The sequence below is a fragment of the Prionailurus bengalensis genome, chromosome D1 (assembly GCF_016509475.1).
Source record: "Prionailurus bengalensis isolate Pbe53 chromosome D1, Fcat_Pben_1.1_paternal_pri, whole genome shotgun sequence".
NCBI lineage: Eukaryota > Metazoa > Chordata > Mammalia > Carnivora > Felidae > Prionailurus > Prionailurus bengalensis.
In genome coordinates, this window is record NC_057346.1 from 89,239,671 (window position 1) to 89,383,849 (window position 144,179).

General features: G+C 41.1%; 2 protein-coding genes and 1 long non-coding RNA gene across 4 annotated transcripts in view; 1 reads left to right on the forward strand and 2 right to left on the reverse strand.

Annotated features, from left to right (window-relative positions):
- Positions 1 to 9,099: 9,099 nt before the first annotated feature.
- On the reverse strand, positions 9,100 to 34,029 carry LOC122483698 (APAF1 interacting protein). The gene is made up of 7 exons (XM_043580927.1): positions 33,745 to 34,029; positions 22,711 to 22,811; positions 16,898 to 16,946; positions 15,687 to 15,804; positions 13,956 to 14,091; positions 10,492 to 10,659; positions 9,100 to 9,415 (listed from the first exon to the last, which is right to left on the reverse strand). Exons 1-7 carry the CDS (start codon positions 33,799 to 33,801, stop codon positions 9,316 to 9,318), a joined length of 729 nt encoding a protein of 242 aa, XP_043436862.1. The 5' UTR covers positions 33,802 to 34,029; the 3' UTR covers positions 9,100 to 9,315.
- A 50-nt stretch (positions 34,030 to 34,079) lies between these two features.
- On the forward strand, positions 34,080 to 107,459 carry PDHX (pyruvate dehydrogenase complex component X). 2 transcript variants are annotated; one of them, XM_043580925.1, is made up of 12 exons: positions 34,089 to 34,339; positions 51,361 to 51,441; positions 63,654 to 63,754; positions 71,141 to 71,340; positions 74,740 to 74,838; positions 82,990 to 83,164; positions 85,198 to 85,345; positions 93,091 to 93,149; positions 96,524 to 96,682; positions 101,253 to 101,317; positions 104,080 to 104,286; positions 105,499 to 107,459. In XM_043580925.1, the coding sequence occupies exons 1-12, from the start codon at positions 34,180 to 34,182 to the stop codon at positions 105,641 to 105,643; spliced, it is 1,599 nt and encodes a 532-aa protein (XP_043436860.1). In that variant the 5' UTR covers positions 34,089 to 34,179; the 3' UTR covers positions 105,644 to 107,459. The 2 variants fall into 2 exon arrangements, with proteins under 2 accessions (XP_043436861.1, XP_043436860.1); XM_043580926.1 differs by lacking the exon at positions 105,499 to 107,459 and having other exon boundaries at positions 34,080 to 34,339; positions 104,080 to 105,212.
- A 34,973-nt stretch (positions 107,460 to 142,432) lies between these two features.
- Positions 142,433 to 144,179, reverse strand: part of LOC122483699 — a 3,021-nt gene continuing 1,274 nt past the window's right edge. Inside the window, exon 2 of the long non-coding RNA XR_006297449.1 lies at positions 142,433 to 143,838. This is a non-coding gene — a long non-coding RNA (uncharacterized LOC122483699). The remainder of the gene's footprint in view (positions 143,839 to 144,179) is intronic.

Sequence of the window (144,179 nt, forward strand, 5' to 3'; positions counted from 1 at the left end):
GTAGCCGTATCATTTGAAGGGTCAAGATTTCCCACCCAGTGTTGGGCAGGAACATTCAGTACCCTGGGGATGTCTATTTCATTCCTTTGACTGCTGTATCAATCTTGTGGTGGTGTCTTTTAGTTGATGTATATCAAACTGATAGGCTTACAGATGACCACCAGTATTTCAAGTGAGAAAGCCATGCACTGAGCACCAACAGAACTGCCTGGTTCCAGAGAGAACTTATTACACTAACATACTGGATTTCCTTGGGATAGGCTATTTTGCTTTTTACCCAGTTCTTATAAAATAATAGAAACCAAAATGAGCAGAAGATTACACATGCACATACACGCATCCACATACACATGCACACACAATCGCTTTATATTTATAGCATGGGAAAGAAAAGCTTATTAGTTGACTAGTTCATCCATACTTGAGGAAAGGGAAGAAATCTTAGCCAGCTAGTAAGTTCCAATTACAGTGGTATTGAATCACGTTCAAATTAACTTAAAGGGCTTGTATACCAGGACAGTATCTCTTGTTTCTTATATTAAAAGTGATGTATGCAATGAAACCTAACACCAATAATGAAGATTTGTGAAACCAATGGAAAAAATTTTTGAGTGACTTTAAAACACATTGTTCAAATAGCAGATAAATGGTTGGTGATAGGCTTGGTCAATATCCTTAAGATGGGAAATAAGTGTGATGAGGGCCATATATAAATACTTACTATTGAAAGAATGAAAAAAAACTAGGCTAAATTCACAAATCACATACATAGTACTATACTTGATGGGTGATTTAAAGAATTTTTTTTAATTTTTTTTAAGGTTTATTTATTTTTGAGACAGAGAGAGACAGAGCATGAACAGGGGAGGGGCAGAGAGAGAGGGAGACACAGAATCGGAAGAATGCTCCAGGCTCAGAGCCATCAATCAGCCCAGAACCCGACGCGGGGCTTGAACTCACCGACCGCCAGCTGGTGACCTGAGTCGAAGTCGGACATTTAACCGACTGAGCCACCCAGGCGCCCCTTAAAGAATTTTTTAAGGTAATTTTGACTACTGGAGATTTTCACTTTATTCATTAACTTTCTTTTTAAAAGTTTTTTAATGTTTATTTTTGAGAGAGAGAGAGAGAGAGAGAGAGAGTGAGGGAGGGGCAGAGAGAGACACACACACAGAATCTGAAGCAGGCTCCGGGCTCTGAACTGTCAGCACAGAGCCCAACGTGGGGCTCAAACCCATGAACTGTGAGACCATGACCCGAGCCAAAGTCAGATGCTTAACCGACTGAGCCACCCAGGCACCCCTGACTTTCAAACCTAAGATGTAGCTCTACTATATATTGAGAAATGATTCCTTGGTTTTCTTGGCAAAAATGTAGCCCTTATTGCGATAAAATAATATTAAGTAGGAAAGTAAAAGGTATTTAGTAAAAGTATAAGTAAACTAATAGAAGGAATAGAATATGATATTTATATTCAAAAGGATAAAAATTAATCATACAGTTGAATAGTAAGAAACTCAGTGCATGATCAATACATGATCCCCAAAGAAATTTTGGGAAGTATTAAGTCAGTAAAGCTAAAGATGCTTCTTTGCAAACATATGAAAATTCTTAGACTCCTAAGTCCCTAATGCCTATCTCAGAAGCCACATGTACTTTAAGAGGCAAACTCCCTTTATACCCAAGGAGCAGTTGGTATTACCTTGATGACATAAAGTTAATTAATGGGGGAAAGCGCAGAGGGCTTACTGAGTGATCTTGGTAAATTTTTTATTTGGGTAATTTATCTTCTAAATTTCATTTTCTTCATCTGTAAAATGAGGGGTAATAATACTTTCAAGGGCTATTATAAAAATTGGATATAATGCATTTAAAGGTCCTTACCATATGCACTGCTTAGGCTCCTAAAAAATACAAACTGCTATGATTATTACAATTGTACCTGGCCTTTCTAATTACATGAATAAATTCATTTTATCCTTACAACCTTTACTTGTAAATGGGAAAGGTTCAAGAACAATCATATAGGAGATTAATACAATACTGATAAGAATTGCCTTGCTTATTCTCTGGCTTTTAAAAGTCCAGTAATGAGGGGGCGCCCGAGTGATTCAGTCGGTTAAGCGTCCAACTTCAGCTCAGGTCATGATCTCGCGATTCACGAGTTCGAGCCCCGCGTCAGGCTCTGTGCTGACAACTCAGAGCCTGCAACCTGCTTCAGATTCTGTGTCTCCCTCTCTCTGCCCCTCCCTCGCTTGCACTCTGCCTCTCTCTCTCTCAAAAATAAACATTAAAAAAATTTCTTAAGTCCAATAATGAAAAACTTGTAGAATTTTAAACAAGGAGACAGTATTAAAATGAAATCCACAGGCCCCAAATGGTGTCACTTAGGCCAAATCATCAAACTGGGCTTAATACCCAACCTACCTTCAGTTTCAATGGCCCCAGAAATGTAGTCTGAACTATTCAGCCAGGAATGTTCTGATCAGCACGGATGAGGCAATCTGTCACATGGGCCTCCCCATTCCTGGACCTGATAAGACACCCCCCGCCCTTCCCCTGAAGGAAAGGTGATCTGGCCTGTAACAATCCTTTATTTTCTTTCATCAATAGCTTCTTGCCTTTTCTTCTCCCTATATAAATCTGCTTTTTTTTTTTTTAACAATTCCTTACAGCTCCCCTCTACTTGCTAGATGGAATGCTGCCCAATTCATAAATCAATTAATAAAGCCAGTTGGATCTTTAAAATTTACTTAGGTGAATTTTTGTAATTCAACAGCAGTAAACGGAGGAAAACTGCATCTATTTTTATTTTAAGTCGTTTATTTTAAGTTTCAGAAAATGTACTTTCCAACGACAGAATTACCCAGTTAGGACTGTGACAGAGCCAGGGATGAACATTGTTTATAACGCATAACCACGCAAGAGGAACATTTTTTTTCTGTGATTATCATCCGAAATGTGTTGATTCGATGATTATTGATGACAGATCAATGACTTAACAACCAAATTCTCTTTCTCTCGGAGTCCTGTTTTGAAGAATCTTGGAGGGAGAATTTCAGTTGCGTCTCGAGACGTGCTCCCAATAGTGAGTCCCACATCTGACCCCCTTGACCAGAATTGCTGATGAGATAAACATTTTCTTCATCACAGGGGAAGTATCGGAACAAACTGAAATACAAGATGAAACTCTGTTTTAGGTTAGGACTTCACCTATGACTTTTTCTGGGGAACTATATCATTTTGAGGTACTTCTCACAAAAGAGAGCTGGGTGGGACAAAACAGCTCTGAAATCAGTTGAGAAAGAATGGCATCCTCTTGACTAAAATACATTAATCCCTCATTCAATCGGAGAGTGAATGGAATGTCCCGCACTTAACGAAATTAACAAATGAACGTGTTTGATCTGGATCTCTTGCCAGTTGAATCCTTCATTCATAACTGACCTTTCCCCCTCCTTATTTGAAGAAGGAGGAATCATGGAGAGAACAGGTCACAAGGACGTTAGAAGGATGCTTGTCGCCTCCCTGCACAAATACTCTCAGGGCTGTGTCTGTATTCACCTTTGGACCTCGGCTTCTAGCGTAGCGATCCACATCGATCCACATCGTAGGGATCTTAGAAACACCAACTAGGTGACACAAACTCCCACCAGCTGTTTCTCCACCGCTCAGTCAGGTTTTGCAAATCCTTTCTGCACTTCCGGTGGGAAGAAACATACAATCCGAGATGTGCTGCAGCGTCACAGGCCTTCACGGGACTTACCTGCATCACAATTACCTGGAGGCTAGCTAAGTGACAGGTGTTTAGGAGAGAAATTTTACAGCATGCTTGGGTGCATTGACAGTTTGAGGCACTGCGGTAAGATGTTTACCTACTTTTTCGTAAATTGTACATATTTATTATTCCTATCTGAGTTGCAATTGCCTCATCCTAAAAAAAAAAAAAAAAGAATGGAACAATAATACCTCCCTCAAAACACTCTCATGAGAATTAAATGGGACTTCTAGAAAGGAGGGTAATTAATATTTATTGAATTATTGAATACCTACTAAAGGTAGGTTTATTTCTTCACATGCTTTATCTCATTCATTAACTTCATTTTATTTTTAAACATTTTTTAAATTTATTTTTGAGAGAGAGAGAGAGAGAAGGAGACTGAGTGGGGGAGGGGCAGGGGGTGGGAGAGAGAGAGAGAGAGAGAGAGAGAGAGAGAATTCCAAGCAGGCTCCCCACTGTCAGCATACAGCCTGACATCAGGCTCAATCTCTCAAATCATGAGATCATGACCTGAGCCAAAATCAAGAGTTGGACGCATAATCGACTGAGTCACCCAGGTGCCCCCTGCTTCATTTTAAAAATGAGGAAAATGGGGGAGCCTAGGTGGCTCAGATGGTCAAGCGTCAGACTTCAGCTTAGGTCATGATCTCGCGGCTGGTGGGTTCAAACCCCATGTTGGGCTCTGTGCTGACAGCTCAGAGCCTGGAGCCTGCTTCAGATTCTGTGTCTCCCTCTCTGTCTCTGTCTCTCTCTCAAAAATAAATAAGAACATTAAATTAAAAAAAAAATTTTTAATGTTTATTTCTGCAGGAGAGAGAGAGGGAATGGGAGAGAGGCAGAGAGAGAGGGAGACACAGAATCAGAAGCAGACTCTAGGCTCTGAGCTGTCAGCACAGGGCCCCATGTGGGGCTCAAACTCACAAACCGTGAGATCATGACCTGAGCCAAAGTTGGACGCTCAATGGACTGAGCCACCCAGGCACCCCTAAAAAAAATTTTTTTTTAATGAGGAAATTAAGCTGAAGTAACCAAAGCTAGAACCTAGCACCCAGAAAATAAATACTTAGTGGGTGCTTATAATGTGTCAGGCACTTTTCTTGGTTGTAGTAAATCTCTCTGTTTCAGAGAGATCTTTAGCATAAGTATCCAGAAAATGTTTGGGGGTGAGGGGAGGGTGATGGCTTATAGGGAAGAAAAATCGATAGCACTGTTTTGGGCCATGCTGGGTTTCAGATGCCTGTTAGACATCCAAGGATGAAGAGTAGGAGGTGGAGAGACAAGTCTGGAGTGTAAAGGAGAGGTCGGGGCTGGAGATAGAACACTGAGTCATCAGCATATAGATAATATTCAAAGCTGCCGCACTGAATGAGATTTCCCCGGGGGGGGGGGGGGGAGGGGAGTAAAGATGGGGCACAGGGTTAAGGGCAGATAGCCCTGAGGCCCTCCAACACTGTGGTGTGATAGAGGAGAAATGGTCGAGAAAAGAACCACGGACATGGCCAAAGAGGTGAGCGGAAAATCGCAGGAGTTTGAGGTCATGGAAACCTAGAGAAAAATGGAGGGAATAATCCCTAGTAAAGCTACGATAAAGTCATGTACAATACAGAGAACTGATCACTAGTTTTGGCAAAAAGTTGGTCTTTTATTCAATAGCTATTTATTTAGTACCAACTCTGTATTAGATACTGCTCAAGGGACGAGTGAACAAAACAGATGAAAATCCCTGTCCTGGCGTTCATAATCTGGCGGGGGGAGGTGGAAGGTGAACAATTAAATCACAGTGTTAACCTTGAAAGTAAGACCTGCCTGTTATTTTACCTGCAAGAGTTGATTTGGGAGTAAAAGAGGATTTGCAATCTGGGACAAACTAGCTGTAGCAAAACCCTAGGCAAGTGGGGAGCGGGGGACAAAGGAGAGGCATGCTCAAGGAGAAAAGGGGTAATTTGGCAAGGCTATTGCGGACTAAAAGTCCCCTGGAGTAAACTGGGGGGGTCGAAGCGCGGTGGCTTCTCATTGGCTGAGCTGTTGCGGGAGGGGCGGGGTAAAGGAAAGCCGGTCCTCCTCCAGCCGGCCGCGTAGAGGAGTATCTTGGGCAGGGTCAAGTCAGTCTCTTCCTGTTGGGCCTGCAATTGACTACTGAGTGGTAAGGTGTCAATGCTCCCCCCTGTGGAAACCTCCCGACTTTATTTTAGGGAGGTTCCCCCTTACTAATTTTCACAATAGCATGCTGGTTGGTGATAAGCACTTTGCAGAAAACTAAAGCAGGGAGGAAGCGAGTTCAGGATGAGGTGGGTAGGGCAGGGTGGTGATTAAAATAGGGTGAGCAGGGAGAACCACACAGGTGACTTTTGAAGACCTGAATGAGCAGAGGGCATGAATGAGCTATGCAGGGTCCTGGAGGAAGAGCCCTTAAAGGGGGAGAACACCTGCCAAAGAAATTGCCTGGAAAGTACAAAGACTCACCAGGATACTGGCCTGGCTGGAGCAGAGTAAGTGAGGAAGAGGGTAATCGAGGGGGGGCAAATGGGGCATAGGGGAGGCTGTGGGGAGCCTTCACTGTGAGACAGGAAGCCAGGGATTTGAGCAGAGGAGGGACACCGGCTGAGTTCCTTGTTAACAGGCTCAGGCAGGCTGCTGTGTTGGGAATAGACTCTTGGGGACGGGAGTGGGGTGCTAAGCAAAGGCTGAAGTAGGGAAGTTGGTTAAGAGGCAACTGCAATAGGTTAGGTGAGAAATGGTGTCCCCTGGGCCAGGTGGTCAAAGTGAACCCAGTGAGAAGTTGAGAGACTCTGGGTACACCTTGATTCTAAAGCAGATTGGATTTGCTGATCAGCTGGGTGTGTGTGTCTGTAGCCTGTGAAAGAAACCACCTAGTGTAACATCGAGATGATGGGCCTGAGCAGTTGGCAGGATGGAGTCAAGGAGGACTTCAGGAAATTCGAGATTCTGTTGTGGATATTGTCCTTAAACATGAGAGGGGGGCGGAGATCTGCTTCACGGAAGGGACCAGCCTCCGTGGAGGCGTGGACAGCTCCTCAGCAAAATACAAGCAGAAAGGTGCAAGCCCATACAAACTCTTTTTTCCAATTAATTTTTAAAAAAAATTGAAGTATAGTTGACATACAATGTTACATGAGCTTCGGCTGTGCAATATAGTGATTCAGCGATTGGACAACTCTATACATTATGCTATGCTCTCTCTGGACGGCTCCTATTTTTTCAATGAAAGAGCGCTCGGGGTCATCCTTCAGAGTGAATATGCAGGGAGGAAGTGTTTGAAGTTTGAGGCCACAGTTGTTGAGGAGAGTGGGGGAATGAATGGAGGAAGGCAGTAAAATTGGGGGGGGGGGCAGGCGGAAACAGCTCTAAAGGCCCACTTGACCTTAAGGTGGTGATGTGTTTTCCTTCAGGCACCTTAAGGCACACAGGTACAGGTGTGGAGTCAGAAGAGCCGGCATTAGCTGCGGCTGAAGGTTGGCTGAGTACCGTGGAATGAGAGCAGGGGAAAAATATTCAGTGTTCAAGGAATTCACTCACTCCATGCCTGGGGGTACGAGGAAGTGAGAATTACCACCACTTGAGAGCCTCAGGGAAAACTGTGTCTTGGGGGAGAAAAGGGTTTAATTCAAGACAAAGAAGGAAAGAAAGCATTCAAAGAGGCTGAGGAGGTAGGGGGTTTTGTTACTCTTGGTAAATCTCTTTCAGTGGAGTGGTGTGGCCTGCCTGGAGGGAGTCAGGAAGAAGTGAGAATAGTTGACAGAAAAGTGGACAACTCTTTCAAAAATTTTTGCTCTAAAGGTGCTGGATGAATTGAAGGCTGGTGTGTGTGTGTGTGTGTGTGTGTGTGACTTAAGATAGATGATATTTCAGCATGTTTTTATACCAACAAAAAAGAGCCAGTTAAGAGAGCAAAAAATTGCCAGTACAAAAGAGAAAAGGGACTGATGTGGGGATCCTTGCAGAAGCAAAGTCCTTGAGAAGGCTAGAGGGCATTGGATCCAAGGCCTAAGTGGAAGAATTGGCCTTAGAACCAACTTTGTACAAGTGGCAAAGAAGGCTGTAGGCAGGAAGGTTGGTGGAAACGTTAACTGGAAAGATTCGTTCTCTTTGGAATGGATCTATTTTATCTCTGTAAGTATGAGAGGTTGTCATCTGGTGTGTGTGTGTGTGTGTGTGTGTGTGTTGGGGAGGGGGGTGAATATTGGAAATTTGATGAAAGGGCCAGGAGAGACAGTCCTGAGGTTGGGAGAATGAATTTACTACGGAATCATAGAAAGTTTGCTTGGCAGTATTGAGGGTCCACCTGACGTGTGTGGTCCTAGATCTGAAGCGGGATCAGTCGACAGAGTTGTGTCATTTTTCCCCACCGGACCATCCCCATCCCAGGGTTTGCAATGAAATGCTGCAAATATGGGGCCGCCATCTGGGCTTCAAAAGGAGGGAAGCAAGGGCATGAAGGGGGTCCTGGATAACGACAAAGGGTCTGGTCGAGGGCCTGGAGAGGACTAGGGTCAATGTACTTGAAAGGGAGAGGGCAGTAAACAGAGAGGGGGGTAGATGAGCTTCAGATTGTGCAGATGGTGCCTTATTGATTTTTCTCCTCCAACTGAAAAAAAGCACTAACCAAGTGAAACCCTTATGATCAAGGTGATGTTGCTTTTGGCTTCCTGAAGGAAAACGCTTTCTGATTATATCACTGGTTTGGTTAGGGTTGGTTTGGCTAGTAGAGTTGGAGTCAGTGGGAATTTCACAGTTGATTCCGGTATGAAATGAGTGCCTTTATGCTTTGTTACAAGGAAGCACTACGGCAAACAGGGGAAACCTGTAAATTGTTTTGACGCCAATATGGAGAGATACATTTGGCTTTAACTTTTCACATACGTTTCATGATGCCAATATTAAAATAAGAAAATGCTCATTTCATAATGAATGGAAATCTTCTCACGAATTTGGTATCCTCAGCAACTTTAGAGAATAAAAGGGTTTCTCTGGGAGTGTACGTAAAAAAGGAATTAATTGGGGCGCCTGGGTGGCGCAGTCGGTTAAGCGTCCGACTTCAGCCAGGTCACGATCTCGCGGTCCGGGAGTTCGAGCCCCGCGTCAGGCTCTGGGCGGATGGCTCGGAGCCTGGAGCCTGTTTCCGATTCTGTGTCTCCCAGTCTCTCTGCCCCTCCCCCGTTCATGCTCTGTCTCTCTCTGTCCCCCAAAAAATAAATAAACGTTGAAAAAAAAAATTTATTAAAAAAAAGGAATTAATTTAAGCGAGGATATTTTGCTGTTAAGGATTTAAAAGTAAGCATAAAAAAAAAAACCCTTCGTTATAAAATTCTTTATTCCACCGCATTGCCATTTAAAATTCCAAGAATATAAGCAAATATCGTCCAACGTCAGAAGTAGATTCAGGGTGACCATCTTCAGTGTTTAGTGACTTAATAGTATCATGGGAAGGTTCAATTCATTAAAAAGAATAATCAAGTTTCATTTGCATAATAATCAAGATAGGCTTGGTGTACAGAATTACATTTTCACTTGGCTTATACAATTCCATTTTCTCCAACCGGAAGCTGTGTAGGATCCAGGCCCACTTTCTTCATGGACACGGCCACGTCAAACAAATAGTCGTAACACTCACACCTAGAAAAGAGAAAGCAAAAAACGGAAGCTCTGAGTGAAAGAGAGTTCTCCAGCCCTCCCACATTTCTCCTCTCCATCAGGCTAAGCCGGCTCCCTAGTGCATTGTTTTTTTTCTCAATTCCACGCCAGATTTTTCTCATTTTGCCCCCAGCATTATTAAAACATGGAAAGGAATCATTTTGAATCATGCAACCATATTACATGCATCTCAGGAAATAAAAGGGAGTTTAAAATATACTACTTACATAAATTTAAATTCTTTACTCCGTGTCACTTTTTGAAATAAATGTAGCAAATCATTATTAACTTGGGTTAGCCTTATTCTCCCTTCTGGCCTTACACTTGGGAGAAAAAGAGCTGTTTCCTTCTCCTTTGTATCAAGTGCATAGTGTCTCGCCAAATAACAGCTTGTCCAATAAATATTTTGTAATAAATGAATACATAATGCAAATCAAGTATCTAGAAATAACAGACTTACATTTAAATCTTCTTAACTGTTTTTATTCATTTAAAAAAAAATTTTTTTTAACGTTTATTTATTTTTGAGACAGAGAGAGACAGAGCATGAACAGGGGAGGGGCAGAGAGAGAGGGAGACACAGAATCTGAAACAGGCTCCAGGCTCTGAGCGGTCAGCACAGAGCCTGACACGGGGCTCGAACTCACGGACCGTGAGATCATGACCTGAGCCGAAGTCGGATGCTTAACCGACCAAGCCACCCAGGTGCCCCTGTTTTTATTCATTTTTGAGACAGAGAGAGAGACAGAGCATGAGCAGGGGAGGGGCAGAGCAAGAGGGAGACACAGAATCCAAAGCAGGCTCCGGGCTCCGAGCTGTCAGCACAGAGCCCGGCACGGGGCTTGAACTCACGAACCGCGAGATCATGACCTGAGCCGAAGTTGGACGCTTAACCGACTGAGCCACCCAGGCGCCCCCAGATGACTTAAATTTAAACCGCTTTGACCAGTAACACACAAAAAAGTCGTACTTCCTTTCAAATCATAAAACACACTTCATTCCCTCTTCACATCTGGAGTATAGTGACTTGTCCCAAATGCCCTTTGATGGATACTTACATGGTTTTGGCCTGCTCCCAGGTTTCTCCCCAGACGTACACTCCATGACGCCTGACCAGGACCGCGCAGGAGTCTGGGTATTCATTTATCGCGCGAGCCATTCGTTCTTTGAGGTCTTTCTCCTCAGGTGTATTCTCAATAATGGGTACCACTAACATATCATCATACCTATGGGACAAAACAAGCCATTTTTCCCGCTAAAGCAAATAAAGGTATTCATATGTAAAATTTACAATTTTTTTCACAGACCAACTAGACATTCTCTTTGTATCTGAAAGCCACTCCACGTTGGGAACAAGATTTTGCATGTTATTCTGTATATCTTGCATAGAGAGCTGTATCAAAAGACGCCTTGGGAATTTGGCAGGTATTATTCTAAGTGGCAGAAATTTGTATAGGATACCAAAACCTAACAAAGAAATTATCAAGATCATACAAGTATTTCCTTGAGGCAGAGACAATCATAGTATTTTTAGTAGGAGATGAGAAACGATAGATCCGAGAACCAGAAACATAGAAAGGATTAACCGTTGAACTACTTATTAAGTATGGATTTTCCAAAGATACAAAATCATTTTATTTTATCTCTGCAAGACCTCAAAGTGTCTCAGGCAAATAAATATATACGGGTGTGGTTTATAGTACTGGGTTAGCAAGAACCTTCTGGAAATAACTATTAAAGGTGTGATAGTCCTTTCAGAACATTCTCAAGTCTGTGGCATTAGAACGTCTTTTACTTCCACCTGTGTTCAGTAAATACATGTGATAAAATCAGAATATCCATTTCCTTTCTGTTCATGTAATAATATTTACGCAAATAACTTAGATACTGGCAAAATTAAGTCTCTCTCTGAGGTCATTTATACCCAGTCAAACTCGGACATGTTTTCCCTTTTACATCAATTTCTCTTCCCTTGTTAAAGGAACATCTCCTTTGTCACTACCGCTATAATGGCCAAACTTAACAACAACAAAAGAAGTTCTAAGTAAAGTTTTACCAAAAATTGCTACTTTAGGGCAGGTATAGGCTAAGGAGCTGTCACGTGATAAACAGCCTGGCCAACCACTACCAGCAGCATTATGGAGATGTTTATTATTTCACTTAAGTGAAATAGAGGTGATTGAAGGATATTCTTAAATATGGAAAGAATGAATTGCTAGCCCCAAATCTTTCTTTTTTTTTTTTTTAATCTTTACTTATTTTTGAGAGAGAGAGACACAGTGCAAGCAGGGGAGGGGCAGAGAGAGAGGGAGACAGAATCCGAAGCAGGGTCCAGGTTCTGAGCCCCTGACATGGGGCTCGAACTCACAAAATGCGAGTTGATGACCTGAGCCGAAGTCAGACGTTTAACGGACTGAGCCAGCCAGACGCTCCCCAGATCTTTCCTAATGTTGGCCAAGAGAATCACAAACATATATTTTCCTCTAGCATACACTGAAAAGTCAGACATCTTTTCCTGAGTAAAATAATATCACAGCAAAATGAGACCTGAAATTCAACGCAAGCCACCCACTTTACACACTGAACACTATTCCTTCTGAGTCAAATGAGGAACAGAGCCAATATGGTCCTCTGACCTCTAAACAGTGTGCTTTTTTCACTCTGCCACAGGCCACTCGTGTTGCTGCCGGAAGGAAGGACAACCATACGTACATACATACGGTAACCTCCCCTGAGGAGAATTAGGTGTGTATTTGAAAGTTTTTGTTTTTCAAGCTGGACTTAAAAAATACAGAGTATCAAAACCCTCCTTTGTTCCTTCGTCCAGCCTTCACTGCCCCTTCTTTTGAAAACTGGACTCTTAGGATTCTCCCCAAATTCTGAAGAAAGATCACTGTCTCCTGAGCTGTTACTGACTTCCCAGCCAGGATCAAATAGAATTGCAAAAGACATTTCAAAAAGGTTTGTATTCTGTAAAATCAGAAACGTTTCAAGTGATCTATAAAGCGTGTATGTTACGATGCATAAAAAGTGGCATGTCTTGATTCGGGCCATTCTTTTTCTCACAGAATTCCAGAAGGCTCTCTGCTGTCCCTCGACCCGCCCTTTCACGCCTCCGTCTCACCTGCTTTTATTTCTTCACCAAAGCAACCAAACGCTGCTGAAATTAATAGCACACACAATGCCTCTCCTTGGAGACCCAGCATGGAAAGGCAATGTGGGGCTATCCTTTCCTTAGTATGTACACTTTCATAATTTAAACATTTCACTTTTGTAAATAGATATTCTGCAGTGCTGAGTAATGCTGTAGGCATACAATAAATAGTAACTAAAATCAAGTCATATTAAGTTCCCAGCACACCAGTTTAAACATGTACTTGGATTCTACTACGTGGATTAACAATAAGATACTGCTGTTAAGAACACTTTAGAAAAACTGGCACCCATTTCCTCTAAGCAAGGTAAGGTAGGATCAGGCCCTTTGGCAAATTAAGCAGCTCAGGAATAAGAATGCCAGCACATTCAAATGAAATGCTTAGCTTGTACCTGAACACTGAGAACGCGTTTCTTCCCATCCCTGTATTCTAGATTGGCGAACATTTTGGTGGGCTGGTGGATTTGGTTGATTTTATCTAGAAGGCCTCCATTCTATACCATCTATGCCACTTTCCATACTGAAAAATTATAAAAATACATAGATCTACTTAACTGAAATAATCGTAAATATGAGAATATTCTAGAAGTACTAAATTTGAAAAAATTAAAAATTTGTTTTAATTTATTATTTTTTTTTATTTTTGAGAGCACGAGAGAGAGACAGAGCATGAGCAGGGGAGAGGCAGAGAGAGAGGGAGACACACGTCCAAAGCAGGCTCCAGGCTCTGAGCTGTCGGCACAGAGCCCGATGTGGGGCTTGAACTCATTTATTTAATGTTAAATACATTTTAACGTTTATTTATTTTTGAGAGAGAGAGAGAGAGAGAGACAGAGTGCGAGCAGGGGCGGGGCACAGAGAGAGGGAGATATAGACTCAGCCCAGAGCCCGACACGGGTCTTGAACTCTCGAATTGCAAGATCATGACCTGAGCCGAAGTCAGATGTTTAACCGACACAGGCTCCCCTAGACATACTAAATTAAATCAAGATGAAGCTTCAGTCAGGGCTGAAGCTTCCTGGAGACAAAATGAAGGTGAGGGGACCACGCTCCCAGGGTGCTTCCATACAGGAACATAATCTTTCCATCTCTATAGAAAGCTCAGCCAAGGGTTTTCCACTTAACTCTGACAAACGGTTTCATTATTCATGTTGCTAATAATTTACCAAGGCTGGGGTGGTGGTGGGGAGGAGGAAGGGTGGCGTCTGATTTGTGTCACTGAGAACAGAAGTGTAATATTAAGTGGGGTATTACTTAACACAGATCCCACGACATCTCATTAAAGGCATAAAAAAGATCAGTAGCCTCTTTATCAAAAGACAGAAAAAATACTTTTGAAATTACTTAGGCAAAAATAGAAAAAAATACCTGTAATACCCTCCCGAAGTACATTTCCTTATTCCTTTTATCATCTCTTGATGTGTAATTTTAAACTCTCGTCCTGGAAAGAGAAGGGTGGCCATGACAGCTGCTTTTGAGTGGGTATGAATCACTGCACCTGCTCCTGGAGGAGGGAGAAGAAAGTCACATACTCAGGGAACACAAAATGATACCTTTAAAAATATATATATGATATATGATATATAGTATCTATATATATATAGATAGATATATAGTATATATGTGATATATAGTATATATATATAATATATATGATATGTGATATATAGTATATATGTTATATATATATATATATATATATATATATATATATATACTATATATCACATATCATATATATTTCATCACATACATTTATTTGTATATGATGATGACCTTGTTTTTCTTGGCATGGAATAATAAGTTGGCAGTAGACAGGAGGGGAGGGATGGAGGTAGGAAGAGAGAAATACTAACAGAAGCTGCAAAGCTGCAAAAAGCATTTAAACTTTATCAGCATCAGGGCAATGCACAATACACATGCTTAAGAAATAGCTTTTAGATGGTCTGAAGTGTAACTAGAATAATCATGGAGATCATAGTCCAATATTCCCATTGAATTAGGAGTTCCTCTGTGCCAGGCACTGGGCAAATCCCCATTATGTGCGATCTCTTGATCTTGAGTCCCCCACAACAACCAGAGATGTCAATTCTATCCCCCCGACTTAATGGTCAAGGAAACAGGGGTTCAGAGATGTTAAATCACTTGTCTGCGGTTCGCAGATAGCAGTGGTGGCACTTGGATTTAAACTACGGTCATGGTGACCCTTAATCATGGAGTTAGGCTTCAGAGTGCGGGCCATGTCTCGGTGGCATCGGGGTTGCAGGGTTTTAAGGTACAGTGTAATGGATTTACCTAAAAAAAGGATTTGTATGCTATAAAATTCAGTAATGGCTATTTTTGCAATTGGAAGTTTATTTCGCTTTATGCTGGGAGAGATGTTTCATGCTGTTAGCATCTGTTCCTGAGATTTTACGCTGTCGGGAGCAGCTGACAGTGTCCGGGAACAGAACACAGCATGAGACCATGCTCAGAACAGATTTCATTCAGGGGCTATAAAAAGCATGGTTGTAATGACTTTATTGCTCTGGTGTTTCAGGTATAATTTTCTATTTTCACACCGTCCTCTAGGCTCAACCTTTCCAGACTGGTTTGCTATCACAAATTCTGGGAATTGAAATAAGACTCCTACTTTTATCATATGGTACACTAAAAAAAAAGAGAAAGAGAGAGAGAGAGAGAGAGAGAGACAGCACTATTCCCACTAAAAGTAAAGGCCACAATTTTCCCTCACTTGTAATCTTACTTACCTTCTACAAGTTCCCAGAGGTAGACCTCTACACTAGAAGTAGGCATCTGATTGTAAATACAGTGTTGTCAGTCAACCTGACAATCTAGTGGAGTCATACTGGGTTGGAATTCTGGCCCCAGTACTCACTAGCTATTTATTTTAGGAAAATCTCCCAGAGCCTCTGTCCTCTCGAATACAAAATGGAGTCACAGTGGGCCTTCCACGTGGGCTGATGTGAGCACTGAAGGTGTTAACATAATTAACACAGTAGGTGTTCGAGAAATGCTAACTACCACAATACTTACAATTATTTAGAAAACCTACTGTGTAGCAAATAGTTCTTTATGGTGAATACATTTTCTGCCTACCTCTCATTGTGTAGGCATTCATGAAAAGAGGAGTGCACTGGCTTTTTTTAAGCTTCTTCTGCGGCAGAGGTCCACTTATGTCCTGCTCATTGATGTCACAAACAAACATGTCTTCAGGCTGTTTGTAGAGGGGGGCAGAGAAGAAAAAAAAGGCTTATACGATATCAATGAGAAGTGTCCCCTTTCTGGTGTGCGTGTGCTAAGATGTATGTATGCATATTTGACCCATCTTTTAAATATTCATATAATTGTTTCTCTTCCAAAATGTTTTCGCCATTTTGAGAAATAAAAACTGTTTTCTACTGATAAAAATATTCTCAAGAGAGCTGCAATTCTTCCTTTAGAATTTGAAGAAACAATTGATATGGAAAATTTCATATGCATGTAATGATACTTCATCAACTTAGCTTCTTGGCTTTCCCCTGTCATTTCACAACTATATTTCAGAGAAACTCTACAAAGAAATCATCACTCGAAGATGGGGGTTACGGTTTTTTCTTCATATGTCATCATAGGAGGAAAAATATAGAGTAGAATTTTCTTATCTCCTGAGAAAGGGAACTGGTACTCAGACATGTTAATCTCAGTAAGGTATATTATTCTTAAAGTTGAAGTAATTAAGCAGATCCACAGATTTTTCCTAGTAGTGCATGCATACTTCTGACTTGTGACTTTCATTTGCCAGGGTTTCTTACAAACTACAATATAAATGTTTTACTAATGAAGGATTATGCCTTAGGAGTTAAGTGTTATGTTTAAATTTTCAGCACTCCAGCATTAATATGGAATGAGACTTCTCAAAAATCTGACATAAAGTTTTATAACTTAGATTGGAATAGCTTTGCTATTGTTTAGTATGAGCCAGTTTGGTCCATCGAGACCATCAATGTGATCACCCTACCAGCCTGATAAAGACAGTGTTATAATGCTGCAAAATTATAATCGCTTTGTAGCAGGACTTAAGATTGTGCCATTCGCTTGTGCCCTCTAGAGGATGAATGACAATTCAAAAATATTAGTTGCATGGAGGTTCACCTTAAAAAAAAAATTTACTAGTTACTTAAGAAATGTTTATTGATTATTCGTTTAAATTGTCAATATAACCCCCCCCCCCTCAAAACTTCGTTTAAAATTAATTCCATTTCACAAAACAATAACAGTCAGGTAGAGAAGAAAAGAGCTTTGGGGTCAAGAAGGAACCTTCAACATACCTGGATCCGTTCCTTTTGCACTCCTGAAGGAGCAATGTAGATCTCATCGCTGGTAACACAAAATGTAGAAATTGGTATGTATTTAACTCTACCGTTCTGCTTTTGAACAAAGGCAAGTGTATTCTTACAGTCCAATCATCAATATTCTTTATAAATCAAATCACACAGAAAGCTGCTTGAATTAATTACTGATGTGTGCTGTATAGAAAGAATAACAAATTACTAATGCACTGTAATTACATTACACACGTAATGCTGGTGATGCAGTAAAATGTTGACAGTTTTCATATATATTTCTTTATTTCTGTTTACAGTGCAAAATCAATGGTAACCAGATTTTTATCTGGTTATGGGAAATAAAACAAGTCTTTGGCATCTTTAAGCATGAGATTGCCGTTTATCTCATTAAATGTGGAACAGTTATTACAAAATCCAATCAGGGGAAGATATGCTCATGAGCAGATGATCTCTGTCTCGCAAGGGATCAAGTTTAATTTTGGTGCTTGAAACGCTCTGCTTATAAAACATGAAGTTCAGGGACCCCTGCTGGACACCTTATTAAATTACAGCATTAACATTAAGCTACTTTTTGGGTGGAATATATGCTTCCTATTTGAAAAGCACATCTTTCTTGTGAAACTATTTGGTAATAGTGCTGAAACAACTGTGGAAAGTTAAAAATACGGATAAAAGGCACGGTTCCATCTGGAGATGTGTCTGTTATAGAATGTTGTGCTAGGGGAGATGCTATAATGTACCATTTGTCACAAAGTACTCTCAAATTTGGGAAATTAATTTCAAAATCTTCTCTAAATTCTCTCCAGCCTCAACAAAGGTCCTTTGTCTCCTTTGTCAGTTTCAGTGGCTCCCAGAAGGCAGTAAAGAGCTGCCACATACATGCGATTGAAAGAAATACCAGCACCTGAATGCTCCAGCTTCTGCCGCTGAGCCATGGATGTAGGGACACTGGTTCCCGGTGGAAAATGAGGATGATGGCCTATATTGAGTCAAGCCATCAATCCAGTTATTAATAAACCCGTAGACTTGTAACTGACAAAAATGAAAGTTCCTTTAAGGGTCCACTTGGTAAACTAAGATCTGGAAAAGAAATGTCTGGCAATGGGAGTGAAATCCAAACCACAGTAAGCTACATTCAGTTGTTTTCATGAAATAGCTCGCTTTAGAGCTTTGTTGCATTAAAAAAAAACCCACGACATAAGAAAACAGAGTGGCACTCCTCTGGAACCAGTGGAATCAGAGGGATCATACCGTTAGAAAGAGTTCTTTGCAAATACCGGGGATCCAAATCTCCTTTCCTTATGTAACATGGAAGAAATTCTATACTCATGTGTGATATATAGTCAGTGGACTTGTAGGGTAAGTCTTCTTGTGTGGGGAGAAATGTATGCAGTCCTGGGAACAGACCCAAATAAAGTTTAAAACAGCCTGTCAGTAAATACACTCCATCTACAAAGTGGGAAAATCCAGGGTATTCTGTTTATTCAAGTGATTTCGTAATCGGATTCTGTTTTTATTGCTCCCTTTGTGAAAACAAAACTGATCAACTTTGGGTAATTAAAAGATTAGCTAAATATGTTTTAGAAAAAATATATACTTACATCTACAAAGAAGGAGGTACCTGGATAAAAATGTAAAGATGATAGAAACTCTATTTTATTTTTGAGAGAGAGCGTGGGGGAGGGGGAGAGGGAGAGAGAACCTTAAGCAGGTTCCATGCCCAGCACAGAGCCTGATCTCAGGACCCTGAGGTCATGACCTGAGCCAAAATCCAGAGTTGGACACTTAACTGATGAGCCGTCCAGGCGCCCCGAGAGCCTTTATTTTAGGAGGGAAATGTGCCAAAGACTAAAAGGGAAGTATTTACTTGGTGCCGTAAGCCACAAACAAAAAGCATTTTGCATCTGAAGTATTAAGTTTTGAAATTTATTTCTTGGTACTGCCTGCTCTTTCACTATTCCATAAGGAGGGAAACAAAATTCAAGAGTTCAAAATACATCTATGTTCAGTTGCGTCTGTTTTTATTTACTGCCTAGCTATTTAAAAAAATTTAAATCTAGGGGCACCTGGGTGGTTCGGTTGAGCATCTGACTTTGGCTCAGGTCATGATCTCGTGGTTCCTGAGTTCAAGCCTCCCATTGGGCTCACTGCTGTAGCTCAGAGCCTGTTTTGGATCCTCTGTCCCCCTCTGTCTGCCCCTGCCATTTGTGGTCTCTCAAAAAAAAATTTTTTTTTAAATTTAAATCATAATATACCTCACATATCTTGTCTACACTACAGGTTTATCAAATTTAATTTTAATAGCATGAATAGGACTGGTGTCTCTGACACGTTTCAATATCACACCATGAAAACAGGAAATGCGGGGCACCTGGATGGCTCAGTCGGTTGAGCGTCCAACTCCAGCTCAGGTCATGATCTCACACTCCGTGAGTTCGAGCCCCACGTCGGGCTCTGTGCTGTCAGCTCAGAGCCTGGAGCCTGCTTCAGATTCTGTGTCTCCCTCTCTCTCTGTCCCTCCCTTGCTCATGCTCTGTCTCTCTCTGTCTCAAAAATAAATTAATAAAAACATTAAAAAAAATTAAAAAACAAAAAACAGGGGCGCCTGGGTGGCGCAGTCGGTTAAGCGTCCGACTTCAGCCAGGTCACGATCTCGCGGTCCGTGAGTTCGAGCCCCGCGTCAGGCTCTGGGCTGATGGCTCAGAGCCTGGAGCCTGTTTCCCATTCTGTGTCTCCCTCGCTCTCTGCCCCTCCCCCGTTCATGTTCTGTCTCTCTCTGTCCCAAAAATAAATAAATGTTAAAAAAAAAAAAAATTAAAAAAACAAAAAAACAAAAAAACAAACAAAACAAAAAACAAAAAACAGGAAATGCTAAATGTGAATGGTGGTGCCCCAACCTAAATACAATGGCTGTTGAGTGTCTTGGAATTGCTTCGATTACTGTCATTTTCTTGCTCTTCTATTTCCTCCTTCTGATTTAACTCTCATATGTATCTTAAGCTGTCTTTTATACACATCTTTTGGTACCACACACAAGTAGTATAATCTAAAATGGTATCAGCCAAACCTTGGAATCAGTAAATAATTTTATATCTCCAAACATAATCTATTGGGTTTGTCCTTCATTCCAAATTTATTTGCTTTAAGCATCAAAGAAAACCAAACTTTCACCTATAACATGAGAATAACATAGCAGATAGTTAATGATGTGGGTTTATGAAGTCATTTAAATACTAGGAAAAAAAATCCAACATTTTACTACAAATTACCCATCTTATTTTGCAAAGCACACGTTTAATAACATTCCAAACAATGCCATAAAATTGGGGCTGTTTCCACCCGTGACCTCCAGGAGGAGCTCCTCACCCATTAAGAACCTAACCAAGGACCAAACATTTTCGCTTATGACGCAATGTCCCCATAAATTGATTGTAGTGCTGTAAAAACCATTTAATTTTAAAAGGTGCCCCGTGAGTGTTTTAGGGTGACCACACACATTTTCAGTGCATGGGTTAGTAAACTTCTTCTAGAAAGAACATAGTCTTTTATGTCTTTATGATAAATAAATTTACTTTTGAGATTTGCATTCCATTTTCACTTTGCCATTTTTTTTAATGTTTCTTTGTTTTGAGACAAAGAGTGAGGGAGAGAGAGCAAGCGAGCAGGGGAGGGGCAGAGGGAGAGGGGGAAAGGGAATCCCAAGCAGGCTCCACGCTGACAGCATGGATCTCAGGAACCATGAGATCATGACCTGAGCCAAAATTCAAGAGTCAAATACAACTGACAGAGCCACCCAGGTGCCCCATCACTGCCATTTATTTAAAGAGCCACTTCACAAATGGTTATTTGAACTCAGTTTGATAGAAGTATTTTGTACATATTTGTACATACATATATTTCTGCATATGCAAATAAAAAGCAGTTAACTAAAGGCAATGTTTAGAATAGGATTTATTATACATACAGCTGAGAAACCAAGTTATTGGGAACTCAACTAAATGGATAAATGAAACAACAGTGACAAATGTCATCATCTTAGTGACAAATGTCATTATCTTAGGACTTTGCTCTGACCAGTCAACTTGAAAGCTTTGGCAAAATAATCTGAAAACCTGCCAAATGCTGGATTGGATTGATGGAGCACTGGGTTGACAGAGAGGAGGCACGGATGGATGTGCGATGCACCATGAGGAACATGACGTTTCCAGACTGCGTGCATCCCTATACATGGAACTGTGACAGCTGGGTCCCTACTGACGTTGCCCACAGTTCGATTACTATTCCATGAGTTACTCGGTAATTTGAAGTAGATGAAATTTCACTGGCATCATCCTGTAGTAGACCGAAAAATCTCTTTTGTTCTAAGCATTCTGATTACATTTTCCATTCCATTCCTTTCTACGAAATGCAGCCCCCTTGGCGGTATTACTATATAGAGTCGATAGTATATAAATGTTACATTAATTCAATTTTGTTAAAGAAAGTGAATTAGGATAAAGAAAGAAATCAAGTTACTCCGTTTAACATTCAGCCTCCGGACAGTACTATTCCTAAAAGAGTTCAGGAGAAAAAAAACATTCATCCTATTCCAGAAACACTTGAAAGAATGAGTTTTAACTCATTCTTGTTTTATCTTGTGAGCAACAAAGACCAGCAGGTGCTATCCATGAATGATAATACATGATGCACTTAGAAAGGCATAATGTCGTCTTTTGACTTAATAAAATGTAATTTTTAGTACTTTTGATGGTTCATAATCTGTGTTTAAGTGACCTTAAAATATGTATCTGAACCCTTGAAACAAATCCTGCTTACCTAGAAAGGACCCTTTCTTTCTTTTTTTTTAAATTTAATTTTTAATTTTTTTAAATTTACATCCAAATTAGTTAGTATATATATAGTGCAACAATGATTTCAGGAGTAGATTCCTTAGTTCCCCTTACCCATTACCCCATCCCCCCTCCCACAATCCCTCCAGTAACCCTCTGTTCTCCATATTTATGAGTCTCTTATGTTTTGTCCTCCTTCCTGTTTTTATATTATTTTTGTTTCCCTTCCCTTATGTTCATCTGTTTTGTCTCTTAAAGTCCTCATATGAGTGAAGTCATATGATATTTGTCTTTCTCGGACTGACTAATTTCACTTAGCATCATACCCTCCAGTTCCATCCACGTAGTTGCAAATGGCAAGATTTCATTCTTTTTGATTGCCGAGTAATACTCCATTGTATATATATACCACATTTTCTTTATCCATTCATCCATCGATGGACATCTGGGCTCTTTCCATACTTTGGCTATTGTTGATAGTGCTGCTATAAACTTGGGGGTGCATGTGTCCCTTCGAAACAGCACACCTGTATCCCTTGGATAAATGCCTAGTAGTGCAATTCCTGGGTCGTAGGGTAGTTCTAGTTTTAGTTTTTTGAGGAACCTCCATACTGTTTTCCAGAGTGGCTGCGCCAGCTTGCATTCCCAAGAAGGGACCCTTTCTAATTCCAGACATAGAAACATACTTGGCAGTGTGCAATTTAACTTTGGGACTCCAAAGACCGGGGCCCAAATTATTCTGTTTAGAAATTGTGACTCTTAAATCCTTAGGTATTTATTGTATGTACAACTTCTACACAGTTGTCATTCAGTTACGCAAATACTCATTTCTCCACTTAGAAACTAGATACTTTCACTATCACATAAAACTGAGTACCCGTTGTTCTTTGTACATAACACATATTAGGCTCTTCATGGGCTACTTACGTGGAGAATGCTCAGAAATGACATCAGGCAGACACTTACCCATGTTTCAAGCTAATTCCTCCTCCAGTCCCAGTGACCCAGCCCAAGTGGTAAAACTGTTTGCAAAGCTCTGGGATCAGGTATCTTGGATGTTCCTTGTCCTTAAAAAGAAGATAAGGATTTTTCAAACAGACATTATATTATTGGGTGACTTTTCTAGCTGACATCTTTGCTAAGAAGCCAAGAAAATCTACTATAGAGAGGGTACCATGAGGGAGAAAACTATTACAAAACATACTTTGTTTTTTAAAGTTGTTATAAAACTTTTTTTTTCAATGTTTATTTTTGAAGGAGAGAGAGAGACAGAGTGTGAGCTGGGGAGGGGCAGAAGAGAGGGAGACACAGAATCCAAAGCAGGCTCCATGCTCTGAGCTGTCAGCACGGAGCCCGATGTGGGGCTCGAACCCACGAGTTATGAGGTCATGACGTGAGCTGAAGTCAGACACTTAACTGACTGAGCCACTCAGGTGCCCCCATAATTTGTTTTTGATGTTTAGAAAGTGGATCTATGTTATTTGGCAACCTGGAATTATTCAGGATAGGGCCATATAGTCCAACACTATGGAATAGGCTATAAGAACAAGGTGGGGAAATGCCCAGTATATAATGCAAAGCACCTACTGCAATGGCTGAAATAAAATAGAATTTAGTGCTGAAAGGAACATGTTTTGGTCTGTCCAGCAAATTTCATTACACAAAACATCTTATTAAGTCATGATATACATATGACAGCTATTTGTTCATATTCTGTGTGGTCTGATTTTATTTTTATTCTAAAATGTCTTTTCTCCATAGTGATTACATTGTTTTTGCTTATTACAAAATCAATATATACTCACTATGGAATATAAAGTCAAGGAAAGAACATAAAAAGGACTCACTCAGAAGCAATCACAAGTAATACTTTCTGGGCCCATTTGTATGAAGATATGTGTGTATAGGAACAAATGTATATATGCTGGGATGAACACAGAGCTTTTATTCATGTATTTTTATTGAAGCATAATTGACATATAGCATTATATTAGTTTCAAGTGGATAACATAAAGTGTAGGTATCTGTATATATTGTAAGTGATCAGCACAATAAATCTAGTTAAAGTAAGAGCTTATTTTTATTAAGTCTAATGATTACTTCTTTAGGAATAAAAAAACATGTTTCCCCATTTTTTAAAGTTAAAGTTAATAAAACCCAAAACAATAATGAAAAATGCAATGAATTCCATTTCTGGCAGTATGAAATCTAACTTTAACCTTGAAACAACTGAAAATGTTGAGTAATTTTTTTTTTCCTGAATAAAGTTTAAAACAAAATTTCAAATTAAATTGCTGAGCTAGCAAAAAAGTAAAGAAGGCTTCACAGTGGCCATAAAAGAAACCAGGGTGGGGGCTCCTGGGTGGCTCAGTCAGTTAAGCATCCAACTCTTGATTTCGGCTCAGGTCACGATCTCATGATTCGTGAAATTGAGCCCCACATTGGGCTGTATACTGACAGCGGGGAGCCTGCCTGGGATTCTCTCTCCCCTCTCTGCCCCTCTCCTGCTTGTGCAAGCTCTCTCTCTCTCAGAATAAATAAACATCAAAAAAAAAAAATAGTTGTTAAAAAAAAAGAAACCAGAGTGAGTCTACCCCGGAGGGAAGCTCTGAAGCCATTTCCCTGAAGGTATTTGCAGATCTCTGGTGAGCTTGACCTTCAATTTTGATAGCTATGCAAGCTGTCAGAAACACGAAATAAACCCTAGGGTGTGCTCAGAATGGGGTGCCTAATAGAAAATCCCTCCATAGGCTTGAAACCAGATAAGAGGTTATACCCCCCAGGTAAGGGTAAACAAGAAATAGACCCTCTGTGCACAAAAGCACAGCTGGGAAGCTTGCCTGTATAAATCTTGGCACTGGATAAAGGGGAGAAATACCTTTGGGCCCAGAGAGGGCTGACTCTCGAGCACACCAAATTTTTAGCTACTTCACTGGCTTTCTGAAATTATAGTGTTTTCCCCGATTCACTGTTAATATTTTACATACACTTTGTATTTTATCATAAATAATAGTTTGATGGAGTAGACTTCAAAATGTAAAATTAAGAACACGGGAATGTTAAAATTTTTTAAAGTTCTGACTCAACACAGGCTTAGGAGTTAACGGACATAAAGTCAAACCTTCGTTACACTATTTATTGCTTATATGACTATGGGTTTCGGTTTACTAATCTACAAAGTGAGAATATTATGAGGAGTAAAAAGAGATACAGTGCTACAGGCTTCCAGGTATGGAGTGAGTAAGTTTTTTTAAAAATGAGAAAAAATGGAGATAAAGCATCTAGGACAATGTGTGACAATGTTAGTTTCCCTCCCATTTTTTTCAACGTTTATTTATTTTTGGGACAGAGAGAGACAGAGCATGAACGGGGGAGGGTCAGAGAGAGAGAGGGAGACACAGAATCAGAAACAGGCTCCAGGCTCTGAGCCATCAGCCCAGCGCCCGACGCGGGGCTCGAACTCACGGACCGCGAGATCGTGACCTGGCTGAAGTCGGACGCTTAACCGACTGCGCCACCCAGGCGCCCCCTCCCATTTTTTTCGATGTTATGTTAGTTTTTTCGATGTACAATAAACTCTGACAATTTAGGCAATGCTCGCCACAGTAAATGCAGTTACCATCTGTCACCATACAGTGTTATTACATTATTGACTATATTCCCTATGCTGTACTTTTCATCCCTATGACTTATCTATTTTATAATTGGAAGTTTTACCTCCCTCCCATTTAAAGTGCTAAAAATTCTGGAATTGAAACTAATAATAAAGCTGTGTTGGTTTTCCTTATATCTGTCCCTACAAAATCTAGCCAGAATTATCCATGCCTTGTAGAATTTGCCATTTTCTTTTTTAGTGATACAAATGATATTTTAATTATATATTAAAGAACAGATAAGGAGAAAACTCCTACAGTTTTCCAATCCTTAAAACCATCCATTTGCACAGAAAGTTGCAAACATTATAGAAAATAGTCTGTTATTATGGGTCTCCCCTTCCCCTTTTGTCTTCCAGTCCTGAGTTATTGTAGCAACTAGCCAGCTTCATACTACAGTGATAACCATGATAAGGCCGTTCCTGTTCATAAAGTTTCATTCATTTGTTCATACCCACAAAATTTCAATTTTAGGAAGTTGTAGCAGTGGGAACTAACAGATATATTTGGTAAAAATGCAATCATCTAAATTGTTCAGGATGGTAAGAAAGTAAGTATCAGAATGTATATTTCACTAAGAATTGACAAGCTTAGTTAATATTTACTTCTCCCCTGAATGTCAATAATATTACTTATCTGTTACTATTATGTCTGGGTTTGTAAGAATTTTGAAACACATAACTGAAGATAGATTGCAATCAACTTCTGACAGTAGAGGTCCTATAGTGTGAGGGAGAAACATTTAACAGTATTTTGTATATAGCAAAAACATTAAAGCCTAAAAAGTTTTTGAAGCAATACTGAATTTTTCCGATTTTTCAGTCCCGTTATTTTATGGAAATCAGTTTCACTGTCACTGAAACACTTGCTCACAGCCAACAAGGATTCTACTCCCCTCCCCCACCTTTTCTTTCAATTGAAGCATAAGAGAGGTACTGCTTGGACAGAGGTTTGCCTGGGGGACTCTCAAAACAAATATAAAATAAACACGTGTCAAATATATTATTTAACCCATCAGCTAGTGAGGGAACCAGAAACATGATACTGCTGTGTCCAAAGAGAAGGCAAAACATCACCCATATAAGTAATTAGGAATTCTGGATTTATAAATGAGGAAAAACCGGACAATATCCACCAGGCAGCAACGAACTGAATGTCCAGAATGCAGCCTGCATTTCTAGGGTCAGTAATCATCTGCATGACTGTCAGATTCTATAATTACAGAGTTGCACAATAGCTCAAAGATAGCCCGTGACACCTAGTGATCTTTTCTGCTCATTTCAGTCTTTCAAAATTCTTGACACTGGCCCAAGGGAGGGACTGGATTCAGACACAGCCAAGTTGTCGGCATTTTTTCAGTCTCTGGGCTTTCTCTCTGCACATCTCCTTCTCCTCTCCGTGCGTACTGGCTTTCTTTGCAACTTTACCTCCACTGACGCTATTTCTCTCCCTTCCACTTTCACCACACTTACAAACTCTTTTTCACGCCAGTTAGGCACTGACTGGAAGAAATGAGAAGGTGTGAGGGGCGCCTGGGTGGCGCAGTCGGTTAAGCGTCTGACTTCAGCCAGGTCACGATCTCGCGGTCGGTGAGTTCGAGCCCCGTGTCAGGCTCTGGGCTGATGGCTCGGAGCCTGGAGCCTGTTTCCGATTCTGTGTCTCCCTCTCTCTCTGCCCCTCCCCGGTTCATGCTCTGTCTCTCTCTGTCCCAAAAATAAATAAATGTTGAAAAAAAAAATTAAAAAAAAAAAAAAAGAAAAAGAAATGAGAAGGTGTGGAGGCTTGCTTCAGCTTTGACCCCCAACTAGCTGAATGCCCTAAGGCAAGTCTGTGACCCTTTCTGGGTATCAGTTTCCTTATGCTAATAATCTGGATCAGTGATTTCCAGACTTCTGATTTTCAAAACCAGAGTTTGTAGGGGCACCTGGGTGGCTCAGTCGGTTGAGAGTCCAACTTCGGCTCCGGTCACGATCTCACCGTTTGTGGGTTGGAGCCTCACATCAGGCTCTGTGCTGACAGCTCAGAGCCTGGAGCCCGATTTGGATTGTGTCTCCCTTTGTCTCTGTCACTCCCTGACTCACGCCCTGTCTTCCTCTGTCTCTCAAAAATAAATAAACATTAAAAAAACATTTTTTTTTAAGCCAGGGTTTGTTGTTGCTGCTGTAGTTTAAATTTTAGGGACTGACATAAGGTTGCCAAGTTATAACGGTAATTACATTTAACCAGCTACTATCACCTTTTTCAAAAAAGAAAGTACATTTTAAAATTTTATTTAATTTTTTTTTAAGTTTATTTATTTTGAGAGAGACAGAGAGTGTGAGTGGAGGAGGGGCAGAGAGAGAATCCCAAGCAGGCTCCGCAATGCCAGCACAGAGCCCGATGCAGTGCTCGAACTCACGAAACCAAGAGATCATAACCTGAGCCGAAACCGAGAGTTGGACACTTAACCAACTGAGCCACCCAGGCGACGCCCAAAAAGTACATTTTTAACATAAAGAAAAGAGTAGGAAGGTTCATCTCAAAATAAAAGGTTGTCCTTTAAACCGAATGTGTTAATTTTGTGAAATTCACTTTTTGATTGTCCTTACTTTCTTATTTTGCAACAGTTGAGTAAAAACTCTTTCAAGGACTCATTTGGGGAGGAATACGGTTATCTGTCCCTATTTGGTCTCCTTGCCTACAATTTCTCCTTTCTCTCCCTCTTCTCTAGCTTACCCTCCTCTCTCCCATGAGCACTAAAAGAATATACTGCTTTGATCACTGCACCCCATCCCTCCAATCACTTAATGCTCAGGTGCACCTCCTTGGTCTGTTATTTAAGTCCTTCTGCTTTCTTGCCCCAATTTTACTTTTTGCCCGTTTTCTTTCAGTCCATTTTCATACAAATCTCTCAGTTCTATTCAACTTAGTTGTAGTCAGCCTCCAGGATGGCTCTTTGTGATCTCTGCCTCCTGGTATTCACACCCCGCGGTGTAGGCCCTTCTCACATTGTACTAGGGCTGCGTGGCCAACGGACTGACAGCGTGTCACTTCTGAGATTAGGATATAAGACACTATGGCTTCTGTCTTGGTTGCTCTCTGGGGGAGCAAGCCAGCGGCTACATGGAGAGGGTACTCAGCCTACGCAGAAGGCTGTGTAGTGAAGAATTGGAGGTGTATGGACAATAATCAGTGAGAAATGGAGGCCCGCCAACGACACTGTGGCATGCCTGCAGCTCCAGCTGCCATCAGGCCTCGAGATGACAGTAGCTCCAGGGGACAGTTTGTCTGCCACCTTAGGAGAGACCCTGAGCCAGAACCTTGAGCCAAACTCCCCTAGACTCCTAATCCTCAAACTCTGCGAGACAGACAGTGTTTGGGTTTTAAGCCCAAGTTTTGGGGTACTTGCTATGGAGAGCACTAGTTAACTAAGACATATTTTCTTTATAACCAAGTGCATCTTTTTTTTCTTTGCACTGTTATTGCTCGTGGTGGATTTTCAATTATTGCAACTCTGTCAGGCTCCTGCTTATCAGCGTTAACACCAGGCCCCCTATCGCTTCCCCTGTGATTCCTTCTGCCATCATCCCAGCAGGAAGTGATCGCTCCTTCCTCTAATCCCATGCCACAGCATTTGCTCTATGTACCTGTCCTTTCGGTTTTTATTATAGAGCCTTCTCATTCATTCATTTGGCAAACTTCTGTAGGCCCTGAAGAAATGAATAGGAGGAAGATAAAACCCTTGCCCTCAAGAAGCTTACAATCTAGTGTAGAAGTTACGAAAGGACAAAGCAATACATAATACAGGGCAGTCCAAGGAAGCCACTTACCGGTGGGAGGAAGAAGCTAGCGGTGGGAGGGAGCAGGAGTCGGGCAAAGCTTCACAGAGGAGGGAAGGGTGAGTCAGGTCTCAATGAAGGATGGTGGGAGTATGCCAAGCATTTCCTGGCAATTCAGCCACTAACACTTGACAAAGTCCCTGCCCTAAAGAAATTTACATTCTGGGGGTAGTTTTAAAAGAGCAAAGAGAGGAATAAATTATAATAAGTAGGAAGAAGGAGGGGCGCCTGGGTGGCTCAGTCGGTTGAGCGTCCAACTTTGGCTCAGGTCGGGATCTCCACTCTGAGTTCAAGCCCCGCGTTGGGCTCTGTGCTGACAGCTCAGCCTGGAGCCTGCTTCAGATTCTAGGTCTCCCTCTCTCTCTCTGCCCCTCCCCCGCTCATGTTCTCTGTCAAAAATATATAAACATTAAAAAAATATTTTTTTAAATAAGTAGGAAGAAGGAAAACAAGGAACTTAAGAGAAACATAGCAGAGATTGATTTTGAATAAGGTGGTTAAGGAAAGCCTCTCTGAGCACTTGACAACCTAAAGGCCACAGAATGTGAAAAACCAACCAACCAACCAGTGTGTAATAAATGAATGTGCTTGCACACACAAGGTTTGTCTGGGGTGCGGCAAGCACTCCAGGCAGAGAAGACAGCAGATGTAAAGGCCCTGGAGTGAGACAGTGCTTACCACATTTGATGGAAAGAAGGCCAGGTGGCCGGAGCAGAGTGTTGACAAGGAAAGTGCTGAGAGAGGCAGATGAACTTGTAGGGGCCAGGTCACGCAGGGCCTTGGAAGCCATGCTGATGAGGACAGTCTGGCCGAGAGGGGGCTGACTCACAGTAAGAGAGACAGGGAGAGGGACAGGAGCAACTTCTGAATGTGAGAGGGGAGGCAGATCCTGTGCACAAGAGGAGAGATTGGGCTTCCGCCATCTTGAAAAATGAGAAGGTGGGTTCCCGTTTCAGCAGGTCGCTAGGTTTTGTGGTAGGAAGGCAAGTAAGTTCATATCCGGTGTCTTCTATTTTCTTAAGTATAAACAAAGCCATCAGCTGAGGAACGATGTGGGGACGGGGTATGAGAGGCTTGAACAGATAATAAAAGGTATAATCTAGTCCTCTCAGGGAGTGGGACAGTAAAGTACCCGGGAAACATGGGATGGTTGTTGGGCAGTGTTAAGGGTCAATTTGGGGTTGAAATCTTGAATATGAAGTGAGGCCGCTCAGTGCAGTTATGTAATTTTCTCTAGGAATGCAGCTCGGTGCGATCACAAAAACGATGGGTTCACTTTGGGTTTTTGCTAGGCCGACTATCTTTGTAAATTAGGTCAACCTTAAGTACGAATTGTTTTTAAAAACTTTTTTTTTTTTCAACGTTTATTTATTTTTGGGACAGAGAGAGACAGAGCATGAACGGGGGAGGGGCAGAGAGAGAGGGAGACACAGAATCGGAAACAGGCTCCAGGCTCTGAGCCATCAGCCCAGAGCCCGACGCGGGGCTCGAACTCCCGGACCGTGAGATCGTGACCTGGCTGAAGTCGGACGCTTAACCGACTGCGCCACCCAGGCGCCCCAAGTACGAACTGTTTTAATAGGTTGGGTGTGGAAGCCAGATCTTAGTGGGTTAAGAAGTGAATAAAACTTAGAGGCAGAGAATTCTAAAGACTCTTTCAATAGTGTGGCTATGAAGGGCCAGATAGGGAAACCAAAGGGAAAACTGGTTAATAACAGAGTTTTAGCATGTAAAGGAAACTCTGAAATAACCAGTTTTCCTTTCATGCTAAAAGGTAAAATTAGGGAAGGGGGAGAGATTAGCACCACAGGAAAGCAAAAGCCTAATAGGTCAATCTTTGTGGAGACAGAGCAGCTGGAATTAGACCCGGGAAATATTTATCTTAGGAGGAAGAAGAAAAGTAAGGAAGATATGTAATAATACGATTAATAACAAAAATAGTTAATATTTATTGAATACTTATTTTATGCCAGGTAGTATTCTAAAAGCTTATATATACAACTTAATCCTTATAATAGCTATATTATGCTAAGAAAGATTGAGGCACTTGGGTGGCTCAGTTGGTTGGAGGTCCAATTCTTGATTTTGACTCAGGTCATGATGCCAGGTTTGTGGGATTCAGTCCCCGTGGAGCCTGCTTCATCTTCTGTCTCCCTCTCTCTGTCTGTCCCTCCCCCATTCACTTGCTCTCTCTCTCTCTCTCTCTAAAAAAAAAAAAAAAAAAGAAAGTAAAAAAAAGATTAATGCATCCACAATTGCCCACGTGGCAACTGGCAGAACCAAGATTTTCGCTGGCAGTCAAATTCTAGATGTCTTGTTCTTAATCTTAACATTATAACGTAGGTGGGAACAGGAAGAAATCGAAGTTAAGATGTTCACAACTAACAGCTTCATTTTCTTTGTGTTTCTGGAGGCGAAGTCACCTTCAAAGCAGGTTTGGGGGAAAGAATGAGAGGAGATGGTGAGGTCTGAGGATAGTCACTTCAGGTAATGTGAAGGAAAGCTCCTGGGGGGGGGGGGGGCTCCCAGGAGGTGTCCAGGAGCCAGCTGCAGTAGGACACAATAATATTTGTAGAGACACAAATGTGTGTAGTGGAGGGACACTCCCTCAAACCCCATCCCTTGGGGGTCTGCGTGGGAGGCATTTAAGTAAAGGCAATTAATTATTTGTAATCCAGTGTGATAGATCCTGTGATGGGGGCTACACAGAGAGAAGTGTCGGAGTAAAAAAAGAAAAGTCCTTCACCCCAAAAAGGTGTGAGGTGAAGGGGCAGTGGTGGAGCAGGGAAGGGCATGGCCATGGGAATGCGTTGCTAGAGTGGAGGGGAGGGGTAAAGATGTACAGAACTGATGAGGTCAAGGGAAGGGTATTGAAAGGCCTTGTGTTATAATAACAGCAAAGAACAAGTATTTATTCAGGGTTGACATATATAGGACACTATGATATGTAAGGTAAAATTAAAAAATAGAAGTAGTTCTTGGTTTATTTCCCAGCTAAGCTTAGCTGCCTACAAAGCAGGGAACATGCTCTTGATATATACCTACCAGATAGTGCTTTGCCCAATAAACACTGTGAATTAAGATCACATCTCCTACATTAAGGAAAGTCCTGTATCAGAGCTTACGAACTGGTGGCTCACGGACCGAATGAAGCTTACTGGAAGTGGTTTATTTAAGTGCATATGCAAATCTGTTGTGGGCAGGGGAGCTCTGTAGCCTGGCAAGCACATTTAGGTGGTACTCACTAGTCAGCTCAACCCAGATCCCATGAAGGAATACAAGCTCCATGCCATCAGATGTACCAAAGTTTTAACAGAAGCCTGAAGTGCTCTGCATTTTGAAAGGTTGGCTAATATTTCTTATGAACAGTAAGTGAGGCAAACACAGCTGTTGGCCCAGCTGTCTGTTGGCCACGTTTGGTTTGAGAGGTCTTGTTTATTCTCAGATCCCTTGATAAAGGCTCTCTTTGATGCTCCTTTAGATAATATTTCACCAAGGGTCACTTACTGGTGGCATGAACACACATGCTATCGAAACACCTTAGCAGAGATTCTATTAACAGGTTGCTTTCTGCAGTTTCCACGCACGCCTGCCTAGCCATCTGACCTGTATCCAACATCTTCCCCCTTCCTATCCAATTTTTCCTGTCCAGCATTCCATCCTCACAGTTGTCTTTGCTAAGCTGTCTTTGCTTAGCTTTTGCTAAGCTGTGGGAGTATTCCCACAAGATTGACAAGTATTTCGCAATAAGATCTCCCACGTTACGACTTTTTTAACTGGGGCCTTCAGTCAGTCCTAAGAAAGAACAGGAGGAATAGGGGGCTAATTTTAGGGGGCTATCCCTGCCTCTTAAGCAGGGGTTCTCTCATTGTATTGTAATTGTTTACTCCTCTAGTTTTCCTCCAGACCGCAGGCCATTTGTCTTAATCCTCGCTGTATCCCTGGGCACACAGGTATTCCATAAAGCTGTTGGGGTGTATACCCAGTGAATGAAAAGCAGATGTAGCCCGAGGGTGGATTTTCCTTTGACTTCTGCTCAAGGATGACCATCCCATAATCACTCTAAACTGAGGCAGGCCGAGAGGGAAAGTGGGGGCTACTGAAGCACAGCCTCGGTTTGGCCACAGTCTCCCGAGCGCCTACTGCCTGCCAAACGTCGGGCTGATTGCCAGGGCGCAGAAAATAAGCTCGAGGGCAGTCTTAGCTCCATTTCCACTCCAGTGCCTCCTGTTGCCTCGTTTGCCCTGTATTCCCGGTAAGTTGTTTCAAAACACACTCAAGATGCGCAGCGCTCTCCTCCGTTATTTTCCCTTTTTCAGCGTTTGGCGCCCAGCGCCCGTCATCGGAGCCCAGCCTCGGGAACGGCGACTGCCGTGGCCTCGAATCGGCCTGCGGAGCCAGGGCGGCGGGTAGCGGGGGCGGCGTCCACACCGGTCCCAGGCCCCCCAGGTCGGCGCCCCGCTCCCGCCGCCGCACGCCACCTGTGCCTCAAGTCCGGGCAAACAGGGCACCCGCGGCCCCGCCCCTACCTTAGCGCCGCAGCCCTGCGAGCAGCAGTCTCCCTCCGGAGCGTGACAGCCCGACATGGCCCTGATGAGGGGAACCCACGGCCTCCTATCTTTGAGCGGCTTCGGGACCGAGGTGGGTCTGGGCTAAGAGCAGTCTGTGGCGTGACCACCGCTGCAATCGGGCGGCGCTGAGGGCAGCTCGGGGGCGGGTCCAAAAGGCGGAAGGCGGGTCTTGGAGGACCTCGCGGACCGTAGATCCAGAGGCGCGGCCTCCTGGCTGAGGGGCGGGGCCAACGAGGTTGGAGGCGGGACTAGGAGAACCTCTTGATTCCGAGACTCACGCGCACCACTGGAGCCAGGGGGTGTGGCCAACGTGACAAGAGGCGGGGCCTGGGAGGGTCTTGATGACTGGGCGATCAGGCGGTGCTGCGGGCAGCCCGCGACAAGGCCGGGAAGATGGCGGCCTCCTGGAGGCTGGGCTGTGACCCTCGGGTGCTACGCTACCTCTTGGGCTCCGGCGGCTGCCGAAGACTGGGGCTGGTGAGGGGCGCTTCCGGATGGTCTTTCGGTCGCGGAGCTAGTTGGAGATGGCTTCACAGCACGCAGTGGCTGCGGGGTGAGTGGTCGGGGCTCGCTCAGCTTCTCCGTGTAGCTGAGTAATGGGCCTGGGTCAGGGGCTTTTGGATTCAAGGCCCATCTGGGTGTGGAAGTGCCCGCGGCTCCCGGTTCCTAAGGCCTTTTCTCGGGGAGAGGTCCGCTGACTAGGCCTAGTGCATGCATGCCGCGAAGGGTTTTTCTTGGGAGTTGGGAGAACTTGACTCCATTCCTGGGCCCCTGGTTAGTGTGGCTTCTCTGTGACCTTGCCTTGGAATTTGGGTTATTTGTGACGCGCGGAGAGAGGTCCTAAACGCCTTTCTTTCAAGCCACTTCCCAGTCTCAGGTTCCCCTAAAGCTGTCAGGGTGTCGAAGCTTGCTGAGATTCAAAAGCCACTGGTAGCCATTCTTATTCATTCTCTTGGCCCCTCTCTATTGGGAGATCTTTTCTTCCAGGCCTCTCGGGTTGCCCCGCGCGACGACAAGCAAGAGACGTAATTTGTAAATACCTATGACATCACAGACATAGGTCGAGAAGAATGTTTTAAGCAAAACATGCGCGTGAAAGAGTGGAATATTAGGAGGGGAATCATACCAAGAAGTTATTAGAGAAAGTAGGCATTAAGTAATGACATTAACAGAATACACCTCTTGGTGTAGTGGTTTTTTTTAACTGTGTATAGAATTCCCTGTTTTCCCTTTCTCCATTTTGTGAAATATTGAACTTTCCTGTAGCTCCCAGATATTCTGTGTGGGATGGAGCTCAATTTTTGATATTTTATGGTGGTGTTTGCTGGGCTACACTTTAAGACTCACTACCTTAGAAAATCATGACATAGTAAAAGCTCAGTGTTGCAAATAATTTGGGAAGGTATCCTTTTGTTTTCTTTCAAATTTTTATTTAAATTCTAGTTAGTTAATATAAAGTGTAATACTGGTTTCAGGCATAGAATTTCGTGATTTATCACTTATATGTAATACCCAGTGCTCCTCATAACAAGTGCCCTCCTTGATGCCCGTCACCCGTTTTGCTCATCCCCCACCCTCCTCCCTCCATCAACCCTCAGTTTGTTCTGTATAGTTAAGAGTCTTTTATGATATGCTTCCCTCTCTCCCTTTTTTTTCTTCCCATGTGTTCATCTGTTTTGATTCTTAACTTCCACATGAATGAAATCTTACGGTATTTGTCTTTCTCTGACTGACTTATTTCGCTTAACATAATACTCTCTCGCTCTATCCATGTTGTTGCAAATGGCAAGATTTCATTCTTTTTGAAGACCGAGTAATATTTCAGTGTGTGTGTGTGTGTGTGTGTGTGTGTGTGTGCGCGCGCACACACTTTATCCATTCATCAGTTGATGGACATTTGGGCTCTTTCCATAATTTGGCTATTGCTGATAATGCTGTGATAAACATAAGGGTGCATATGCCCCTCCAAATCTGTATTTTTGTATCCTTTCGGTAAATACTTAGTAGTGCAGTTGCTGGATTGTGGGGTAGTTCTATTTTTAACTTTTTGAGGAAACTCCATACTGTTTCTTAACCTTGTTTGGAAAACATTCTTTTTGTTGTTGTTTTTTAATGTTTATTTATTTATTTTTGAGAGAGAGAGATAAAGGGCAAGGTCAGGTCAAGAGAGAGGGAGACAGAATCCCAAGCAGGCTGTGTGCTGTCAGCACAGAGGCTGATGCGGGGCTTCAACTCACAAACTGTGAGATCATGACTTGAGCTGAAACCAAGAATTGGACGTTTAACCAACTGAGCCAACCAGGCGCCCCGGAAAACAGATTCTTTTTTTTTTTTTTCAACGTTTATTTATTTTTGGGACAGAGAGAGACAGAGCATGAACGGGGGAGGGGCAGAGAGAGAGGGAGACACAGAATCGGAAACAGGCTCCAGGCTCTGAGCCATCAGCCCAGAGCCCGACGCGGGGCTCGAACTCACGGACCGCAAGATCGTGACCTGGCTGAAGTCGGACGCTTAACCGACTGCGCCACCCAGGCGCCCCGAAAACAGATTCTTTAGAGAATCTTTGAATGCTTTAGACTCTCTCTACAGAAAAAGGAACATAGATGGTTACAGACAGAAAGGCATGCAGTTTCAGGGGTTTTCTTTAGAACCAGTTTAAGGACTTCTGCCTCTGGAAACTCACTTAGGCAGTCCTTATCTGATGCATCATGACATTTTTTTTTTAATTTTTTTTTAACATTTATTTATTTTTGAGACAGAGAGAGAGCATGAACAGGGGAGGGTCAGAGAAAGAGGGAGACACAGAATCTGAAACAGGCTCCAGGCTCTGAGCTGTCAGCACAGAGCCTGACGCGGGGCTCGAACCCACGGACCGTGAGATCATGCATGACCTGAGCCGAAGTCGGACGCTTGACCGACCGAGCCACCCAGGCGCCCCAGATGCATCATGACATTTTACCTACTCCCCTGCACACCATGAACAACTTGGCTTACTTGGCCTGAACATCATCTGTAAGAGGGAGATCACTATATCTCATGGAAGCTAAGTTTCCCAGCTCCTCCTTCCTTCATGTATAAGGACTCTGGTGATTATATTGGGCCACCAGGATTCTTTCCCCATCTCAACATGAGCTGTTTAACAACCTTAATTCCTTCTTCAAGTTTAATGCTCCCTTGCCATGTAACATAATGTATTCTCAGGTTCTGGATGTTAGGATGTGGGACATCTTGGAGGAGTGGGGGGTGGGAGGCAGGGTTGTTATTCTGCCTACCTCAGTAGCTGACAGTGTTGTTGGGTAGCTTTAAGTTATTTGGAAATCTTGGGTTTTTTTTTATTTTCCAATATAGGGAGCTAAAATTTGTCTCGTAACTTTCCACACACAGGTTTTTGTTTGTCGTGGTAAATACAGGTGGTGGTCCTTGAACTATTTATTTTACAAAGCATGAATTACATGGTGTTGGCTTGTTTTTCTCTGAGCTTGTTAGAAATTGTAATTTCATAAAACTAAACAGCTATTTGGTAACGTGTAGACTATAGGAATTAAGTACACTTACTGAATAATTTCTCTTTTCATACATCTAATCCAAGATCTTAAACTCTGTCCATGGGAGTCATACTTGGAGTATTGGTTTCCTTAAATGGTGTTTGTTGGCAGCATTTTTTTTTTTTAATTTTTTTTTTCAACGTTTATTTATTTTTGGGACAGAGAGACAGAGCATGAACGGGGGAGGGGCAGAGAGAAAGGGAGACACAGAATCGGAAACAGGCTCCAGGCTCTGAGCCATCAGCCCAGAGCCTGACGCGGGGCTCGAACTCACGGACCGCAAGATCGTGACCTGGCTGAAGTCGGACGCTTAACCGACTGCGCCACCCAGGTGCCCCTTTTTTTTTTTTTTTTAATTTTTTTTTCAACGTGTTGGCAGCATTTTTATGAGCAATGACATGTGTCCCATGCTTAGTGCCATCTATGAATTAGGAAGTGGACCCTCATCAGCCACCATACCACATCTGCCAGCATCGTGATCTTGCACTTCCAGCCTCCAGAACTGTGAGAAATAAATGTTGTTTATAAGCCATCCGCCTCAGGTATTTCATGACAGCTGTCCAAATGGACTAACACACTGGGCAATGAGGTCACTAACTCGGAGCACATGTTCACAAGAAAGGGTACACGATTGAACAAAATTGGGTCTCTTCCAGCAAGAAAGGAGTCGGGGAAGTGGGTTTGAGAAGAACAAGTAGCACTGAGAGCTTACTATGTACCATGCACCCTTGTCAGCACTTTACATGACTTAATTCACTTAATACTCTCAGTGGCTGATGCTGTGCTCTGGTGATAGAACTCCAATTTCAACCCGGCTCTGCCTGACACCAGAACCTGTTTCCTTAACCACAGTCTTCCTCAGTGTCAGGTGGTGGCCTGGCCGTAGCCATCAACAGAACGATGTCAGCATGCTGAAGCTGTGTTCACCATGTTTATATTCTGTGTGAACACCTCCACTTTTTTTTTTTTTTAAGTGAAGTGAGAGCTATTTTAGTAATATCTACATTGTGAAATAGTATTTCAGTGATAGTCATGATGTCATTTTTTTAGAACAGTTTAACAGTTACAATTCTAGACTGACTGTATAAAGGGTGGCAGAACCCTTTAAGAGTTAGAGTATATGTTAATGTCCTCCTATCTGCAAGTTTCTAATTGATATACAGTTGCCCCTCGAACAACATGGAGGTTAGAAGCATTGACCCCTCCCACCAACGCAGTGGACAATCCATGTATAATTTTGATTGCCCCAAAACTTAAGTACTAATAGCCTGCTGTTGACCAGAAGCCTTACCAATAACATAAACAGTCAATGAACGCATATTTTGTGTGTTACACGTATCATCAACCGTATTCTTATATACATAACTTTTTCTTAAATGTTTTGGTACTTCTAGGCTATGTGGTTTGTGAGTTCTTTCAAATTGTTGCAGATCTCCAAAAATTTTCCCAATATATTTATTTTTTAAAAATCTGCATGTAAGTGGACCTGTAAATTTCAAACTCATGTTGTTCAAGGGTCAACTGTCCTCCTGAGTGTGCCTAATTGTTAATGTCTTGACCTTCATTTGCCTTTTACAGCCAATGTGTAAATCCCCAAACTTATGCATGTGTCCATTTTTTTGCTAGACTCTTAAGTAATGATTTCTTTTTTTCCTGTTCCAAGATTGCAAAATAAATGGATTTAGGTAGAATTTTAATTTTATAATTTAATAGCAAGAAGACCAGTATTGCAAGCTGAAACCTCTTCTGTCGTGTTCAGTTTCTCCCACTCAGAGGAAGTATTTCCATAGCCATCGAGTACCTCCAATTCTGGCCAGCTTCCTTACAGATGCACCATTGGATACTAAGTATATGAAAGAATTAGCAGATTCTGTAAACAAAATGGAGGGAATAGTGATTTTATTTTATTTTATTTTATTTTATTTTATTTTATTTTATTTTATTTTATTTTATTTTATTTATTTTATTTTATTTATTTTATACTCGGTAAGCAGTACATTTACTATAGCTAGTGATCTTCTCAATACTTTGCTGCGATCAACGGCTTTCTTGTATTACATGAAAAATTTTAGGTAAGAATTAAGGTTGGCACATTTCAGGAGAACTTCCTTGGGATTGTACTAGTGCTAGGTTTTAGGGGAGACACAAGTCTGTTTGAAAACTGATAAAAGTTATACCACTTCTTCAGAAAAATGTGTACGTGCAAAATTTTCTATGTAGTTTCAGGAAACTTGTGGATCTCCCTGTAATTTATCTATAAACACCAGTTAGTCTCCAGCCTATTTCCATAAAATGTCTGTCATTTCCTACAGAAAATAGTGCTATTTTGCAAGGATATTTACCATATCTGAGAACAAGAAGTGAATGTTTTTGTATAGGGGTTCCCATTATAAGTAAATGGCTAGCGAATACATTTATATAAAGCCAGTTATTTGGAAATCTTGGTTCGAACTATTTCTTCAAATAGAGTGACCTCTTCTGTGGGTAAAATTTTTCTAATTACTTAAATGCTATTCTCCTAAATCTTCTGTAGGGTCCTGCAGGGAATAGATGGCACCGTAAAAATGGGTAATTTGAGGAGAGTTTACTAGGTGACTACTTTTTGTGAATTCCGGGCATAGAGGTGGTGCTGTGCTGCGGGGCTATTTAGAGCAAGGTGCTGAGTGGCATCGTGAAGAGGCATGGGAAGGGGGCAGTTGCTAGAGCTGGAAAGGAGGGAGCCTGCGGGGAGGATCCTGTGATGGAGGTGTGTCCTTCAGTTGAAGGATCTAACCAGCTCAGGTGGCTACACGGGGAGGGAGCTGGGGAAGTAAATACCTTGACCACCACCCCACCCCCCCCCCCACCCCCGTCTCTGCTCTCCCTTCATCTCCTGCTTCTACTGCCCTGTGGCTGAACCCCGGTGGGTTCAAGGCACAAGGAAGCGTGTTGCTGAGGCACACACAGTGGTCTGGGGAAAGTTGAGGGGTAGATTTAGAAGGGCAGATGGGAGATCTCTCCCATCCCCTCCTGCCTCACACCCTTCAGTCATCTCACTTTGTACTTTAGGTGAGCACTGAAATACCAAGTACTGTATTGTTTATAAATATGGTGGCTCTCATGCTAAGAGAGGGGAAAAGAGCAAGTATAAGTTCTCTGGATTGTGTCCTGAGGCCAGTGCCTGTGTCCTGAGGCCAGTGCACAAGAGTAAGCACAGGGTCTGTGTAACTGACCTGATGTTTAATGGGATTTTTCTGTATACGTTTGAACAACTGGATAGGAATAGAGTCTATATAGCTTTTAAGGCTCTTTGGGCGCTTTATACAGGTAGAAAGATTTTGTTTTTGGAGCTGTGGCATCTAATTTTGATTTTTGTTGTTTCACTTGTATCACAATTAGAGTCATCCCTGACTCCTTTCGTATGGCACATCTAGTCTATCAGAAATTTCTCTTGGCTCTACCTTTGAGATGTAATCTGACCACTCCTCACCAACTAGCATGGCCTAGATTATTGCGAGTGTCCCAGTAGGTATCCCTACCATTACCCTTGGCCCAGTACAGACTGTTCTCCATGCAGCTTTCACAGTGCTTTTAAATTATAAATTAGATCATGCCAGTTCTCTGCTGCAAACCCTCCAAGGCTTCTTATTAAACTCAGTCTGAGATCTGAAGTTCTGACTGTGGTTTATAAGGCCCCCTATGGTAGGATCCCTCCGCTCCCTGACTTCAGCGGACCGCATGCTTCCTCACTTTCTCACTCCACTCCCGTGCGCTGGCTTTCTCTGTGTGTTTGGAACATAGCAACAAGCATACTCTCTGCTCATTCTTTGTACTTGCTGTTTCCTCTGTTTAGAAGGCTCTTCCATCAGATACTTGCATGGCTTCTTCCATTCAGCTCTGCTCATTTTATCAAAGGAGGCCTCTGATCAACTGATAAAATAGTTCTTCCACTGTCACTGTATTCCCTTACCTGCCTTTCTTTTCTTATTTCTTATCACCACCAGACACGTCATGTTTATTTTCTGTCTCCCCTCTTTAGAATGAAAACTCCATGAAAGCAGGAATTTTTGTCTGTTTTCACTTTTGATATCTCCAGCCCCTAGAAGAACACCTAATACTTGGTAGGCTCTGAATAAATATTTGTTGAATAAACAAGTGAATGAACAAACAGTTGTCCTTGTCTTTCTCCTTTCTTCACTCCACTCCTCTGCCATGAAATGATCTTCCAGAATTGCCTCCCATTTCTCTCTACCACTGTTAGAATGAAGGCCAGACATTTGAAGGTCTAATGGAAGGTCCTAGGTGCCTTTTCAGTCTCTCAGGCCAAGCAGTCTCAGTGAGTAAAGGAGAACAGGTAACACATTCATGGGTAGCTTTTTTGGTACTTGAAGCCCCTCTATTTTAATTTTTCTGCAAGGTTTATAGTGGCGACCCTGTCAAAGCAACTGTGCAGTGTTATTTTTTTCTGTAAATTGCAGATTTGTGAAGGTCAGCTGTTTATGTGGAACTGCAAACAAGTTCAGTTTTTAGTTGTGGTATTTCTCTTGCTCAAAAATTCTTTCATAGTTTTCCATTGCAGTTTAAATAACGTCAAACCCATTAAGGAGGTATTCAAGTTAAGCTATAACAGTGCTGTAACATACGTTTTTAACTTACATGCCCACTTTTTATGTTCATTCTATTCCACTCTCCAGGCACTCTGAACTGTAATTCCCACCTCCTTCTATGGATGTGATGCTCTCCTCACCTGGAATGTCTGCTCATTTTCTCACTTTTTTTTTTTTTACCTAGCACAAAGTTTTTAAATTAAAAAAAAATATATATTGTAGTAAAATATACATAAAATTCACCATTTTAATTATTTTTATGTGTTCAGTTCCATGGCATTAAATAACGTCCGCATCGTTGTGCAACCATCGCCACGGTCTTTATCTCTAGAACTTTTTTCATCTTCCCAAACTGAAACCCTGTGTCCCCTAAACAAAATCTCCCCTTTCCTTTCTCTCCCCTTCTTTGTATCACTATGAATGTGCCTGTTCAGAGTATCTCATGCAACTGGAATCCTACATCGTTTGTCTTTTTGTATTTAGCTAATAGCATAGTGGCTTCAGGTTTCATCTGTCCTGTTGCCTGTATTCCAATTTCATTCTTAAGGTTGATCATATTTCATTGTAGTTCTATAGCACATTTTGTTTATCCATTCATCTGTCGATGTACATTTGGGTTGTTTTCACCTTTTGGCTGCTGTGAATATTGCTCCTGTGAATATGGGTGTACAATATCTGTTCCAGCCCCTGCTGTCAGTTCTTTTGGGTGTATACCCAAACATAGGAGGCCTGGAGAAAATGGTAATACTTCTGTTTAATTTTTTGAGGAATCCTATGGGTTTCCATAACAGCTGCGCTATTTTACTTTCTCCCCCAGTGCACAAGGATTCTAATTTCTCCACATCTTGCTAACACTTGTTTTCTGGGGGTTTTATTTGTTAGGATGGGGTTTTTGTTTGTTTGTTTGTTTGTTAGTTTTTTTGGTTTTGTTTTTGATTTTTTTTGATAATAGCCATAGCAGATTTTTTTTTTCCTTTCTTGATCAGCCCAAGTCTCAGCTTTCATTGCTCTTTAGTACTCTTACAGCATTTTTATCTACTACCCTCTAGTACTTGTGTATATATCTTGACTTCCCATTTAAACTGTAATCCTTTGGAGGTCAAGATTCTGGTCTTATATTGGTCTAGGACTAGCATAATGGGAGCTCAGGAGGCATTTACTGAGAGCCTGATTTGCTCCTTAGCTTTGGTAGTGAATGTTACGACAGCACCACTGAAGATCAAACATTTGCTGATGATTTTTTAAAAATGGTCATTTATTTATTTTGAGAGAGAGAGAGAGAGAGAGCACAAGCCGGGGAGAGGGGCAGAGAAAAGGAGAGAGACAATCCCAAGCAAGCTCTGCACTGTCAGCACAGAGCTGGACACGGGGGTCAAACCCACAAACCATGAGATCATGACCTGAGCAGAGATCAAGAGCTTACCCAACTGAGCCACCCAGGTGCCCCCACATTTACTATTGATTTTAATGAGAATTTGGTTTTCAGACGTACACTACAGTTAAAATAGAGATCAAGAGCTAGTGTATTGTAGCTGTGAGAATGCGGCCAGGTTAGGTGAAGGAGAGAGTAGAAAGGAAACCTTCGTGTTTAGGGTTGAGATGTGAAAGGAACAGTGAATCTATTTTTCCATTACTTGAGGAAGGAATTGTAATGCACGATATGGTAATACATATAGCCAACTCCGGATGTGTGCGAGTTCACCCTCTTAACTGTTTCTATGCTACCTGTCAGTAATAATTAGCTAACGTTTTTGAGACTGACTGGCTGTTTGCCAGCCCCACCCCCACCCATGAAGACTTTGCACGTGTTAACCTTATTTAGTCCTTACAAACTGTTCTACAGAAGAGGCAACTGAGGCACAGAAGGAGTAGGTGACTTGTAAGTGGTGGATCTATACTAAACCTAGGCGGTTTGGTTCCAGCGCCTGTGCTCTAAATCACTATGGTATGCTGCTGCCGCTTGTTAGGATTTTTATAAAATTAACTAAACATGTTTATTAAATAATAAAATATTTACTTTAACACAGTAATACATGCATATAGTTTAAACAGTCAAATAGTACTGAAAGGTTATAACAATGCAGCAGATCTCCCCTTCTCTCCCTGCTTTCCCAGTCTTCTTTCTTAGAAGCAACAGGTTTTGTCTCTTTGTTCCAGCGTTTGTTTGTCTCCCTATTTCTGTCTTACCTATTATCTGTGGGTGAGTGCTGGTCAGTGCCATCCCCTAGGTTTTCCCTCTCTTGTTCCTCCAGTGTAGTTACTTTGCAATTCTTGGTTAAATCCGCATTCAGTGTTTACACGGAATACATCTTGAGATTGTCCTGTATTGTCCCAAATTATCATTGTTACCTTTCTTACTGTTGGCTTTTCCTGTATTGTTGCCTTAAAATGTTTTCTTTAGTTTTCTCTGATAACTATTGCTGATTCATCCCGCAGTATCTAATAGCTTCTCAGCACAGCTTGCCGTATTGTCAGTCACATCAGATAATCTGCTAATTTCTTTATACACTTCCTGTCTACCCCCACATGTGTAAGTTGATTCTTCATTCTAAAGGTCTTCTCTTTTGCCTTCTCCAGAGAAACAGTCTCCAGTGTCCCAGTCTTCTGTTGAATGAGGATGGGTTGTTACCCAGCACTGGACTGCAGGAGGGGATCCAGTTAGCATTCAGATAGCATTCCCCAGTTCCAAAGGTCCTCGTACAGCTGGTTCCTGGGCGTTTGGGCAATTCTGTTGCATGAACGGGTGATCATCTCAGCTTTCCCCACTGCTGGCTTAGGATTCAGCTTACTGGAATCTCTTTGGACAATAATTACTCATCCCTTTACTTTTCTGCCTCCAAATTTGTGTGCTGTTACTCCTCCTTTTTGCCCTGTCCTTGTGGGGTTTATCTAAAAATAACCAAACATTGGGGCGCCTGGGTGGCGCAGTGGTTAAGTGTCTGACTTCAGCCAGGTCACGATCTCGCGGCGCGTGAGTTTGAGCCCCGCGTCAGGCTCTGGGCTGATGGCTCAGAGCCTGGAGCCTATTTCCGATTCTGTGTCTCCCTCTCTCTCTGCCCCTCCCCCGTTCATGCTCTGTCTCTCTCTGTCCCAAAAATAAATAAATGTTGAAAAAAAAATTTAAAAAAAAAAATAAATAAAAAAAAAAATAACCAAACAAAAGTACTTTTTTTGTTTGTTTGTTTTGTTTTCTCAGTGTTAGATAAGTTTTGGGCACAGAGTGAAATTGGATAAACTTACTAGAGAAAACTATTAAAATGTAGATTATAAGAAACAAAAGAAATAAAAAGCACGTATATACCATCACCAGCCAGAGAACCACTGGTGCCATTTTGGAGCACATCCTTCAGTCCGTGTGTGTACAAGCGAAGCAGGTGGGAAATGGATGATGCCGCATATACTGTTGGTGGGCCATCTTTTACCACGGCAGGACCTGTAAATGCCATTTTCACAAATTATTACGCATACATTTTCTGTTGTCCATTGACATTTTCAATTTATTCTTACACTGGTACTACACCTAAATCACTGTTTGAGTAAAGAAGACTTCTACGACAAGTACTTATTTTTAAGAAAATTTGCTTTAGTTACTTCATTCTGTGTTATCTCATCCAGCCTGCAGGTGGCACAATTGTTTTATTTTTAACAGAAATTCTAAAGGTTAATTATATGTAATGAGCTCTTGCTTTGGAAAGAGAGGCGCTTAAATGAGCAACATCTCTTCCTATTAGAGAAGAAGCAAATTAGTGTTAAGAACAGGGAGGCGCACTAAGAAAGTATTGAATTATTTATTTCTTCATTTGGTGTATCTTCACAATTTTTTGTGTATTTGCATAATAGTCCCTTAAATGGACCAGAGCCTGATGCTCAAGCAATATTCATATGTAAACTGCTGAATTTCCTTAATTTCTTTCATCAGAGTGTAGGGCTTAGATCTGCTTCATATTAACCACAGAGCAATCTGTTCTGCTTTTATATTTTAAGAGTTTGCATATATTATTATTATTTTTTAATCTGGAGATCTTTTAGAGTTGATGTATATATCATCAATTTAAAGCTTTGATATAATTACTGAAGTATGAATGTTTTGTTCTTAGGATAAAAGAAGTTCTTTAGGGAACCAGAAGTAGAAGTAGATTAGTGTACCTTATTTGAAGTTGAAGACAATTATTCTGCAGAAAGATTGAAAGACCAGATTTGAAGAAATATAGGAATTAGAGAAACTGCTGTAAAATTCAGTGATTGATAGATTGCTGTGTGCCTGATAACGACATGGAAGGCAGCAATATACTAAACAAAAAAGGTTGATTGTGTCATTCTATTAAAGAAAACAAAAGATTAGAATAGTTCTAGTGAGGGGTGCCTGGGTGGCTCAGTCCGTTAAGCGTCTGACTTCGGCTCAGGTCATGATCTCGTGGTTCATGGGTTCGAGCCCCGCGTCGGGCTCTGTGCTGACGGCTCAGAGCCTAGAGCCTGCTTTAGATTCTGTCTCCCCCTCTCTCGGCCCCTCCCATGCTCACTCTCTGTCTCTCAATAATAAATAAACATTAAAAAAAAATAGTTCTAGTGATTTTTGAGGCTCCACTTTTTAAAACCATTATGTTTTAAATATAAACTGGAAATGTACATTGCCACGGTCCTCTTTTTTTAATTACAGAAGGACTTCACAAGCCATTAGCTATAATTTGTTAGTTTGATACAAAGAAATATAATACTAACACTAAAATGACTACCAGAGAGTTAAACTCTAACTAAAATTTGTGTGTATTTTTGAGTATTAATTGAAATAACTGGTAGGACCAGTGGAGAATAAAACACGTTTCCTTTATTCTTATTCATAGTTGTGCCCAGTTATTAGGAAATGTAATTGGTTCTCATTTCGAGGCCTCCTCAGTTCGACAGGAAAAAGGTAGAACAGACTGCTTACTGGAATGGAAAGAGAAACTATATTTAATTTCTTTTTTTTTTTTTTTTAATTTTTTTTTTCAATGTTTATTTATTTTTGGGACAGAGAGAGACAGAAAATGAACGGGGGAGGGGCAGAGAGAGAGGGAGACACAGAATCGGAAACAGGCTCCAGGCTCTGAGCCATCAGCCCAGAGCCTGACGCGGGGCTCGAACTCACGGACCGCGAGATCGTGACCTGGCTGAAGTCGGACGCTTAACCGACTGCGCCACCCAGGCGCCCCTAATTTCTAATGAAAGTAAAAATATTAGGTATAGGCCAAAATTCCAAGAAGTCTAGAAAAGCCCATACTATCTGAATAGAATTGATGACAGCCATAAAGGGCAGGTATTAATTATGTGCAGCCTGTCAGTCAAAGATGATATGATTGCATACTTGCTTCATCACTGGAAAAAATACATATGGAAAAGGTATGTATAATGTTCCAGTCGAAAGAGGATACACTAGAATGAAATACGTACCATTATTAGTAAATTAATGTTTATGTTTTGACGTAATTTTCTGGCCTGAGAATCTGAGGGTAGATTGGCTAGATTAATCAGAAAATACATTGCACATCTTACTTTCTTTAGTAAGCTGGTGTAATCAATCAAGAGATAGTACCAAATATGAGACATGTCTAAAATGTCTTTCTTTGTCTTTTATCACCTTCACTTCAGAGCAAAGGTAGTGATCTATTATAGAATTGTTATATTTTATTGTCATTATTCAGAGAAGCAATTTCAATTCATCCTTGAAGGGTGGCTGTATGAGGAATGATTATGTTCTTTTTATTTTTAAAATATGAAAATTTTTGAGTTCTTGATGTGGTAATTTGGAAAATAATAATAAATACAAAAGTTTCATAATATAGCCCTTAACGTCAGGAATAATGGAAACGTGAAGGTCTCGTGGGTGAGAGATTATGATAGGAGTTAGAATCATAAAATAAATATGAATTGTAACATGGTAACTAGAACGAAGGTATAAAAATATTGAAGTGAGATTTTGTTTTGGAAGACTTGATTTAGGGTTTGTCATAAATTAGAATCTGGACGTAGAATCACTGAAGTCCATTTATATTGCTGCTCTGAAGTGGAATCTATTTGCTATAAATTTAATATATATGTGATTATGAATAATTCTGTCTCATAACACCAGCCTTCTTCTTGATGGAAGCAATGTATTAGGACTTTTTTTAAAGCTGTGTTTTTCAAGAAGAGGCTGACCTCTTATCGTCATGCTATTAGAAGGTAATTTTTTTTTTTTTTTTCAAACCCCCTTTGTCACTATGAACTTAAAAAAATTAAATGCTGAGGCTTGGACTTGCTTAACTTTGTGAAGACAAATGTTTTTGTTTTCTAAATCAAGCCATGAAAAATATGCAAAAGGCATACACAACATAATGTAGGGAATTAGAAAGCTCATTTTATTGTTTCCAAATGTGGTTAGTTTGTCGAGCGTTGAGCACTTTTTAAGAATTCTTCCAATTAAGCATAGGCTTGTTAAGGGTTCGGGTGTGGAGGTGCATCACTAATGTTCAGTTTGCCTGTGTGTGTTGTGCTTTCCCTAAATGCACTTCCCCGAATTCTAATTTACTTCAGAATTTAGTACTCTGATATTTATAGACAACAGTGCACCGGGGTTGTACATAGTAGTTTGCGTTCTTTTCTACCCATTCAGTATCTTAATGTGCCTTTTTTAGTCCATGAGGACTTATTTCACTACAGAAAAAAATGCAAAGATTTTTGTAAGCTGTGTTACATTCATGGTTTGCATTTCAACTAAACCTAGCTTGGAAGTTAAATGAAACCGTTTTTCAGTGAAAGTTCTCAAAAGACATAATGCACAGGAGTTGATGGCTTGTGTTCGTTCACCAGTCTCTTCTGAGATAACTGTGTGTTAACAATAAATCAGGTGTTAATAAGAAATAAGTTACTTAATAATAAGTCAATTATTAATAAATAATAAATGAGGATTTATCAGGAGTTAGGAAAGTCATTGTGGCTATTTTTACTCCGTTATTTTCAAGATACAATGCACTTAATGATTACTTGTTTTCTGCTACATTCAGAATATTCATTGTCGGTAGGAAAAGTGGTTTCTCAATGCCCGAATTCTTTAAGCCTAAGGTAGGGAAAGGGCTTATTGGGATATTTGACTGAAGATACGAAAAATGTTCACATGGACTTGCAGTGTCTGATTTGCTGTGTTTGAATTTCTGGGTGAAGAGACAGTGATTAATTAATGATCTATATTTGTGAGGATCATCAATTAATGATGAGAGGTAGTACCATGTAGTAGAGGATAGCCTTGAGGTTTAGGCAGGAAGAATTCGAATCCCTTAATCAATGGCTTGTAGTTTTCTCATTGATGAAATGGGCATATTGACTTAGAGTTTGGTTTGGACTCCACCATTGTTGGGGTATAAGGAGTGATAATTCTACTTTTCTGTCCTTAGAGTTTGGTGCCCATTGAGAGAGAGGCAAAAAAGTCAGATGGGGATCAAAGTAACAGTTTTAATGCTGGCGGTTTTGTTGTAATGGAGAATGTGACTTAGATCTGTGGCCCTCTACAGTTAGGCTTCTCAATATCACCCCATATTTTTTCTTAAATTTTTTGATGTTTTATTTACTTTTGAGACAGAGAGAGACAGAGCGTGAGCAGGGGAGGGGCAGAGAGAGAGGGAGACACAGAATCCGAAGCAGGCTCCAGGCTCTGAGCTGTCAGCACAGAGCCCCACGCCGAAGTCGGAAGCTTAACCTACTGAGCCACCCAGTCGCCCCAGTATCACCCCATATTTAGACTTTGGGCTTTCATTTGAGGAGAGTTCAAACACACAAACACACATACCTGAATTGCTTCCTCACACCCAGTGGACCCTGATGGCAGAAACAGAGGTAGGCCTGCTCTCTGTCTTTGAAAGGCATGTGCATTTATGCCTAGCACAGGAAGTGCTGAAAGAAAAATGCAAGTTCCCTAAGGAAGGCAATTCTTAGATAAAATGAGGAAGAAGCTGAGGCAGGTATGTGGGCTTGGTGGAGAGAGGACAGAAACTTCCCTCCAAATGGTTCAGAGATGGAACTCCTTTACCATGAAGCTATAGGAACTTTCCCCTTGAATTCACAGTAAATTATTAGTTTCCCAAAGGATATATTTAACTTCCTTTAACATTAGTGTTCAGTTCCCTTGCTTTTAACCCTAAAACATCAATGGGGGGGGGGTGAAAAAAGAAGAAGCCTTTTTCTGTGCTCTTCCTGATTTGAAATATTACATGTGCTATATAGTGTTTTGCTTTTTTGGGTCAGAGAGTTGAATAATCTGAGGATAGAATAGGTTCTGTGGAAGGTTTCAGGGAATGTAATTTCTTACCATGGCTACTGCTGATAGCTGGAATATGCTGTTAACTGTTTTATTAGTATAAACTTTATGTGAACTTAATGTGCTGACTGTGTGCTCTTTGAGTGTAGTCCTGGACACTGGACAACTATTGGGAAAGCACATCTGGACAAATGTAGAGACTGTGAAACTGTGTCCCTTGTAGACTGTGAAGCTGTGCTTCACTGAATGGTGTACCTTTTGGGGTCCCTAGTTAAGTTGTGGTGGGGAACACAATCTGAGGTCGATTTAACCATGGAGGTTCGCTTGCCTGGTCATCTTTGACAAGGCAAATCTTGACTTTAGTGCTTACCAGTAAGAACCTTTGATTCTTGAATAGTGTGATAGGAGAGGGAACTAAAAAAGACAGTTTCTTAAAGTCTAATCTTGATTACTTTGTTGTAGGTTATGAGAACCCTAGTTTTTTTTCTTTTTTTCTTTTTTTTGTTATTTATCTTTTCCTTTGATCATTTGACTTGTAAATATACATACATATATATGTACATGTGTATGTATATACATATATATATATATATGTTGCGGTAACAAACATGAAGGAGAAGGAGATGGAACATAAATCAACTTTTTTTTTGTTTTAATCTTGTAAGCATCTGGTTTGAAAATACACAGAGAGGACTGGGGAACTATGAAAAACGAGTTGAAATATTCTGTAAGAGTGTTATTTAAAAAAATACATAAGAATTTTATGTTTCTATGCCATTTACTGGACCCTGAATTTGACCACTTGGGAGTCTTAAGTTTTGGAATACTTTTCTTCTCAAATTGAATTTGATTTTAGAGTATTTGGCCTTTTTATTGATGCCTCGTGAGGGTGCATTCTTTTTTTGTGACTAATCTTTCTTTTTTTTTTTTTTAATTTTTCAAAATGTTTATTTATTTTTGAGAGAGGGAGAGGCAGAGCATGAGTGGGGGAGGAGCAGAGAGAGAGAGAGGGAGACACAGAATCTGAAATAGGTTCCAGGCTCTGAGCTGCCAGCACAGAGCCTGACGCAGGGCTTGAACTCGGGAACAGCGAGATCATGATCTGAGCCGAAGTCAAACGCTTAACTTACTGAGCCACCCAGGTACCCCATCTAATATTTCTGTTTTTAAATTCCAGTTGATCCCATTAAGATACTGATGCCATCGCTGTCTCCTACAATGGAAGAAGGAAATATTGTGAAATGGCTAAAAAAGGAAGGTAAGCAAGTACTCTACTAATGCCTTGTGTTATTTCATCATTTGGGGTTCTTTTCCAATCAGTTGTATTATACAATACATGAATTAAATCATGTCCTCCGCTCATTAAGCTAAGTGTTTTTAGATAAAATTTTCCCATGGCAATATAATGTAACAAAGGTTTTCTGATTCAGCCTGTATCTTTTCACAAGCAGAGAATGGCAAAATATTTTGGGGTTTTTGTTGTGTTTCAGTCCTTGTACTTAGCTTTTAGTTTCAGCATCATAAATTTGTTGATCTCCTTATGTTAATCTGTGGCTTTATGATGATTCTGTGTATGTGTGTGTGTTTTTCCTGAAGCTAAGCAAGTTGATTATGAATGTCATTGGCAAGGACAAATAAGTAAGGATAATAAAGAAAGCTCCCAAAAGAAGAGAGTGGAGAAGGAGTCTAGCCCTGCTAGATAGTAAGTGTGTTGTTATGCCTCTGTCATGCAGGGACATGGGGACAATTACTGTGAAGGCATCTGGAGAAGGAGACTTTATTTTTCTGGTGGCTGCTTTCTTTTCCTTTTTTTGCCCCTCTGGCCGCTGCCATGTGCGATGGTAGAAAACCTGCGCCCACGTGGGTATTGACTGGGGGGCAGCTTCTTTCAGCCATCTTTCCCTGTGCTTTACTCGGTCTGCAATACGTTAAAGTTTTGTGGAGGAAAGAGGATGCGTCTCCAGTCCCTATTAGAGGTTGTTAGACAGAGAAATGGACCAGATGAGTTCCCCGTAGCCATTACTATGCTTCAGCTTGAGAAATAGTGAACCAAATGTTAAAAACAGAAAGAGGGGAGCAGAATGGATGGCATGGCTTGGGATGCTATGTCTGATTCCAGAGACCGGCCCTGGCAAGGACTTCTAGGATGTCTGTATGTGACTCAGTGGGCACAGATGTCATCCAGGCAAATGCTGGTATTCAGTGGTCTAGTCTGGTGCTTATAAAATGGCACTGAGAGGATTTAGGTGGTAGGCAGGAATTCAGAGTGTGACAGTTATGCTATGATTCCAGGACACTCCTGGTGTCACTTTTGTAAGTGATGACAGTTACGGGGATTGGGAAGAAGGCTACAAGTATTCACTTCTGAAACATAGCCAAATTGGCTTGAGAGTTTTGAGAGAAAGCCCCCTTTCTTTGAGGGAGACTAGGAGTGCTAGGAAAGGCAATAAGATAGGTTACAGAATGGACCTCACGGCAGGAGCTTGGGACTGTGGTTTGGGCCAATATGGAGGCTAGGAGGTATGGTACATTGAGGCTACCCAGATGACCATGACTGGTCTTGGCCGCGCTAGAGACCATGCTTGGTTGGAAGCATTACTTAATTCCGTTCCTTAGTGGGGAATATGTCTGTATTTTGATACTTCTCCTTCCCCCGTTATGACTAGCAGAGTAATTGGAACACACCTGCCAGTACGGTAAGTGGTTGATCAGTAAGTGTATTAGCAGAGGGAAGAGTAAGCTAAAAGCAGGCGGTGTGTCAGGGATCTAAGAGAGCTTTGCAGATGAGGTACTATTTGCCTTGGTCCTTGTAGAATACTGGGGTTTTATTTAAAAAAGACAGAAATAGGGGCGCCCTGGTGGCTCAGTCGGTTGAGTGTCCGACTTCGGCTCAGGTCATGATCTCACGGTTTGTGGGTTCGAGCCCCGTGTCAGGCTCTGTGGTGTCTGTTCGGAGCCTGGAGCCTGCTTCAGGTTCTGTGTCTCCCTCTGTCTCTGCCCCTCCCCTGCTCATGCTCTGTCTCTTTCTGTCTCAAAAAAAGAAATAAAAACATTAAAAAATAATAATAATAAAAAAATTAAAAAAACGGAAATAAACACAAAAGTGAGGAAGGACGTGGGTAATGTAAATGATTTGGCAAGACCTTCGAAGTGAGATATCACGACATATATTTTGGCAACAGCAGGTAGCTCAGGCTGCATTAAGGGTACCGCGTGTGTGCGGTCAGATAGGTTATAGGAAGGAACATCGATACCAATCGTCAGTGTGTCAGTCTGGGAGGGTCCCTATCCTAAAGTCAAGGTATCCACCCTTAGGGTTATTTTATAGGAAGTGGTTTCTGTGTGCTTTTTTGAGCCTTGTTAGTAGCATTACACTGAACGGAGCGGGTCCTCACAGCGCTCTGGTATCAAGAGCAAACCATAGGTGATTTAAGAGCCCTCTTTGCCTGCTCACACTTGAAAAGTCAGTATGACTATCTAAAGAGATGGGGTAGGGCCTCTGCTCACTACTGGATAAAAAACTATAAAACAAATTTCTTAATGGTAAGTAGCGCTTAAATACAAGAAAAGGGAGTCATCAAATGCCCGCAGCATCCATAGTGGTCGGTGGCAGTTGAAGCCATGTGCCCCACTTGGCCTGAGCTGGAAGAAGAATAAATGAGAGTGGGAACAGGTGTTTTTGAGCAGAGAGGAGGGAAGGAAGAGAAATCAAGAATTAGGTTTAGGCTTCGACGTGGTAAATTTGAGAGGCTTATTAGACATTCAAGCAAAGATGTTGAATGGACAACTGGTTGTACGATTTGAAGTTCATGAGTGAAGTCATCAGCATATGGATGGAATTTAATGCCATATGATAACAGGCAAATTCATTTGTTTGACTTGATATGGAATAAGAATGCCTACTCCCTTGAAAATTTGCTCTCATAGGCATGTCCTCATGAGGCTTTGAGGTTCACATTTATAGTACTTGCATTTTCTGGAACTCACAGGCAGAGGTAAAGTGGTTCTGGGCTGATAATCTTCCTGGGTTACCTGGCAGAAGCCGTTATTCTGGAAGGACACAGCCTCCAATCCAAGCCATACAAGATTCCCAGATAAAGTCCCACTTACGAAGAGTTCACAGTCTCAAATTTAATATTGTACATGGAAGCAGTCTTTTCGGAGCAAGGGTCATGAGGCATAACAAGTCTCAGGACTAGATCTCCAAGGACTTAAGTTAATTGGAATTATTAGATACATAGAGATGTGTGTTTGAAATGACTAAACATGTAAGAGAAGGAGTTGAAAATATGAAAAGAGACACTCTGCAGAATGTCTAGGCAGATTTGGAAAGGACAAACAGAACTAAGAATGAAAAATATTGTCTCTAAAATTAGAAGAGAAAAACTCAAGGTTGGGTTGAAGTGTGACTGAGCAAAGAATTAGTGAACAGAAGTCTATCCTGAGAAGAGTAGCTTACATGCAGCCCAGAGACATAAAGCAGTAGAAAATATGAACAAGACATTGAGACAGGGGGAATAAGATGAAAATCATCCGGTAATCCAATAGCAGGAATTCTAGAAGGAGAAAAGAGAGAATGTAGTTTTCAAGGCAAAAGTAGCAGAGAATTTTCTAGAATTTGAGAAGGACATATATCACTAAATGAAAGAGCCAGTGCTTCATTAAGAAGCACTCTGAGCAATTGGCTCTGCGTGGCTGCTATCTTTTAAAATAATTATCAGTATCTAAGAAAGCTTCACCTTTATAAATAATGGAATCAATTGGCATCTATTTTTAGGTTTCTTGTTCCTGATGAATTACAGAGCTTTGGCTATTTCCACATTCAATATGACAGAGTGTTGGTGTCATTGCATAATGATTCAGACACAGAACAGCCTTTTAGGGTTATTATAAAAAGATTAAATTTCTTCACATTTTGAGGCAACTAGATAAGAAGGACTCTTTGGAGCACATTTGTCTTTCAGACTTCTAGCTCACTGGCAATCTGGTAAGTTATTCACATCCATTAGAGTATGGAGAGTATGATGAAGAGCCAGGAGACATATGGTCCCATCATTCTGTTCTTTTTTCCTTTTGATTTTACAATGTGCCGTTTTCACATAGGAAGAGCCAGGATATGCTTTAAGCCCCTGGAGCATGTTTCCCTGAAGGTTGCTCTTAAAATTGTGTTCCGCCAACTGAAGAGAAATGTTTGTTTACTGATAGACTATAAATAATTGAGAGTAATCTTAATCTTTGGTCCAAAGATTCAGTAATTCGCTGTCTTCTTTTTTTAAGTTCCATGTTTATGATTTAATTGTGATCTTTTGAGCGTAACTTAAAACTTCATTAATGTTTATGTACTGTACACGTGTGACTGTATTTCTAAGTATGTTTGGTGCTCGATACATTTATGATCACTTGGTTCAGTCATTCTGTATTAAAAACATATTCATGCATAAAACTTTATACCATTTTTTCTTATTAGCTGTGTTTTAAAAAAATTATCTTGAGATCTTTTTAATGCATGATCAGTGTTATTTAAAACAATGAGTTTAGGCCTTCAGACATGAAGAGGACTGAATGTTTTTTCATAGAAAAGAATAGTGTTTTGTCTAATTATAAATCTAGTTTATTTTTAAGCAAAGACTAATGATCTGATGACCTTTAATGGATAGTAGTTTGGTCTTACAAACCTATAATGTTTCTCTGAGACTGTAATTCACAACTATTATTACTAATGTCATGGGGGTGTGTGAAGGGTGTGTGGGGGTGTGTTTAAGCTAAGGCAGTGGGAAGAACTCTGGTCTGGGAATCACACTTTGTCCTTTGGGGTTCCCAGTCTGGCATGAAAATATCTGGGGGCGAGTTGAAGTAGTTGAAATCTAAGGAGTATCTCTAGCTTTGGAATTCTGTAATTCAATTTCATTTCGTTTTGTTGATGGATGTCTTGGAAATACTCAACAGCACATACATTTTTCCCATTGTTGATTGTTAGTTAGCAAAGCGGTTTCATAATGAGTATTAGAGTACTTAGTTTTAGTCTGGGATTATGTAAAGAGTATGCACTATAAAATTGGTAGAGAAGACACTTCAAAAGTGACAGGTAACACGTACAACGTCAGAATCTCTTGAAAGGTGAACTGAGCTGTAATTCCCCATCTATTTTACAGGTTTGTTACTTAGAAAAATGTGCTTCAGATATTTTCAGTTTAATTAACGTGGATATAACTTATTTTTTAATCAATTGAAATCAAATCTGTTAGAATAACAAAACCAAGAAAATATTCTCATTCCCCCCCCCCCTTTTGTGAGAGCATATTTGAGGGTGTGAAAGACATTGTTTTCTTTCTTGAGATATTTCAGAGTATGAACTGTCTCACGAAACACTGTGGAACAAAACTCGGTTGAGGTAGTAACATGAGGTACTTCCTGAGCCACAGTGTCTGGAACATAGCGTGTGCCTCATCAGGGATGTCTCCTGCTGCCCCTCTTCATGTTATCCCTCAGAGACTGGCATTTCATGTGGACATTCCAGGGGATTATGACTATCTCAAATAGCTTTTATCTCACTAATGCAGAATATAAAATTCCGAAGTGAAACTGTTTTTGAAGGGGTTGATGACTGTTTGAAGTGTTATCACTAGGGCCCATTGCAGAGTTACACGGGTCCCTGGCTTCCGTACGAGAGCTCTGGTGTCTGTCATTTTTGGGGATTTGTATCCATGTCTGTGGTGCTAAAATGAAAAACTTTTGAAACATGCATTTCACAGATAGCTTCACCATTTTTTTCCAGGATACGACTATGTTAACAGCTTTATTGAGGCATGATTTACACACCATAGATTTCACCTATTTCAAGTGCACAGTTCCATAATTTTTACTAAGTAGAAAGACGTGTGTGACCTCGCCAAAATCCAGTTTCAGAACATTTTTGTCACCCAAAAGATCCCTGGTGCCTGACTGCGTTCACTTCTTGCTTCCATCCCTAGTGTGATCTGCTTTCTGGCTCTAAAATTTTGCCTTTCCTGAGCATTTCCTGTAGTAGAATCCTGTAATGTGTCGTCTGTCTTTTGTGACTGGTTTCTTCCATTTAGCATGATTTTGAGGTTCGTTCATGTTGTAGGCTGTTCCTTCCTTTTATTGCTGAACAGCATTCCGTCAGCACACTTTTTTACATTTATTGTTAATATTTCTGTTATGTCGGAATTTTAGAATTGGGGGGTGCCCTTACTGATTACCGCTTTATTTAATAGAATTTTCTGTGGTGATGGAAATGTTATATATCTGCACTGCCCCATATAGTGAGTGACCCCTAGGCACATGTGTGTTGAGCACTTGAAATGGGCCGTGTAATAAAACGTAAGAGGTCAGAAGGATGTGAAGGTTAATTTTGCCCAGACGTTTCCTTCTCTAACTGCTACTCACGCCTTTAGCCTTCAGGGCAGGACCTCCTCTGTTGGCCTAGGAGCCCAGTTGCCTGGGGTCTTTGGTCCTACAAATGTCTTTTTGGGTGTAATGAAGTGGAAAGGGCTGGCAAACTCTTGAGTAGGGCCCCCTCCTCTGTCTTCGCACGCTGCTGGAAACACTGAGTGGATGGGATTGGCAAGGCCTGCTTGTTTGTACTCTTCAGTCAAATTAGGAACTTCTTGAAGCAGGTCTGTCTCATTTTATTATTATTATTTTTTACCATACTGTCTTGTATGTCATTTACATAGGGGCAGCTCGTAAGTATTTGTCATGTAAACAATTGAATTATTTTGTTTCTAATCAGAGCTGCCATTCTGTTTCAACTTAGCACTAAAAAGAGGGGTTTTTCTTTAATGTCCATATAGGTGTGATTTACTTGGTCTTACAGATAAAATCTAACTCTCCCCCACCACTACCACTATATACCCCTTTTAAATAAAGACTTGTATTGCTAATTTGTGGCAGGACAGAATTCTTTTGTTAAAGCCAGAGGATGTGTTTAGTTCATAAACATCACCATTGTGTTTGATCAAGACTCTACTTTATGCCCAGAATTTAAAAAGAGAAAGGGAGCCTCTCTATTCTGCAGTCCTCCGCTCCGGCAGCCGCCCATCTGGACAAAGGAATGGACGATGATGCTGGCTTCGGTGCTGGGGAGCGGCCCCCGGGCGGGCCTCTGCTCTGGCCCCTCCTGGGGCCCGCACTCTCGCTCCGGGCCCGCTCCACCTCGGCTGCTGACGTGCACCACAAGGAGATGGGGCAGGGACACACAGGAACACTGCAGAGCCACCATCTCCTGCAACCTGGCTGCTGAGGAGCTGTCTGTCACCTCACACCATCCATGATGCTCTGTCCTGGCCTCTCAGCCTTCCCCTCTAGAATACAAGCTCTTTGTGGACAGAACCATGTCTTATTGTTGCGTTTCTACCCAGTGCTTAGTATAATGCCTTGTATACTGATGTTTGTTGAATGATCTGTTTGGAATGACAGAGCATAGGATAGGGAGTGAGGAGGAGTCCTGGTTCTTAATGGTTCTCAATAACATACCTAACGTTTTTATCTAAATGTGTTGTGAAGTGTTATTTGAAGATGTATTTGAAGCGTTAACCTAACATTTCCAGTTCCATGATCTTTTTTTTAAAGCAGCTACATATTCAAAACAAAACCGTCCTGAGAGTCAGAGAGATTAAGTAGTTTGGTCAAGATTACTCATTAAGTGTCAGAGCTTGGAATCAAACCTGTGTCTGAGTTGGAAAACTTCCTTGTAACTACTCTGCTTTGCAGCTTTTCTCAGTTGTAGCACTAAATTGTTGATCAGGGCCCACACGGAGGATACTTCGAATCATCATGGCTCGTTATTAGTCTCAAAATATTTTTCTGGCATTTACATTATGTTTGATTATTGATAACTCAAAGCTTAGCTTCATAAAATGAGGGGTAATGTGCCCTCATGTAATAATATGATGTTTTAAACTTTGCTGTGGTTTCTGAGGAAAGTTCGCCACATAGCGAATCGATCCTTTTCTGTTTCTTTCTATTTTCTCTCTCTTGGCATTCTCGTATACCTAATATATATGTCTATGTTACGTGAATAGGTGTACATAAAATTAGAACACCGTAAAAAGGAAATAGGCTACCTGAGATGTTAAATGTTAGAAGCATGCTACAAATCAAATATTAGAACCAAATGAAATGTGAATGATAGTTTGATGTATACCTTATGATGACATGAGAACTTGTGAAATTATTGGAGTTTTGTCCTCAAGTATTTTAATCTCAAACTCATTATGTGTGAAGCACTAGCTGGAGTCCAGGGTAATGAAGTAGAATGTAAAACATTTAAGATGTGTCCTGTTCCTATCGTGAAGAAGCTCATAGTCTGGTAAATAGAGGAAAACCCGATCGAAAAAGAAAATTAACAGTAGCAACATAACATTTTATGATGCAATTTGTGATGCATTTCAAATTAATTACAGCTGCTGTAGGAATTCAGGAATAGGAAGAAAGACATCTGAGTTGATCGATGGTTGATCTGTGGTTTTTAAAGGAATTTGCAATAGGTGAACACAAGTAATAACATATCATTTTACTATTTTCCTATGGGCAGAATTTCTAGATGTCTAGAAGTATTTAATGGCCAGGTTGCCTAGTTCAACTGTTTTTTCCATGGTTACAGCAGAAACATACAAGGGTGTGATTTTTTTTTTCCTTTTGAAATACAATCTGTTTTAACTATGGAAACATCTGTCATTATAAAGAAGCGTGTAAGGTGATATAATCTGCTTTGTCTGTATGACATACAAGGTTCCTTTTTGGTCTGATTTCTGCTTACCTCACCAGCCTAATCTCTCATTGCTTCTCTCAGGTACTATTAGCCAGCTCCTCCAAAGTTTCCTGTTCTCTTTTGCCTCCTGGGCTTTGGGTATGTTGTGCCTTCTTGGATCACTGCCTCATTACTTGATTGTCTTCTCCTCATCTTTTCAGGCTTAGATTATATATATACACATACACACACATACAAATATGTATATAGTATACATAATGCACATAAATAATATACATAGTAATGTAAATCTGTATATATCTCCTTGGTTTAGGAAGCCTTTCACCTTGCAAAAACTGAATTTGATACCCCTCCTGAATGTTCCTATAGCATTCTGACTTTACCTAATCCCCACCATAATTTCCAATTTGTCACTAGGTAGTAAGCAAGCTTCCTGAGCTCAGAAATCTTAACTGTTTTTCCCCCCACTGCTGTATCCTCAATGCCCTCATGCATTTGCAATAAATATTTGTTGAGTAGAAAAATCTCCTTAGGGTTAGGCCAATCACCTTTCAGGTGTTTCATAAATACCATCTAACAGATATGTTTATTTCATTAAAAAAGTTGTATTGATGATTCTGAACTGTTTTAACTGAAGATAATATAACCATCTATGTGAACATCTTGGAATACAGTGAAGTAGTTTCTGTACAGTGAACTTCCAGAGCATATTCATCTTAGGGTTTTAGATTTTCCTTCATGTTCTTTTATTGAGTGTGCCTATTGATACTGCTATACCAGCTATTTTTGGTTTATGTGTGAGGGAATGTATTTGTATGTTACATGCTTTTCTATACCTGTATTTTTATTGTGTTTTTGTTTTTAGGTCTGTCTCTTGTAAGCCACATTTCTCCAGGTTTTATTTTACTTTTATTCATTTTGATAATTTCTGCTGCTTTTAGTAGGTTGTTTTGATCCATTTACATTTATTACAATTACTGATATATTTGGACTTATTTCTACAATTTTTGTGTGTTGTTTTTTTCTTTTCATGTGTCTGCCTTCAATTGGATGAAGTTTTTACTTAATTTTTCCTCTGCTTTTTTAAATGCTGTAGATTATATTTCTGTATATTTTTTTGGTGTACACTATTAGGTATTTTGGGTACATACTTAATTAAATTTTGCCAATAAAGTCTAGAGTTAGTTAGCCTTTTTTTTTTTTTTTTGGCCTGTTTATGTCAAAGTTCTTAGCATGCTTTAACTATCAACGAAACATTCCCTTATCCAGCTTATTGTTTTTTAGAAGTTGAGCTTTACATTTTTTAAACCCTCAGAAATTAGCTTTTAAATGATTAATAGTTACCATTCTGTCAATCTCTAGTAATTTGCTTTGTGTAGCCCATGGGTCCCCTCTGTGTCTATTTTTCTTCTTGATGAACTGCATTTTCTAATAGCTCATCAATAGGTGGTAAATTTTCTTAGCCTTTATATGTCTAAAGAATCCTTTTCTTTTATTCGTGAATGATGGTTTGGCTGCATATAAAATTCTACAGTTCTTTTTCCCCAGCTTTTTGAAGATACTACTTTTTTGTCTTCTGACCTTTATTACAGCTTCTGAGAAGTGGGCTGTCATTCCATTGAAGTAATCCGTTTTTGGTTTTTTTGTCTTTTTTCTCTGATAGCTTTTAAGATTGTTTTTGGGCTACCTGGGTGGCTCTGTTGGTTGAGTGTCTGACTCTTGATTTCGACTCAGGTTATGATCTCATGATTCGTGAGATCAAGCCCTGCGTGGGGCTCTATGCTGGCAGCATGGAGCCTGTTTGGAATTCTCTCTCCCTCTCTCTCTGCCCCTCCCACCCTTTCTCTCTCTTTCTCTCACTCTCAAAATAAACTAAAAAAAAAAAAAAGATTGTTTTTGTGTAGAATTTCATGACAGTGTATCTCATGTGGATTCATGTTTATACAGTCTAATGCTCTTTTTCTGTTTGAATTTTTTTTTAGCGAGGCATAAATTGCATAAAGTATAAGCTCAGTTAATTTTTATATACACATAGATACCAGGTTACCGCTGCCTAGTCAAGATTCATTATATTTCTAGCAAGCTACAAGGCTCCTGGTGCCCCCTCCTAGTCCATACACCATAGGCTAAAATTACTCTATATTCGTTCAGAGCCCTTTCATGTTGAGGATACATATTTCCTTCCCGTTGTAGGAAATTCTCAGCAATTATCTTTTCATGTATTGCTTCTATACTCTTCCGTTGGAAAATCCATTAGACGGACATTGCAGCCTCAATCTGTGTTGTTTCTCTTAAGTGCTCTCTTCTATTTTTAATCTTTTTCTCTGCCTGTATTAAGTTCCAAGTAGTTCCTTAATGCTACCTTTAATTCACTAATTCACTTCACTATGTCCAGTCTAGAGTACATCCCATTGATTGTTTCTATTTCAATGACTATATTTTTCATTTCCAAGATTTCTAATTAGTTCTTTCCTTCCTACGTGATATTACTTTGTTTCATTTCTGTACACTGTTTTTTATCTCTTGTTCTTGTGATGGGCCTTTTACCTTCATTTGTATTTCTGAGCATCCTCAAAATACTTATTTAAAAATCTTTGGCAGGCTGCACTAAATGAGTTGCATCTGAAATATTTTTTTTCAGTGATTGATTTTGTGGTTTTCTTTCTTAGCATTAAATTTCTTCAAATGTTTTGGAATTGCATTTTGTAATTTACTTTTCAGTGGAAGGCTTTTTGTTTGTGTTTCAATGTCTTCCTGCCCTCCCTTTCCTCACTCCCAGTCTAGGGATTTTGCTGTTGATATTGGAGATATTGGTAGGATGCAGTGATGGAGACAGAGGGGGGCTTGGCTCAGATCCTGGTACTAAGGCAGTGTTTTGTACCCCACCTCCTAGACTGCTGCAGTTCTTTGTAAAGCCATAGTCCTAGTCAACATGTCTTCATTGCCCACTTAATCAGCCCCCTATTTTGAGTAAAGGCACTGATCCAGCCCTGGCTTTAAGGGGAGATTCTGATTTGCAAATCACTTCAGCAAATCACTTTTAGTTCTCTTTACTCCAAAGAGAACCACTGCATTCTCCCCGCTGATCACCCCCTCCACACAACACACACACCTGCTTCTGGGTCCAGAAACAGCAAGGCAGGTACTGCTCAACATTTTTGAGTTTCCATACTTTCTGTTGCACAGACGTGTTTCTTATTTGACCTCAGTTGTGTCTGTGACATTGTCTCATTTTGTTTAATACACTTTATTTATGCTCTGCAGTGCCAACAGGGTTTCTGAACTCACCCTACAATGTTAACCCAGAAGCGCTATTAATTGTAAAACTTTTCTCTTCATGGAATGATAGTCAAAATATATTAAAAAGAAAGGAATGGGTCTGGAATTGATTTGTTTGGAGGAGAATATGCATTCGTTACTATTGTCTCTAAAATGTAAACTTCATTTTTTAACATTTGCTCAGTAATCTTTTGTAATTGTCTTTTATTATAACAGATATAGTTTATGTCCATTATAGAGCTTTTGGAAAATACAGCAAACCATACATTTATACACACGTGCAAACACACACACACATATACAATGAGAATTACTTGTAATTCTATAGCCCAGAGGTAGCTACCGAATATTTTGGTATTTATTATTTATGTTTTACTTAAGCACACTCCAGCCCACATACTAATATTCATATTTTTTTTAAAAAAAAAAAACAAAACAAACCCAGTCTTGTTTTGTAGGTGAAGCTGTGAGTGCTGGAGATGCCTTATGTGAAATAGAGACTGACAAAGCTGTGGTTACCTTAGATGCAAGTGATGATGGCATCTTGGCCAAAATAGTGGTAAGTTTATATTTTGATGTCTTCAACAGGATGAAGATCTCTTAAATGGGAAGTTCCTTGAATTAGAGTCACCCTTTACTTTTACCACTGTATTTACAGTGTTGTGTTATCTGTATGTACATAATACATTTTTAATTCAGATGTTTATAATAGTTGAGTTTTAAGGTCTGATAATAGCCAGTGATGATCAGACAACATGGAAATATTTCAACCATGACAATGGTACTCAGTGTTTTGGGTTTCTTCATAGAGAATGAGAAGCATTCTGGCCTGAGAAGAGAGAAGGCTCTTTGAGGTGGAATTTGAAGACAAAGCAATAGGTTAAAGCTCAGCACTACCAGTTTCCTAGTTTGTAGTCAGTTAAACCAGAAAGAAGGAACGTTTTACTGTATCACACGAAATCAAGAAATCCTGGGGCGCCTGGGTGGCGCAGTCGGTTAAGCGTCCGACTTCAGCCAGGTCACGATCTCGCGGTCCGGGAGTTCGAGCCCTGCGTCAGGCTCTGGGCTGATGGCTCAGAGCCTGGAGCCTGTTTCCGATTCTGTGTCTCCCTCTCTCTCTGCCCCTCCCCCGTTCATGCTCTGTCTCTCTCTGTCCCAAAAATAAATAAACGTTGAAAAAAAAAAAATTAAAAAAAAAAAAAAAGAAAAGAAATCCTTTCTTCATCTGTCCCCAGGACTCCCAGGATTGGAAGTATGTAAAGTGACCATCTGTTCAGCTCCTGTTCTCCAGACAAGAATATCTTAAGTTGTCCAGTGCAGATTCTTGTCTATAGGTTTCATAGCCTCACTCAGTGGCCTGGTCCAACTCTGACTCATCCTTACAGTTTGGACATTTTTGCAATCATTTAAAAATATCTATATAAAAAGATACATATGTGGTATTTTTCACATACTTAAATATAGTTGAGTTGACAGTCTTGTCTATTGATAGTATATTTTCTGTTTCATGAGCTTTTTAATGATATATATATACTTGTGGGTTTAGCAAAACTGAAGTCATTTCCTTTGAGATCCCAATTTAAATAGATGCAGTAATTTTGAATATTCCTCTCTGGGCAATCTTTGCTTTATCGCTAATTTAAAATATGGAGCTATGCCTTGGATACTGTAATGCTATTACTAGAAGTGGAAGCTATTAGTACAGACGTTCAATCAAAGTGTCTAGCAATAAAAGAAAGGTTAGTTAACAGAAGAAAACGTGGAATATCATGTAGCCATTAAAAATTGTTTCTAGAAAAAAAGGTAATTTCTTTACATGTTATACATTAATAAAAATTTTTAAATTTTTTTGAAAAAACGCTTTTAAAACTGTATATGGGCAGGGGCGCCTGAGTGCCTCAGTTGGTTAAGCGTCTGACTTTGGCTCAGGTCATGATCTTGTGGTTCATGAGTTCGAGCCCAGCCATCGGCCTTTCTGCTGTGAGCGCAGAGCCTGCTTCAGATCTTCTGCCTGCCTCTCTCTCTGCCCCTCCCCTGCTTCTGCTCTCTCTCTCAAAAATAAAACATTTTAAAAAATTAAAAAATTTTATATGGGCAGTGATTATAATCTTGTAGGACTTAAAAAAATTTTTTTTTAAATGTTTATTTATTTTTGGGAGAGAGAAGGAGACAGGGATCCGAAGTGGGCTCTGCACTGACAGTAGAGAGCCCAGTTGTGGAGCTCAAACCCACAAACCTTGAGATCATGATCTGAGTTGAAGTCAGCCGCTTAACCGACTGAGGCACCCAGGTGCCCCAATCTTATAGGACTTTAAAGAAAAACATGTATAGAAAAGATTAAAGTGTTGTAAAAATGTCAGTTGTTTTTGGGGGATGGAACTAAGATCCTCCTACCCCATATTTTCTATTTTTCTTTATAGTCTAAATTTTCTATAATAGCTATATTGTTTTTATAATGAAATAGTAGCATTTTTGTGAAAATTAAAATAAAATGCTTAAAGCCTACTTAGGGTTACATGATATATTCACTGATGGAGCGTGTTTGTTTCTTCTAGAACATGTAATGATATGTTGTAACAGCTAAGATTGTAGGCTCTGGAGTTAAACTGCTGCCTGATTCATATAGCTAATAAATTCTGCTAGTTATTAGTTATGTAATAGTTGGCAAATTCTTTAACCTCTCTGTGCCTTTTTCCTCGTAATGAGGATAATGACAATACTATCTACATCATGGATAGTAGTAGAGATTGAGATAATACGTATATACTCATTACAAGACCTATTGCCCACCAAGTGTCAATATATATTGCTGTCTTCATCGTTATTACAATTACTCACCCAGCTCTTGGTGACCATTAGCTCGCATGTCAGTCTGTTTTTTTACCTAATAATTTGTGTTCGTTGTTAGCGACTGAATGGTTAGTATTCATTTGGGCCTCTGTAGTTTGGTACAGACATGCCGCACATCTATTAGTAGTCCATTGTTGATGGGTTTTCAGTTCTGAGACACCAGCTCACCTCTGTTTTGGGCATGGATAGAACACCTTCCTTTGCATTTTATCCAGAGGCTACACTTTGGAATGTTACAGTCTATTTAGATGTAGATCTATGTATAGTTTTCCATTCGTGTTTTCTACTAGAAACCTTTCCCCTTTTTTCTAGTCATTTATATGTTGCTTTTTACATTCTGATTATCAAACTTTCTTTACTTGTCATCTACAATATTAACAGCCACGTTAAAACACATTGTTGAAAATACTTCCTTGGAAGAAATATGAATGGAAAACTAAAATTTCTATACCTTCATAATAAGGAAAACATAAATGTTCATACCAAAAGCATCCGACTTCGGCTCAGGTCATGATCTCATGGTCCGTGGGTTCGAGCTCTGTGTTGGGCTCTGTGCTGACAGCTCAGCATCTGGAGTCTGCTTCAGATTCTGTCTCCCTCTCTCTGCCCCTCCCCCGTTCATGCTCGTGCTCGCTCTCTCTCTCTCTCTGTCTCTCTCAAAATAATAAATAAGCATTAAAAAAATTAAAAAAATAGTTTCTAACTAATTTATGCAGAGTTTGAAAAAGGAAAAGATTGCTTGAATTACAATATGTAACAAACCCAGCTACGTTTTATTGTGTATGCTTTTGGCAAGCTGTGTTCTTAGACCTAGTTCTGGTTCCTTTGACTATGAAAGTCTTTCAGAATTGATAGCTTTTCCCACTTAGCTGCTTTGTAATGCATTTCACATTGCTAACAGTGTTATAGGTCGGTAGTGCCTCTTCCTTCATCTGGCCCCTAATGCTCTGAAAAGGTAGGGGGCCTAGTGGGAGTATGTGATTGATAAGGGCTTTAGCAGCACAAATGGCTACTTCCTTGCCAAAGAAAAGATTGTATGTATATTTTAGGGCCTTGTGGCTTTATTATTATTCCACATGCGTTTTGGGTAATAGGAATGGGAGTATATTCATGTCCTAATGTACACAGTTTTCTGGTGAAAAAAATCAAGGTGATATTACTGGGGATTTTTAGTCTTTCACCCTACTCCACTCTCAGCCCTCCCACCCTCCTGCCAGTTACACCTGTGTTTCACTGTGGAATAATTCTCATATGAGCAAATAATAAAATGATTTTAATAAGAATACATATAAGAGATCTTTACTTTCAGAGTCAAGGAGTTGGATGATTGATCTCATTAAAAGGCAAGTGATGACAAAAAGCTCTAGTTTTTAGTTTGCCCACGTTTTTGAAACAATTAGAAATTATTGTCTGTTTTGCTCTTCATGGAGGTTTGTTCGCATAGTCTTTGAGAGGTTTTTGTATTCTTCTCCTCCCCCTGCCCGATTTCATTCTCTTCTCATTCGTAATTTTTGCATCTGATTTCCATTTTAGATATAAACTAACAATTATTACATTTTAATTAGAACCAGAAAAAAGCTTAGAAGCTCTTAATAATGTTAATAAAGAGCAATTGCTGTCAGTGTAGATAATTTTAGGATTCATTTCCAGTTTAGCTCAGTTAATGAGGGAGTTGTTAAAAAGTCTTATTTAGTCACTGCTAAATTGCTGTGCGGAAAATCTTAAATTTTTACACACATGCCAGTTCATAAGCTTAGTCTTAAATTTATCTGGCAAATTGGACAGCACGTGTTTTAAGTGATAAATTAATAAAATAGCATATTAGGATGACATATTTGGAGAATTTATTAAAGATCGTCTGGTTTGGCTTCTTATATGATTTGTTACAAACCAGGATACTTTTGAGGGTGAAAACGGTGGGGATGTGAAGATTATTTGAACTTCTATAATTTTTTGAAATTTTAATTTATTGACTAGCAAAACATTCACTGATAGATTTTATAATATTGGTAGACCATTACTATTCAAAACAATTTTCAAGAATAGATTTTTTTCTGAAATCCATGGATATTAAAGCAAAATTGTAAAACGTACTTGCTTTAGGGACACCTGGCTGGCTTAGTCGGTGGAGCAGGTGACTCTTGATCTCGGGGTCGTGAGTTGAAGCTCCACGTTGGACAGGGCTTACTTGATCATCCGAAAATTAAAAAACAAAGATTCATTATTTTTGGTACTATTTGTGTTCTCCAATCAATTTCTTAGCTGCATCTCACACTACTACTGTGTCACTGGTGTTTTTTTAAAGACTGTAGTTTTTCAATATAATTTTTATTGTTAGGTCCCTTTCCTCCCTTATTGAGCAAGTTATTTAACCTTTCTGTGCTTCAGTTTCCTTATCTGTACATGAATAATAATAGCACTTACCTTGTAATGTTGTTAGGAGAATTAAATGAGTTGACACAGTGCTAGAACAGTGCCTGGCAATTGAATGCCAAACTGTTACTCAAAGACTTAATGAGTGTTTTTTTTTTTTTAATTTTTTTTTTTCAACGTTTATTTTTATTTTTGGGACAGAGAGAGACAGAGCATGAACGGGGGAGGGGCAGAGAGAGAGGGAGACACAGAATCGGAAACAGGCTCCAGGCTCTGAGCCATCAGCCCAGAGCCCGACGCGGGGCTCGAACTCCCGGACCGCGAGATCATGACCTGGCTGAAGTCGGACGCTTAACCGACTGCGCCACCCAGGCGCCCCTTAATGAGTGTTTTTTTTTCTCCCCGCTGTGCATTTTTAGCTTGCCATTGATTTGTTGTCGGTGTCAGTATTTCTTATGTGTCTTCCTTTAAAAAAAATTTTTTTTTAACATTTATGCATCTTTGAGAGACTGAGAAAAACAGAGCCGAGTGGGGGAGGAGCAGAGAGAGAGGGAGACACAGAATCCGAAGCAGGCTCCAGGCTCCGAGCTGTCGGCCCAGAGCCCAATGCGGGGCTCGAACTGACTGCGAGATCATGACCTGAGCCGAAGTCGGACGCTTAACCGACTGAGCCACCGGGCACCTCTGTGTGCCTTCCTTTTAGACCAAAGTTCATTGTGCACATGAGTTAAAGTGTGTATATTAAAGAATACAGTTTAAAGCTATAATGGTTTGAACCATGATAGAAAATTGTTACTAAGTTTTCAAACCAAGTCAGCCATGCGACTCGGCTCAACTCCACTGACCGCAGTGTATGCTCCTTCTGTGCTCAGCAGCTCTCACACTGTCCTATTTTACAGAAGAAAATATTTAAATAATTGCTTAACTTATTATTTTTTAACATCACAATCAAAATACAGTTTTTCCCAGCACCTTGAGTGGAGTGAACCCCCTCACATAATTTCTCTGTTGGGAAATTCTGCTGACTTCAGCATCTCCTATTAGCGGATACACTGAGGAAGCTCCGTGGGCAGTATGGAGCACATTTGCAGGTGATTGATTTCAGCCTGTGGGAATGTCTCTTGTAAAGAAAGAGGCCCCATCCCTGGGGTCTGTGTCTGGGGATGGAGTTCAGCAGCCTGTGTGTGGTCCTGTGGAGAAATAGGTTTGCCCCAGGCCTTCCTGCCTATTTTCGCTTACATTGCTGTCCTGCCATCCGCTGGCTGTCCGCTCCCCAGTCCTGCCAGCCTCCTGCTGGCCCTTCAAGCACAACTTTCCAACCCTTACCAATGGGGCACTCCTCTCCTGTCCACTCTTGATCCATGTTGAGTGTATTTTTTGTTTTAAAACAAAAATTTTATTTGAAATAATATTAATTTATCCTTTTGACAAAATAGTAAAAAAAAAAAATGAGTAGTCCACAGAACTAAAACTTTTCAGTATGTGACAGACAGCCAAACAAATGTTCTTGGGTTGTTTTGTGTTTTTTTCACAGGTTTCACTTCATGAAATGTCCTTATCTTATGTACCTGTGTCTTATATATGTATTTAGCTTTATCCAAGTGTTATTTCTGTTCGTCTCCATCAGTAATTAGTAAACTTTGAAAGCTTCCTAACTTCCAGAACTTATGCCTTATTTATTTTTAGACTAGTGCATATACTGATAATCATCAAAATTAATGTTAATCAGAAATGTCATACCCATTTTAGGAGTTAAGCTCTTATAATTACTCTATTAGTGCACATCCTTCAGCCTCGCATTCTATTATTCACTACATTACATCGGTAATGAACTTTATTTAATGTAATTGAAAGAGAATAATACAAATTTTAAAGGAATGACATTTTCTTCCAGTACTGAACTTAAAAACATTGTCATCTGAAGGTTCTCTAGGGACTTATCTTACTAACTAAATAAAAAGCAACTCTTCCTTTATAAATGAATGCTGCTGAAATGTTTAAAATACATTAAGTTTTTTTTAATCTCAATCTTATTTATTCTTTTAATTGACATTTTCTATGAAAAATTGTTTGATTAGCTGAGTCACCAGTGTGTTTCTGTTGTACTTGTAAAAATTCATGGGGTTTTATTTTATTTCTCAGGTTTTGTAAATAGATACATAGGGAAAAAATTAAATATAGGGAAAGACAGAAACCAACATTAACCAGAGTAGTTAACCAATTCTGTTTATACGATGGGATATTCTTTTCTCCAGAGACTGTTCACTGAACATATTTTACGTTAACATTAGTCAGTAGGACTCACTTAGGAGAGTTAATTCCTTGTGAGCTCCTGGAATTCCTAAGCCATTGTGTAGAAACTGTCTGGGAAAGACAAACAGTTGAAGGATAAAACCATAGTCTCCTGTTTGGATTCGTACGATTGACATCAAAAGGAAGATGGTATGATCACTCTTCCATATTTGAAAGCTGTCAGAGAAGAGATTCTGGATTTTTTTTTCAGGCTGTCGCATGAATAACTGGGAGAGGGAGAATGGTGAAGGAAGGCATACATGGGGGAAGGCAGGAAAGGACAGTGGTGGGTGGAAGGAGGAGGCAGGCTGACTTGGGAGCAGATTTTAGCTCAAATTAAGATCTTTCTAATCAGTACAGAATTATGTAAACTGCTTGGTGAGGTCATGAGCCTTTCCATCTCTGCAGTTATTTTCTTTTTGAAATATAGGTTGAAGAAGGATCTAAAAATATACGGCTAGGTGCACTAATTGGTTTGCTAGTTGAAGAAGGAGAAGATTGGAAACATGTTGAAATCCCCAAAGATGTAGGTCCTCCATCACCAGCTTCAAAACCATCAGTGCCTTGCCCCTCGCCAGAACCACAGATTTCTACTCCTGTCAAAAAGGAACATATACCGGGAAAACTGCAGTGAGTATGTTTATTTGGATGCTGATGTAAAAAAACAAAACCAAAAGTGATGGCAACTCCTAGGGTATCTTAATCATTATCAAACATCTTTGTACCTTATATATGAAGTGGCTGATCTTCCTTTTTTTTCTCTTAGGTAACTGACGCCTAGGAATGATTATTTTATGTCATTGTTCATTCAACAAACAAATAGTTCTTGAATACCTGCCCTGTTCCAGGTAGTAGGAAAGCTCTGCTCACCTGGTGGAGAACAAAGCAGTCTGTGTTGTCCATGTTGAACTTGAATTAGGTTTTAGCCTTCTGGGATGGAATTTAATAATACCAAATTTCAGATCGTGTTTTCATCCATGGAATTCTAGTTACCATAATGTGAATTCCAGTTTTAAATGTATAACTGATGTGAAATGGAATTAGCAGGAGTGCCTGGGTGGCTCAGTCAGTTAAGCCTCCGACTTCGGCTCAGGTCATGATCTCACAGTTCCTGAGTTCAAGCCCCATGTCGAGGTCTGTGCTGACAGCTCAGGGCCTGGAGTCTGCTTCAGATTCTATATTTCCCTCTCTCTCTGCCCCTCTACCGCTCATTCATTTTCTCTCTCTCTCTCTCTCTCTCTCTCTCTCTCTGTCTCTCCCTCTCTGTGTGTGTCTCTCAAAAAATAAACATTAAAAAAAATTTTTTTAAGTAAAATGGAATTAGCATCTTAACATGCATTTCTTTGCAACTATTCTGCATGTGAGTGTCTGACACAGATTAGAGCTCAATTTTATCCCTGTATAACACACTTAGTAAACACCATTTCATTTCAGCTTTGCATAGCTTAAATGGATGGACTCAGAAAATTCTAACAAGTTCATTTATTTATTTTAACATTCTCTATAATTATACAAAATTACTTTATAAGAAAAAGCTCTTCATCGAGAAGGGTCCTCTTATGAACCACTTTCAAAATTAAATAAAAGTGCAGAATTTTTCCTTTTTAAAAATTTTTTCCTTCAGCTTACCAATGTCAGCTTTTGTCAGAAAGAAATCCACAGTGATTTTGAAGTGCTGAGTTGTAAATTCCCGTCACCGTTTACACAGCACTTCTGACTGCATTGCTTTAACTTCCCTTCATTTACCATGAAAATCAGAGGCAGGCTCCTGGCTGTGTTCACTGTTCTTCTCCTGTTGCAGAGACCACAGTGTGTACCCCATCATTCTGTGACGATCCATCACTCAGACTTAATGAGTCTGAGACCCGGGGGTGTAGGTTATAAAGCAGCGGACCTGTGAACCGCACAGCGTTGGCCCACACGGTGATTTTCTTAAATAAAAGTTTTGAATTGGTTATAGTTAATCTTACCAAAAATCTAAAATTTCAGTTTCTTCTGAAAAATCTAAAGATTTGGTAGCACTGAGTCCATAGCGCCTAGAGCTGTTTCCCTAAAATGGAGCAAGTACCACGTTCCTTCCTCTCCATTTTTTAGTTACACACTTCTGGACCCAGCCCCTTTTATCCAGTTTTCAATTTTCACATCTTTATCAAACTGTATAGTTATTTGTATCTGCTGCTTTGCCTAAAGGTCATAATCGAAGACTGGACACTCAGTAGTTGTGTGGCCTTTTGGTATGTCTCAGTTTCCATGTCTAATAATCAACGTAAGTGTTTTGCCTCTTAACTCTTTAGAGTAAATCTAAAATAACTTTCATGTAAATACTAATGTCTTTTAAAAATATATAAAGGATACAATTCAACAACAACAAAACAAACAATTCAATTAAAATAGGCAAAGTAGGGGGGCCTGGGTGGCTCAGTTGGTTAAGCGTCCGACTTCGGCTTAGGTCATGATCTCCCCGTTTGCAGGTTCGGACCCCGTGTCAGGCTCTGTGCTGACAGCTCAGAGCCTGGAGCCTGCTTCGGATTCTGGGTCTCCCTCTCTCTGCCCCTCCCCCACTGGTGCTCTGTGTCTCTGTCTCTCAAAAATAAACAAACATTAGAAAATTTTTTAAAAAAATAGGCCAAGTACTCAAATATATATTTTGTCCAAAGAAGATGTATGAATGGCCAATAAACATGTGAAAAGATGCTCAGTGTCCCTAATCATTAGGGAATTGCCAGTCAATGCCGCAGCGAGCTACCATTTCACATTCATTGGATTGGCTATTGTTAAAAAAAAAAATAATGATAACGTGTTGACAGAGAAATTACGACAGTTGTGCGCTGTTGGTAGGAATGTAAAATGGTGCAATCACTGGAAAACAGCATGGCAGTTCCTAAAAAATTAAAAATAGAATTACCATATGATCCTTTTCTCGGTATATACTCAAGCAATTCCTTTTCTCGGTATATACTCAAAAAAGTGGAAAGCAGGAACTCAGAGATATTTGTATAACCGTGTATAGCAGTGTTACTCACAGTAGCCAAAAGATGGGAACAACTCATGTGTCCAAAATGTGCCGTATACATACAATGAAATGTTACTCAGCTTTGGAAAGGATGGAAACACTGACACATATACCATGACATGGATGAACCTTGAAGACATTATGCTAAGTAAAATAAGCCAACCACAAAAAGACAGATGTAATATGATTCCACTTACGTGAATTACCCAGAGTAGTCAAATTGGTAAAGAGAGTAGAAAGCTGTCTGCTGGGAGCTAGGGGAGTGGGGAGTTAGTGTTTAATGGGGACAGAGTTTCAGTTTGGGAGAATGAAAGTTCTGGAGATGGCTGGTGTAATTGTACTTTATGCCACTCAATTGTACACCTAAAAATGTTTTAAATTGTAAATTTTGTGTATTTTTACCACACACAGAAAAAATGAAGGAATGATTTATCTAGTTCCGTATTGATGTGTTTGATTAGGAACCATTTGAAAAATTATTACTTGAAATAGAAGCTCTCCTCTTTTGAATATTTACTTTTTTTTTTTTTTTTTTTGAGAGAGAGAGTGAGAGCAGGGGAGGTGGGCAGAGGGGGAGAGACAGAGAGAGAGAGAGAGAGAGAGAGAGAGAGAGAGAATGAGAATCTTAAGCAGGCTCAGAGCGGAGCCCAACGCAGGGCTCAATCCTTGACAATCCTCATGACACAGGGTCATGACCCTGGAATCATGACCTGAGCTGAAATTAAGAGTCGGACACTCAACCGATTGAGCCACCCAGGCACCCTGAATATTTACTGTTATTGAAAGAGTATTTTGAAATAGTAACTAAGTAACTTTGTATGAAATGTTTTGGTAGTAAAGTAAACCAGATTCGTACAGATTAATTTATTTTACCGTGACTATCTCTGGGAATCATTTTAATTTCATTGTAAGTTTTTATTTTTCTAAGTTTCAGCAAAATTGTTGACGTTTATGTACATTTGATTCAAATTTAAGTGTTTATTGGTTTCCTTAATCTCTTCATGTTTTCTTCTTAGGTTCCGTTTAAGTCCAGCTGCCCGTAATATTCTGGAAAAACACTCCCTGGATGCTAGCCAGGGCACAGCCACTGGCCCTCGGGGGATATTCACTAAAGAGTATGTTTGTGCTTTTTTTTTTTTTAATTAAAAAAAAATTTTTTTAAGTTTATTTATTTATTTAGAGAGAGACAGAGAGGGCGGGCAAGCAGGGGAGGGACAGAAAGAGAGTCCCAAGCAGGCTCTGCACTGTCAGCGCAAAGCCCGACACGGGGCTCAAACTCCCAAAACTGTGAGATCATGACCTGAGCTGAAATCAAGAGTCAGACGTTTAACCAACCAAGCCACCCAGGTGCCCCTGTTTGTGCTTTTTGTAACAACCGATTCCATTATTTATCATGATCATCCTTTTCTGAAAGTATTTTAAGAAGAGCTTATTCAATGTTAAGATTTAAAAGGATGTATACTGTTCTTTTGTATTTTTAATTGCTTTGGCAGTGTAAAATTATATTCTGTGCAAGGGTTGTTTCTGAATAATTACAGCATTAGTGAAGAACAGTTCTAATTTGGTAACAAAGCCAGATCCTTAGAAATGGTGATACATGCAGAAAATTAGAGTGGAGAGTGGTGAACCTTTGTATTGTTTTACGTTTACTTGAAATAAGTTAGCGATCACATTTAAATTTTTAAAACCTAGATATATACTTTTAAAAATACTTTCATTCTTTCTGTTTGGAATTTAGTCAATGATATGACCAAAGAGATTTCCATATGCAGTTGGCCCTCTTAGGTCTTCTGTTGCACTGATCTCACTGTCCATGAGTTAGTACCTCACTTGCTTAGTACCACACTTTTAATTATAAATATTCTCAAGTAAGATTTAAAATTTGATAGAGTTATCCTTGCTCTTCTTTTTCAATAGACCAGTTTTCTTGGTTTATTCTTATTTTATTATTCTTCCAAATGAATTTTAAACCATTCATTTGCGCTGCTGACGGGACTCCGCAGGGGGATGATGATGTTTTTATTGGGATTGTATCGCATTGTAAGTTACGTTGGGGAAGAATTGATATCTTGATGATCCTGAGTCTTCCTGTTCAAGAACACTGATATGTTTTACCATTTGTTTAAATTTTGTTTTTTTCAGGAGTGTATGAGAACAGATAGCGCCTGCTCTATTCAAACTTGGTCTATTGGGAAGACAAAGGTTAATCCTTTAGGCATATGAACTAATGTAAAATTGCAGTAGTGATATATGTTATATTTCTATGGCAGTAATATTAAATTCTTCAAATTGAGTTAATGTCTTAAAACAATATGCGTATTCCCTGTTCATATAATATTGATAAAAAGTGATCGGTGATACTGGCTTAAAAGTTTTTAAGTCGCGATGGGGCAAGGGTTATGAAACTATTAAGTGGCAGTGCTGGACCAAGGGACTTTTTTTTTTTTTTAATTATTTTAGTCTTCATTAAAGCATTAGTTTATGTTTGTGTATTATTTTTATGGGGAGCGGTACCTCCTTAATTCTTAGACAGTCTCATTTATCTGTATTATGGCCTTATTGATTTGCTCATCAAACATGTGTCTGTGGTTCTCTTAAACACATCCTGTGAAGTTCTGCCATACTACATGAGCAGGAAATCAGCTGTCCTGACTCCTGACTGAAAAAGAGCATCCTAGGCTGTGAATTTTTAGTTAAAGGACCTAAAAACGTAGCCATAAAAAATTAAAATTAAGTATCTCGATAGCCAGTTAAGCCTAGTTTTTCTCCCACATTAATCCCTATTTCGTATCTACTATTCATACCTTAATTTTATTAATCTACCAGTCTATGTTTCAGTAAACTCCCTGTAAAAATGGGATAAAGCATCTTTCTTTATAACCAGGGATACTCACCTATATTTCTGAGGGATGGGACAAAGAGTCTATATTTAATTCATTAATCATCGAGTAAGATTTGGTGAAATGTAAAATAATCATAGCTGTACCTTAGAAGGATTCATTTTGCAAATTTGCATAAGATAAATTGGAGTAGGAAAATACTTGAGGTAAGGAGATAAATTAATAGGCTGATAAAGTAATTCAGGTAAAAGATAAAAAATGCTTGAATGTATGTGGAAGAAGTAAAAGAGAGATTTCTGACACAGACAGTGTTCTACGGACAGAATCCAGAAGCCTTCGTAAAGGACTGGATGTGGAACAGTAGACCAGGATAGCAACCAGTCAAGGACTGAAGTTGGAATTCTGATCCGGGTCATGAAATTTTGGCTCCATAAATACAATAAGGGCTTTGAGAAAGTATTTGTCTCAGTGGCGTGAGTGATGGGGTAGCTCTGAAGCTTATTATCAGTGCTGATGAGCCTCGCAGGCATCAGGATCAGCGAGGTGAATGTTATTTGCAGGAAACACTTTGGAACCAGAGAGGGAGGTTTGGTAGGTAGTAGAGCAGTAGTTATAATTGAGATAATCAGGAGGTAAACTTTTAGAAGCCTGAAATTCCTGTTTTGGAGGATATCTAGGAACTGGATAAAAAGTTAAGAATGCGTGATCTGAGAAAAGTCTTTGAAGTTGGTGATCAGGTGACATTTTAGAAGGCAGTTCATTGGTGTGACAGCAGAGGAATGAAATAGTGCTTTCTTCATTTCTCCCTTCTCTTTCCATGTGTGCTTAATACATATGTGATGAACAAATACCTTTTTTTTAATTTTTATTTAAAAAAAAATTTTTTTTTAACGTTTATTTATTTTTGAGACAGGGAGAGACCGAGCATGAACGGGGGAGGGTCAGAGAGAGGGAGACACAGAATCTGAAACAGGCTCCAGGCTCTGAGCTGTCAGCACAGAGCCCGACGCGGGGCTCGAACTCACAGACCGCGAGATCATGACCTGAGCCGAAGTCGTTCGCTCAACCGACTGAGCCACCCAGGCGCCCCCAAATACCTTTTTTTTTAAACCTCAGTTGAAGTTATAACAGTAATGTAACATTTATTAAAGAGAACAAAATGGTATTGTCTTGCTGTATACCCAAAGGCAGCACTGTTAAAATAGAGTTACATGTTTAATGTTTTTGCCATCTTCCTCCTCCTCATATCCAGTTCTCTTTCCTGTCCTTATTCTTTAACTCTGCATCATAAGGGAGTCAACCTTTGTCCTTCAAAATTTGACACATTACAAAAGATTTCGTGGGAAAAACAGATCCTTGAAAGCATGCATTATTCAGGATTTTTGCTTTGTATGCTACTAAAGATGCCTGTGTTTTAAGTTTAACGTGAAGGTGGACTTTGGGAAAAACTTTGACTTGCTGTCATCTACAAAAATGGCATATTCTGATAAGATTGAAAAACTGCAGGCTTTGACATAAGCTCCCCCCCAAATCCCTTAGCACACATTCTTGGAATTTGGAGGGACATCCTTCCTTTTTCCACTGTTAACTAAAAATGCAAGTAGAATAGAAAAATCAGTTCCAACTGCTGAAGAAGTGGCTCTGATGCATTGTATTTATGAAGTAGGTCCTAAGTGTTAGGGTTGCTATTTTAATGTTGCTCAAACATATCGCTCAGAATATATGTTGCGCAAAAGCGTGTGGACTTTGTTTTGCCTGTGTATGTAGTGTTTTAGGAAAACGAGCGCTGGGGCCACCTTTAGAGAGAATATATTTAAGTTCTTTGCCTGTAACCTAACATCTTTGGTATATCTGTGTCTTAAATCATAGCTGTAGTTAATGTTTGTATTCATATCACAGCATCAAAAATCTGACCACTGTGACAGGCAAGTGTCTAGCATTCTTGTAGTAGTATTTCTTTTGAAAACTAAGTCATTGCCCACCCGAATGAATTACTCTCTAAGGGATCCTGGTAGAGAAGATTCTACCCTGAGTGAACCACCAAGGTGCCTTCTGCCGTTCTGCAGAAGTGTGTGGTGTATTTGTTTTTCTCCTAATTTTTAGAGCTTTTAATGCCTACCTAATTCTTCAGTCTAGTCTGATTAATTATTTCATGGACAGAAACATTAAAGTCATTCTCTGCATTATAGAAACTAAATTGTTGGCTGTTATTAAACAATAGTTAACATTTATACTTTACGAGGTATGTAAGTGTGAAATTAGCAATAAAAGCTGACTGTGAGGCAGTGGCCAGAATTGATTTTCTGTTTTCTTGTTTATGATTAATGACTTCTTGCTTTTATTCTTTACTAAGAGCTGTTCTACCCAAGAATCTTAATTACTACAAGAATGAAACTAAACTATTTTTTTTCTTGATAAAATAGTAATACCTATGCTGATAGTATCAGTTTAGGGGCATCTGGTGGCTCAGTCGGTTGAGCGCCCGACTGCGGCTCAGGTCATGATCTCACGGCTCATGGGTTTGAGCCCCACGTCCGGCTCTGTGCTGACAGTTCAACCTGGAGCCTGCTTTGGATTCTGTGTCTCCCTCTCTCTCTCTGCCCCTCCCCCGCTCACTCTTCGCACGCGCTCTCTCTCAAAAATAAATAAACATTAAAAAAATTTTTTTTAAATAAAGATGTGTCAGTTTAGTGTGACCAGTCTTAAATCAGTGTATTCAGGCATTTTAGATTCTTTAGTCTCTTTACCTGTTATTTTTATCTGCTTATTTTTAACTGATAACTGAGAGTAAACTAGTGATCCCCATATAAAGAAAATAAAATGTATTTTAGATATGCCACTCTGATACTAAACTGTGATTTGATTTAAAACCCAGATTAGTAATAGGTTTTGTGAGAGAGATGTATTTTATATAATGGGAAGAGACTAGTAACGTTCAGCTGTGATTTGTAAGAGCCTTTAAAAGCTAAGTATCTTCTATTGAAGGCATTTTTCTGAATCAACAGAGAGGCCTTATATATCCATGCTCGTATTTTTATTTATCTGGCTAGGGTTTTGGCTCATGGCATAAATCCCCAGAAATGATGCTGCCAGTCATTTACTTCATATGTAAATGTTATCATAATTAACTGGAAACTGGTGCTTTTGGTTCTAAATCTAAATTAAAAATTAATTTCCAAACAGAAGTAAGCTTGTTCTTCAAGGCCTTAACGGTACACAAGGTCATTCCCTAGGCCGCGTATCTCCTCCTCTCCCCGGTCCTTTCTGTTCCCGTCACCGTGTTGTTGCCCATGCCCTGAAAATCAGCACTGCCTACGTTTAGCTTTGGATTACATAGATTGCAATTTTTCATTCAGTCCCAGACTTGCTGTTAATCCTAGATGTGCTGAATTCTATTCTGATGTGTTCATGTGAGAAAAAATGATTCTGACTCTGCCGTGGTTTATATTTGCACACTGTGTGCATAGAGGTGTTAGAAAAGTGGGAGAACGTGCACAGGCTTTGAAGTTGGCCGTACCTGGGTTTGATGCCAGCCCTGGCGGCTGCTTGCTGCCCACCTCTCCAGCTTCATCTTTTAACCCCCTCCCCTTGTTCACAGCTCTCTTCGTGCCGACCTGCCTTCTGTCCTTAAGAGAGGCCTTTTCCCTGGCTGCTCTCCCTGCCTGGAAACATCCTTCTCCGGGCTCTTCTTGAGGCTTGCTCCTTCATCTTTCCACGTGAATACCACCTCCTCAGCCACTCCCTGACCATCTGCCCTATTTTATTTATTTTTTTTAAGTTTATGTATTTTGAGAGAGAGAGCGAGCGAGCGCGCAAGCAGTGGTGGGGAGGGTGCAGAGAGAGATGGAGAGAGAGAATCCACGCTGACAGCATGGAGCCCGATGCAGGGCTCGGTCTCATGAACTGTGAGATCCTGACCTGAGCCGAAATCAAGAGTCAGACGCTTACCCTACTGAGCCACCCAGGCGCCCCCCATCCTCACCCGTCACTCATCCTGTTATTCTGCTTTATTTTTTTCATAGTACATCACTATCTGTCATTTGTTTGCCTGATTAACATAACAGAGAATAAAGCTGTTTGATGGGAAGTGTCTTGTTTAACACTGTATCCTTGACACGTGGAACAGACTAGGTGATTGAGAAATACTGACTTAGACTTGGAATTTAACCTGCCTGAGCCTACTTACTCATCTTTGAATTGGGAATAATAATACCTCCCTCACAGGCCTGGTATGAAATTATGTAATTAGCATAAACACAATACATACATTAGAGGCTAATTTTTCCACTTTTACTCCCACTTAAAAAAAATTTTTTTAATGTTTATTTTTGAGAGAGAGAGACAGAGAGACAGAGCACAAGCAGGGGAGGGGCAGAGAGAGAGGAAGACACAGAATCCTAAGCAGCCTCCGGCCTCCGAGCTGTCAGCACAGAGCCCGACGTGGGGCTTGAACCCACGACTGCGAGATCATGATCTGAGCTGAGGTTGGATGCTTAACCGACTGAGCCACCTAGGTGCCCCTTTTACTCCCACTTTGAATGCTTAGTTAGGGATCCAAGATGATAAAACATTTAAGGTTTCTTCGTCAGCTGACCTCTCATTAAATGTCAGCTCTTTAACTTTGAAGCAAGTAAGTTATATTTGGTGTTAACTCCATGCACCCCTTTCTGGACCGGGTATAAAGCATGGACCCTCCTTCCTAAAAATGCTATTAGGACCCATTGGGGGATTCCTCTAATAATGTGCCCCAGGTTGGAGCATTCCTGCCTGGGTCAGTTTTCTGTTGCTGCATAACATTACAACAAGCTTAGTAACTTAAAACAACGTTTATTTATCATCTAACAATTCTGTAGGTCAGAAGCCAGGGCCCAGCATGGCTGGGTTCTCAGTTTATAGTCACAAGGTTGAAATCAAGGTGTTGGCCCAGGGTTTGGGCTTCATCTGAAGGTTGGAGTCCTCTTCCAGGCTCACGTGGTTGTTGGCTGAATTCAGTTCCTTGGGGCTGTTGGACTCTAGCCCCTTACTGGGTCTTAGCCAAGGACTGACTGGTCTTAGCTCCTCGGGACCTCCTTCAGGTCCTTGCCACATGGTCATCTCCCCGGGCTGTTCACAAATGCCTGTTTGCTTCTCCGGTGCCCGCAGGAGAGTCTCTCTCCGTTCAAATCTCTTCTTGAAAGAATTTCTGGTTCCTTTTAAAGGGCTTATCTGATGTGTCTGATCCTGCCAGGGTAGTTTTCCTTTTGCTTTTTGATTAACTTCATGTCAGCTGATTTGGGACCTGAATCGTGTGTACAAAATCCGTCACGTTTGTCACATAATGTAACCTAATCAGGGGAGCGGCATCCATCCTACTCACAGGCCTACACAAGGGATTATGCAGGGTGTGTAACCAGATAATAATTCTGTGTATACAAGAATGTTGGGGTCATCCGTCTCAGAATTCTGCCTACCATGTTGCCATATTAAGTAAAATGGTTTTGTTTGGGGAAGGATAATTTCAGACATGCCCGGCAGATGCTAGGTTTTTCCCCTCAGCAATTCTTTCAGTAAACAATAACAAATAATTAACCGTGTTTGAGAAATTTAAAGGATGTAAATTGCCTTTAAATTAGTGTCACCCTGAAGTTGTTTTTAGATTACATAACCTTTTTGGAAAAGTTTTTAGATTAAAACATTTTTTTAACTATAAAATTCTGTTTTTGAAAAGAGTTCTTTTAAATTGTCAGATATTATAATTTTCGAGAAGGCATCTTGTTTAAGAAAATGTACTATTTCATACCCACTATAACTTAGCATAAATTGAAAGCTTGGTATATTTAGTCATCCACTTACATCCTTTTAAAAAACAAAGATACCTTTAATGCAGGGTAAGTCTGTACTAGGTTAGTTATCTTTCATTCTGAATGATGCTGTGGGGTAGGTTTATTTCATGAGATGATGCTGTTAACATTTTGAGCAATATTTAAAATGGTATGAGTTTCTGACCATAACAAGGTTATTTACACTAGAAAATCCAGTAATTTAGTAAATATACTAATAAAAGTCATCAGAAACTTGACATTTTCTGAATGCCATGTGAAAATTATTTGACAAGTATAAAGAATGAGAGTATGGTTTAAGAATTGTTCGTCTACCAAATGACACCCCCCCCCTGAGAAAAGGACTAATTTCCTTTTTAAAGATATTTACGCCCAAAACTTTGATATAATTCAAATTGTTTGGTTTTTGAAAATGTCCAAATATTGTAGCCATTGGGTGAATAATATGAATCAGCAGACCAGATAAGATTTGCTTGTGTAACTCAAGTAATTAGTTTTGCATCACAGCCTTGACATCTCTCTATTTCAGTACCTTCCCTCCTTATCTCCATTTTCTAAACGTTCTCTTCTATTCCTTGTTGCTAATTGTGGTTATCTCTCTCTTCAGGGATGCTCTCAAACTGGTCCAGTTGAAAGAAACGGGCAAGATTACTGAATCGAGACCCACCCCAACCCCTCTAGCTACCCCCGCAGTGCCTCTGCCCCCACAGGCCATGGCCACACCACCATACACACGGCCGATGATCCCACCGGTCTCAACTCCTGGACAACCGAATATAGTGGTAATATCATTTGAATAGATTTGTATGTTTTCGGACTTAAGTGAGAACTAGGAACCCAATAAGAACCATTACTGTCTGTTTTTTGGGGTTTTTTTAAATTAGTTTATTTATTTTGAGAGAGAGAGAGAGAGAGAGAGAGAGAGAGAGAGACATCATGAGTGGGGGAGGGGCAGAGAGAGAGAGAGAGAGAGAGAGAAAAGCCCAAGCAGGCTCTGCACCGTCAGCCCAGAGCCCAACTTGGGGCTCATACTCAGGAAACTGTGAGATCATGACTTGAGCCAAAATTAAGAGTCAGACACTTAACTCACTGAACCACCCAGGCGCCCCAGCTGTCTGTTTTACATGTAATTCTACCAATCCATTTTAGTAGTAGCTAACAGTGATAAAGAAAAAATTCTCCAGATACTTCATGTCGTGCAGACTCCTAGCACAAACCCAGTTTGTGTGGTGCTAACTTTCAAGTCCAGTGCCATATAAGTAGGCTCTTTAATCATGCTGCTTTTCACGTAGCTTTTCTCTGGTGTGGTACTAATGGTTGGTAGCCACCACTAGCCCTCATCTGTGGCTGTTTTATTTTAATGTTTATTTTTATTTTTGAGAGAGAAAGAGCATGAGCGGGAGATTGGCAGAGAGATGGGGGGACAGAGGATCCAAAGCAGGCTCTACAGTGTCAGCTGGAGCCTGATGTGGGGCCTGAACTCACGGACCATTAGATGGTGACCTGACCCGAAGTCGGACGCTCAACAGGCTGAGCCACCCAGGCGCCCCTTGACTGAGGGAATTGATATTCTGACTGTGAAGAACTATAGAGACTGTATAGCTAGTCATTCTTTCTCAGATGGAGGCAGTAACAGCCCTTTTTTGTTGTCAGAATATTCCATCTTGCCTCTTTTTACCTCCCTTTCTTAGTATCTTTCATGTCATTTGTTTCCCATCAGAAGAAATGCAGGATAATCAGGTTCATGTAAAACTGAAAGGGAAAAAACAAAACAAAACTGGGCACTTAAAAAATAAACAAACCTATCTTGCTCTTTCTGATGGAGAAATATATTCCAGTATAGTATTTTAAAGAATTTGCAAACAGTATAAATTTCATGGGAAACAATTTTTAATGTAAATTCATGATTCGTGACTTCATATACAAAAAATTTATGTGTAATCAAATCTTATGATGTTTTTAAGAAGTAGGTTATTCAAATTAGGAAGATAAACCTTGCTTTCAAATTTTTATGGTATTCAGAGAGCATTCATTCTATCTGAACAAATACTTTACTAACAAAGTGTTTAGTTTCCTAAGGACTCAGGTATATTTTTAGCTGCTTGATTAGAAGTGACTGTGATCTAGTCCCAGAGTGGAGTGAAGGACAAGGAAGGAATCACAGGTAGTTTTATGTCCATCCTGCTTTTTGTTAGAGTTTCAAAGAACAGAGTGGAAAAGCTATAGTAAGTTATAGGAAGGTTTTATTATCTCACTTAGACTTTTTATTATGAATTTTTAGGAAATATGATACTCATGTGATTTCTTTTTAAATTACAAACCAAAATAGAAATAGTTTGGCAGATTATCCAGTACATTATCTTTTTCTACTGCACACCATTTTTATAAGTAGGAATTGTCTGTTGTTGGTTTGTTGATGTGTTGGATGCTTTGAGTTTTATTAAGTGATATTTGTAACAAGCTGCTTACAGTGGTATGTGTGTGTCTGTCTGTCTCTGTCCCATACACACACCCATGGGAGAATTATTCATGACCTGGTAGATTTCTTTTTGATCATCTTATACAAAGTAACATAAGATTCTCATTTATAACTAAGACATGGATTTTACCAATTTTTTCTACAGTTGTATACTATAAAATTAAAGCTCTCTGGATTTCTTATATTCCTCCTTCTACTAAGAATTTTTAATAGTATTTTTCCTCTGTTAATCTTTAATTACCAAGAGTTAAGTTACTGAGACTAGATTATAGTATTAGAATTTGCTTTTTCCACTTCCATTTATGGTTTAATGGACAGATTGCAATTTCTTTGCAGGGCACATTCACTGAAATCCCTGCTAGCAATATTCGAAGAGTTATTGCCAAGAGGTTAACTGAATCTAAAAGTACTGTACCACATGCATATGCTACTACTGACTGTGACCTTGGAGCTGTTTTAAAAGCTAGACAAAGTCTGGTCAGAGGTTAGTAAAGTTAAATTTACTTAATACAGTACATGTGCTAACTATTGTGAAATCCTTTACTTACAAAGGCACATTGTGCAGCTTTTTATTTTGGTTTCATCATCTGGGTGTATTTTAGTACTAAAGAAAAGAATTGGTTCACTTTTCTTATAAGAAACAAACCGATTCCATTGTATTGAGTAAATCATGTTTTTGGTATGATATCTGAACAAAGCAATCCTTAACATTTTAGAAAGTAAAAAATCCAAAATGATTGAAAAATGTTTTAGATTTTACATATATCTTAGATATCACTCTTCTTTATACAAGTTTTAATTTTTTATATCTTTTTCAAAATGAACTTTCAGGTTCGGAATTTTTAGCATGAACTGATGTTTCTTTTCTTTTCTTTCTTTCTTTCTTTCTTTCTTTCTTTCTTTCTTTCTTTCTTTCTTTCTATCTATCTGTATGGCTTTGATTTCATTTTCTTGCTTTTTTGAATTGGCTGAGACCTCTGTCTTAACCTGCAATGATGAGTATAAATGGCAAAAGCAGACATTTTTGCCTCGTTCTTGGTCTTAGGAGAAAACATTCAGTCTTTAATGTTAGTTGTAGGTTTTTTGTAGATTCCTTAAGTTGAGGAAATTCATATTCCTAATTTGCTGAGAGTTTTAGGCATAAACGGATGTTGAATTTTGTCAAATGCTTTTGTGTGTCTTTTGAGATAATCTTTCCTTTTTCATTCCGTTATTTTGATGAATTATTTTGGTTGATTTCCAGATGTTGAATAAACTTGTATTCCTTGTATGAAACTCATCAATCATTAATTTTCTTATATATTTCTTGATCCCATTTTCTAAAATTTTGCTAAGAATTGTTATACCTGTGCACATGAATAATAACTACCCTGTGGTTTTCTTAAAGATGTTTGTTTTTTTCTTGGGTTTGTTACCAGATCTCACAGAATAAATTAGGAAATGTTTCCTTCTCCTTTATTTTCTGAAAGGTTTGGGTAGAATTGATTTTATTTCCTTTTTAATTATTTGGTAGAATTCACCAATGAGACTGTCTATCTAGGCCTTTGATTTTCTTTGTGGGAAGACTTTTAACTACAAATTCAGTTTTTAAAAATAGATGTATCGATTTCTTCTGGAATGAGCTTGAGTAGTTTGTGTCTTTCAAGGAATTTGTTCATGTCATCTAAGTGATAAAATTTTCAGTAGTCCCCCCTCATCCACAGGGAATACATTCCAGGACCCCCAGTGGATGCCTGCAACCATTGATGGTACCAAACCCTGTATATACTGTGTTTTCTCCTGTGCATACATACCTATGATAAAGCTTAACTTAAAAATTAGACATAGAGATTAACAACAATCATAATAAAATAGAACACTGTAGTAGAATACTCTAATAAAAGTGAAGTGAATGTGGTCTCTCTGTCTCTTAAGTATCTTACTGTGCTGTACTCGCCCCTCTCGTTATGATGTGAGGTGATAACATGCCAACGTGGTGAGATGACGCACGGTGAATGATGTAGGCATTGGGACATAGTGTTAGGGTATTGATGACCCTCTGACAGTATGTCAGAAGGAGGGTCATCTGCCTCTGGGCTGCTGTTGGCTGTGGGTAACTGAAACTGAAAAGCAGAACTATGGATAAAGGGGTCGTTGGCATAAAGTTGTTTATAATATTACCTTACTATATAGTACTTCTAATATTATATAATCTGAAGTGATGTCTCCATTTTCAGTATTAGTAATTTGTGTCTTTTGACTTTCTTGATCAATCTGGCTGGGGATTTATAAATTTTATTGATCTCTTCCAACAGTCACCTAATTTCATACAATTTCTTCATTGTTTTTCTAATTTTCTTTTCATTGGTTTCTGCTGCCACCTTTATTCCTTTTTTTTTCTGTTTGCTTTGGGTTTAATTTGCTCCTTAGTTTCCTAGTTTCCTAAGGTGAAAGCTGAGATCAATACCATATAATAAACCTTGATGCTAACATAAGCATATAATGCTTTTAAGGTCCCTTTCAGCAGTGCTTTAGATGAATTCCACAGAATTTGATGTGTTTTATTTTTCTTTCTATTCAAGATGTTTTCTAATTTTCCTTGTGATGTGTCTTTTGATCCATGAATCATTTGCAAGTGTAAATATAATTTCCAAATATTTAGGGCTTTTCAGCCTTTCTTTTATGATTTCTTGCTTAACTCCATTGTGCTTAGAGAACATGCTTTGTATGATGTAAATGTTAACTTTTGTTGAGATTTTAGAGTCGTAATGTGGTCTATCTTGATGAATGTTTCATGTGTATTTGAAAAGAATGTGTGTTCTACCTCTGAGGAGTGTTCTATAAATGTCAGGTGAAGTTGGCTGGGAGTAGTGTTCATGTCTTCATATCCTTTCTGATTTCCTACGTGTTCTGTCCATTCTTGAAAGAAGAGTGTTGAGATCCCTGGTTACGATTAGGATTTGTCTGTTTTCCCTTTGAGTACTGTTGGTATTATATCATCTTGAAGATGTGTTATTAGGCACAGAACACATTTAGGATTTTATGTGTTCCTGATGAATTGATGCGTCATGAAATGTCTCTGTTCATTCCGGGCGTAATATTTCTTACTCTGAAGCCTTCCTTATCTGATATTGATACAGTCAGTCCAAATTTCTTTGATTGATATTTTTATATCTTTTTACTTCTAATATATCTGTCTTTATATTTTTTTAATTTTTAAAAAAAATTATTTATTTATTTTTTTTGAGGGAGAGAGAGAGAGACAGAGCAATAGAGGGGGAGGGGCAGAGAGAGGGAGACACAGAATCCGAAGCAGGCTCCAGGCTCTGAGCTGTCAGCACATGGGGCTCACATGGGGCTCGAACTCACAAACCGCGAGATCGGGACCTGAGCCGAAGTCAGATGCTTAACCGACTGAGCCACTGAGGTGTCCCTGTCTTTATATTTAAACTGACTTCTTGCAGACAGCAAATAATTTTCTTATTTTTTAATCTAATCCATACTCTGTCTTTTAATTAAGGTGTTTGGACCATTCACATTTAGTAATTTTGTCCTTGTTTTTTCTTACTTTTTGGTTTTTTTTGAATTGGTTGCTTTTTAATTTTTTAATTCCATTTTATTTCTGTTTTACCTTTCTGTTTCTACGTGGTGGTTTCCTTAAGGTTTACGATATAATTCTTTAACTCATCACAGTCGACCTTCAAATTTGTATCACACCCCTTCGTGTGTAATGTAAGAACTTTACAACAACATACTCGATTTTCTCCCTTCTATCCTTTGTGCCTTTGTTGTCATGTTTTATTACCACATGTGGTATAAGCACCAGCATATATGTCTGATATGTTTTTGCTTTAGCAAATCAATTATGTTTAAAACATAAACTTTAAAAGAGTTTTAAAAATGCGGGGAAAAAAAGTCTTTTTGCATTTGCCCATCTTCTTTTTACCATTTTTTGGCCTTCTTCATTTCTCTATGTAGATACAAAATGCTTGTCTGGTATTTACTTCCGCCTGAAGAATTTCCTTTAATGTGTCTTGTAATACAGGTTGGCTGGCAATAAATTCTCAGCTTTTATCTGAAAAAGTCTATTTCTCCTTCATGTATTTCCCTTTGTTTAATTATTAATTATGGCAAAATATGTGTAACATAAAATTTACCATCTTAAACATGTTTAAGTGCACAGCTTAGGGGTAATAATCCTTTCACATTGCTGTGCAACCACAGCAATTTATCCACAAAAGTCTTCATTGTGCAGAACTGAAATTCTATACCCACTAAAATGATAGCTTCCTATTTTCCTCTCTTCCCAACCTTTGTCTAGCAGCCAGCATTCTGCTTTCTGTCTCTATGGATTTGACTATTCTTAAGTACCTCATATGAGTGGAATCATATAGGGCTTGTCTTTTTGTGACTGGCTTATTTCACTTAGTGTATTGTTCTGAAGGTTCATCCATGTTGTAGTATGTGTCAGAATTTCCATCCTTTTTAAGACTGAATAATATTCTATTGTATGTATTTACCATGTTTTGTTTCTTTATATGTCAGTGGACACTTGGGTTGCTTCCACCTTTTGACTATTGTCAATAATGCTGCTGTGAACATGGGGGTATACGTAGCTCTCTGTGTCCTTGCTTTCACATCTCTTGGGTCTATCCCAGAAGTATTGCTGGAACATATGGTAATTCTATTTGTAATATTTTGAGGAGCTGCCATGCTGTGTTCCATTGTGACTGTACCATTTTGCATTCCTATCAGGTGTGCCCAAGGGTTCCAGTTTCTCCACATCCTTGCCAACACTTGTTGGCAACCATCCTGATGGGTGTGTCTCCTTCGTTTTTGGTATTTCTGCTGGGTATAGAGTTTTGAGTAAAAAGATTTTTGGTTTCACTACTTGAAATAAAGATCCCATTCCATTATCTTCTGACTTGCCAGATATCTGCTGCCGTTCTTAATATCTCTGTTCCCCTCTATAATGATGTCTCCCCTCTGGTGCTGTTGTCTTCAAGATTTTCTCCATTAGCAGTTTGATTATTATATGCTTTAGCGTTTTTTTTGTACTGTATTTTATCCTGCTGGGGTTTCCTCTCAGCTTCTTGGATTTGTGGTTTGTTGTCTTTCATTAATTTCAGAAAACTCCTAGCCATTGTATTCCACTTATGTTCTGCTTCATGTGTTTTCTCTTTGGAACTCTGATTATAAATACTCAATTGTTTGAATTGTCTAAAGCTCTTAGATCCCCTATTCTTTTTTTTTTTTTTTTACCTTTTTTTTTCCTCTTTGTGTTTCCATTTGGATAATTTTTGTTGATCTAGCTTCAATGTCACTGACTCTTTTCTTGGCTATGTTTAGTCTGTGAATCTTAACAAAAAAAATCTTTAGGGGCGCCTGGGTGGCGCAGTCGGTTAAGCGTCCGACTTCAGCCAGGTCACGATCTCGCGGCCCGTGAGTTCGAGCCCCGCGTCAGGCTCTGGGCTGATGGCTCAGAGCCTGGAGCCTGTTTCCGATTCTGTGTCTCCCTCTCTCTCTGCCCCTCCCCCGTTCATGCTCTGTCTCTCTCTGTCCCAAAAATAAATAAATGTTGAAAAGAAAAAAATCTTTATCTTTGATAGCATGTTTTTTTTTTCCCGGAGATGTCCATTCGAATGCCGTTTTATAGTTTCCATCTGTCTGCTGGTACCCCCTTTGTTCATGCGCATTGTCCCATGCTTTGTCCTGTACTTTCCCATATTCCAACAGCGGTTAATCATTTTGTGTGCTCGTCCTTCCTCAGAGGGGAGCCATCACCCTTGACGTTCAGTTCACTTGTTTGCCTTGTAACCTTGGCTCCCTAATGGACTCAAGAAAAGTTGTGTTTTTGTAACTTCTGCTTTTCTTCTGCTCTATTAGGGTGGGAAAAACATTCTCTTCGGGGTTTCTACATGTTAAGTGACAACAGAACTGATATTTCAATTTAGATACACACTTTGAAGAATTCATACGAAGACAGCCTGACAGCTTTTAAAAGTTCAAGGAAATAAATGGAAAGCTACTTCAAAGAAAATTCTCTGTATTCAAAAAGTTAACCCTGGAATCTCTCTTTATAGATATTAAGTGCACTTGCTTAGTCATGATATAGAGATCATTAGGGGAATAATTTTCCTTGTTTCTTCCTTTCATGAGGCAGGAAACAATACTATTTCAGTGGAGGGATGGATTAGTCTAGTATCTTTTCATGGTCCTAAGTTTGGTATGTCTTTGCAATTAGGAATTTTCGGGGAGGAGGGGCTCTTAGAGCCCCCATTATTTATCTCCAGTCCTCTTTCTTGTATAGTTATAATATAGTATTCTGTAAGCCTGTCTGCACTGTTTTGTAATGATAGGCAAATGAAAATGTTTGATATTCCCTCACAAACTATTTCTTATTCTTCTCAGTCAATGTCACCAACAGTCTCCTTTCTATATATTTGAAAATTTCCGTAATAAAGAGTTAAAAATAAAATAACTTGAAAAAATCTCCTTTGCACTTTTTTGGTTTTCAATGCCTAAGAGAAATGTCATGTGAGAAACTGGACATATAATAAGCCTGAAGCTCCTGATGCATGGGGATTAGAGGTAGCATTTGAAGGAATCATCAGCATATGAATGGTATCAAAGTCATGGAACAGAATGTTCTTGCCTGGGAAGATTCCACCTTTGAGAGGAAGGGATAGAAAATGAGTAAGTGGTAAAGAGTGGAAGAAAACAATGGAGAGTATAGTGACACAGAAGCCAGTAAGAGACAGTGTTTTGAGGTGAAGAAAGTGATCAACTCAAGAGTACTAAATGTTGGAGTACGATGAGGGCAGAGAATTTAGGTGAGCACTGTGGACTCAGGCAGTAGATTGGGAATCATCAGCCGGTGGATGGTTTGGGAAGTCTTCACTGTGGATACCTATGGATAGTAGATAAAGTGAGAAGGAGGTTGAGGGAGCCATGAAGAGTAAGCATAATGAGTTCCTAATATCTGTCCACCTATTGGAATTTATGTAGACCAAGTCTTTTATATGTGGTTATCATTAAAATTCTCTAAGCACTGGAAACCCACTCACATTTCTACTCATAAAGAGGTTTAAAACAAGCAAACAAAAATATTTCTGTCTCTGGAAATCGGAATTAAAAGAGCAATGATTTGGATGAGCAGGTGACTCTTACCGGGACAGTTTGGCAGTATTTGGGTTTATGGTAATTCATCTAGTGTCTTCTGAAATCTCCAGCATGCCTTGGGAATGAGCTATTGTTCATATAAAATTCCATGATACTATAGTAACGGGATTTGTTTATCTTGCCACATACCATTGACGAGATCTTTATCTTAAACACTTTGTCTAGAAGCCATTGCAATGGAGAATCAAGTGTAGTTTACATTTTTCAATACTTTCCTACCCACCTGGAAAAGCAAAAGTATAAATCAAATGCTTAAGTTATGATCAGCTCTGTGGGAAGGGTGGGGACCTCAGCTTTACCTTGAAATCATTATGTATACTGGAAGGAAATTGATTTAATGGAATCACCATAAAACTAGACAGAAAACCTCATTTTGTTCGTTGCATCAGGACCTGTGCCAGCATTGCTTCATCTTTGGCCTTTGCTATATCCTGTTTTGTTAAGTTAAAAAGCAGCTCATTGGTCTTAAATTTTTTTGGTGTCCACTCCATTAGTAAGAAATTTCTTTCTCGATGGATGGATGGATTTTGGTGTCCACTCCATTAGTAAGAAATTTCTTTCTAGATGGATGGATGGATAGATAGATAGATAGATAGATAGATAGATAGATAGATAGATATAGATATCTTTAAAGTGACTGTGTTACCACTGTTCTAGTATAATCAATATATTATAAAGCTCATGCAGAATGAAGACATTTGAAAAGGATGAGAGAAAAAAATGAATCATCTGAATCTATATAGAGAGATCATTTGTGTTTTTAGACAGATAGGAGTTGGTTCTTTCCAATTACGGTTACAATGTATCCTTCAAGTTCTTGTATATGATATCTAAGCTTTAAAAGAATTATAATCAAGTTCCAGAAGTAATTGTCTACATGTATGGCTAATATTATTTATCCAGGGCCTCATATAAGTTTTTCTAATCAAGGAAATTTTGCTAAGCGAATAAACAAAAACTTACAATATTTTTCATTATGGTTTGTTAATGAATTAGTTTGCAATCATAATGGTCAATGTTAAAGTTTCATTATGAACCCTAATTTTGATATGCTTGTTTTTCTTTCAGATGACATTAAAGTATCAGTAAACGATTTTATCATCAAGGCAGCAGCTGTTACCCTTAAAGTAAGTAGCAGACCCCAAATAATTTTGGCTGCTTTTAGTCTTATGTTGGGGCAGCTGGATGGCTCGGTCGGTTGTGCGTCTGACTTTGGCTCAGGTCATGATCTCATGGCTTCTGAGTTTGAGCCCCGTGTTGGGCTCTGTGCTAACAGCTCAGAGCCTGGAGCCTGCTTCAGATTAGAAGTGTCTCTCTCTCTCTCTCTCTCTCTCTCTCTCTCTCTTTATCTCTGTCTCTCTCTCTGTCTCTGCCTCTCCCTCAGTCGTGCTCTATCTCTCTGTCTCTCAAAAATTAATAAACATTAAAAAAAAATGTAAATAGTCTATGTCTTGGGATTTTTATATGATAAATGGAACTCTGATTTTTAAGTCCCCAAAATTTTATAACGTTATTGCTAAAAATATACCATGTAGTCTCACCCCCTCAGTAATACAAATGAAACTGAGAATCAGTGGGGCTTACGACTAATTATAGCAAAACAAAGACCATTCAGCAAATATGAATTGATCCCCGGTGTTGTGCTGAGTACTTTGTAGGCATTAGAGGTACAATAGTGAACGAACGCCTACATGTTTTCTGCTCTCCTGGGGCTTACACTCTGGATGGAAGAGACCGGTATTTGTCAGATAGTTGAAAGTATTGAGGAGCAAGAGAAAGCGGAGTAGGGGTGTCATTGTGCACAGTTAGGCAAGGAAGGCCTCTCCTGCAAGGTGATAACTGAGCCAAGGCCCAAAAAAGAGGGTGTGAGCCACAGACACACCTAGTAGAAGAGTGCTCCAGGCAGAGGGAACTGCAGACGCAAGGGCTGGGGGGGCGAGTGCTGCCTTTGAGACATGGCCCCAGGGACAAAGTGTGCCTCGGAGAGAGAAGGTAGGAGATGAGATTGAACAGATGATATTAAAAGAGGGAATGTGGAGAGGGCCCTGAAGTAGGTGAAGCCTTGGTGGCCATGGAAAGGACTAGGGATTTTATTATGAAGGGGAAGGAAGCCTTTGGAGGGGATTGAGAGAGGACTGTCTGTCTACTTCACCTTTACAAAGAAAAAGGAGTGACTGTTCTGGTGGTTTGAGGAATGCAGCCTGTAGAGAGGCCGGGGGGCAGCAGTGCTCTCCTGGGAGGCTGTGGCCCCTGACAGTGGTGTGGACTCAGGTGGCAGCTAGGAGGGTGGCTAGGGTGAAGGTGAGATTTTGGATACGTTTCAAAGTAGAGCCAACGAAATTGACTGATGGATTGGATGTGGAGTGTGAGAGAAAGGACAAGGGCTTTAGCCCAAGCATTGGGAGGAATGGAGCTTCCCACGTGCAGAGATTGGGAATGTGAGAGAGGAGCAGGTTCGAGGTAGGAGTTCTAGAGTTGGATTTGGACATAACTCAGTTCGAGAAGCCAAATGGTGTCCCATTGGAGGGGCCAGGAAGGCAGGTGAGCGGTGGGGTGTCTGGCTGGACACATAGATTGGAAACCCAGGCTTCCTGCCTTCTTGCTCTGCACCATTTTCTGTCCTGCCTTTCTTTCTATACCCAGGCTATTTTTCTGGGTCACTGCGTATTAAGTGCTATATTTAAAGTATGCTTATAAGGAATTTGTTTTTATTTCTTGGACAATACAGTAATGGAGAATTTTAAAGTCATGCCTTTTCTTAGCCATTCGTATCTAAGGGTTCATATGCTTTTGTGTTTTGACCAAATAATATTTTGAATTGTATTAGTGATTTTCTAATTATGAATCATTCTTGCCCTCCTTAAGTGAATCTCCAGTGGCCATTACATTTCATTTCATAATTTTGTATTAGGAACCGTGATTGTAATTTAAATTTTGTGCTAGTTTTCTCAGGTTTTTTTTAAATCGGTGGTTTCTTAAAATGAATTTGGATCCTTTTTCTCTTTCCTTTCTCTGTACTTTTTTTCTTTATTATAAAGATTTTTATTTCTTGAAGTTTATAGAATTCACCAATAAAAATATCCCAGCCTAGTTCTATTTTGAGGAGGTAGACTTGATGACTTTCTCATTTTCCCCCATAATTATTGAGCTGTTTAATTTTCAGCTTTTTCTTGAATCACTTTTGGAAACTTCTATATTCCCAGAAAATCACTCATTTCATCTGGATTCCCAAGCTTAACTAGCCTAACGTTATTTAAATGTTTATTCTAATATCGTAATGTCCTCAAGGCTGGCATTATTCTAGACCCTGTCTCGCTGTTATTAATGTATATTTGTGTGCTCAGTCTTTTATATTGTTTATGTATTCCTTCCGTCATTTCCTTAGCTGCAGAGTAGAATTAGATTAGACTTCGGTTGAAAATATTTTATTAGAAAATGTGAAATAATGATTATAAATACGAATAAGAAAGTTTAAGGGTATGAATTTTCCTTTGCCTACAACTGAGACCATGTCCCCTGGGCTTTTGTTGCATGGCTGCGTAATTACACTTCTTTTGCCAGATATTCCTTACTTGGGAGGGGCTTTTCTTCCCCCTCGTTTACTTTAGCGTCCTCTCTAAGAATTTAAAATCTTCGGGGGGTTTGCGACTTCGCCGTGTCTGATTTTGACAAATGAGCTTTGATGACTTCGAATGAACGAGCAGCAGGAGTGAACATAACAGGCCGGGGAGGAGCACAGTGGGAAAGGCCTCTTCGGGGAGGGCTCAGAAGTACACTTAGGTAGGCTGTTACCCAAGCGAAGAGTGGGAAGAGAAATTCGTCTGTTTGCTGTTTTTCACCATCACTTTCTCCGATACTTGGCAACAGTGTCAGTATACACGGTCTCCAGGCGTTTAGCCATTTCCTCTGCTCCTTTCGTCTTCCGTGTAGTTGTATGTATATTAAACACATGCATGCTCATACACAGTATCTGTCATATGTTGGTGAAGCCTGGGAAATCTCTCTTAAATACAGAAGTCACTTATTAGGGGCCGGATGATATCCGCCAGGGCTGCGCTAGATAATTGCGCCGTCTACATGCCTCAGGAATTATGTGGCTGAATGTTGCTACCCGCTCCCCTCCCTTCTTCTCTTCTCCTAAAGGCCATGTTGGTCACTGTATGAAGCAGGAAGTATGGCAAATGTTAAATGCTTTTTAGTAATCAGATTTAACAAAGGGAGACCTTTTTTTAGCCATGATTTAGTATACAGCGATCAAAACAGGTCCATCAGTGTTTCCTGAAGCTTGCTTCAAAAAAGATGGTATGTTTATTCTTCCCAAACATAGACGGCATTTAACACTGAGATCCAAATCATTGTTTCAAACCAGATCTTCATTTGTTTGCTCTGTCCACCTATATTCACTTTCAAAAATGCAGAATAATTTTAGTTATTTTTCTGTAACCGCCTTGCTCTAAAGCTGCTTCTTTAGTGACATGTTTTTTCTATTTCTGTTTCATAGCAAATGCCAGATGTTAATGTAAGCTGGGATGGAGAGGGCCCAAAGCAACTGCCCTTTATTGACATTTCAGTGGCTGTGGCAACAGATAAAGGTTTAATTACGCCCATCATAAAAGATGCTGCCGCTAAGGGTATACGGGAAATTGCTGACTCTGTAAAGGTATGTCTTAGGAAATACTGTGCTTTCAAAATGTTAGTATTTACTCTCTGGTAAAGTCTTGACATGATCTAGTCATACTGTGATAGAGATATTTATGTATTAGTATTTTCAAGTGATTGTCAATTGTGTATGAAAGTTTTTAAGGTTTTATCTAGGTAGGAACCATTTTAAGAAAATTTAATATTCAAAAATTCAGAAATAACATACAGATAGATTAGGATCTACTGTATTCAAGTTACAGGTGAATGCTTTATTTCCCAAAGTCTAGAATTCCACTCTAAAGATGATATTTTAGATAGTTTTAAAGTTAAAGCTGAAACTGTATTTCTGTGAAGGTGGTGAGTAGATCTCACTGTTCACAGTGTTTTATTCTTCAAAACTAATTTTATTCATTTCCTCTCTAGAATTGAGACCACTCAAAGTCCTTCATTTTCTAGAAGCAAAAGTACTGGATTTTTCCTGAGTTTCTTTAAAAGCAGTTTTTCTAGCTCCAATATGGAGGAGTGGGATTTCCCCCAGAATATCCCATTGAACCGCATGGGAACACGGGCAATAGATCGGCTCTGACAGCCTGTATAATTTCCAGAGGTATTTTTTGACGGAAGTGTCACCTCTCTTACAGGGTTAGAATTGAATATTTCAGACTCATTTAGATAAATGATTCTTCTCTTTTTTTTATTTACCAAAGACCAGTTGTATATACATAGTGGACGAGCAAGCATACTTTTAAAAGTAGAAGATAAGATTTCTTTGGGGAGCTGACAGTATACACGTCGTAGATGTACTTGCCCAAAATACACGAACACAAGTTAATCTGCTTTTAAAAGCATACTCTTAGAATCTTCGAGTTAGATACAGTTAATGCTGGCCTTAGTGGAATGGACATTGTTAGCTCTTTCTTTGCTCCTCTTTGAAAAGATTAGTAGAATGTGTTTTTATAGATAAAAATGCAACTGTTTTTCTTAATTGAGCGGTGACTTAGTTCGACCAATTCAGAAGTCAAAGTAAGATACGTTGGTTTATTTACTAAGATAGTTGTGTGCCTTTTAGTCATCAAAAGTTTTCAACAACAATGAGAATACATGTATTATTAGTGTTCTTGTGAAATTCAAATGAGGTTAAATTTCACTATAAAGTTAGAATTTTCTTACGTATTTTTATATCTTTCTTATTTTTAATATTTTTGTGTTTCTTATATATTAAATTTTTAAAATTAAGCATTATAGGAAAGTCTCTTTGCTTTTGACCAATTTACTAATTTTACTATGATAATACATAGTTCTTAAATTAGCAGTGTTAGCGTTCCCATTTTCTTATATCCTGAAAGAAGCTAAGTTGAGGTGTAAGGAAGCAGTGTGAGCAGCCTCTCCGCAATGGGAAGGGCAGCCTTGACCCTTTGGAATGTTCTAGGGCCTCTGTGACAGTCCTTGAGGTTTTCCTGTAATTCCTGGCAACCCTTAAGTTTCAGTGTGAGCTGGCTGCTCCTCTATGCTGCTTATTCTCCCTGCTTCTCTCTCCCACCCCCTCCCACCCTCTCCCACCCTCTCCCACCCTGCCGCCTGTGACCAACACTCCACTCTCTCTTCTTAGCATGTGTGAGACACCAGGCTAAGCACTGTATTTTTTTTTTTTTTTTAATTTTTTTTCAACGTTTATTTATTTTGGGGACAGAGAGAGACAGAGCATGAATGGGGGAGGGGCAGAGAGAGAGGGAGACACAGAATCGGAAACAGGCTCCAGGCTCTGAGCCATCAGCCCAGAGCCCGACGCGGGGCTCGAACTCACAGACCGCGAGATCGTGACCTGGCTGAAATCGGACGCTTAACCCACTGCGCCACCCAGGCGCCCCTAAGCACTGTATTTAATCAGCCCACTATCATAGTTGAAACTTTAATTCCCCCATTTTGAAATGGAGGAAATGGAGTTTTAGTGCCGTTAAGAAATCTGCCCACGGTGATGCATCTAGAAAGCAGTAGAGGTGAGGTTTTATTTAAATCACAATTCATGAGCCATTTTCTTAGGGCTCCTGTGGCTTCCATTGCTGAAGTAGCTTCCCGACGTTATCCTGTGTTACTGTGTTCCTGCAGTTGATCATTCTCTGAGATCACCTCATTTCTTTATTTGTTGATCCTTCTCTGTTCCTTCCTGTCTGATGTTGACGGTCTTGCTCTTGCCATATATCCAATTCTAGAAGAAAGAGTGCATGGAGATAGTAGGTGCTCCGCGAATTTATTTGTTTAATTTTCAATAAAAACTTGTATTGAAATGAACTTTTCAAGGAGTTTGCGGGTCTCTGGAGCTCCATCTGTGGACCAGGTTAATACCTGCACTAAGTTTTTACTTCTTGACCCTCACGAACCTTAAGGATGTCATTGTGTGGTGCTAAAGGCATGCCTTAGCTAAGTTCAAGTTTTTATTCCCTAAATAAAGTAATATAGTAACAAGCCTTAGATCCCATGCTTCATTAGTTATAACATTTTAAAAGACAGAGGCAAAGTTTTCCTCGATGTACCCGGTATGTTTTTTAAATGAGTTAGTAAGGAATGTGACATATTTTAGAAATATTTCCTAGTATTTCTTGTATTGCATCCTTTCAGCACGAGGCTTCAGGTAACATGTGTTTTGATTTTAAGTTTACATTGCCGGGAAATCCCAGTGAGAATTAGGAATTTGTAAAACCAGTGATGCTCCTCAGAATTATTCTTATGCCAGGCTTTTAGCGTTCATTGATAGGAGTATCCTGCTGATATGTTCACAGTCTACAGAGAGATGTTTTTTTTAAGTGTATTATGTGGGCTTGCAGTCCAGTTTTTAAAATGAACATGTGTTTTATTTGTTTTAGCCTAGTAATTCATCAGGATTGTTGTGATCATCTGCCTTTAAAGAACTGCCTTTCAATCAATCAATCAATCGATACCTTTCAAAGTTCATGATACATGCCTGTTTAAATCATGTGAACAGCTACATCCCTTAAGGCAGAAAAAACACATTTGTAGATTGTCCTATTTCTGATATTTCTGATAGTCCAAGGACCATACAAGTCTAAGTTCACCTTTTCAGTATTCATTTTGGATCCAAGTAGTTTTGTAAATAGCTGTATCCAACTAGTATCGATAAATATGTAGTCATCTCAGTTGTCAGTAAGTCACAGTGATATGTTGAGATCATTTTCAGACTTTTAAAGAATGTTTTATTTTTCAAAAATTAAATCATCAATGGTGAGTATGTTAGCTCTATAATACAGAAAATTAAGTAAGCCTCAGATTTATTTTACCTCCCCAGGTGACAGTGGCTTCATTTTTCTCTTCCCCTCCTAAATTAGTTCCTTATTAATTTTTCATACGTAATGACTCAACCTCCATTTCTTTGTCTTTAAAGCATTACAACAAAAAATTAACACGGGGGTAGTCAATTGCAAGCGCAAGTCAAGGAATATTTAACGACTTCCTTTTTTTTAATGTTTATTTTGAGAGAAAGAAAAAGAAAGGGAGGGGCAGAGGGGAGGAGAGAGAGAATCCCAAGCAGGTTTGTCTGTCAACACAGAGCCCGACACGGGGCTCGAACCCACACACCTTGACATCATGACCTGAGCCAAAATTGAGAGTTGGATACTTAGCAGATTTAGCCATCCGGGCGCCCCTGAACTACTTTTCTTAACGTCATTCTCAGAGTGTCATCTGTCTTTTCCTCTGTCAGTTTTTAGAAATCAATTTTGCTGAGAGTGGTATGAAGTTAATATATTCTTACAGTGCTCGTGGCAGGTGTAAAACTAGCTCATTCAGGAATTGCTTCAGCTGTAGATCAAGAACCCAAAAAATGTGTATGTCCTAGAGCTTTGTAATTGCACCTCTGAAGATTTTTATGAAGTAATTGAAACCAGTGGACCAAATTAAAACACTGGGGGCATGACTGAATTGTGGCAGATGTAGTCTTTAGAATGTTAAGCAGACATTTAAAAATCATTTATAAAGACTAACAGCGCAGAAGATGCTTATAATATTGAGAGTGAAATATACAATTCTGCTTTTTTTTGCAGCTGTCTGACGTGATCGATATGATGTGTATGTTTCGGTTTTATAAAAAAGAAGGAAACATTGAAAGATGAAAACTAATATGTTGGTTGTGTGATGGTTGTCATTAGACAAAATTTATTTAAAAGCTACTGGGTTGACAAGAGTGGTTTCTTCTAATACTTTGTCTCACAAAAAAATCTTTATAGGCAGAATAATTTCATTGTATCTATAGAAAATATGCTGCATAGTTATGGTATATGGGGTAATTGTAATACTGGAAGAATTTTTAAAGGGAAGTAATTTTTGTAGAGTTTCAGTTCACATCTTTAGGTTCTTAGATGATCTGTGCTCTAACTTGTTCATTTTTGAATTGTATTAGAGAAAATGACGTGTGTGTGTGTATGTATGTATGTGTGTGTAGATATATATATGTCCTATAGAGTCAGTGAGGGCACATCAGCGATGAGTGTGTACCCCAGACAAGTATTACAAGGGGCAAAATCAGCTGCATAACATGGTGCTGGTTGTCATGCTCAACGTGTATTTTTCTTTCTCAGGCTCTATCAAAGAAAGCGAGAGATGGAAAACTGTTACCTGAAGAATACCAAGGCGGATCTTTTAGGTAAAATTTAAACTCTGAATTATCAGTAACGTCAGACAGACGACCATGGGGTACCTGGGTGGCTCAGTCGGTTGGGCATTTGACTTCAGCTCAGGTCACAATCTCATAGTTTGTGGGTTCCAGCCCCTCATGAGGCTCTGTGCTGCTAGCTCGGAGCCTGAAGCCTGCTTAGGATGTCTGTCTCTCTCTCTCTCTGCCCCTCCCCCACTTGCTCTCTCTGTCTCTCTCTCTGTCTCTCTCTCTGTCTCTCTCTCTCTCTCTCTCTCACTCTCAAAAATAAATAAACATTAAAAAAATATATTATAAATATAATACATTTATAAACTTCTACTTTTGTTTTCTACTTGCAATCTCTTTTATTTTAAGATAATTCAGGGGAGAATATTAACATTTGGATCCTTTAGGTATTATCAGCTCTGTTTTTAAGTGTCACCTTCATACAGTGTATGTAGTACACTGAGCGTAGCGTGAATGTTTCAAAAAATGGAAGAACACAGGTTTCAGTGTAACCGACCAAAGCAAGTTATAGACTGTTACCAGCATCCCAGAAGCTTCCCTTTACCCCTTCCTAATTATCCCCCTGGCAAAGGTAACCACCTTTCCAAAAATTATCACCACGGATTTGTTTTGCTACCTTTGGTCTTTATGTAAATCATGTATATCCCTTAGTGTCTGACTTCTTTCACTCAACATTAATGTCTGCGAGATTGCCATGTTGCCATGTGAAGTAGTTATTATTTACTTTTGCAACGTATAGTATTTTGTAGCATATCGTATGAATACGCCAGTGTCTGCTTTTACTCTTGGGCATATGTTGTTGTTTACAGTTTGGTGCTGTTACCAATAACGGTGCCGTGAACATTGTCATCGGTGTCTTACGGTGAATATATTTGTTGTATAGACCTGAAAGTGGAACTCCTGAATTAAAAGCTTTAATGGATATTGCCAGTTTTCCAAAACGGTCATACAAATTTATACTTCCGGTAACAGCGCATGAGAATTCTCGTTGCTTCATATTCTCACCAACGCTTAGTAACGTTAGGTTTTAAATTGTAACAATTCTTAAGGTATGTAGTGGTACTCTTTGGGGTCAGGCAAATTAATGCTATTGAATACATTTTCATTATCTTTCAGCCTTTAGGGTATCTGGTAACTTACCAGATAAAGTACCTGTTGATATCTCATGTCCATTTTTAAAAATGGTATGTGGAAGGCTCTTAGCTCCAGATACACAGTTCTTTATAGGATACATATTATTTCACGTATCCTTTCCCACTGCGTCCCTTGCCTTTGGGACTTTCTTCATGGATTTTTAATGAACACAAGTTGTGAATTTTAGTGAAATTCTATTTTTTAGGGGGTTTTTTTTGTTTGTTTATTTTTACAGCTTGTACTATTTGTTTTCTATTTAGAATTCTTGCCTCTCCCAGAATTATGAAGTTATTTTCTAGAAGTTTTACAGCTTTTCACATGTAGATCACAATCCATCTAAAATTGGATTTTGTATCTGGTACGAAGATAAAGGTCAAGATTCTGTAACCGCCCCCCCCCCCCATGGATATTAATTACATTGACCCAACATCACCTATTGAAAGGCTGACTCCCTCTCCATAGCACTGAGAAAGTGACCATGTGTGTGTTTGGTCTGTTCTGTGTTGTCTCTTCAGTTGGCCTGTGTGTTCATCCCTTTTGCTCGGTATCACCAAGGTGTAACCTTTGATACCTGGTAAGGGAGGTCTTTAATTTTGTTCACCCTTAAAACTGTCTTTCTTGGCTCTTTATATTTGCAAATACATTTCAGAGTCAACTTAACACTTTTCATATACAGACACATAGATGCAAACCTTGCTGGGGTTTTGATTGGGATTGCATTCAGTCTTTTAATCAGCGTGAGAAGAATTAACATCTTTACAGTATTGAATCTTCCAGGCAGTGAACACGGTATACGCCGTTGTTTATTCAGTTCTTTGGTTTCATTCAGTTCTGTTTTATAATCTTCTACATAGAGGTCTTATTAGATGTATTTCTTTTATTTATTTTTTGCTACTGTTGTAAATGGTATTGTTTTTAAATTTCATTTTTAACTACAGCAACCTGTATATAGATATAAAATGAAGTTTTACATTGGCCTTTTTATCTGGTGACTTAGCTAAATTCACTTACGTATCCTATTTTATCTGTAGAGTCTTAGATTTTCTGTGTACACAGTCAATTCATCTATGAATAATGACTATTTTCTTGTTTTTTCTGTTTTTTTAAGTTTATTTTGAAAGAGAGAGAGTGTGTGAGTGAGTGAGGGGCAGAGAGAGAGGGAGAGAGAGAATCTCAAGCAGTCTCTATGCTCCCAGCACAGAGCCCAATGTGGGGCTCGATCCCACACACCGTGAGCTCATGACCGGAGCTGAAACCAAGAGTCAGACGCTTAACTGACTGAGCCACCCAGGCGTCCCGTGACCGTTTTCTTTCTTTTTCCCAGTCCTTCTCGTACCTTATCGTTTCTTTTTCTTGTGATACGCTACTGCCGAGGTCTTCCAGTTCAGTGCTGAATGACTGTTATATTAGACATACTATGTATATGTGTGTCGGTACTTGTTTTTTGATACTGTTGCGAATGGTATGTTTGTCTTTGTCTTTGGTCTTTGAATAACTTGGTATAAGGTTCTGTATCAGTTTTTTAGCGAAGGGAAAACGTAGGCTTCCGGAAGGGAAAGGGTTCTTTGACTGAGGACGCGCCACCTTCAGAGTGTTCTGTTTTCCCCTAGTATTTCCAACTTGGGCATGTTTGGCATCGACGAGTTTACTGCAGTGATCAACCCTCCTCAGGCCTGCATTCTGGCCGTCGGGAGATTCCGGCCTGTGCTCAAGCTCACGCGGGACGAAGAGGGGAATGCCCAGCTGCAGCGGCACCAGCTCATAACGGTCACCATGTCAAGTGACAGCCGGGTGGTGGATGACGAACTGGCTACCAGGTTTCTTGAAAGTTTTAAAGCAAACCTGGAGAACCCCATCCGACTGGCCTAGCCTCCAACATGAGAAGTCGGTCTCTGGCTTAGTTAATTGAGTAGCTGGTACTAGAACCTACACTGTAAGAAAACAATTAGGTATACAAGCGCGAAGTGGATGAGTTGTTTATTTATTTAGGGTGAACAAGTTTGTCCTCCGAGTTGTCCTCATTTTCAGCTTGAGTTTAATGTTACAGAAATAAATAACAAACCGTAACTAGTAAAAGAAAGAGAACATTTGGTTCGTCAGATTCATTTTTAACCTCTGGTGCTGTTCTAAAGTGAAGTGTAAATTAAATTGTTTGGCTCATGTGAGCATTTTAGACTATTTGAGAATGTATGATAAATTGTAAAATGGGAAAAATTGTGAAAACTAATTATGTCGAAATTAGAAGTGAGCGTCAAAGAGAAGCCCATTAATTTAAGCAGTGGGACCTCACTTTTCATAAGCACTGCTCTAGATATACTTGAACAATTTAATATGTACAGAAGTGTATTCTGGATAATAGTAAGTAAATAAGGATCACATTGTATTAGGGGTTGTGGCAACATTATTGAATTTTTTATGTATATAAAGCCATAGGTTTTAGAGTGGTTTCTATCAGTCTTATTTTTCACTTCTATGACACTGTGAACTTATAAAGAGGAAGAATTAAAAAGTCAAAAGAGAGAGAGACCAAAACATTTGTTTCAGTAATAAACTATAGTTAAAATACCTAAACTTTCTGAAATAAACTGTTCACCTTCATATTAAGTTGGAATATATTAAAATAAATTATGCTATTTCCTACCAAACATTTTGAATTAGTGTTAACTTAAACACAAAATGTTGGTTTTTTTAGTGCATTTGAATCAAGTTTGTATTGTGCAATAAAATGTGAGAAAATACAAAAGCTTCTATTGTATTTTAAATGTTAGGACACAGAAGTTTAGCAAATCCTTGAAGTTGGTTAGTAGTTTGCCTGGGACAGCTTATAAGGAAGTCTACAAGAGGAAAGGAAGAATTTAAACTTGATCTAACATTAGAAAAACAACGGATGTGGAGTGTAAAACTTTGAAAGAGAGTAGAAGGGAAATTTTATGAAGTAGGCAGGAACTCTCCTTTTTATTCCATCAATAGTATGAACTTTTCACTAATTATCGTAAAAGTTAGAAGAGCCTGTTTCTCTCTTTTAACAGCTTTACCACGATCGGCACGTCAACTGGCCTGAAATTGGGTGCCGATTTAAATACCCAGTCACAGAAAGGCTTGTGTTGGTGTCTGCTACCCGGAATCCCCAGAAAGCAGACCACGTGGTATGACAGCATGCTGCCTACGCTCTAACCGAAGAGCTGCTAAAACCATCGGAGCCCCGGTATATCAGCTGTTAAGAATATGCTTAATCCAATTACTCTTTACAAACTGTTTTTTTTCAAAGCAGTCTTAAAAACCTTTGTCATATTAACAGTTACACTAAAAATTGTCCCCAAATGCTCTTTTCAAAGTAACTCTTGCAAGTTATGTTACTCTCAGTTTTAACTGAAATTACTTGTTTTCTCTTAATTTTTATATCTGAGGAATAGAACTTGAGACAGCCATAAGCATTGGCGTGGAGCTCTGTTTCCCACAGACGGACATGCGTACATGGTAACGCACCTGTTTCCCCGGCAGGGAGCTGGGCGCTCATAGCCACCACTGCCTGCCTTGGAAAGTCGGGAACTGCACAGCAGAAATACCGTGTATGCTTGAGGCATTTTGATTTTCATGGGCTCACCTCACAGCTTTTGGTACAAATTCATTCTGACTAGAAGCGTTTTCTCTAATACTTACACTGATTATGTAAGTGTAATACATACACTTGGCCGTAGCACTGATCTGAGTAACGCGGTTTGGGTTATTCTAGAGAACGAGCTCTATGCTGTTTAGGCAGGCTCCCTCCTCCAGTTTTTATAGATACATATATATATATGTTTATTTCTTTTTATATGTATTATTTATATCTTATTTTATTGTATGTGTGTAATAGATACTCGTTTTTGTAGTACTGAGAGGTATCACACTGAGAGGATATAAAAATTAAATTTGATATCTGGTCATCTTTTTCCTCATTTAAACAGGGAAAATGAGTAAAATGTGGGGAAGACTTCTAAAAAAAAGGCAGCACACATTTCTTTTATCACTTGGGCATGAAAAGAAATATCAATGACTGTTTACAGGTCAAATGGCCCTGCTTCTCTCCTTGCAATTTCCAGGTGACCCTTACAGAGTTTGTTCACTATTTTGTGGCATCAATATATTGCTGGCCCACCTCCTTTGTTTGCAACCATACTAAGCGATTTATACGTGCTCGTGCAGCTATCTTACGTGTAATGTCAAATGGAACTCTTATTTTTAGATTTTTTTTTCTTCTTTGCGTTGCGGATTTAATTTCATGCTAAATCGTACAGGCCAGCCATTCAGACATTCTGTTAAAAGCAAGCCTAGTTTTCTAACCTTTTAATTGAAAGATAGGGGGTGCTGTGAGTTAATGGATTATAGTTAGAGTGTGGAAGAAAAAGTAAAATGGCATTTAGAGCTTCGTGTTCAAGGGAAACGTATCCTCATTACACAACCGCATCGTGACGGACTTTGTCTCAGGTGACGTGAAGAAGTAAAAGAACCAAATATGTTGCAGGTAACAATTAGCTGTTAATTTAGATACGGCCTTATTCATGAGAAACTTCTGTTGATTTTTCAGTCACCAGAAGTAACGGCGTAGAACTGCTATAAGGTTGGGCTGGCCATGATATGCAAGGCAGGTCAAAATGAGGAGAGGACAGCAGTCGGCAGGAACCATCTGGAAGCTTTTGCCTTAATGAAAGAGTGAGTTAACTAGACTCTGCACTAGGTCGGGGGAGGTTAAAGAAGGGGGGGGAGGTGAAGAACAGTGTACATGTTAATATGTTGCGGTGTATTGCAAATATTCGGAGTGGGCGTGTGCGGTCAGATAATGCAGCAACAGTAATGTAATTTCCCGGTCCAAAACACAGTCCTCCTCGGCCCACATCACCGGCATCCGAAAAATTAAGTCATGTACAGCAAATGATATATTTCAGAAGACATTTAAGCTTTCTGTAAATGGAAAAAGCAGCAGACTTCCAATAAAATAATGTTAAATAGTTTTGTGGACTTTTAAGTTTTACTTCCTAGTGTTTCCATTGGTTGCAGCAGATGGGGACAGGTGCTGGGTTGGAGGAAAGGTGTGGTTTGTCTAGACTTGTAATATTGAATGAAATTATAAGGCATAAAGATGTGTTTTGAAAAATGATTAGCCTCTGTTAGTAGCAGTCTTTTATTTTTTTGATCTATGAAAAGCTTACCTTCACATTTTATCACTCATCTGTATTTTTTGCAACAAGTTCGAGCAGCCTTTTCTTCCTAGGAAAGCAGATACTTTTAAACCTCTCACCTAACCTCTACTGGACATGATATATACAATGAAAGGAAACGGGCTTTTATTAAAAGTTGAGAAATTATTCACAAAATCATTAATTAGTCATGATTTGCCTTTATTCACACCAAAAACGATTTACGTTTTCTGAAATTCCTTCGGTTGTGAAATTCTTTATTAACCCCATCCCTTTAAAAATAGATCTTTTAGGGGCTCCTGGGTGGCGCAGTCGGTTAAGCGTCCGACTTCAGCCAGGTCACGATCTCGCGGTCCGTGAGTTCGAGCCCCGCGTCGGGCTCTGGGCTGATGGCTCAGAGCCTGGAGCCTGTTTCCGATTCTGTGTCTCCCTCTCTCTCTGCCCCTCCCCCGTTCATGCTCTGTCTCTCTCTGTCCCAAAATAAATAAACATTGGAAAAAAAAAAAAAATAGATCTTTTAAAGATGAGGCTGTTGTGATCAAATGAGATATTCTGTTAGTCAAGCACTTGATAAAGCATAAAGTATTACACGTAAGTTGTCAAAATGATAATCATATAAATTGCACTTATTCTCCTCCTTTCCAGTGGCTCATCAACAGCCCATTTGGTAAAGAATGGCATTGGTCAGGGAACTAACTATAGGAGAGCACTCAATAAGTTACTGTCCTTCGCAACAGAACTACTGCCCTTTAGTACGTACTTTGTGCTCCAAGTATTAAGAGTATTTTCGCCTGGGTTTAGCTTTATCTATATTGTGCTCCTGGTAAAAACTTTTATTTTTCTGTGCCTCAATGTGCTTACCTATGAAAAATGAGGAAACAGGAGGGAAAATTAACCGTGGTGGTGGTGGTTGCTGGTCTTGTTTAATCTCAATTCTATAAAGCGGGTCCAGCCTATTTTAACATCATCATTGCAAGGGAGGGTAATGAAACTCAAGAGATTATGTCATTTGCCCAGTGGCACATGGTTCAGGCATCGCAACTGGGATTTGAACCCGGATCCGTGCGGCACCCATCTTCAAGCTCGCCACAGTGCAGGTGGTACCGTTGCTGAGATAGTTGGGTATTAACACACCGCACCTTCCCCCGGGAGTAACTGAGGGGCCTGTTCCTCAGTAGTAACACTGATGTGTTTGCTACATGGCCACTCTTAAATCAGTTCATATTTTTTTTCTGTAATAGTTCTCTTTGTGTCTTTCGGGTAATTGCGTGCAGAGAATGCTGAGGGATTTTTGTTTTCGTTATGGACACCCCCTGTTAACTTGAAATGCTGACTTTAAGTAATATAACTGCTCCCTCTGAATGGAAGGCTTGGAAAAATATCAACTTAAACTAGGGGCTTAGTTTCTCTACGGATAAAAATACGACATATTTCACACTTAAACAAATACCTGAGAATCTGGTCCAAGTTCAGAAGCAAAAGTAGTGACTCCCAATTTTTCCTTTGGAGGCTCCAGACTTCTGTGTGGACAACCAGTATCAGTCAAGGTCTAATCTTGTATATTGACTTTATTAGTCGGGGACCACTGGTTGCGGTTCACCGTCTGGCAGAGGTCATTGGGTCGTTGAGGCCAGATCCGTCCACATTCACCACGGGAAACCGGAAGCAGCTCTCCAGGGCACAGGTGAGCCTCAGCCACTGGGCTGGTGCACTTGAAAGGGCTCAGGGTACCCCGGTGGATGGGAGGCCTGGAGCACACGGTACCTACACTGAGAGGGCCATGGGGACATAGCGTTAGGAGGGCCATTCCGGACATATGGCAAGAACGAAGACACCCGCTTATTCCGTCACGCGCCTTCCGAGAGAGCTTAACAGATCGTTCTTGCTGTACGTTTCCTAAGATATGCTTCAGAGAATTGCATTCATTATTTTACAACAGGCATTAAAGGGTAAATTTGAAGTTGAGAGACAATAAATCAGTAACTGGCACAATAAGCCCAACCAGGAAGGCTGGGGAGTAAAGTATGATGTCATTATTTGGAATAACACCAAATAATAAGAAATCTTAGAAAAGCATAGCAGTCTACATTAGACCTGCTTTGTGGGGAAAAACCTATCGAAAATACCGAAAATAGGGTCACTTCATCTCAAATAATTTCCCCTATTTCCTAGGTGGGATGTTCATTAAAGTGTGAAACGAAAGTAAAATGGGAAATAGAGTATTCATTCAACAGTGCTGAGCATCTCCTGTGCATCAGCACTGCGGATTCATAGCTAATGGCCCTTGCCCTCACTCAGCGCAAACTCCAGAGGAGTGATACGCAATTCAGCAACTTCTGTAATCAAAGTATGTGCCTGGGCCTGGGTCGAGAGGTAGGCTTCCTAGAGGAGATAACATTTGAAGCAGGTTTTTACTGGTTTTAACCACCTCCCTTTTGGTTCTGGCTTCTCTAATTTCAGTAGCCAACTATTTAACACCTTATGCACACCTAATGTACAAGTATCAGCAGTCCATCTTTTTTAACCTTGACTCAGTACCTGTGCATACCACTAGTAACTTAAACGCCAACAGTGCTTAGAAACAGTTGGAAGGGAAGGTACTCCGTGGGCAGTTGCATGGGCAGAGAAAGCTTTACGCCCTGTTACCTGCAAGAAAATGTTCTTGCCAATGTCGTCATGCCTAAAGAAAGTCATGTTCGTTTAGGAATAAGCGCTCGTGCCCTGTTTAATTGAAACACATTTTAATAATACCTCTATTCCCTAACCTCTTCCCCAGCCTCTGCTTTTTTGAAGATGCCTTGTGTGCGCAGATGCATTCTGTTAATGGAGTAAGTCATCTGCCAGGACAGATACTTCTTTGGGTATCTTCACGCCCATTGTTTCACATCTCAAGGGACCATCTGTTAAATTTATTTTCAGAGTCGTGATCATCTTTGGGCTCTCCAGCTAACTAAGCAAAACTATAGGAGCAAGTGAAAATCAAGTTCTATTTTGAGCACTCAGTATCTTTAATGCTAAATATCAGCTGAGTAGGTTCGGAGACCAACTTCATTCACCCGCTTAGCACCATGCAGCCCTTAACAGTTAACTTGATTTCTTTACTTAATACATTATGCAATCTGTGGGCGTTTCATTTTGACACCAAATCATCTGTTCATTATTGATACATTAATAACAATATTTTATCTCAACTTGTTAATGAAATCTAATCAGAATGTAAGTTTCCAGATATTCTACTTTTAATGCTTTGATACAACTTGAGAAGAATGAAACTATATGGTAAGTTTTATAGATCTATCTGTTCCTGACAATAGACCCTAATCCTCCTTCTAAAAATCTCAGTTTGGTCCCTTTTTTCAGAAGCCATGATTCCTTTGAGCTGAGAGTACACAAGCCTGTGAATTGGACAAAATGGAAACTCCATAGTCATTGGGGGATAGGGCTTTTATATGTGTTTCCTCATTTCCTAAGGGAGTCTTCCCAATGTTGGGGAATATTGGAAGAAATCACTTCTTAAAATTGTTTTAAAAATGGAAAAACTGATAAAATGCATAAACATACATTAAGCGCAAAATATTCTTTTACTTGGGCAGTCCTCTGCAGGACTTTTATTTTCCAGGCAGATATTCAATATAATTTTTCTAGTTCTTAGTTCTTGATAAGTAGATGCAGAGCTTTCCTTTTCTTGAAACTACACATACGCTGACCATGAAAATATAATACTAATTGAATAATGTAATGTGTTCCAAACATTCTTCTGAATGCTCTATATGTATTATTAACTCATTAAATCCTCACAAGCCCCCAGGATAGGTATTGGTATGATCGGAACTTCGCTTGTCTGAGATCCCACAGCTAGCAAGTAGGACAAGAATCAAGATAGGCAGGCTGGCCCCAGAACCTCACAAAAGATTTCTCTTTTCAAAAATGCCAATCTGTTAGGAAATTCTGGAGCTTAGCACGTGAAAAAGACATTAGTTGAGGAAATGCCTCTCTGTTAATATAGTGTTAACAGCTTGTTGAACTCAGTAGCACCTCCTACAGGAATATCATAGAAATGAGTCTTGCTAAAGCCACAGTAATATGACATTTATTGTCCTCTAGTCTTTTATATTAACGAGTGATGTGTTCCTTTAATCTTCTGATTCCTGAAGGGGGTGGTAGTTGATGTGGTTTAAAAATTGAGGGTCAGACAGGAAGACACCTTGACCTTATTTACAGGGCAAATTTTTGGGTGATGACCAGAGTTCTTTAATTTTTGTCTGAGATAACAAGTTATGGAAAAAGAAGTGTCTAATAATTTTTCTAAGAAGCATAGTAAATGATGGGGCGCCTGGGTGGCGCAGTCGGTTAAGCGTCCGACTTCAGCCAGGTCACGATCTCCCGGTCCGTGGGTTCGAGCCACGCGTCGGGCTCTGGGCTGATGGCTCGGAGCCTGGAGCCTGTTTCCGATTCTGTGTCTCCCTCTCTCTCTGCCCCTCCCCCGTTCATGCTCTGTCTCTCTCTGTCCCAAAAATAAATAAACGTTGAAAAAAAAATTTTTTTAAAGAAGCATAGTAAATGTCTTTGTGCTTGAAAGTATATGTTCTTTCTGTGCAGATACCAGATAAGTTACTGATAACAGGTAAGTAGAGACATCTTGATTTTTCCCGGATTGTTTTGCAAGTTTCTCGGGTATGTTTTTGTTTGAAGCATGATCACTTCACCCCTCAGCCTCTATCACCATCACAGCTATTAATTCAAAATATAGAACATAAGACTCATACCTGGTAGGATTCCAGACTGGGTTTCTCCCGTCTTCCCCCCTTCCCAATCCCCTGATGTGTCAGTCTGACCTTCACCAAACACTTCCTTTTTTAAGGGCCTGGGGAATCTTGTTGGAGCAGTTCTGTGCCTACATTTCAAGAACATACTGATCAAGTACGAATGTTACCATTTATCAAGACTGACCCATAACATTACGCTTTCCGTAAGATGAGTTCTGTGGCCAATTTCCCGTATATGGTGGGTAAATATATGAACATTTTCGGCTGGTAGCAGAATCCTCTCTTACTTGAAGGTCAAGGAAGTCTTGTGTGTTTACGTTTGCAATACCTTATATAAGACATTCCAAAGCAACTTGCCTTTTGAATGATGAAGTCGCCTTATCTGCATCAATTGTGTGTGTGGTTTTTTTTCATAATTGAAAGACTACAGTCTCTGTAAATGGAGGATGACTCTTTAGAAAAGGTTTCTAGCTCACGATACTCAGATAATAACAGATATTTGGTGGACTTTTGCCTCCTTCGCTTTTTAAGAGAAAAATCATTAAAGAGAAGATGAGGTGGGAGGAATAAGACACAAATGGAAAAAGATTCATGGTATTAAATAGGCACCTAGACAAGGACTCAGGGTTAACATGGACAGTCAGTAATTTGACTTGATTAGAGACAGGACAGGCTTTTTTTCTTTTTCTTTTTCTTTTTAAGAAAACTTTAAAGTTTCATTGCAATCTATTTTTCCAGCACGAAAGTAAACTCCTTAGTGATCGGTGTTGGCCGTTGGCCTAAAGTTACCAAACAAAACTAGGAAGTAACAGAATTTTTAACATTTCTGTACATCTTAGGAGGATATTTATTGGGCAGTGGTGGCCAAACTGCCATCTGTTACAGTTCTTTCTTTCTTCCCACATGGCAGGTGTGGTCGGATCAGCCCAAAGCTGTCCCTGCTTGGAAGGCAACCTTCTTAGAAAGGGCTGGATTAGGCAGATTAAATTATCTGCTTCGGGTCTTTAGGAAAATCTCTTTTCCCTTTGATTCACGTTCTTGTACAATTCTTTGTATTTTTCTTGACAGGAGAATGGTAAACTTAATGGCTGAGATAGGGTGTGGACCTATAGGATAGAAGCCAAGGAAGCTGTTCAACCTGTTTTTGTTCTTGGCTTAGGCAGTGGCCTGCTGGTAAATGTTTAACAGCTGGCTCTCGGCGGCAGGGGGGGGTGGGGATGTATAGGTGCCTATAATCAAATGTAAGTCTGTTATAAATGTTACTGATAAATAATAAAATACATAAATAACAAGTTGGAAAGGATATGCTATAAAATACAATAGTGTATAAATACATTAATAATACAATGCAATACAATATACAATTCACAAAGAGTACTAGAACATACAGTGCTCTTAATTGTCAATTTTATAGAGCTCATTGATTCTCACAGAATCCATTCATTGATTTTATGGAACTCTTCTATCGGTAGCCAAACTATGGTTGCAGTTGATGAGTAAGTAGGATTCCCAGCACGAATGTTGGTTGATATTTTACTTCACACGAGAGAGTAAGATGGAAGTTAAAACAAAGACGTATGTTGGAATTTCGCTTATTTGTCAATGAAGAGAGTCACTTATTTACTGAAATCAGATCATTTTCACATACTGGAAGCACATTTCCTCAAATTTTGTGCCATTCACAACGTGCCAGCTATCGATGCGACGTATTTTTAAGTTTCATCTGCATTATTTACACTTTTCCGGCACTTCCTTAAGCCTGGAGATAATCAACAATAAGCCAAGCCCTGATTTTTAGCTTTTGCCTATTATATCAATGCTCTGACCTCAGGCTACCAATGTGATGCCACTGAATAGAGAGTTGGGAAGAGGCACGTGGCCCGCGCACCGTTAGATAAATTTCGCGCCATTAGTACGGATACAATAGATGTGAAAAACATCACGCACATGGATCACAGTACATGAGAAGGAGGTCAGGAGTGCTGGGCATTATTTGGGGTTTTGATGATTATTTAATAGTGAGCTTATGTAACAACTTTTAACAAAGGCTTGCAAAATTTCCTGAAACCATCTGCTTCCCTTAACAGTACAGCGGTACAGGCCGGGTACCGCTTGCCCAAGCTGGTGCGAGGCAGCCCCAGTGCACCACTGGCTCTTCACCCTCCAACTCCGACCGGTGCTTCCTTAATGCCCGTGGCTTGGGGGACGGGGGAGACACGTGCCAATGTGCCTTTTAAAATACAGAATCCAGGGCCCTACCCCTGGAGATCAGTCTGAGGCGAGAGGCCGGGCTGCAAAACCCAGAGCTCCCCAGGCGATTACGATGGGCAAGGAGACTCAGGAACCGTTCCTTTGGCGAGAGTGCTCATTGTCCACGCCAGTCCCCCAGGACCCACTACTCCCGGGTTCGAAGCGGGGTCCCACTGACAAGCTGTCTTCCTCGCCTGGCCTCCTTTCTCCCCTCATACACGGTGTCCCTTTGGAACCCCACGGGGCAGAGGTGAGTGTGGGGGGCCTCAGGTGGGCAAGCGTTGATGCGCTTGAGATCCTGAAACCCCTGGGCTCTGGCGGCTAGCACCACTGCTGTTCTACGGAAGTCAGGGCCAACCCGATCTTTCAGTTCCTAACCAGAAATTCGACTCTTAAGAGACCACTGAAAAAGCAGAACTGGATATGAAAGGCTGTGGGCTCGTTAGTTGGAACCGTGAGATCTTTTGCTGGGGGTGGCTACTGACTCACGGGGAAGTTTTCAGTTTCGGTAGTCCACGGCACCAAATGTCACCGTTTGGTAAAGCGGAAGAGCAAAGCGCGATTGGCTCTTGGGTTGGTGCCGAGCCGGCTCGGCAAAGGAAAGAGAATGGGGGCCTCCGTCAGTGTTTGAGCTTAGGTCACGAAAACCGGAAATCAGAACCGGAATCACGAAGTGGAGGTGGATACTTTTCCAAAGGGCTTTTTGTTTTTTTGGAAAGATCCACAGAAAGGTCCCTGGAAAATACCCTTCAGATCGTTTTTAAATGGTGCTTACAAAAATCCTTATTTGTGTAAAAATTTTGTAAAATTTTTTTTTTTAAATATCTTGTAGAAACACACCAATTGCATTAAACACAGGAAACTTACATTCATCGTACAGCATCCAGAATCGGTCTTTTTCCCCTTGTGAAATAGGAAATGTGACCCAAATGAGAGGAACTAGGGGGTCACATACGAGCACATAGCGTACGTTTGAGGACAGTAACGACACAACTTTTTCTTCTTTGCTACGCCGAGAGTCACTACGCCAGCAGTTTTGAAATTGCTTTTTGTCCCTGTAACACATTCTGGCCAATGAACTTACTAATGAACATTGAGGAACCTCGGCTTTGGTGAAAATCTAAAGTCCTGAAAAATCCATCGTAAGACATTTATGGGAAGGGAAAAAAAATCATGGGTTGATGTGGAGCGGGGAGGCTCGTATTCACGGAACCAGATAAACTAAGTTCCGCTCACTCATCAGATTCTGGTAGGTATTAATTAGCTGTGCCCATAATTTCTCAAGGAAAATTTAGAAAGTCAGTGTCCAGGGAAAAACATGAAAATAATTTTTCAGGGATCGTTAGGCATCAAATTGTTCTCCTGAGCAGTTTCCCGGGTCTCTGATGAGCCTTAAGTGCATTAGTGCACCGTGGGCCATGCTACAGATCGGAACAATAATAGGAGATGATTAGGACATTACATGAGCCTTTTTTTTTTTTTTTAAAGTAATGACATTTCCACTTACAAGCCTCCTTCAGCTCTGCGAAGGCATGATTTCCAAGGGAGAATGTTTAACCTGATGTGACAGGAAGGCTGCTTTGGGCATGGAGACCAGAGATTGGAAAAAAGAAGCAAGCAAACCCAAGTGCTTTGTTTTCTTAATTTTCTACTGCTTTGCCGTGTGGGCTGAGACCATTTACTCTATCTCTTGGTACCCTGGCTTCTAGGTGGAAATGTTTAAGATTCCGTGCAGCAACACTCTCATGGAAGAGAACCAGCGAATTTTCTTTTTTTCCCCCTCTTCCCCTACCTCCCTTTATTTGAGATGTCACACGTGGGGCTTGCTAACTGTCTCTGCACACGCTGTCTCTTCCCATCTCCGAGTGCCATTTACACGGCTCTCCACCATCTAGATTCCTTATTTCATGACCTTATGCAATGAGAGCGTGTTCCAGAAGGCTTCTGGGATGATCACTGTACAGAGCAGAATACTGAACAAGCATAACCCTCTCAGAGTTTGAAGAAGGTCATTGCTGTAAGTCTCCTGGAGAGGCACGCTGGCACCATGAACTGGCGCTAAGCCCGGACTAGTCTCCACATGCTCTGTAAGCCATGCCTGGGGCCAAAAGGCAGTGTCAGATGAAGCAAATGGGGACATAGAATCTCACTAACTTCTGTGAACTTAGCAGAGATCTCATTCTTTCATACGTGATACCCGTCTATATTCCAATTCTGCTGTCTCTCCCCTTTGGTGCTTCCTCTCTTTTTAAAGAGAAAGTTCAGATTTCTTAGCCCACGGGACAAAGGCCTTCATGAACCGACCATGACTCCAGCCACTCCCTTGGTTATGTCCCTCTGTCTGCTGCAACCACATCAATCCACTTGTTTTTTGGGCTCTTCCAAAAGGCCTGCTATTTGTCCTTTAAAGTTCAGGTCAAGCATCATTTCTTGGCTTTTGGATGGATTTTCTGGGATCTGCACACCTACAAATGCCTTGCAGACCTTTCCTCGGAGCACGTATTGCTTTTCTAATCATGACCTTATCTTGTTCACCGTATTGTGAGCGTCCTGAGAGCAGACCATGTTTCTTCATCTCTGGGTCCCCAACAAAGAATGGTTACTCTTCAACTAGTGCTGGAATGAATAAATGATCTGTTGCATCACTCAGAATCACTGAATTCTATTCATTAGAAATTAAAACTAATGAATAAGAAGAGAAGTGGGGGAAAGTTAAGAGATTGAGTTCTATTCCTAAGGAATTCAGAATTTTAGCACTGTTCAGAGAGGAAAGGAAAGATGCCCCCCCCCCCTTGCCCGTATTTGATGAAGGCGGGAAATCTGACAGTTGACTCAGTTGACTAGGAGTATAAAGCCTTGAGAAAGGACAAGCATACTACTCAGGAAGAGCTTAAAAGAAAAATTATCATTAAACAAACACCGAGGGAGAGGTGCCTTCGGTAAGAAATAATGCCCTAAGAATGCATCAGGCTTCAGAACAAATAAATCTAGATAAAGAAGAGATTGTATCAAAAGGAACACGTTTTGTTAGCTGAAAAGTTAGGAAGGATGATTCATAGTTTTGGGTTACAAAGTACAGTAGATAAATCAGTGACATGGTGGCAAAGAATCTGTAACTTCTTATTATGGCGTGCTGTTAGCTCCGGGGGAAGAAAGGTATTGCACTCAGTATGATAGGACGTATGCCACATAGCTATTCAGTTGATAAGGTCAAAGAAAGTGTCGATGCGTGGCATTCCTTCCAAGTTGGCCATAACACCTGTCATCAAACAGCACTGGTGTGTTAGATTCCCCCAAAAGGTGGTGTTGACTTGCGGCTGTGCTGGTTCGCCCAAGGATAACTGCAACCTGAGTTGTTATACTAGTTCCCGGCTCAGCCCCACCCTGCTCCAAGAGGACTGAAGACGGAAAAGACCTGAAGGGCACAGAACGAAACAACATCTAACACCCCATAATGTTTTAGCGTTGAAAAGAGGCCCCATTCAAGACCTTGGGCCCTAATGGCCATGAGCTTAGACTCAAGATAGCTTTCTACATTTTCATCACTACCTGTCTATAGTGAAGTGGCAAGAACTTTCCTCGTAGAGTCTTGTTGAGTTTGGGGTTCTTAATGGGCCTGTTTTAGAAATGAGTGAGCATGTTGTCTTTCCTGTGCAAAGATCTCCCTGGGCTAGGATTGGCTTCCATGAAAGGCACTAAAGGCACTTGCTCTTGAGGGGAACAGCCAGGACATCAGAATAGGGCGGTCAGGACCTCAGGGTGGCTATGTTTGCAAGACCCCTGGAGACACAGCTTATTTCTTGAAATCGGTCTTGGGAGTGGCTCTCTTTGGCAGGTTTCTTGTGTTCCCTCATTCAGTATCACGTGAACATTTCTTACCCCGAACGACATCCATACGCTGACAGGTCGGTAGGTGGCGAAGAGATCCCAAGCCGTTCGTTTTATCTTCGTGATTCTAGGCTTTGCCTTCCAGAATCATCCTGATTCACACCGCTGCCACACAGTGCTTGTGCTTATCCATGGTAATAGGTGTCCGAAATAACGCAGGAGAACCAAGCAGGTGGTGGAGAGGGCACCGGCTGGTTCTCGTCTTGGTTCCTGCTAACCGCTATTGACTGGCAGATAAACTGTGATTCTCACCTAAGCACAATAACGTCAAGGGAGCTCGGTCCTCAGATCTGCCTATTATCCTGGATCTCTCCTGGTCTCTAGTAGCTAGCTTGCGGCCAGAATGTCTGAATTCAAATCCCTTTGCACCACCTGCTGCATGACAGTTTAAGCTGCTCGACCTCTGTGTGCCGTTCTCCTCACCCAGCAAATAGGAGTCACAATTACAATACTCACTCATAGGATTCTAAAGAGGATTAAATGCCTTAATACGTGGAGAGTGCACGTTAGGTACTATTATTTTTAAGTCCCTCTGGAGCGTGCGGTTCTGATCTTCAACATTTCAGTTAAAAAGCGCAGAACGTACAGCAGAGGGGCGCCTGGGTGGTTCAGTCGGTTGAGCGTCCGACTCTTGCTTGCGGCTCGGGTCACGATCCCAGGGTTGTGGGACGGAGCCCTGCTGAGCGCGGAGCCTGCTTAAGATTCTCTCTCTGTCCCTCTGTTCCCCCACCCTGCTTGAGCGCTCTCTCAAGTTAAAAAAAAAAAAACCAAAAAACGTGCAGGTGAAAGAAATATGACTGACCGCCCAGCCAGCTTCTCATTTGTAAAGAGGAGAAAACTAAAATCTAGAGAAAAGACAGGTCTTTTCCCAAAGTCAAATGGCTATTAGGGACAGAGTGAAACCTAGCTGTCCATGGGTACTGGGCAATGAGAGGAACAAATTTCCGTGGAGTCAATTGGCCATTGCCTAGATGCATTAGTCTTGCCTGCTTAGTTAGGTCTTCTGAATGGCCGTGAAGTGAAGGGCTTTACAGTTGAAGAATATGATGCCAAAATCCAAGTGTGTGAGCTCAGGAGACATAAGGGTTTCAGGGGGCAACATTACAAATACCAAGTGGCCAGAGGTCCCATACTTTGAGGGCCATGGGACTTTGCTTTGGAGGTAATTGATGGCCAGGGAGGGACCGGGAGAGGAGGAGCTACAAGTGTATTTGCCAGGAAGGGCTAAGAAAAGACCTGCAGTCCATATTCATATGTGGCAGTCAAGCAGTGAAATTGGCTTCACCAGCCAGGCGGTAAAACGGACGCCTTCAATCTTTGGTCCTGTCTCACATATCTACACTAAATCCCCCCCAGCCCACCCCAAGATCATGACTATCCTTGTCGACCAAAGTAGGCCTTCTGACCCCTCTTTACCGCCTCTTCCCCCATTCGTGGTTCCTGGACGATGCTCAGAGTTCATTTCCGTGTGATCAAACCTGGATATAAAGATTTGAGATAGGGCACAGCATGGAACAGCCATGGCAGGAAGAGAAGAATTTAAAATCACCCTTAGAGTAAAAACAGTCCACAGATCCGAGCGGTAAGCAGAGCAAGCATTATGCCTTTTTTTTTTCTTTTCTTTTTTTTAAGCAACTGTCAATTTTGCTGGCTGGGTGGTCTCTGAGAGCCAGGGACCCAGGGGCACCCTCAAAACAAGAGAAGAGGTCCTCTCCAAATCTGCAGAGCACATCACTCCTTTATTTTTATGGATCAAGATAGTCTCTAAACGCTCGCGAAGGTTCAGGATCCCTTTTACGGTTTCTCTTTTAAGTTCTCAGGAACTGGCAATTACCAAATTTTGTCAGTTAGTTTACTTCATTTATTCTTTATGCCCCACTGAGCCCCAGCACATTGGGAAGTAAATGGTATTTTCTTCTAGAATTGAGCCTGCAGACATGTTGCAATAGCCTAGGGTAGCCCTGGTGTTGACGACAGGGGGGCTCTCCCTCTGAGGTCAGGACAACCTCCGGTTGACCTGCCTCCCCCTTTCCTCCAAACTCCAGCTTCCTTGCAGCTGAAGATGAAGCGGGGTAAGAAAATGAATAGCCTGAGAAAGCCTAGCAGGATGTGAGTAAATTAAAGAATTGGGTTTTTTCCCTTGGGTTTTTAGGCAAAGGGGAACCTAGCTACTATAAAAACTTAAATAAAAAGTACCAACATGAATGAATGTAGGGGCAAGCCCAACGCTGAGATACCATTTTTGCTCTAAGGCAAAATATCCACTGAGGGAATTTCCTCCTGTAAAAAGAAGAAGAAAAGAAGGGTTAGAAACCGCTGCTTTCACCATTCTATCTATGCCTAATTTTCCACTCTTCTAAGATAGAGCTGTGGAGGCTGATCAAGGAGAAAAATGATGGGGCACCTGGGTGGCTCAGCTGGTTAAGCATCTGACTTTGGCTCAGGTCATGATCTCGCGGTTCATGAATTTGAGCCCCACGTTGGGCTCTGTGCTGACAGCTCAGAGCCTGGAGCCTGCTTTGGATTCTGTGTCTCCCTCTCTCTCTGCCCCTCCCCCTCTTGCTCACTCTCTCTCTCTTGCTCTCTCTCTCAAAAATGAACATTTTTGTCATTGTGTTGGGTGGTGAAGAAACTAATGATTTGATACTTGAAACTAATGATTTGAGCAGACTGACATGAACCAGGCACTTGAATGTGAGGCAGAGGTCACCCATAAGGATGGGGCGGGAGTATGACCCCTATGTTACTAACGAGTAACATAGTGATGACCTTGGTTGCTCCGAGGAAGAGGGATCTGGCTTTGGACTCGCCTGCCTCAAGCACTACACAAGCCAACTATCTCGGGTATTTTACCTGCTGACTTTATCTTAAGGGGTAGAGCTGGCTAAACATCTCAGTAGCCCAATTTTTAGGTCCCTGTGTTTTGAAAGAAGGCAGCCAACATCCTGACCCTACTCAGGTTCCTGATTACCTTGAATCAGGTGGCCAGGAAAGCCCCAGAGATTTCACTGTCTGGTTTCTGGGAGTCAATTGCAAGAGAAGGTTAATAGCAGAAAACCCAAAGAAAACACAAAAGCTAGTACCTTCCGGGAGTAGCTTCTTGGTCTCCGGAGTTAGTGTCTACATGTAGCCAGCACCATTTCAAATGATGTCCCTTGGTTTGGGGAAAGGCACATAGGGCAGCGTAACTTTTACTTTCCCTTGGGGGTTTGCCTACTTGAGGGAGATGTTGCTTCTTTTAGTGTTGTTGCTTTGAAACACAATCGTCTTTTATTTTGCTCTTGCCACGGAAACTCATAAATAAAGGGAAGCGTGATTTCTTAACAGCCTCCATCTTCAGACGAACTTCTCCGCCCAATTACCTGGGAGAGCACACTGCTATTTGGAATAAAGAATGAATGAAATATTCTTCATTCATTCCCTCCTCATCCTAATATTCACATTCCCTCCTCATCAAAGGAGGAGGGAATGTGAATATTGGAAGTACTGGTGAGTAGACGTCTGGGCTTCATGTCTGGAAAATAATGTACCCTTGTGTCACTTTCGGACATTTGGTGTCCTTTTATTTGCAAAAGATACAGTATATGCATTATGCTTTTAATTTTTTTAGAAAATGGAGTTAAATCCATTTTTTTGGTGTGTGTTTTGGCCATCCTTCATGTAGCTTTTTTGGGGGGGGGGGTTGTGCACAATTACTTTGACGTGGTGTCACATAGGCTCATTCCAGTGGAATCCACTTAGACAGTCCTAATGCTTTTGGTCCAGCTGTGGACATGTGGTTTGATTTACATTGCGCTTGGATGGACCATGTGTATGCTTCATTCCCGTGGAAGATATAATTTGCAACAGAAGGCTTGGGATAGCAGCATCCTGCTTTGCAAAATTATTTAAGAAAAAGAAAAAGAAAAAAAAAGACTTGCTGGTTAATTCCAAAATCTTCAACTGCCCTTCAGATAGGTACCACTTCAAGAGGTTAACCCAGTGTGATTCTCAACCCTGGGTCTCTAAGAGCCTCCCCTGACTGGAACATTGATCCCTTCCACGTCTTCCAGGAGATGAAGATTTCAGTCCCAGAGATTCCCAGCATGTCTTGGATGGGGGTCTTGGAATGGATAGATGGATGGATGGATGGACAGATGGATAGATTTTTTTTTTTTAACACAGATGATTTTGGGGCCCAGCCATGATTGAGAACCACTATGTTAAACCATGTGGTCTTTTAAAGGCAATTTGCTTTAATGATAAATAATACACACATCTAAGGACATGATGAGAAGGAGATGCTCACCGAAATAACAATCAAATAATGCCCATGGTCACCAGGGGGCTTATTTCATGGTTATAACTAACCGTGCCCTTATCTCACGGGCTAATTCGGCTTTACATAAAGGTAAGTGCTACAAAACTCTATTACATTTCATTGTGTTTTGGAGATCACACACACGGGGCAAACTCACCTTCAGCTGCTAAAAAGTAAATAAAAAGACCACCATTTTCCTGGCTAAACCCGGCCTCATGTGCAAAGCTGACAAGGATTAGTCCATAATTAAGAGTTGTTAATTATCTGGAAAGTGGTTGGCTGGTTCCCGGTAAATACAGCATCGGTTAGAGATGGACCCAAGCTTTATGGGGTTGCTCGGCACATACAAAAGATATACAAGCTGATAACGGCCACTTACCCTGTGCTAGGTACCCTTCCAATGCTTTACTAACATCACCTCCTAACGTCTCTACGAGGTAGGTAGTATTGTTCCCATAATATAAATGGGAAACTAGGTACAGGCAATTGCCCACCACTGAGCTGGGATTTCTGGGATTGGAAAGCAGATCTGCATGGCCCCAAAGCCATGCTACAACCACTACACCGTCTGGTCTCATCCCTGCCCTGCGGAGTGGGCCATACTGGAACAACAAAGACCACGGGGCTGACAGCCAGGTAAGCACTTCAGAGAAATATGTCGAACTTACACACAAGGATGTGCTCATATCACCCGTCATAGCAAAAGGAAAAATATTCTTGTAAATACAGCAGTGATGACTAAAGAGCAATATTACACTGGGCATATATGGTGGAGTCCTGCTAAAGCCGGGTGATTTTATTTACCTAGTTCTCTGTATGTTTGAAATATTTCATTGCTAATCATTCTTGGGCAAAGGGAAATGGAAACAAGCCGATAAGCTCATCTGCATTGTGAATTATTCAGATAGCTTTGCATAAGTTGGGGCAGATAGTTGCTGGTACAACCTCAAAGAAGAGAGAAGGTGGCGAAAGGAATGTTTGCGAATTAACTACCAAAGGAAAGAGACATGAGACAAATGTGAGAAATAATTAAATCACCTTGCTCTCTGTGCCGCTCCCAAGCCTTCTCCCCACGTAGCTCTTCGAGCTTAACAGCTGAGAGCAATTAGCCAACACATTCTAGTAGAAAAGGGATCTTGTTAAGTTTTGAGCTTGCCCCCAGTTCTGGGTGTACTGCTTTCACAAATTACCTTAGTGCTTGTGGACTGGAATCGCAGTGCTTTAAATCCTCAAAATTATGAGGCCAGCTGTTCCCGGTGGCCGTTCGACCTTTGGAGTGAAACTCAAAGTCAATCCTTCGCTCGGGGAGGAGTCTTCCAGATTCCAGCAGCTTTTGTTCCATGCAGAGCGCATCTTATTGACACTTCCCTCCAAGTTCACTGTGACCCTGGAGGTTGTGCTTTGATTTTTGACTCGGCCTGTGAAAATCATAAATGAAGTTTCACTGTCTCGTCTCGTACGCCAGAGCAGCTGGCACATCTCAGCGAATGTTGTTGCACGTGCGGTATATTAAGGAGTAGCCACTTGCTGTGGTCACATTCTTCTTTGAATTCCACCTGGGGTCACATAGATGCTGATGCTTCTTCAGCAATGGATTCGAATCCTCTGGTTTCCAACTGGTTGGCCATTTTGCCGTGACACTCTTCATGGATGGCAAATGCCAAGCACGTTTCGTGCGCCATCATCAAGTGTCATAAGACACAGAAGTTTAGTATTTAACTTTCCACTAAACATACCCTTTTAGTTGAGTTAAAAATATATGGGGTTTTGTTGCCTAAAGGGTTTATTGCAAAATTGTCAAACAAATAGTCGTAGAGTTAAACTGTATGATTAATGACAAAAGGCTATTCTGACTACTCCCTAGAAATTCGCTAGTAGAATTGGGCAGTCGCTATTTCTTGCACATAATTCATAAACACCTAACCTATGATTTCCATTCTCCTCTGACTCCCGTGAATGGTGGCCTGGCATTTTCATCCATCTCATAGACTGTGGCAAGTCCCGTTGCTACATCAAGTGGCTCACAGGGACGGCAGCCGCATCAAATGGGTGTTCCAACATCACTGGAGACCAGAAGGAATCAAATTGTCCCTAAGCCCCTCTAGCTGAGCTCTTGAATAAGCCATGCTAATTATGTGGAGTAGAAACCTGATTCCACGTGCATGAAACTCTGCAACGGGTGAAACTAACCTATGGTGGAAAAAAATCCGTACGTGTGTTGCCTCTGGAGAGCGAGGGCAGAAGTGACTGGGAAAGGGCAGGAGGGAACTTTCTCAGGTGATGGTCATGTACTAGAGCTTGGGAGGGTTGGATTACACAGCTGCATGCATTTGTCAAACCTCAGTGGATGTGCAAGATTTGCACATTCCATTGTACACAAATGATGTCAAAACAGAAGTTAATGTGCATGATGAAGTATTGGGGGTGATATGTATTGACCCCTACAAGTTTACAAAAAAAGCATATAGATGAATGGAAAGAAGAATAGATAGATGAATGGAAAGAAGAATAGATACATATGTGATAATGAAAATGTTAATGGTTGAATGTAGGTGGTGGATATAGACTGCTCACTATGAAATTATTTCAACTTCTTGTTTGTTTGAAAATGTTCATAATAAGGGGCACCTGGGTGGCTCAGTCGGTTAAGCATCTGACTCTTGATCTCATTCCAGGTCTTTATCTCAGGGTCATGAGTTCAAGCCCTGCGTTGGGCTCCGCACTGGGCACGAAGCCTACTTTAAAAAAGGAAAGACAAGAAAATGTCCATAATAAAATGTTTGGGGGATTAAGCAGCTTTCGTGTATATAATGGTCCAGAGGGTAGAAAGGACCACCCTTGTCTGTTCAGCCCCATCTATACCCACAGATAACAATCCTCGTTGGTATATTTTACATACACACGCATATCTACAACATATTTAAAGGATATACACCAAAAAGTCTTTTATTGAAAAGACTGTCCTTTCCCCATTGAATAGTCTGAGCACTCTTGTCAAAAATCTTTTGACCTTATATGTGAGTGTTTCTGGACTCCCTGTTCTAGTCCACTATTGTCTGTCTTTATGCCCACCCTACACTGTTTTGTTTATTATAGCTTTATAATCAGTTTTGAAATTAGAAAGTGTGAGACTCATAGCATGGTCCTTCTTTCTCAAGATGGTTTTGACTCTTTGGGGTTCCTTCAGATTTTATATGAATTTTATGGATTTTTCTATTTCTGGAAAACACATCGTTGGGATATCCAGAGGGATTCAATGGAACATCGAATCTATAGATCACCATGAATGGTATTAACAACAATCTGTCTTTTTTTTTTTTTAATGTTCATTTATTTTTGAGAGAGACAGAGACAGAATGCGAGTAGGTTAGGGGCAGAGAGAGTGGGAGACACAGAATCCGAAGCAGGCTCCAGGCTACGAGCTGTCAGTACAGAGCCCGACGTGGGGCTCAAACTCACAAGCTGTGAGATCACGACCTGATCCGAAGTTGGACGCTCAGCTGACTGAGCCACTTAGGCACCCCAACAACATTCTGTCTTCTAATCCATAAACAATGGATGTCTTTCCACTTACTAGTGCCTTGTCTAATTTCTTTCAGCAACATTTAATCGTTTTTGGTGTATAAGTCTTTTGCCTCCCAGGTTTATTACTAAGTATTTTACTCTTTTTGATACTATTGTGAGTGGAATTATTTTCCTAATTTCCTTTGAAATTGTTTGTTGTCAGTGTATAGAAATGCAACTGATTTTTGTGTGTTGATTTGTATCCTGCAACTTTGCTGAATTTGTTTGTAGGTTCCAACAGTTGTGTGGGTATGCGTGTGTAATGTTTAGGGTTTCTACATGAAAGGTCATATCATCTGCAAATAAAGATGGTTTTACTTCTTCCTTTCCAATTTGGATGCCTTTTATTTCTTTTTCTTGTCTAATGGCTCTGGCTAGGCCTTCTCATGTTGTGTTGACTCGTAGTGGCAAAAGTGAGCATCCCTGTCTCATTGCTGACCTTGGAGAAGAACCTTTCAGTCTTTCACCACGGCATACGATACTAGCTGTGGGATCTTCATATATGCCCCTTATTATGTTGAGGTCATTCCCTTCTATTCCTACTTTGTTGAGAGCTTTTTCATTACCATGAAACGGTGTTAAATTTTGTCAGAGGCTTTTTCTGTATTATTTGTGAAGATCACGTGGGTTTTTCACCCTGCCTTCTGTTAATGTAGTGGAGTATGCTGATTGTTTTTCATATATCGAACCATCCTTGCACTTCAGAAATAAATCCTAATCGGCCATAGCGTAAAATACCATAATATGCCGTTAGATTCTGTTTCCTAGTAGTCTGCTGAAAATGTTCACACCGATATACAATACTGGTCTCTAGTTTTCTTGTGTTTTGTCTAGTTTTTGTATCAGAATAATGCTGGCCTCATAGAATTAATTGGGAAATGTTTCCTGCTTTTCCATTTTATTTGGAAGAGCTTGAAGAAGATTAGTGTTGACGCTTCTTCCGGCGTTCGGTAGAATCGAACAGTGAAGCCATCTGGCCCTGGGCTTTTCTTTGTTGAAAGGTTTCTTTGGTCACTACTTCATTCTGTTTTCTAGTTATGGTTCTGTTTGCGTTTTCTATTTCTTCATGACTCAGCCCGGGTAGATTTTGTGCTTCAGGAATTTGCCCATTAAATGCAAATTTTAAAGGGATAATCAAGGATATAAGTGGCGAGAACTTCTGCTCTCGCATCCCCATCTATTCAGTTCCTCCCTTCCCCCACAGGTAGCCAAGTGTATCCATTTGGGGGGTAGCCTTCCACTGTTTTATATGCTGTTACTGTAACCTGAAGATATTTGCATGTTTGCCCTCCTTTTTAACACTAGGGGGTTTTTTTGTTTGCTTCGTTGTCTTGTTTTGTTTGTTTCACCTAAGAATGTATTAAAATGCTCTCTCCATTGTGTGCTTCCACTGTGTGAATGAGCCATACTTTATGGTGGGACGAAAATGTTCCCGGGTTTAGAATTTTTAAATGATGGGACTGCCACTTCGGCATTTTAAAGATTTGATTTCCTTTTTCCTGCATGCCATGTTGCTGATAAAAAGCCAGGGATCCCAAGCCAGGTGCTTTGCATACACTGTTGCTGTCTTCTCATCATTGTATAAACCACACTTTACACAAAAGGGAACTAAGGTTTAGAAAGTTTGACGCGTTTTCTCAGAGCCACACAGCCGTAATCCCAATTGCTCATTACTTTTCAGGTAATCTCTTTTATTTCTGGTTGTTTTTCATCATCTTTGACAGTTTCCTCACAAATTGTTTAGGCGTGCATTTATTCTTACTGATCCTGACCAGGACTCTTGGGTACATTTTCTGAGATCTGAAAACGTGCGTCTTTCTGCCATTTTGGATGATTCTTATCTATTATCTTTTTTTTTTTTTTTAATGACTACTTTATCCTCATCTTCTGTATTCTCTCCTTTTGGAGTTCTTATCAAATAAAGGCTGATACATTGTAAAAATCCAAAACCCACCATTTATATTGGGTTCCCAATGAATGGGATAGACTTTAGAATTGTGCATCATGGCAGCCTGATTTTATATCTGCTGGATTTTCTCAATCTAGCTTTCATATTTTCTATCCGGCCATTTGTATTTGCCATCTGCTTTCTGTGATACAGTCTAGAGAGTTTCCTCAGTTCTGTCCTCCAGTTCACCAATTTTCTCAGCAGCTCTACTATCCTGTTAATTCTTTATTTTATTGACTGCATTTTCTTCCGATTCTTTTGCAAATCTGTCTTTTCTTTTGCTGTACTTTCCTCTGCTCTCACTATAGATCTTATTTCCTCCTTTTTAAAAAAGTTATTTATTTTGGAGAGGGAGAGAGAGAGAAAAGAGAGGGAGAGAGAGTAAGCAGGGGAGGGACACAAAGAGAGGGAGAGGGAGAATGTTAAACAGGCTCCGCGCTCAGCATCGAGTGTGGTCCCATGACTGCAAGATCCTGACCTGAGCGGATATCAAGAGTCAGACAGGGGCGCCTGGGTGGCGCAGTCGGTTAAGCATCCGACTTCAGCCAGGTCACGATCTCGCCGTCCGGGAGTTTGAGCCCCGCGTCGGGCTCTGGGCTGATGGCTCGGAGCCTGGAGCCTGTTTCCGATTCTGTGTCTCCCTCTCTCTCTGCCCCTCCCCCGTTCATGCTCTGTCTCTCTCTGTCCCAAAAATAAATAAACGTTGAAAAAAAAAATTTAAAAAGAGTCAGACATTTAACCAACTGAGCCACCTAGGCGCCCCTCCTTCCTCCATTCTTAAAACTCCTTAGTTACTTGAAACATGATGATTTTGTTGTCTCTTCTAGATTGCTCTATCAAGTTCAGCACCTCGGGTGCTAACCTTTTTGTTTATGGTACCTGATGATTCTCTCTAATGGCATTTACTTGCTCACATAGTTTATCATTTTCCCTCCTTTGATGTTGTGAGCTTATCTTCAGCAGAAGGCCCATGTCCTCTGGATTGGGGAAGAGCCTGGAAAGAAATGTTTTGTTTTAGTTTCTGCTTCCAGGGCTTTCAATGGTTCTACAGCAGTTTTATGTTAATTCCTCAGATAAGACTTTCAGACAACACAAGTGGTAAAAATTCAAATACCCCACCTGTGTTTGCTGCGGACTTGGAGTGTTTATATCTTAAGTGCAACTTTTTTCTTCACCTATGACCTTGGCACATGGCAGGCTTCCTTGGTCTGTTTTTGCATTTTTATATAAATAATTGTATTTTTGTATAATGGATCAACTCTTGAAAATTTTTATGAAAATCAGTCATCCTTTAAGTGCTATGGTAGATGTTTTTGCAAAGTAAATAATCACCTTCTAAATGATACAACAAGTAAGGCGTTATTTTATTTTAATGTTTATTTGTTGATTTTTGAGAGATAGAGACAGAGAGAGAGAAAAAAAAAAACGTGAGTGGGGGAGGGGCAGAGAGAGGGGAAGAGAGAGAATCCCGAGCAGGCTCCACACTGTCAGCACAGAGCCTGATGTGGGGCTCAAACTCATGAACCGTCAGATCAGGACCTGAGCTGCAATCAAGAGTCAGATGCTTCACCAACTGAGCCACCCAGGCCCTCCTAGGACGTTATTTTCAACTTAATTTAGTGTTGCCTATTTACCTAGGAAAGAAAATGATTGGCCCGTCTTCCTGGACCCCTCTGTATCCATGCCACCCGGCCTCAAACAGCGGATTCAGCAAGAGCTTAAACGTTGTTCAGTGACTCTCAGCTGTCACCAAAATTCGCTTAAGAAAAAAACAAACAAACCAAAAAAAGCCAAAAACAAAACTAAGGTGTTGGATTTGCCTATGACTTCGGAGGTAGCTTGGGAGTTTGGGGTTTTCTGACCGTGGGTCCCCGAGGCCCTCTTTCTGGTGGTCCTGCCGGCTTCTTGGGAAAAGTCGAGCTGCCTCTGTTTGGGGTGTGGCTCCCAAATTTTCATCTGTAAGCAGAGTGACTCATTTGTTGGGCTCGCTTAATAGAAAGTGGTGGGAAGTTGTGGGAAGTGAGCTACTTGCCAGGAGAAAAATATAGTACTTTGGGGGTTTCTAATGGCTTTCCTGAGACAAGGTGTCTGCTGAGCTGAACTGGCATTAGCACTTTGCATGGGCGTGTTCTGTGTCTGACGGAAGGCCCGGGGCTGGTAGCCTCGGATGGTTTCCACGAGGAAGGAAGCTCACGCTGACTGCAACCCCCATGGGTGGGATCCTGAGCCAGGTGCTTTGCAGCCATTATCGTCTTTTCAATCGCCCTACAACCCCCATGTTGTAAATTAGGGGACCGAGGTTTAGAAGGTTTGACGAGCTTGTTCACAGTCACGCGGTCAGTAAGCAGGTCATGGGACTGGGAGTTTAAAACCCGTTCTCTTTCTGAATCCGCTGGGCCTGGAAGGATGTACAGGAAACTCATAAATTCAATTCACTGCTGGGAAAGTATGTGACGGGCTTAAATTAGCAACTGGACGTCCTTAAGAAAAATTAAAGAGAAAACGTATGCGGTGAAGGGAATTTTTTGCTAGCAAAAAAAAAAAAAAAAAAAATTGCTATCGCTTTTTCTGTATTTCCTGTATCTGATGCTCCTTCTTCCTGGGGAGACCGGGCCCAGCGTGAACATTCTTGCGCTCCATGAATCTTGCTTTAATAAATCCTCTCAGTCCCTGGACGAGGCTAAATTCTGATGCCCAGGATGAGCCCAAGCAGACGTCAAACTAGTATGTCATTTATGAGCCTCCGAGCTAACTCCCAAGAGCTGTGACTCACTGGGCTTCTAATTATACCTTGTCCTGGCTCCTCAGATAATGGGTTTGTCTCAATGGTTTCCAGGGACAGATTAGGTCAATCCTGTATTTTGCGAGTCTTGGGTGTTCTGCCAATTCGTGTTGTTCTTTGTGTAAATAGAGGAGAGATTGACATGCAGTCAAGAATTTGAGTGGGGCCCCTAAAGTTTTCACCGTCACGACAATACCTCTTAGCAAGTGCACCCACAGTTCACGGGTCCGCCGTGGAGTTTGGCAGTCCTGCTTCAGGTTTCGACACTAGAGTGTACAAGTGCTCAAAGGGCTTTGGCACCAAGAGGACATGAATACCCGGGGCCATGATGGTGGTGATAGGTAGATATACTTTAAACCCCACAGAGGCGGCAACTCGGGGGACGGCATAGGTAATATCCGTGGACACAATAATGGGCAGAGCCACAGCAGGAGACATCAGATGTCATCTGACCTGTGGAAACTGACAGAAGTCCCGTCAGTATATGAGGAGCACCTCCTGGTGACTGTTGGGAGCAACGGGGGAGATAACAAGAAGCCTCTGAAACTCAGGCTGCGTTGACACAAAGTGCTGAGACTGGAAGGGACCCGAGAGGCCCTCCGCTCGATCGGCCCGCTTTACGGACCGGCCACAGCTCGGAGAGGCGAAACACTTTTCCAACATTGCACCGCTGGTTAGAACTCACTACTTTTCAGCCCCCCAGTTGGCACCTTTGGCGCCCAACAAATATCCAAGCTTTTCCTCCAAAATGAAAAGATTTTCTTGGGTTTACCAATCAGTTGACTAAACTTGAGGGAGTGTTTGGGGGTCGTTTAAAAAGATATGGGCAGGATAACTCGGTGGTATGTTTCCAACTGCAGGAGCTGCAGAACATGACTGACGTTCTAAATCCCTGTATCTATACCATTCTTCCAGAAATGTGCACAGAGGGCTTGAAGCTCAGGGCTCCGAGAATGGGTCTTCACTAAGACCTTTCCCGTTCCGTCCTGCCTATTGCCCCTCTCCACAGATGCCTTGTCGACACCGACCAAATCACTCCTGGAGACAGTTCAGGATGGGGTGAGGGTGAGGAAGAACTGAAAGAAGGGCAGAGAGGGGCCTGGGGACAAGTCGCAGTCTGAGCTGGAGTCAGACTTGTGAGAGACCAAGACCATAGGCTGAGTATGGAAGGTCAGAGTCAAAGTAGAACCCACGTCGAGAGCAGGGAAGAGACAGGGGTTGAGGGAGAATGGGAATGACCAAGGGAGGAGGGTCTAGGCCTGGAAGGGCAGAGAGATTTCCTCTAGCGTCAACACTCGTCAGCTAGTCAGAGCTCCCAGAGCAGCAGATTAGGGGCCATGTGTGGGGGGATAGTTCTGTGACAGGCCAGTGGTGTCCACTCTGGACAACAAAGGAAGGGTACATGCTATGTATTTGCAGAGTATGGTGGCAGTGACGAATGGTCAAGAGCGCAAGCTCTGCAGACCTTCTCAGCTCTACCCCTCTTGACTGATGACCTTGGACAAGTCGCTTGCCCCTTCAATGTGTCTCTTTCCTAATTTGTAACAAGGATGAAAACCCATAAATGTGTTGTGAACATCAAACACAGTAACAAAGGAACCGAATCTAGACCAATGCCTGGGACACGGTCAGCACTAAATAAATGTTAATTATAATTGCATTGCTATCCCTGATCTTGGATGAGTACCATGAATAGCTCTGGGGTATCTGCCGTATGTAAGGGTGAGGATCAAATTAAAAGGCCATAGCAAGCACGGAGTTAATTAGACTTCTCTCTCTCTCTCTCTCTCTCTCTCTGACAATATCTATAAGGTATTTTGAATCTAGACTATTTATTTATTTATTTTTTTTTTCAACGTTTATTTATTTTGGGGGCAGAGAGAGACAGAGCATGAACGGGGGAGGGGCAGAGAGAGAGGGAGACACAGAATCAGAAACAGGCTCCAGGCTCCGAGCCATCAGCCCAGAGCCTGACGCGGGGCTCGAACTCACGGACCGCGAGATCGTGACCTGGCTGAAGTCGGACGCTTAACCAACGGCGCCACCCAGGCGCCCCAAATCTAGACTATTTAAAACAAAGCTTAAAAGTTTGTTTGGAACTGAATGCTGGGTGTGGGGAGCGGGGGGACGGCTCTCAAAACAATGTAGAGTTCATAAAAACAGCCTCTCCCTACTCCACATTGGTGCTAAGTGTGGGCCTTTGTTTGAACCACTCATGCTGCTTAATTAGCTTACTCTGGTTATTTTTCATCTGCAAACTTTGGAAAATCTTCTCCCTGAACCGGAAGTGGGGAAAGGGGGGATGGGAGTGAACAGGCTTTAAGCAGGCAGGCCCGGACTTTGCATTGTGTAATAGACTTTGCTGTGTACAAAGCAAATAGGGGTTGGAGCTGGTTGGGCCTCTTCTCTGAACTCCACGTCGTTGCCCTACTAAGAGCTGCCAGCTCACAAGTCTACCGCTTGCTTCTAGGTCTGTCAACCAGAGACAGTTTGTTCGCTCACACCCCGTGTACCTCACTCCCGGTGGGGAAGAGGTGTCCTCCCCATTCTCTCCTGCCCCTTTGCTAAGTATGCTTTCTTGCTAAGCAACCGTCTCTCTCTCTTTCTCCCTCTCCCTCTCTCTCTCATCCCCTCTCATCTCAGCTTAGATTCCATGGACCACCATTATAATCACTCTCTTGCAAATGCCCCCAACTCCCTTGCCTCACCCTGTGTCCCATGCATCTGGCAAGACTCCAACTCCTCAACGAATGCAATGTTCTACCTCCTCCCTTCTCTGTGCTTCTATCTGAACAACTGGACATTGCAGAAGAAAATCAAGGAATGAAGTTCGCTGGTGTCACTAAAAATTCATGATCCTAAATCTCAAAACATGTCTAACAATTCTACCACTCGTCTCTAGATGAGTAGCCTTCGTGGTTTCCGAGGTGACTCTTTTGTACTCAAAATACGCTCTCTTCCTCTACTTTCCTCTGGGGCCCTCCCTGCCCCCCATACTTCACTAAGAAAGTAAAAGTGACCAGACAGGCACTACCTTCATTTCCCTAAGCAAGAAACTACAAACCTGTCTTCACGGTGCCCGTCTCCTGCCGACCTCCTGTTTCCAAACACAAAGCGTCTCCCATCTAACCAAAGACCTGCCTTCTCTCATCCTTGCAAGGACTTTGATACTTGACTTGTCACCTTCCCTCCTCTCTCCCCAATGTGTCCCCTTCCCATGTTATTCCCATCGATACATAACTATAACGTATTAGTATTTATCTTAAAAAAACAGCTTGAGAGTCCTTCATTAACTTAACGCCCCCCCCCCACCAATTCTGCTCTCCTTAGCCAAAATTCCCCTAAATTTCCCACATACCCCACATACTCTATTGCATATCTTCTCCCACTTAAGCTTCAGCTCAGTCCAGACTGGCTTCCGTTCCCACTTCTTAAGTGAAGAAGTCATTTCTGTCAAAGTTACTGCCAGTTAGTAACCCTCCTGGGAGCTTCCCAGGCGTAATCTGAAGCACGCCCCCTTATGCAGAGGGCAGGGAGAGATCAAAGAAAGAGGCCGCCACTCCAGGCTAGGAAGTGGCAATTTAATAAGCGAAGGGGACTTACTTGGGCAGCAGCAAGATGAATGGATCCCCGCTGCCAAATCTGAAAAGTTTATAAAGAGGCCTTAATTGGGTTTCAATCATGAATACTGCACACACGTCATTCTTAACACCACATCACTCTCTTACGGCCATGTCCCTGTTGCAGCTCTGGGAGTGGGAGAGGTAAGCAGAACCCACGTTCCGAAGACAGGGTAGGGGGCGAGGATGGCTCGGGTCAAGCTCATGGGTCAATCGTGGTCATGTCTTCTCGCTCACCTTCCCCCATAGTTACCTATGACCTTGAAATTCAAGAGATGTTTTTTCTATCCTCTTCCTAACCCAGTTGAACCTCCACTCCTTGAAATGCTTTCTTCTGTTGGCTTTCCTCTTACCTCACCATCTGACCCTGCTTAGTCTCCTCACTGGTTTCGTCTCATTTCCCCAGTGTCCCAACAATAGAGTATCCAAGATCAGTCCTGGACCCTTCCTATGTATATGCTCATCTCAAGTCTTTACATACTGTCTATGTTGGTGTAGCCATCTCTATGTTGATGGCTCACGAATTCCTGTGTCCCATCTGAATAGCTCTCATAGCTATTCACATGATGGAATCGTGGATCTTCATCCCAGACCTTTGAAGAAGGTACAGTGTAATCCTCACTTTATAGATAGGGGGACAGAGGCAGAATGCTTGTGCGTTTTGCACCCCACAATTGGTAAATAGTATTTCTGGAATTTTAAACCATGCAATTGATTTTATCCCCTGGACATAAATTTTAATACCTATTCATGCAGCATGTTTTCCTGATATGTTGCTCAGGACAGAAGTCTGAAAGCCATCTTTGGATTATTTCTTTTTCCCATACTCCACTTTTATTATTTTATTATTATTTTTTAAATGTTTATTTATTTCTGAGACAGAGACAGAGCATGAGCAGGGGAGGGGCAGAGAGAGGGAGACAGAATCTGAAGCAGGCTCCAGGCTCTGAGCTGTCAGCATAAAGCCCAACACGGTGCTAGAACTCACAAACCGTGAGATCGTGACCTGAGCCGAAGTCGGTTGCTCAACCGACTGAGCCACCCAGGCGCCCCCTCCCACACTCCACTTTTAATCTCTAGAATTCTTTGTCATTTCGACTTAAAAAATGCATCTTGAATCCAATTGCTTCTTTTCACTTCTCCGGCCATCACCTAATCCAAGGTTTGTCTATGTTGGTATTTTTGACATTTGGGCCTGGATCATTCTTCATTTGGGGGGCTATCATGGGCATTTTTAGGATGTTTAGCAGCATCCCTGGCCCTCTACTCACCAGATGCCAGAAGCAGGCCCCAGTCGTGACCCTCAAAAAATGTCTCCAGACATGACTGCCCAGTGTCCCCTGGAGGACCGAGGTCAACTTGGTCCGAGTCCTCACCATCTCCTCACTGAACGACAGTGATCTCCTACCTGGACTTCTTGCTTCAAATTTTATCTGTATTCTTGCTTTGTTGTCCGCAAAGCAAACAAAGAATGGAAACAAGATCATCATTATTCCTGTCTGACATGCCTTAGTCCTTGCCTATTGAATTTGCAAAAAGTTGAAGAAAAAAATATCAGATTTTTGAAAAGGCTTTGTGCGATCTAGCCTCTGCCCAGCTCACCGGTCTCACCTCCTATCACCTCCCCTGTGCCGCACCCGCACGGACCTCTCGCCGCTCCTCCACCGGTGGAGCTTTCTGCCAACGCGCTCTTCCCCCCTCTGCCAGTTTGGCTACTGTTTTCTCCACTTCTCGATGCGTCTCATACACACACACACACACACACACACACACACACACACACACCCTCTGCATGCTGCTCCTACTCTATCCTGTGTTATATGAAACTGGCGCCTTGTCGTCCTTCGGGTCTCTGCTCTAACGCTACCTTCTCGGAGAGATGTCTAGTTGCTCTAGGCAAATATCTTCCTGGTGCCCCCCTGCCATTATTGTCCACTGCTGCATCGCCCTCCACTTCTCGTTTTATGTCCCTCGTTATTTGTTTGCTTTCAATCTCCCCTGGACTACAAGTCCCATAAAGGCCCAGGCCATGTCGGTCCCGTTTACTGCGGTGATCCTGATGCCTGGCAAGGGGACTGGCACATAAAGGCACAGCCAGTCGCTCAGTGGAGAGGCGGGTAAGTGCACGTCACTTAGAATAATTTCCAAGACTTCCCCCAAAACCCCGACGATGGGGCACAGTGCGCTCTTGGGAATAAGGATGTGAGTAAAGGAGGGGGATTTAGCCGCCACCAGGAGATTAATCAAAGCCGACATGGTTTGTCTTGGAAAAAAGGAAATCCTAGCTGGGCTACCACTGTGCATTCCCGAGCTGTGAACTGGTGTGTCCCAGGTCAGGCTTATTATTTCTGGCCCCAGTTACCCACTACTGGCTAGGTCCTTGGGTAGCATGGTTTTCCCCCTTTCAGTGTGTGGTTAGTCACTGGGGGGAAGTACCCCATTATCAGTTCTGCTGGACCTCACATCCAGGATGTGAGGAAACAGGAATTAAGTACAGCTCCCTAGGAGCTATTTCAACAGCTGTGGTTGGTGAGGAAGTTCGCCTCTTCCAGAGCCAGCTTCAGGGTAGAGGAGCTACGCAGCAGGGACAGTATTTTGAGACTTCCTTCTTGGAACACACTTGCAGAATCCTCCCTGGTGCGTGCGTGCTTGGGTGTGTGTGCGTGCGCGTGCGCGTGTGCACGTGTTTGTGTGTGTGTGTGTGTGTGTGTGTGTGTATGTGTGTGTGTGTGTAACGCAGGCACCTGAAGTGGACTAGACAGGCATATCCAGAGTTAGAAGACTCTTTAGGCAATACTTAGCCCAATCTTCTCATTTAATAGAGGGGCTTTGAGACCCTGAGAAACTTGACTTACCTAACGTCACACATCTGGTTAATGGAAAAGCTGGATTCAAGTAAAAGTCAGGCCTCCTACCACATCCTGCTGTCTGAAAGGTTCATTTCAAAGCATAACATTTGAATTTTTTTTTTTTTCTGATTAAAGAGTCATAAGTAGATGAAGAATTCGGAACTGCCACTCAGAATGCTCTGGGTTTGGCTACCTCTTGGAAAAACCACTTCCGGCTTCCCTTCTAAGAGGCAGCACTTGGCGAGCCCCTGGCCAGAAGAGGCCCATCTCTGGGTGAAACCCCAGTCTTATCCTCTGACCTCACCTTAGCCCTTGCATCCCTACCCTGTTGGTTTTGGCCATGACTGACTAACCACCGGGAGGCCCGCTGTGGTTCCTCTTGCCGCCCAGTGTCCGTGGTCCTGCTTTAGCCGCTGGCCAGTCCCTGCCATGACTCTAGCCCCCTTCACTAGCCTAGTTCTCGCTTGTCATGAACACATCTGAGCCATGCTCCATACCTGTGGACCCAACCAACCCATCAGGCCTTAAGAAAATGCGAGAGTCCAGAATGACCCCATCTTCCTTGGTTAGCCTCCCGCTTCCCTGGAAACACTGAGAGCGGTGGCCACCACACAGGGTCCCAACTGGGTCATTTTCATTTTTCATCGACCTGTTTTATAACTTACTAAATTTTGTGAGCCACATCAAATTTGTATTGGAAGTGTCCAAAGGAATAATAGATATGAACATAAACAATGTGTTTACTGTGCCAGAATTTGGCAGAAGAGGCCAGATAATGTGAAAAATAAGGGCTATGCTCTACAGCCCAAAGTGGGTCCTTTCAGCTAAGAGTTTTTCTTTTTTTCTTTTTTTAGTGTTTATTTTTGAGAGAGTGTGGGGCAGGGGCAGAGAGAGAGAGAGGGAGACACAGAATCTAAAGCACGCTCCAGGCTCTGAGCTGTCAGCATGGGACCCATTGAAGGGCTTGAACTCAGAATCACGAAATCACCACCTGAGACAAAGTCAGACGCTTAACCGACTGAACCATGCAGGCGTCTCAAAGAGTTTTTCTTATGTGTAAGATGAGACCCTTAAAAGAGCTGACCGGAGAGATAGCTCTGCAAGGAATAACTATAGATTTGGCTTTTTTGGAGGAGATTGAAATACGTGGTGGATGCTTGTTATTTTTGTTGGCTCTCCACCTTCCTGCTCCCCTTTGGGGGAACTTCCCCGCCCCGATGTGTTTTGCATTGGTAGAACCCAGTGCCCTACCTCCTCCTATAGAAGCCTGAAGAGGGAACTTCTGAGTTCTGGCAGCGTGGGCTGTAACCTCCGCTTATCCAATCAGATGCTCCTTTGCAGGACACGGAGTCTCTTGATCATGGCGTAGGATGGAGGGACACAAAGAAAGACTTTAATCAGCAGAAATGGTGGTAACAGCAGAAGGAGGTCAGCTAGACCACCGGTAGTAGCCACAACATGTCTTGAACGAGTTCTTCCTAAGACATGATCTCGATGGTGCTTACTGTTCCCTGGATCCTCAGACCTGCTCTAGTTTCTGCTTTTTCCCAAGCCTCCCTCTCCCGCCTTCCTGTCTGTTCTGTGAACGTCGCTAAACCCTGCCAACATATATCGTTTCTGTTTCAGTTAATCCAGACTTGATTTCTGTTTCTTACGCTCAAGGACTCAGGATCACGCAACACAGAAGAGGTGACTTAACCCTCAATTCTCCATGGCACAGTTAAGTCGTGGCCTTTAGAAAACAAAACAGAGAGGTACCTGTATGGCCTGTGGTCTCCAAGGGGATGAGAGGAGTTGTGGTTATTGGTGGCTGTTGATCCTCAGATCTGATGACCACAAAGATAAAATTAATTGAATGAATGAATGAATGAATGAGCGAAATCTTTCTTCGGAGAAAAATTAACTCCGCTTTGAGTTTCCGGCCCAGGGAGAGAACTTAAGTTGGAAATGACTGCACCGACTACTCTCAATTTTATAATCCTATTTACCTGAGAGGTTCAGAGTCTTCCTTGGCAGCAAAAATACTCTATCTGATCACTGACATACAGAAGAGAGCTGGATCCTGGAAGTCCCGGTTCCTTAACCTCTGCTTCCTTCTCATGTTCTGGAAGAAGGGCACCGGAAAAGGGATCAGGAGGCAGCCGCAGACAGTCCTGGCTGAGAGCTCTGTTCGGGAGGTAGATGAAGACAGAAGAGGGATCGACTGACCTCTGGTTACTTGAGTCACTGTGGCTGCCGAGCACTGGGTTTATGTCATGTTCATGGATCCACCCTGAGACAGGTAGCTCCCGAGTTAGATGCTAATCCCCAACTATGACTGAACATGTTGCAGAAGGAACATTAGATGATCTGCAGTGTGCCATCGGGCAGCCCTGTGGAATGCAAATTCTTTTTTGAGGCCTGGGGACCAGGTGAGCGGACTCCTTGCAGGGGCCCCACCCCCACTGCATCATTTCAGGGGCAACACCCCATTTTATTCATGGGGACGCTTTACCCATCCTCCTCTGTTGTTGTTGGCTTGGTTTGTTCTATTTCAGTAGTCTTGCAATGAGCACGCATTTGCAAGTGTTCTAGATCATGCTGTCTCTAAAATCTAAGCCAGACAAGCAGCAGTTCTGGAAGACAAGAAGGCATTTCCTCTTCTGGAAAATGAAGGTATGGTGGACTACAGAATTCCTGAATAAATTCCTCCGGGAAGGCTGGGGCAGGGCTTTGAGGAGCTTTAAAGGCACAGGCTGCTATACACGCTGTCCTTTGCCTCCCGAATGGAAAGCTGTGCCCGCCTTGGTAGAGGGATCACCTGAGGGCGTGTGGGGTCAGTGTTGGAAATCAGCGGGGAACAGGCTTGATCTTGACAGAGAGTAAGGGTGTGGGGAAGTATCTTGAACTAATTCTGAGTCACCAGGAGACCGAATTTTTCCAGCAGGGGGAGGATCGAAAGAGGTAGGAACACCCAGTTCAAGCTGCTTCACCTTGGGTGTATCTAAGAGGGCAATCTGATCGATTTTGCTGCCTAGCAGTGTTCTCATTTTGAACATGCATCCCCCTCAGATCAGTGTCTTAAAGGTGCTGCCTTGTATGGATATGATCAAGGGATAAGTACGCTTGTATTTAACATAAACATTTGAGAACTTTCATCTTCAACTACTCGCATTTAAATCCCTTGCTGCTTCTCACTGGGGCTGGGAGAACAACAACGACAACGACAAAAGACTACAATTCGCTTAGCTACCCACTTCAGAGAAAATCTGGGCTCATCTTTCGGTTGTACCGTTCCTGCCCAGGCGGTGCCGCTGAGAGGGAATGGACCGTGGTTACCATCTTGTCTTCGCGGTGCCATTCTCTACAGATCTCCGAGTCTTGTTTTCATAGCAGAAGCGTGTTTTCCTCTGTTGACCAGGTGTCTGAGTTACAGAGAAGGATGGATCCTGGAGGGTCCTAGTCCCTTAAGCTCTGCTGTCTTCCGACTTTTGGGAGGACAGACATCGAGGAGGGGTAGAGAGTGAGAGGGTGTTAGGAAGATGGGCCGGGGATCCCCCATTAGGAGTCTTGTTTATGTACATGGTGGCCCAGACTTTCGGAGATCTGGGTAGAGACCAGGGTGAAATAAGACTGTGTTTTGGAAACTGTGGTAAGAAGGAGGCAATGACTCAGTGCTTACTATCCCCAGAAAGTGATACTGCTCACTAGGGAGGCTTTGGGGCAAAGCCCGTACATGTATCGGGAGGTGGAGTTGGAAAAGTAGATTGGCACCTGGGAATTTGGAAGGAAAGGCGTGGGGGGTGGGGGGAGAGACTGTGAATGAACAAAACGGGGAGGGGGGGGGGAAACACATTGGGGAAATAGTACTGAAAATGGGTCCCCGGGGTGGAAAGAGCTGTCAGAACAGAAGCAGAACTGCTGTGTTGTACTGTTCCAGAAGGGAGATTTGCAGGTTGTGTGGGAAACCCACAGACATTTATTTCATTTTCTTTACGCTTCTAATTTTAATTTTCTTTTCACTCCGGCATGTGTGAAATAATTGTGGTTTAGAGCAATGTAGTCTTGGGAACCTTAGGGCTATACTTAATGTCCAAGTTTAGGGTTTAACCAAACATAGCATACCTGGAAACAGTCCTTTATTTATCAGTGGCTGAAATAGCAGCTGAGTCACAGAAGTGACACAAACACATGTGGTGCCTTTCTCATACGTCCTAAGTCCCCGGGGTGTTGACGAGCCTTGCCTTTGCCCGCTCAGGCCTTGCAGTCTCCTCTCCACCCACCTTGCCCGGGGACAATGCCCCTCACACTGGCCCTTCTCTGATTGTGGCCCAGACATCAGGCCCACATGCCGACGACTGACTTTCAGAGTTGAGCTAGAGAACATTCCAGCAACCTAAAGCGTCGGCAGCTCCACTCATTGTTCTAAACACTGGAGCTTAGTTTTGAAATATCAACTTTGCTTCAGTTGGATTTCATCTGTGCTCAAAGGGGAGAGGGAGAAAGGATCCATCTGGTCTGGAAAAAGCCATTTCTCCTTTCCCCACCTTGTAGTAATCAACGACAGTCACTATGCGCTCTACCCCTAAGCCCTAGCCCTGGTACAGAGGAAGGAATGGGCTAGGACGGAGCGGGCCGCTTGCCATCTCAGTGGCTCGGGGGCCATTAAACACAGTGGCATGGATTTACACCTGTAAGCAGGGTTGCGTCATCCCCTCATATCCCACACGCTCTTGCTATCGTAGATAAGACTGTGAGAAAGCTCCAGTGCAAGGTGTGCCTACATCAGGGGAAATCAAGATGATCCCTTGGGTGCAAAGAGAAAATACTAGAGCCTCTATTACATTTATTTAAAATTTTCTACTTTTGTGTGTATGTTACAATATGCATTACATATTAGTATGTTTGGTAAATATACTATCTATCTATCTACCTACCTACCATCTATCTATGTCATCTATCGTCCAGCTACCCATCCTATCAGGGGACGCATTGAGCAGCATTGTGGGAGAACGCACTCCTGGGAGATTCTATTTCAGTAGATTTCAGGTGAGACTGAGGAAACTGTAGTTATCGGACGCATTTATCTTCGTGAAAGAACCTTTTCTTAAATGTAACCTCACACACAATCCTAAGAAATACAACAGATAAGGATGGGACCACTCTTCTGAAGGAAGCTGGAGGCAAGGCTAGGGGATGGCCCAGCTTTCCTTGTCTCCCATCTCCCCTCCGCTCTCCTTGGTCTACGTAGGCTCTCCCTTGGAAACCATCATGGTAGCTTCTGGAAGATGAATCTTTGGAGGTTAACTGTTCCCATGTTTGAAACTGAACTAACAGGACATGGCCCCCATTCTCAGGTTTGATGTCGCAGATAGTTTCCACTAGCTGGATCGCTTTCAGTCTTTTTCTTGATGCCACATGCTCAATACACCCTCCTAGCCCAGGCTAAGTGAAGGGACTGACCTGAGAATAGACTCCTTCTTCCTAAGGCTCCTTCCCTCGGCTGCTTCCTACCATCCTGGGACTGCTTCATCTTTCTTAGCAAAGGGACTTCCCCACAGTAAACAGGCAGGACTCACCTACTCACGAGGGTTCACGTTCATCGGCAGAGGATGGCCAGACTGCTGCAGCAAGCCCTTCTCTGATCTTATTTCAGATTCGCAGGGCGCTCCCTCTGCAGAAGGAGATTCTGCTTAAATGAAACGCAGTCCCATATCCTAGGGGCACCTCACCTTTTAGCTGATTCAACTATACTGACGTATGGTTATCACTTTCTTTCTAATTTTGCTGGTTGAGAGATGGCCTATTTCCCAAGGGCAATTCACACACTGTCATTTATAGAGTTCTGTTGTCTTCATGAAGAACCACGAAGGGTAAAATCGCCTCACAGAGTCAGGGGGAAGGTGGGATGTGGCAGATACAGATACGCTACCCAGCTACCCCTGTAAGATGGGACTCCCTGCCCAGCGATGGAGAGGGTAGCTAGCCCACAGCCTCCTCTGTGAGCAACTTTTGAGCCAAAGTCACACACGGTTCTGAGTGGCACTAGCCAGTAAGTGAGCAAGGCCATGGAACAAAGACCTGGCCATTTCCTCCTGATGAGGACTCGGATCCAACAGGTGCTCTTGCTCCGTATCCTGATCGGGTGCCTTCCTCATGACCATTCTTGCTTCCTCACATTTCCTCCCAGGTGTTACTCCCCCCAAAACCTTATGTACTCCTCGTTCTGTCTCGGCATCTTCTTCCCTGAGAATCAGAGGCGGGGGAGGGGGGAGGAAGAGGAGGAGGAAATGAGAACCAAATACAGGTTGCAATAGATCGCTTAGGTTTACAGTCCCCAGCCCCCGGGCAGGAATAGCTTGTGGGGAGCCTCAGAGTCATTGCAAGGAGTCTGTAAATATACACACGTGTCTGTGGCCTGAATATATCATATATTTAAATATTTTGAATAACAGATGTTCTGTTTTTCAAATGTAGGAATCAAGATTCACTGAAGTCGTTTTTTAAATAGTGCATTTTTAGATCGGTGGTCACTACCAGTTACACACACACACACACACACACACACACACTCACACATCGAGGGA

Excerpts from the sequence above, each read along its gene's own strand:
- LOC122483698 (XM_043580927.1), bottom strand. The coding sequence starts at position 33,801 with ATGTCGGGCTGTCACGCTCCGGAGGGAGACTGCTGCTCGCAGGGCTGC. Across the intron at positions 22,812-33,744 it reads CGCAGGGCTGCGGCGCTAAG|GACAAGGAACATCCAAGATA; the intron begins GTAGGGGCGGGG and ends CTTCTTTTTAAG. Across the intron at positions 9,416-10,491 it reads TGGGAGCAGGCCAAAACCAT|GTGTGAGTGTTACGACTATT; the intron begins GTAAGTATCCAT and ends TCTCTTTTCTAG.
- PDHX (XM_043580925.1), top strand. The coding sequence starts at position 34,180 with ATGGCGGCCTCCTGGAGGCTGGGCTGTGACCCTCGGGTGCTACGCTAC. Across the intron at positions 63,755-71,140 it reads GCATCTTGGCCAAAATAGTG|GTTGAAGAAGGATCTAAAAA; the intron begins GTAAGTTTATAT and ends TTTGAAATATAG. Across the intron at positions 71,341-74,739 it reads CATATACCGGGAAAACTGCA|GTTCCGTTTAAGTCCAGCTG; the intron begins GTGAGTATGTTT and ends TTTTCTTCTTAG.